The 134,340-nt window shown below is 47.8% G+C and overlaps 12 protein-coding genes across 26 annotated transcripts in view; 7 read left to right on the top strand and 5 right to left on the bottom strand.

Annotated features, from left to right (window-relative positions):
- AARSD1 (alanyl-tRNA synthetase domain containing 1) overlaps window positions 1-4,772 on the bottom strand; it is a 6,861-nt gene extending 2,089 nt beyond the window's left edge. Inside the window, exons 1-13 of one of the 3 annotated variants that reach the window (XM_064636496.1) lie at window positions 4,620-4,766; window positions 4,424-4,546; window positions 4,196-4,355; window positions 3,756-3,813; window positions 3,246-3,402; window positions 3,039-3,155; window positions 2,706-2,836; window positions 2,465-2,531; window positions 2,183-2,274; window positions 1,650-1,704; window positions 987-1,081; window positions 720-851; window positions 57-135 (exon numbers count right to left, since the gene is read on the bottom strand). In XM_064636496.1, the coding sequence (XP_064492566.1) occupies window positions 120-135; window positions 720-851; window positions 987-1,081; window positions 1,650-1,704; window positions 2,183-2,274; window positions 2,465-2,531; window positions 2,706-2,836; window positions 3,039-3,155; window positions 3,246-3,402; window positions 3,756-3,813; window positions 4,196-4,355; window positions 4,424-4,546; window positions 4,620-4,658 (1,242 nt within the window). In that variant the 5' untranslated portion in view covers window positions 4,659-4,766 and the 3' untranslated portion in view covers window positions 57-119. Of the gene's footprint in view, window positions 1-56; window positions 136-627; window positions 852-986; window positions 1,082-1,649; window positions 1,705-2,182; window positions 2,275-2,464; window positions 2,532-2,705; window positions 2,837-3,038; window positions 3,156-3,245; window positions 3,403-3,755; window positions 3,814-4,195; window positions 4,356-4,423; window positions 4,547-4,619 lie in introns of those variants that run through there. The other 2 variants (XM_064636495.1, XM_064636497.1) reach the window with 2 other exon arrangements.
- Window positions 4,773-4,850: 78 nt separating this feature from the next.
- On the bottom strand, window positions 4,851-7,119 carry PTGES3L (prostaglandin E synthase 3 like). 4 transcript variants are annotated; one of them, XM_064636521.1, is made up of 7 exons: window positions 6,935-7,119; window positions 6,501-6,614; window positions 6,297-6,363; window positions 5,886-5,984; window positions 5,444-5,614; window positions 5,302-5,374; window positions 4,851-5,080 (listed from the first exon to the last, which is right to left on the bottom strand). In XM_064636521.1, exons 1-6 carry the CDS (start codon window positions 7,108-7,110, stop codon window positions 5,309-5,311), a joined length of 693 nt encoding a protein of 230 aa, XP_064492591.1. In that variant the 5' UTR covers window positions 7,111-7,119; the 3' UTR covers window positions 4,851-5,080; window positions 5,302-5,308. The 4 variants fall into 4 exon arrangements, with proteins under 4 accessions (XP_064492591.1, XP_064492588.1, XP_064492589.1 ...); XM_064636518.1 differs by having other exon boundaries at window positions 5,302-5,355; window positions 6,935-7,070; XM_064636519.1 differs by having other exon boundaries at window positions 5,444-5,533; window positions 6,935-7,070.
- A 48-nt stretch (window positions 7,120-7,167) lies between these two features.
- RUNDC1 (RUN domain containing 1) lies at window positions 7,168-11,143 on the top strand. The gene is made up of 5 exons (XM_064636489.1): window positions 7,168-7,509; window positions 8,138-8,296; window positions 8,553-8,751; window positions 9,005-9,094; window positions 9,653-11,143. Exons 1-5 carry the CDS (start codon window positions 7,168-7,170, stop codon window positions 10,513-10,515), a joined length of 1,653 nt encoding a protein of 550 aa, XP_064492559.1. The 3' UTR covers window positions 10,516-11,143.
- Window positions 11,144-11,246: 103 nt separating this feature from the next.
- RPL27 (ribosomal protein L27) lies at window positions 11,247-13,370 on the top strand. The gene is made up of 5 exons (XM_064636529.1): window positions 11,247-11,361; window positions 11,460-11,542; window positions 11,662-11,831; window positions 12,413-12,523; window positions 13,237-13,370. The coding sequence occupies exons 2-5, from the start codon at window positions 11,462-11,464 to the stop codon at window positions 13,283-13,285; spliced, it is 411 nt and encodes a 136-aa protein (XP_064492599.1). The 5' UTR covers window positions 11,247-11,361; window positions 11,460-11,461; the 3' UTR covers window positions 13,286-13,370.
- Window positions 13,371-13,954: 584 nt separating this feature from the next.
- On the top strand, window positions 13,955-17,229 carry IFI35 (interferon induced protein 35). Its single transcript, XM_064636508.1, has 9 exons — window positions 13,955-14,092; window positions 14,178-14,336; window positions 14,602-14,760; window positions 15,096-15,206; window positions 15,497-15,641; window positions 15,914-16,047; window positions 16,238-16,427; window positions 16,710-16,816; window positions 16,937-17,229. The coding sequence occupies exons 1-9, from the start codon at window positions 14,078-14,080 to the stop codon at window positions 17,126-17,128; spliced, it is 1,212 nt and encodes a 403-aa protein (XP_064492578.1). The 5' UTR covers window positions 13,955-14,077; the 3' UTR covers window positions 17,129-17,229.
- A 220-nt stretch (window positions 17,230-17,449) lies between these two features.
- On the top strand, window positions 17,450-22,942 carry LOC135402924 (uncharacterized). The gene is made up of 5 exons (XM_064636471.1): window positions 17,450-17,758; window positions 17,909-18,012; window positions 18,330-21,227; window positions 21,593-21,801; window positions 22,263-22,942. Exons 1-5 carry the CDS (start codon window positions 17,581-17,583, stop codon window positions 22,330-22,332), a joined length of 3,459 nt encoding a protein of 1,152 aa, XP_064492541.1. The 5' UTR covers window positions 17,450-17,580; the 3' UTR covers window positions 22,333-22,942.
- A 279-nt stretch (window positions 22,943-23,221) lies between these two features.
- Window positions 23,222-31,099, bottom strand: VAT1 (vesicle amine transport 1). Its single transcript, XM_064636509.1, has 6 exons — window positions 30,752-31,099; window positions 29,734-29,941; window positions 29,247-29,417; window positions 29,068-29,157; window positions 27,888-28,129; window positions 23,222-27,158 (listed from the first exon to the last, which is right to left on the bottom strand). The coding sequence occupies exons 1-6, from the start codon at window positions 31,082-31,084 to the stop codon at window positions 27,057-27,059; spliced, it is 1,146 nt and encodes a 381-aa protein (XP_064492579.1). The 5' UTR covers window positions 31,085-31,099; the 3' UTR covers window positions 23,222-27,056.
- A 5,833-nt stretch (window positions 31,100-36,932) lies between these two features.
- On the top strand, window positions 36,933-53,204 carry RND2 (Rho family GTPase 2). Its single transcript, XM_064636510.1, has 5 exons — window positions 36,933-37,154; window positions 37,243-37,330; window positions 47,611-47,720; window positions 50,803-50,937; window positions 51,769-53,204. The coding sequence occupies exons 1-5, from the start codon at window positions 37,053-37,055 to the stop codon at window positions 52,015-52,017; spliced, it is 684 nt and encodes a 227-aa protein (XP_064492580.1). The 5' UTR covers window positions 36,933-37,052; the 3' UTR covers window positions 52,018-53,204.
- Window positions 53,205-61,985: 8,781 nt separating this feature from the next.
- Window positions 61,986-80,446, bottom strand: BRCA1 (BRCA1 DNA repair associated). 4 transcript variants are annotated; one of them, XM_064636463.1, is made up of 23 exons: window positions 80,255-80,409; window positions 80,075-80,122; window positions 79,640-79,739; window positions 79,148-79,201; window positions 78,753-78,833; window positions 78,188-78,276; window positions 77,390-77,535; window positions 76,601-76,709; window positions 76,199-76,244; window positions 75,597-75,739; window positions 71,746-75,090; window positions 71,010-71,095; window positions 69,805-69,983; window positions 69,459-69,625; window positions 68,666-68,991; window positions 67,963-68,050; window positions 67,300-67,377; window positions 66,775-66,815; window positions 66,056-66,139; window positions 65,534-65,588; window positions 64,519-64,592; window positions 64,165-64,225; window positions 61,986-63,092 (listed from the first exon to the last, which is right to left on the bottom strand). In XM_064636463.1, exons 3-23 carry the CDS (start codon window positions 79,717-79,719, stop codon window positions 62,989-62,991), a joined length of 5,436 nt encoding a protein of 1,811 aa, XP_064492533.1. In that variant the 5' UTR covers window positions 79,720-79,739; window positions 80,075-80,122; window positions 80,255-80,409; the 3' UTR covers window positions 61,986-62,988. The 4 variants fall into 4 exon arrangements, with proteins under 4 accessions (XP_064492533.1, XP_064492532.1, XP_064492535.1 ...); XM_064636462.1 differs by lacking the exon at window positions 80,075-80,122 and having other exon boundaries at window positions 80,154-80,446; XM_064636465.1 differs by lacking the exon at window positions 80,075-80,122 and having other exon boundaries at window positions 76,601-76,706; window positions 80,154-80,446.
- A 266-nt stretch (window positions 80,447-80,712) lies between these two features.
- Window positions 80,713-98,117, top strand: NBR1 (NBR1 autophagy cargo receptor). Of its 4 annotated transcripts, none has more exons than XM_064636473.1 (21): window positions 80,713-80,939; window positions 83,085-83,147; window positions 84,211-84,229; window positions 84,613-84,635; window positions 85,456-85,653; window positions 86,201-86,275; window positions 87,281-87,483; window positions 88,480-88,644; window positions 89,111-89,317; window positions 89,764-89,923; window positions 90,106-90,393; window positions 90,819-90,971; window positions 91,425-91,500; window positions 91,797-91,907; window positions 92,707-92,898; window positions 93,015-93,149; window positions 93,748-94,114; window positions 94,409-94,506; window positions 94,684-94,762; window positions 95,458-95,563; window positions 95,919-98,117. In XM_064636473.1, the coding sequence occupies exons 1-21, from the start codon at window positions 80,781-80,783 to the stop codon at window positions 96,093-96,095; spliced, it is 3,054 nt and encodes a 1,017-aa protein (XP_064492543.1). In that variant the 5' UTR covers window positions 80,713-80,780; the 3' UTR covers window positions 96,096-98,117. The 4 variants fall into 4 exon arrangements, with proteins under 4 accessions (XP_064492543.1, XP_064492545.1, XP_064492544.1 ...); XM_064636474.1 differs by having other exon boundaries at window positions 80,755-80,939; window positions 86,204-86,275; XM_064636476.1 differs by lacking the exon at window positions 80,713-80,939 and adding an exon at window positions 82,872-82,940.
- Window positions 98,118-98,620: 503 nt separating this feature from the next.
- DHX8 (DEAH-box helicase 8) lies at window positions 98,621-113,023 on the top strand. The gene is made up of 23 exons (XM_064636470.1): window positions 98,621-98,775; window positions 99,100-99,185; window positions 99,779-99,851; window positions 100,210-100,295; window positions 100,920-101,029; window positions 101,135-101,446; window positions 101,748-101,892; window positions 102,373-102,576; window positions 103,061-103,148; window positions 103,475-103,572; window positions 104,091-104,238; window positions 104,559-104,740; window positions 105,139-105,333; window positions 105,536-105,721; window positions 106,214-106,424; window positions 106,752-106,933; window positions 107,614-107,754; window positions 108,027-108,182; window positions 108,981-109,118; window positions 109,535-109,663; window positions 110,676-110,872; window positions 111,014-111,193; window positions 111,713-113,023. The coding sequence occupies exons 1-23, from the start codon at window positions 98,664-98,666 to the stop codon at window positions 111,930-111,932; spliced, it is 3,579 nt and encodes a 1,192-aa protein (XP_064492540.1). The 5' UTR covers window positions 98,621-98,663; the 3' UTR covers window positions 111,933-113,023.
- Window positions 113,024-114,613: 1,590 nt separating this feature from the next.
- On the bottom strand, window positions 114,614-127,213 carry ETV4 (ETS variant transcription factor 4). Of its 4 annotated transcripts, none has more exons than XM_064636501.1 (12): window positions 126,777-127,211; window positions 126,602-126,698; window positions 126,377-126,424; window positions 123,506-123,559; window positions 121,985-122,105; window positions 121,262-121,420; window positions 120,636-120,880; window positions 118,903-118,977; window positions 118,737-118,805; window positions 118,199-118,371; window positions 117,088-117,189; window positions 114,614-116,469 (listed from the first exon to the last, which is right to left on the bottom strand). In XM_064636501.1, the coding sequence occupies exons 1-12, from the start codon at window positions 126,819-126,821 to the stop codon at window positions 116,248-116,250; spliced, it is 1,410 nt and encodes a 469-aa protein (XP_064492571.1). In that variant the 5' UTR covers window positions 126,822-127,211; the 3' UTR covers window positions 114,614-116,247. The 4 variants fall into 4 exon arrangements, with proteins under 4 accessions (XP_064492571.1, XP_064492573.1, XP_064492569.1 ...); XM_064636503.1 differs by having other exon boundaries at window positions 126,602-126,695; XM_064636499.1 differs by having other exon boundaries at window positions 126,602-127,213.
- Between the last annotated feature and the right edge of the window lie 7,127 nt (window positions 127,214-134,340).

The raw sequence follows: 134,340 nt of genomic DNA, 5'->3' as shown, positions 1-134,340 counted from the left end.
GTGAACCTGTCATGTCACTTCTAGCAAAAAGGAGGGAAAAAACCCCTCCAAATTACCTGTTGTGCCCCACTGTGGCTCCACAGCACCATTTAGTTCCTCCAGCTGAGACTGCAGCAGCTTCAGGGCCTGCCCGGGCTAGAAAGGCAAGCTTAGGGAACACTGGGAACAGGGCTGCCTGATCCCAAGGGAGTTTGTAACTGCAGCAGCCCAAGAAACTCTCAATGTTCAAAAAAGGACCAATAACAACTGCACTTCAACAAGGGAAAGGACTGGTACATGGTGGGGAACAACCTCCTGCCTGTGGACCACCCACTCTCCCTTCTGGGTGCTCTCTGTCCCTGTGCAGGCCAAGGTGTCAGGGAGGACCAGTGGCCTCTTGCTGAGTGTTACTGCCAAAGCAACTGCTCCTCAGCAACTGGTGCAAAGCAAAAGGCCCCAATGTACTGCCAGCTGGAGGCCCCTCTTGGTTTTAGTAACCTTACAAAGTGGTAAACTAAGGACTACTTTAACCCCTGTACCATTTGGCTGGGGAAATGAAAGAGCCCTTGCAGCAAAGCACGGATTGCAGATCCCCTCCCCATTTCTGTGAGCACCAAACCAGCCTGCACAGAGCATGTGCACACCAGCTTTTGGGTTCAGGTCTTTATTCTCCAGGAGAGAAGTTAGTGGGGCCTGTGCAAAACAGGGAAGGAAGCCCTACTTTGAGAATTATTTCTTACACTTCAGGGCTTCGATGGCTGATGAATTCCTGGAGCAGAGCTTCCACTTCTCCTCGACGGCTCATCTTGGCTGCCTTGCCCTGGAAGCGGTCACGCTTTCCAGCTCCTTTCCCTCCCAGCAGCTCTGCCACCCTGCAGCAACAACACCACAGGCTGCAGCCCAACCTGCTCCTGACAGCAAACATGGATCTGTGCCCGGATTACACTGTGCAGCTGCTCAGTCTGCAACGTCAGAATTCATTTTAAACAACCCACAAAACATGTTACCTGGGACCTAAATTCTCAACTGCTTCAACAGGTCCAGCTAGAAGGAAGAGTCCTGCTTCTTTTTCATCCCCCACAGTCAGGAATAGCAGAGTTTCCTGTGGACAGAGATGGATGCTGCTGCAGATTAACTACTGCTTTCCTTGTTCAGGGAAGGGACAGACACTGGCCACAGGACCGAAACACCAGACTGACAATTCAGCAGTTTATGTGTGTTACTGAGACAGAGACTTCTTGAAAAAAGTAAAAGGAAAGTGGCTTCTGAACCTTTGGTTCTGTCATATGTTGTTGAGACAACATGGTACTGGGGTATCTTGAATTAAAAGGATACAGTTGGCAGTTGGACTAGATGAGTGTTGTAGGTTCCTTCCAACTGAAACAGGCTACTCTTTCTATTCTATCCCTATCCTATCCCATCCCATCCTTTCCAATGAGGCTTGGTGCAGCTTTGGGGGTCAGGCTCTTCCCCAGTCCTCTGAATTCTCACTGTTGAGGATTTCCCTGCAGACTGAGGCTGCTGGGGACAGGTAACCTCAGGTAAGTGTCAAAAGGAACCAGACCTGCAGCTCATGACTGCAGCAGGAACAGCAGCCTGACCAGCCCCAGTCTGTGTATAGCTCAGGTGGAAAACCAGTGGTGTCAGGTCAGTCTTCATCACCAACTCACCTCTGTCCCAATCTCATTAGCGATGATGTTCATAAATTCAGAATCACCCTCTTTCCTGTATGGATGGGTAAAAAAAACACTTCAAAAGGAAGGAAAAAAACCCTCTAGAATAAAAAATCTCAATTAGAAACCAATGGCCTGATCAGAGGTTTTGGCCTCTTGCACTTAGTATAGAGATTAGGTTTTGTCCATATATCTAAATCCTTGTTGGGCATTCCTGTGGACATGTTAGGAATTACTTAAGTGTTTATCTTTAAGAAATAGAGCTCCCTAGTTTTATTTGAAAATATCAAGGGCAGAGAGAAATTGGATGGATGCAGTCATTTCTCAGCTACAAAACCAGAAGTCAGTGACTGAATTACCAACAGATTCCTTCAATTACAGAGCTTTGCAGCAGGCTGAGGCAGTTTAATATTTTGTTCACCTCGTTTATACTTTTCCTTGACAAAACAAGCCTGAATAGGTGTGAGAAAGGCAACTGCCACAACACATGTGAGATACTGTTGGCCCCTTTTCCCTGAGCTCCCCCATACCTGTGTAACACAAACAGCTGCCTTGGAGCAGGTTTGCTCTTGAAGTCCCGAGCTATCAAAACAGCAATGTCTCTAAGCAGGTTCAGGTTATTCTGAAAGAAAAGCAAATGAACTGTACTGCTGCTGGAGAAGTCAGTGTGAATACAGTTGTGTTCCTAGAGGTTAGAGCACTTTTCATAATATCCACAAAAACTGAGGCCTACGATTCAATTCCCAGTTACCACAACTAAAGCTCAGCTGCATGAAGCAGCCACAACCCACTTTTCCAAGCCATTCTCATACCTTCTGGAGCAGTTTCACAGAGCTCTGCAGTCTTTTCACAGCCTCTACATGCTCACCTGGTCCATTTCTGAAAGAACAGGGAGAATTTAGATCATTGGATCATCATGAAGGACAAAGGAAGGATTTCCTAAAGGAGCAAAAGCAGATCATACACAGCCCCAGGAGCTGTACCCTGAAGCTTATGTGGTATCTGTCAGGAGAAAGAGTAAAGATGAAATAACAGAAGTGGAAAGGTTATTACTTGAGCAGGGAGGTTAGAGCCTTCTCGGTACTGTGACTTTGTTCAACTGATTTCAGCACTCTGTTTCCCACCAAGAAAATCAAGTTGGTTTTGTTCTTTTTCCCTTTTTCCACACCAAGGAGCTTAATAACCTTAAAAAGAAAATCACGCTGGTCAGAACAGCATTTTAGTTATATACACAGATGGTCATTTCCTACCAGACTATGCCTTGTGGTGAATATTGACTCTCTGCCAGTGAAAATAAATTGATTAAAATCAATTTTAATTGATTAATCCACACATTGCTTTGTGTGGAGTGTGGCTCCCAGAGGCAGCTCGGTTGTGACCACCCACCTGCAGGTCACTCAGGTTGGAGACATGAGTCCCACAGCACATGTTGGAGTCAATGCCTTCGATGTCCACAACACGCACTGGCCCCACATGGTCGTCGGGCAGCCCCCGGCTCCTCACCTGGCAGAGGAGAACAGTGCCAAACAAGGTGACATCCATGCTCAGTTATTCTGGTCCCACGAATACCATCAGTTCTCTCCCATCACTTACTCTTTCAATTTCAGGGTCACCTGCAGCCAGTTCCCTCACTGTCACAGGGACCCTGTCCCGGATTTTCTCATTCACACTCCTCTCCAGGGCCTTGACCTGCTCTGCTGTCATTGAGGGGGTGTCCAGCTCAATGAGGCTTCGCTGACGGCCCAGCTCCCTGCACCAGGGAAGAACATCTGCTGCTGTAGCTCAGACCATCCAGGAGGTCCCTTTGTGCAGCACCAGCATCCCACTGCCAGGAATGTGGTGACTGAAACAAAACACACTTCTCTCCCTGCTTTGTTCAGAGCACCAAGTGCAAACCAAACACTTGAGGAGGACAAGACAGAGCAAACACTTTGTACAGCTTCTCTCCAGGTCAGCCACCTCTCCCAGGCAGGACCTCTGAACTTGAATGAAATGTCCAAACTCCTTTTGGTGTATTAATGTTCAGGCTCCGTGGAGCCCAGCACGGTGGGATGTACCAAACAAGGTAATACTGGCGTCAAAAGGAACCTTTATCCTGCTCACCATGAAGTTGTCTTGAATCCAAACATCTGTTCTGCAATGGCAGTGATGAGATGCTGTCCTGGAAGAGACATGCAAGCACCAGCTCTGAGTGCCACTGGTATTTTCAGTCACACTGTGTATGTCCCACTGACATTCCCCTCAACAGGCGAGCACTGGGTGCTGCAGGGCTCCTACCGGCGCCCAGAGGAGCAGTGGAGACAGCCCTGCCCTCAGGGGTGGAACTTTTCCTTCCAAACCTGTTTTCGGTGGGTTTGTTTACAAGCCAGGGAGAGCTCGCAGGGGGCACTTGGTGTCCCAAGTGGCGCCGGGGACAGACTGTGCACGCAGAGCTGCCGAGCATCCCCTGCCCTGTCCGGTGCGGGGACACGCTGGGCACTGACCGCCCCCCCCCCCCCGGTAACCGGGGTGTTACCGGGCACCCCCCCGGTACCGGCACGGACCTGAATGCTGCTGCATGTGGTCGAAGCGGCGCTCCCAGTCCAGCGACAGCAGCACCTCGGCGCCGGGCTCCAGCGCGGCCGGCACGAAGTGCACGGCCTCGGGCCCCCGCCGGGTCACGCGCAGCACCGGCACGTCCCCGATGAGGCCGCGATCGTCCGGCTGCGGACACGAGGGGTCAGCGCCGCCGGCCCCGGCCCGGCCCCCGCCCGGCCCGGCCCGGCCCGTACCTGCCCGCCGCCCTCGGGGAAGAGGATGGTGTCCTCCAGCACCACCTGGAACCCGCGCACCGGCTCCCCGCCGCCCTCGGGCCGCAGCTCCGCCGCCTGGCACGACACCACCCTGGTGGCGAACTGCGACAGACACGGCGGCACCGTAAGGGTCAGGGTTAGGCTGAGGGGCCTGCCCCGCGCCCCGCGCCGGTACCTGCCGGGCCCAGCTGTCCCGCTGGCACCGGAACACCATCGCGACCGCCCGGGCACGGACACGGCACAAGTGGCGGCAGCTGCAGCGCCGGGAGCGGGCGGAGCCTGCGGGTGACGCGCGGGCGCGCTCCCGGCGGCGGCGCGCGCCCGCTGCCGGCGGGGAAGGACCGCTCCCGGGCGGCGAAGGACGGTCCCCCGTGGGGACGGACGGCTCCCGGGCACAGCAGACAACTGCGGCAGTACACGTTTATTGCCCCATGCCCCGCGCGGGTAACCGGGCACGGCAGACCGGACCGCTTCTGCCGCCCGGGGTCGGGTGCGCTGCACAAGCGGGCACAAGCTGAGGCAGCTCTGCTCTCTCGGAAAACCCTCTCCGCGCTGCCTGTCCATCGGTGCGTGCTTCCGGCGCGTTGGGAGGCTCCTGCAGCCGCGGCATCCCCGGGAGCCCGGACTTCAGTCGTCCTGTGGGAGAAGTGGGAGATGCCAGGGACCGGGCCAGCCCTGCACCGGCTGGCAGCCCCTGGCAGCCCCTGGCAGCCCGGGGAGCGTGTTTGTGCTGGCTCCGGGACAGGCTGCCCGAGGGGAGCAGCAGGAGCTGCTGCTGCTGTCCTGGAGCCAGGAGAGGTCAGAGCCGGGGCTGTGCTCAGCAGGGTGGTGGGAAGTAGCTGGCAGGTGGTACTTACATCCAGGTCATCCATGGCTGGTGGGGGGCCTTTGTCTGTCACCCTCTCCAGCATCTGGATGGGAAACAAACAGCTGGCTCCCCCTCATCCCAAGCACCTACCTGACGTGCCCCTGGACCCTGAAGCCGGCAGCCCAGCTCACCTCTGCGTACTGCTCCACCATGGCCCTCTCCACCTCCTCATCACCTTCCCAGTCTCGCCAGTTGTCAAAGTCCACAGAGAGCCAGGCCGGCTGTGGGCACAGAAAGCATCCCCTGAAGGGGGGAGCAGCACCGCAGGGACTCACAGCCCATGGGCTGCTCCTGCACAGGGCCTGGGAAGAGGCAGGAAGTGGGGATGTCCCTTTGCCTGCAGGCACCGGTCCTGACCCTGCCTGTGTCGAGGAAAAGAGGTGCTGCATCCTTCCTGGATTGCACTAATTTGTGGACTAGCAGTGATTGTCAGGTTGGGTTTTTTGGGAGCTCTGTCTTGGGGTCCCCGGTGGGGCCCTCTGTGTCTGTCCCAGGGGCAGGTTGGTCCCTGGGAGCTGTGAGGTGCTGCATGGGGACAGGACATGTGCTGAGGCTGCCAGGCACCACACACACCTTGATGTTCTCCTTGGTGATGCGTGGCCAGGCCACTTTCTCCTTCCACTTCCTCATAAAGCATGTGATGGACCGGTCAGAGCGCTTCTCCCGTGAGTCCTGCCAAGAGATCAGAGTGCCTCACCTCAGTGTCTGTCAGACTCCTCTCTCACAGGGTTATAAAGCTCAGCCCCGCACAGACTGAGGGGGATAAAGAACCATGGAGACACATTGTTTCTGGCTCAAGCCAGCACCCCAAGTACCAGCCCTGGGCAGGGTCAGGGCTCTCAAGCGTGTGCTCACCTCACTGAAGCTCTCAGGACACAGGCAGGATTCAACGCTAAGCAGCATTGCTCAAGACCACACAGGCTGGCTCTGACTCTGAGCCTTATAGAGGCTGGTGGAGAACAGTTTGTTGGGGGGAAGCCTCACCTTAGAGTTGACTCTGGCATATAGGTTGATCTCGTTGTAGAACTCCACACCGTCTGCATTTTTGCAACTGCCAAAACACCGTAACAGCCTGGCTTAGGAGATGGTTGAGGCCATGCATGCACTGCTCTCTCAGAGGCCTCCCTATCCTCCAAACAACGCTCAGTTCAGGCCATGTCGCCAGTCAGCAGGGCAGTGGCTGCTCACCTGAACACCAGCCGCTGGTCCTCGATGACGACCTTCACGTCTGTGCTGTCTTCGACACAAAACTCCAGGTACACGTACCGCGGGCGGTCGTACCACAGTGTCTTTGCAGGTTGCCTTGGGGAAGAGCAGACCAGAGGGTGTCACCAGCGGACATTCCCCCGGTGCCCAACAGCGCTGTGCAGGGCCCGCAGGGGGCACAGGGGACAGGGGCGAGGAAGGGGCCCCGGACGCGGGCCCTGCCTGGGTCGAGCCCCGGGGCTGGCAGGGGGAGCCGGGCGGGTTCCGGCCGGGAGGTGGGCGGTGGCCACGCGGCGCTCCCCTCGCCCGCCCCGCACGCCCCTCGACCGGCTGGCGGAGGGGCCCGGCCGACCCTGTTCCAGCTCCCCCGTGCCGGTCCCGGGTCGCAGGGTCCTGCCCCGTCCGACCGCGCTCACCTCGCCATGGCCGTGCCGACTCCGCCCCGCGCTATTTTGGGTAGGGGGCGCGGCTGCTGGCGGGGCTGGGAGCGGGGCCGGCCGGGGCGGGCACAGCGCGGACAACCCCTGGCCTGGCCCCGGGGCCCCCGCGGCCGCCCCACCGGGCCGCGAGGGGGCGCGCTGGCCCCGCCCATGGCCCCGCCCCGCGTCGGCAAGATGGCGGCGGCGTCACGGCGCCGGTAGCGGCGGCCATGGAGGCGGAGGGCGGCCCGCTGGGCCCCGGCGAGCGCTGGGCGCCCGTGGGCGCCGTGTCGGCGGAGGAGGAAGAGGAGGCAGAGGAGGAAGAGGACGAGGACGAGGACGAGGTGGCAGGCGGCGGGTCGCCGCAGTCGGTGCCGCGGCTGCGGGCCGAGCGGCGCCGGCTGCACGGAGCGCTGCTGGCGCTCGCCTCGCACTTCGCTCAGGTGCAGTTCCGGCTGCGGCAGGTGGCCCGGGCCGGCCCGGCCGAGCAGCAGCGCCTGCTCCGCGACCTCGAGGACTTCGCCTTCCGCGGCTGCCCCGCGCCGCTGCCCCACGGGCTCGGCGCCGCCCCGGTGAGTGCCCGCGGCCGGGCGGAGCGGGGCCTTGTTTGGGCACAGAGAGCACCGGCGCCGCGGGTACCGGCGTCCCGTGGCTCCTGGCCCCGCGCTGTCCGCCCCAGCATCTCTACATGCGCGTGTCCCGGTTGAAGCCCGTTAGCGCTGCCGGCGGGGGCTCAGCAGCTGCGCTGCCCGCAGTGCCGGTGTTTGCACAGAAATCGGTGCCAGACACACTCAGGGCCCTGCTGACTCGGTGCCAGCTCGCAGGGACGTGCCCTAAAGCCCTGAGTGGTGTGTCACCGCTCCACTCCCACCTACGGCACAGGTGAGTCAGAGGATCTGTGATATGAACACGTTATTTACATAGACGTTATTTGGCCACTTTCTTCCTGGATCCCAGCCTTGTGGGATGGGGTGTGGGTGCAGGAGGCCTGGAGAAGCACTTTCCTTCCCCTGTCAGATGAGGTGATGTGGCTGTCACCTCGTCTTGGTGCTTAGACACATTTCTTTCTCAGGCTGGTTTGCAGTGCTCGCTAGTGAAGTGCATGAGCTGCAGGAAACATTCCTCACGTCATGATCCTGTTCTCTGGGGCCTGACTATGACAATAAGCCTTCAATTTGATTTACTGGTAACTTTTTTCAGGGTGAGCAAGAGAAGCAGGAACAAATTGAGGTCCAGAAGGAGAAGCACAGAGAGCTGATCCTGCAGCTCAAGACACAGCTGGATGACCTGGAGACCTTTGCTTACCAAGAGGGCAGCTATGACTCTTTGCCACAGTCTGTGGTTATGGAAAGGCAACGGGTAAGGCTCACAAAACCTCCTGCATTTCCTAGCCCTTGTGAGGGATTACAGACTGTAGGTGGTTATCAATCTGTATTTCTTGCTAGCAGCTGAAATAGTGTCAGGAGGTTTTCTACACATGTGAACCTGTCCTGTGTCTTTTGCAATTATTTCTGTGCAGCAGAGGCATCCTGTTTCCAAGCGAGTGTCTGGGAAAGGAGTATCCTGGGCAGCAGTGCCACATGGTGAAATCATGCTGCTCACTTGTATTTTGCAGATGATTATAAATGAGTTGATAAAGAAGCTGGACATGGACTTGAGTGAAGATATTGCAACGCTCTCTCCAGAGGAACTGCGGCAGCGGGTGGATGCTGCCATAGCACAGATTGTAAATCCAGCCAGGGTGAAGGAGCAGCTGGTGGAACAACTGAAGACCCAGATAAGGGACCTCGAAATGTTCATCAACTTCATTCAGGGTCAGTGATGAGGTTTTGGATGAGCAGACTGAATTGCTGTGTAATTCCCTGACACAGTGATGAGGAGGGAGGTCACAGATGTTGGAAACAGCTCCTGGGTCATAGGAAAGTACAAATCTCTGTAAACTGATGGTGAGGGAAAGGATAGAGTGGCAAAAGAGGTCCAGAGAGGTCAGAGGAATGTTGACCTTAATACTGTATGCACAGCTGAAATTCATAAATGTGAAATAATGGTGTGAAATCCTTGTTGTAGATGAAGTTGGAAGCTCTGGTAAGGCAGAAGATGGACACTGTGACTGCGGGGGCTCCTACAAACCCAGCACCCAGCCTTCTGGGAACAGAGGTGGGCACCACTGGGCTTGGGCTGCCAGCACAGTTCTGGCTGTCCCTCCCTGGAGCTTTGACAGGCACAAACCAGTCATACTCTGCTTTTTCCTGGCAGTTGGTCTCTGTACTTCCCCAGTCCCACTGCTTAGGGCCTGTGTCCAGTTCCTTTACTCTCCCTCTGTGTGATCCTTATAGTAGTCACAGGGCCTGAATGTGTGGCAGAGAGGGTGGGATTGGTACTCAGCAGGGGTCAGGAAGAGAAGGGACTGCTGATAGTGCAAAACGCAGACAGACTGAGCAGCCCTGTCTGATGCACTCTAATTCATGCTCTTCAAGCTCTGAACTCTGTAAGCAGGTACTGTGAGCTGGGGGGATCCAGTGTTCTTCAGAGTTTGAGACTTCCCCACTTATCCCACGAACTTACACTAAGTAGTGTAGCATGAGGGATCTGCTGCTAGTCAGAATGTTGGCCTGATGGAATTTGCAGACATTTACACTCCCTTTGTGTGTATGAACAAGCAGCGTTGTTGACTCCTTAATGAGAGTATGTTTTTCTCTTTTCTAACCTGGTCAGTGAACCCAGAAGATGCCAAAAGGATGCGAGAAACGGGCCTGCAGCTCATGCGCCGTGTGCTGGCTGTGCTGCAGATCTTTGCTGTCAGCCAGTTCGGCTGTGCCACAGGTCAGATCCCTCGCACCTTCTGGCAGAAGGACCAAGACAACAAGGACTTCTCCCCCTTAATTAAGAAACTGGAGTTGTCGGTGGAGCGGGTGAGGCAGCTCGCCTTGAAACACCAACAGGCAGAGCAGGTTGTCTGCTCTGAGCTGCAGGACGTTCCCCTGGGAGGCAGAGACGAGCTGACTCTGGCTGTGCGCAGGGAGCTGACGGTCGCTCTGCGGGACTTGATGGCTCACGGGCTCTACGCCTCCTCCCCTGGCATGAGCCTGGTGTTGGCACCCATTGCGTGCTTGATCCCTGCGTTCAGCCCCTCCCCGCGGACCATGCACCCCTGGGAGCTCTTTGTCAAGTATTACAATGCTAAGAACGGACAAGCCTTCGTGGAATCCCCGGCTCGCAAGCTCTCCCAGTCCTTCGCCTTGCCTGTGACAGGAGCAGTGGCCACCACCCCCAAGCAGAGCCTGCTGGCTGCCATCCACACGGTGCTCACGGAGCACGGCCCCTTCAAGCGCAGCGCGGACTCAGAGCTGAAGGCGCTGGTGTGCATGGCACTGAACGAGCAGCGCCTGGTCTCCTGGCTCAACCTCATCTGCAAGTCTGGAGCTCTAGTGCAGTCCCACTACCAGCCCTGGAGCTACATGGCCAACACGGGTTTTGAGAGCGCACTCACCCTCCTCAGCCGCCTGAGCAACTTGAAGTTCAGTCTCCCGGTTGATCTGGCTGTTCGGCAGCTGAAAAACATCAAAGATGCTTTTTGATGTGTTTTTATTGTAGATCATCCATTTTCCACAAGTAGGCAGCTGTTGGGCTCAAGAAGCCTGGCTTTTGTAAGACCCAGCTTTGTCTCTTTGATATTTGCTTTTAGGGAAGTCTTAGAGTGTCGTGATGCTGGAAGTGTGTGTTGTCCAAGGTTGTCCCTGCAGAGCTGCTGGAGGCTGTGAGATGGGCAGCACTTCCTTACCCCAGCCCTGCTGCTCTCAGAGGCAAAACTGCCTTGCCCAGGTGCCAGTGAGTGTTGGGGTGGGGGGCAGAGGGGACCTGCAGCTAAGCTCCTGTGTGGTTATTTCTCACCGTCTGTGCTCCACATGATGTACCCACGAGACCCCTCATGGAGGAGCGAGGCTGCCAGGTGTTGAGGCACCTCGGGGACTGCCCAGTCACACGGGACTTGCCCTCTCCAAGGTGGATGTAGAAGACAGAGGCAGATACACAGGCGCCCTGGGGCTCCAGGGTCTCCTCCAGCAGCTCCGCAACCCGCGTCTCTCGGGCTGCCAGGCTGCTTTGTCCAACGGTCCGAGCAAATTGTTGCAGGCTTTTGTGCAAGGGCCAGCACGGCCCGGTGTCTCGCGGGGTGTATTAAATAGCGCTGTAGTGCGTGTGGGCCGAGCCCGCCACCGTGCCGTGTGCTGTGTCCGTTACCGGCTCCGTTACGCGGCCCCCGCCGTGCCCGGGGATGGGGGGCGGAGACACACCCGGCCCCGCCGTGCCCGGTGCCGGCAGCGGCTCCCGGTGTCGCGGCGGAAGTGACGCGATCGCGCCGTGAAAGGGCGGGGCGCGGCCGCAGCTCCCTCTTCCGGCCTGGGCGCCATCGCGGCGGAGCCTCGGTGAGTGGGGGCCGGGCGCGGGATCCGCCGCCATCCGCGGGTGCGGCGGGCGGGGCGCGGCGCGGGCTCGGCCTGACTGCCGGCTGCTGTGTCCACAGAGATGGGGAAGTTCATGAAACCGGGGAAGGTGGTGCTGGTGCTGGCCGGCCGCTACTCGGGGCGCAAGGCCGTCATCGTCAAGGTGAGCGCGGGGATGATCCGGCGGGGCCGCTCCGGGCGCGGCTCCGCGCGGTCGTGCCGGGGGGTCGGCACGGGCGGGGTCCCCGCGGTGCCACCGCCGCTGCGGCCCGTGTGTTTCAGAACATCGACGATGGCACCTCGGACCGCCCGTACAGCCACGCTTTGGTGGCCGGCATCGACCGCTACCCGCGTAAGGTGACGGCTGCCATGGGCAAGAAGAAGATCGCGAAGAGGTCCAAGATCAAGTCCTTCGTGAAGGTTTACAACTACAACCATCTGATGCCCACCCGGTGAGTGCGGCCCCCACAGCGCTGTTGCCGGCAGTGTCGGCTGGAGGAGTCTCGGCTGCATCTGGGGATCGCGGTTCTTGTGTGCTCTAGTGAACGCCCAGAGTCACTGGGGCTGTTAATGTCGTGGCTGAGTGAACAGGCTCGGGCTCTGCAAAAGCACGGAGTTGGGGGTTTGAGGTTAAGGGGAAATACTAATTTCTGGAATGAGGCAGCTGGCTCTTAATTTAGCCACAGGAACCTTCCCCTTGTTCAGGGAGTGTCAGCAGATGAGCATTTGAAACAGCTCTGTCTGGGGCTGGCAGAGTGGCAGAGTCATTTGTCTCTGTGCCCTGGAGCTCTCGGAGCAGCTCCCAGGCAGCACGTTGGACAGAGCTGTGCATCCCTCAGGAAGCAGTTGGCTGTTTTCTTTATAGGTTGAACTGGGGATCCTTTAGTGGTTCGGTCATTCCTTAACTGAAGAGGCTTTAAGAACTCTAGCCCCTTGACCTGGCACTAGTTAGACTGCTCTTGGCTCCCTGCTCAGTTTTCAGCCCTGTGCCAGGTACTGTGGCCCTTTCAAACCATGCTGTTCTTTTGCCTAGGTATTCTGTGGATATTCCCCTGGACAAAACAGTGGTCAATAAGGACGTGTTCAGGGACCCCGCTCTGAAACGCAAAGCGAGACGCGAAGCCAAGGTGAAATTTGAGGAAAGGTGAGCTGGGATCTCGTCTCTTCAGTGGTGTCGGTGCTTGTCCTCAGGGCAAGGACTTGGGTGGCTGTGCCACAGCCTGTGAGTCCCCAGTTGGCACTTGTGCCCCAGCTTCCTTGCGTACACGTTTGGTGAGCATGTTCCTTCTCACTTGTCCATGTGTGCAGCAGTGTGTGTGTGCAGCACTGTGCAGGTGTGAGCAGGGCCTTTCAGGTGCCAGTGGATGCTCTGGCATCCCACTGCCAGTTCATCCATTCTCTGTCAGTGGGCTGAGTGGCCTGGGGTAGTGCTTATGGTTTGCCCAGGAGTGCTTGGGTTACCGATCCCTTTTGGTTTTCTGCTCAGAAGCTCCTTCAGAGGAAGGAGCTGTGTAGCCTCAGATCAGGGTGTTTCAGGCAGCCCCTGCGCTGTTCTCTGAGGGCAGCTCCTGGTTACTGCCCTCCATGCAAGGTGTCCAGCAGGATGGCCATGTCCTGCGCTCATGTCTGTGGGAGTGGTGGGTGTCCTTCATGAGAAATCTGAAAGCTGGCCCTTGCTTCCCTTAGAGTTTCAATATTTAAAGCAGGTCTAGTTGCAGCCTAGGCTGGAGAGACCAAGTGAATTGTCTCTGAGTAAGGTGGTTGCTACTTCCTGTCTGTCTGGGACAGCTCAGGTGCAAGTTTGGTTCTGTTACCTGCTGGTACAGAGCCTTCTCTAACCTTTGTGTTCCCTTTCAGGTACAAAACCGGCAAGAACAAGTGGTTCTTCCAGAAGCTGCGATTCTAGGGGTGTAACAAGGTTGCATCAATAAATGTTTATTAAAAAACATGTTGTTTTGTTATTCAAAAAAAAAAAAAAAAGCAGTGGTCTTTGTGGTATGGTTGTGCTTGCCATGTGTCTCTAAGAGCTGGAAAGCTATGGCTGTCCAGGTGAGTGTCAGCACCTGAGCCAAGGGTGCAGATGTCACCTCTGGGACTGCCTTGGGGTACCTCCTGCACAGGGTGGGGCCAGGGCTGCTCTTCTCTCCTGCACCTTTAGGTTGATGTCATTCCTGCCACACTGGAAATCTCTTATTCCCAAAACTGTGATGATTCCTGTGAGAGAAAAGGGGTAGAAGAGGGAAAGTGAATGGATGATTCCAAGTGTCTGCTGAGTGCAGGGTGATTCACGTGGGGACCAACCTGAGGGTGTTGGATTTTTGGTTCCTAAACGGGGTGGGTGCTGGCTTTGGCCACCTGAGGGGGGAGCAGGGGCTGGCTCGGGTTGTTAAACCCGAGAGGAGGGCAGGAAGAGGTTGTGTACGTATTTATTCAGGTGTTTATTTCCTGGTCGGTTTCGGGCAGGACAGTCGGGTGCTTGGGGGAGGCGGGTTCCATGGGAGGGAGGCGGGGTTGATTGACGGGGTTTGGGGCCGTGGCGGGGGGGCCCGGGCGGTCCGTGCCTTCCGCCGGCCGGGGCGGGGCGGGGCGGGGCCGCGGAAGCGAAAGCGAAAGGGAGCCGGCGTAGGGCTCCCCGGCGGCGGAGACCGGGCAGGGAGGGCTCCCCTGGGCTGGTCCGTGCTGCCCCAGCGCCGCGGGGATGGACTCGGACGAGGTGAGGAGGAGCTGAGCCGCGGGGAGCTGCGGGGAGGGGGGCGGAGGGGCCGGCGCAGAGCGGCTGAGACCCCTCCTCTGGTTAGGACTCCTTCGTCCGGCTGCACGACGGCCCGGAGAGCCCCGAGCAGCTCTGTAGGGAGACTGAGCAGTCCAAGGTGTGTCCGGGAGAGGGGACTGATCGGCTGGATCCCGACGGCCCGGAGAGCCCCGAGCAGCTCCGGCGGGAGATCGAGCAGTTCAAGGTGCGTCCAGGAGAGGGGATTGATCGGCTGGATCCCAACCGCCCGGGATCGCCCCGGGATCTGCCCAGCCGGCCCTGGCTGTGAGATCGAGTGTCTTTTCTTGGACTATGAGCCAGAGGCGGCGGAGAGGGCTAATCCCGTGGAGAAGAGAGCCTGTCCTGGGATCCGAGCTCATTCCCAAAGGAGCAGCCTGTGCTGGGGCTGGGTGGCCAGTTGGGTGGCACAATGTCTGCAGGGTCTTACTGTCTGATGGTGCTTCTCACAGGAGCTTTACAGTCTTCTGGAGCAAGACTGTGTAAAGCTACAAACGGCCAAGGAAGCTACAGAGCAAAGGACACAAGAGCTGAGGAAAGAGGGAAAAGTACTGCATAAAATTCTTGAACATCAAATGTCTTTAAACAGAGGTGAAGAGAGAGCCCACCAGGTTGGTGTTCAGAGGATATGCCTTTGGCTTGGAAAGGTGTGGGTGGTGGAGGGGCTGCATTGTGGAGCTCACTGCTCTGAGATCCCTTTGCTCTGGGTCTGGTGGAGGTTTCACAGGAAACAGGCCTGTGCTGGGAAGTGAGGCAGTGCCATGGTGGTGAAGGCAGAGCTGTCCTCAAGGGCAAGGAGCCAGGGCAGGGCTGCAGGCAGTCAAGAGCAGGAAAATGGTGTGGGTGAAGCTGTGTCCAAGAATAGTGCTGTGCTCAGAATGAGAAGTGTGCTGCAGCCCCTCATGTCCTGGTGTTCCCTTACTGCCCCCTCTTTCCTTCCTTCCAGATGGAGCTTTTCGCAGCACAGGAGGAGAACACCAGACTGATGAAGGAGAAGCAGGTCCTGAAAAATAAACTGGAAGAATTGAAGAGGGTCCCCCAGGGTGATCTTGTGATGGTAATAGAGTGTGTGTGGGTGCTCAGGTCTGCTGGCAAGAGTGCAAGCCTGACCGGAGAGGCTGCGAGCAAATGCAGCTGGGCACTGTGTGATGACTGGCACAGCTCCTGCTGACAGGTGGCTCCTTTCCAGAGCCAGGAGCTCCAGTCATGGCTTTGGGACTCCAGGCACAGCCAGACCCTACGAGAGACTCTGCTGAGGCTCTCCAGCTGTTTATTTTGAGCCATGAGCTTGAGATATGCCTGTGCAGGGTCTGGTCTCCTCCAGGTTCTGTCTGTACTTGAACCTAGATGCAGTCTGCCTTGCCAGAGAAGAAAATGGTGTTTAAGGGACTTGCAGCAAACGAGGAGGACATGAACAAACTGATGCTCACCCCACGAATCCGCTACCCTCTGCCAGGGGGCTCAGCTCTCATCACCTTTGAGAAGGCAGAGGGTAAGTGTGAGAAGAGCATTGCCCTGGCCTGGTGTCCTGCTCAATCACTTTGGGTCCTGCCCTGTGTTCCCTCCAGGGCTCGGTGCTGCCCCTCCACCTGTGTTGTGTGGGGGTCCTCCCTGAGCATTGCTGGCACTGTGCCCTGTTCTGCAGAGCACTGGGAGCGGGCAGTCACTGCCCTGTGCTGGGGCCTCTCCCTGCTCTGTCCTGTCCCACAGACTACTGGGAGCAGGCAGTCACTGCCCTGTGCTGGGGGCTCTCTCTGCTTGCAGTGGCCCAGAGGATCATAGAGGTGAAAGAGCACGTGGTGAAGCTGAGCTGCTGGGAGGAAGTGGAGGACCTTGACCAGTGCAGAATGCAAGTGCAGGCAGCACCCGTGGAGATACTGCTGCCATCTGCCCTGGAGGTAGGGCCTGAGAGCCTGCTGCATCCCACACCACAGAGCTGCCCTGGGCACAATGCTCCCCCCTGCTCGAGCCTGCCACTACCAGGGCACTGCTACCACCAGGGCACTGCTACCAGCCCCATTCAGTGCTACTCCCCTGAGCTCTGGGGCCGGTCCTGCTCTGGCACTGAATGGCCTGTGCCACTCACAGATCAAGCTGACTCAGAGCAGCAGGAGCATCATTGTGTCTGACCTGCCCAACGGGGACATCCCTAGGGATGCACTGCTGGACAAGCTGGAGCTCTTCTTCAGCAAGAAAAAGAATGGGGGCAGTGAGGTGGAGAGGAGGAAGTTCCAGGAAGACTCTCGCCAGGTGGTGCTGACCTTCAGAGAGGATGGAGGTGCGTGGGGTGTGCTGAGCTTGGGCGGCTGGCGAGGGTGGAGCAGCCCAGCCTGTTCTAGAGGGAAATGGGTCATCTCCTGAGGGCAGATGTAGCTGTGTCTGAGGAACAGGGAAGGCACAGTGAGCCCAGGTTGTCCTGCCTCCCCTGAGACTATTCTGATGTAGATGAGCTTGACAATGAGTTGGGCAGTGTCAGCCTTGGTGCCTATGCCAGGGACATAACCTCCCTTGGAGCTCATCTGGGGCCTGGGCAGTTCAGGGCTTTCCTCTCCATCTTCAGTCGCAGAGCTGCTAGTTGAGAGAGGATACATTGAGGTTCCTATTTTGGGAGAAAAATACAAAGTCAAAATATCACCATACATGAATGGAGACATCACCAACTTGCAGGTAAATGCACGAACCCTGTGCAAGCAGCACCTGCCAGCCTGTGCCAAGGCAGCACAGGTGGGGGGCTCCTGAAGCCCCTCTCCCTACTCCACCACACAGCTCATCCCTGTCTCTGTCCAGCTCCAGCCCTCCTGCTGTCCCAGGACTGTCCTGCTTTCTGGCATTCCCGATGTGCTGTTTGATGAGTCCATGAGAGACACCCTGGAGATCCACTTCCAGAAGGCCAGCCTCGGCGGCGGGGAGGTGGATGCCCTCGCCTACGTCCCAGCAGGGTGGACGGGGAGGGCCGTGTTTGTGGAGGACACGGGCTAGCCCTGGCCATCCCAGGGCTAGTCCTGGCCATCCCCATCAAGCCGAGATTGTGGAGCTCCGTGTGCCCCCCGGCACGGCGAGAATTAAAGCATCTGGCGAGAGCACCGTGTCTGTCGTGCTGGGGTCGGGCCGGGCCGGGAGCTGCATGCAGGAGCCGTCGGGGGGCTGGGCCCTTCCCGGGATGGGGGCGGCGGCGCCGGGTCCCCGGGCCGCGCTCTGCGGGGCCGGGCCGTCCCGCGGGGCCCGGGGAGGTGCCGGCCGGGGCGGGGCGGCCCCGCTTTCGCTTTCGTTTCCCTGCGGCAGCGGGGCCGGGGCCGGGCAGGGGCCGCAGGGCCGGGGTGTGACGGGGCGGGCGAGGGCCCGGTGCGGCGGAGCGGGGGAGCCGCCGCTGGGGCTCCCGGGAGGCTCCCCGGTGTCGCAGGGCCCGGCGGGCGCGGCCGCTCCCCGCGGGCATGGCGGGGCGCACGGTGCGGGTGCGGGGCCTCCCCGCCGAGCTGCCTCCGGACAGGGTGGCCGACAAGCTGACCATCCACTTCCTGCGCTCCCGCAACGGCGGCGGGGACATCGCCGAGGTCCGGATGCTGCCCGGGCCCCCGCCCTGCGGCCTCATCACCTTCGAGGCGCCGGAAGGTAACGGGCCGCGGGACCCTCGGGGGCTCTGTCCTGCCGTCTCCTGTCCCGCCATCCCCAGCCCCGCCGTGCCCCTGTCCCACCGGCCCCGCAGCCCCGCTGCTGCCCCTCAGCTGGGCTGACGCAGGTTCGGGTGGCTTTTCCCACCAGTGGCCCAGAGGATCCTGAAGCTGAAGGACCACGTGCTGGCGATCGGAGGGATGCAGTACCCACTGGAGGTGACCCTGCACACTGAGGAGCTGAGCCCCGATGAGGTACTGGCTGTCTGGAGAGCTCCCAGTGTGTAGAAATGCAGTCACATCTCTGTGTGACTTCCCCCTCTCATTCCTTGGTTGCAGAAAGCTTTTGACAAGTGCACAAGGTTGAGGAGTTGCTTAGTGTGGGTCTTTTGGTCCTGTCTGTATCAGGCTCCATCTCTCTTGAAAGCTGGATGCTGAGGGAGAGAGATGGAAGACTGGTCATCTCTTCTGTCATAATAATACAGGGGTCAGGTGCACTTGCCTTCTCTTGTGCCTTGGAGGGAGGTTATTTTTGGTCCTTGCTCTCTCACTCCCTTGCTATCTACTTGCAGATCTTCATACGTGCGTGCATGATAGTTGACTATGGCAAGCTTCCTACTGGCAAAACCCTCCTCAGGGACTTGCACAAGGGCTACAGCAATGTGCAGTTTAACTTTGATTCTAAAAACACACACTGCATAGTCCAGGGCCCATTCACTGAGCTGCAGGCCTTCAGCAGAGACCTGCTGGGCAGCCTGAACCTCAGGAGCAAAGCCACTGGGGAGATCCTCCTGCCAGATTCCAGCCGTGGGGCCAAAGAGATGGGAATGCATGATCACCAGCAAGTGCCTGACTCCACTGAGTCAGCAGAAGAGACAGCAAAGCTGCCAAATGGGGACCAGGAGTGTGAAATGACAGCTAAAATCCCATCACCTCGGGGCCCAGTGGATGGGGAAGCTGTGGAACAGCTAGAGGAATTTTCTCTGATGATGGACTTGGACATCTACTTGTACATGCAGAGGTTCTGTGCTGCCAAGTACCAAGGTGTGCTGCGCCAGCATCGCGTGGATGTGGTTGATGTTACCAGCGATGGCATCACCATATTGTACCTCCAGCCATCTGGAGGGCTGTCTGGGGACATGGGGGCCTTGCGAGAGGCCCGCCTGGCCCTGCAGCAGCTCTACCAGCAGCTGGAGGTGAGCCTGCGCAAGGAGAAGATCGCCAAGAGAGGGCTGGGAATGGACAGCCAGGCACTCAGGGCTCTGACACGCGAGCTGCAGAAGCTGTATCCTCAGTTGCTTTGCCACGAGGACACGAAGCAGATTTATCTTATTGGAAACCTCGTTGACGTGTCCCAGGCCAAGCAGTACCTTCAGCATTCCATCACCAGGAGAGGTGCTGCACACACAGTTGATGTGCTGAGCAGCAACCAGCCCTCACACCCCACAGCCTCCGGCACCACAGAGGCTCCACTGCATCTGCCCAAAGTGCCTGTGGACTCCTCAGTGACAAAGCTCAGCTCAGGCAGGCCAGAGCTGAAAGGTGAGCTTAAGCTAGCTGCCAACTTCAGTGCCCTGAAAACTGACAGGTCTCAGGCTGGCCAGGGCCTCTTGCTGAATCAGGACTCTCTGCCAGTGGGACAGGTGCAGCTTTCCAGGAAACACTCATCAGATGCTCCTGGTCTGAGTGACCCAACAGCACTGACCCAGCAGTATCAGCCTCCTGTCCCTACAGCAGGTGAGGTTCTGGGGTCAGCAGCAGAGCCTCAGCAGAACGACCCCACAGAACGGGACCATGTCGAAGGAGCTGTCAGGCTTCCAGGACACAAGGTGCTGTCGTCCTTTGAGGGTAAAGAAAACAGCACTTCACAGCATCCTGGGGACTCTAAAGGCTCAAGTCCCATTGGGCACCATTCCCTCACTGGCACCTCCAGCACCTTTGATGTGACAAGGACCTCCTCTGCTTTAGACTCCAAACCCTCTGCATCCAGGCCTCTGCTGCGCCGGTCCAACAGCTTCTCCCTGCCAAGGTCAGAGGAAAGCAACAAGTCCCGAGACAGTGGCAGCAGCAGGGTGAGTGAGGAAATGAGCCTGGACTTTCTGCAGTGGTCTTACCTGAGAGACACCTGCCGTGTCACTATCGACAAGCTGTGCAGGGGGGGGAAGGTGCAGATCTCGGAGCGCCGTGCTGGGGACTGCGCAGTGCTGACACTGCAGGCAGAGGACAGGAGCAGGCTCTTCCAGGCTAAATGGCAGGTGGAAGCTCTTGTGCAGAAGTGCCCTGACCTGGTGTGTCAGAGTCTGAGCTACTCAGAGCTCACTGTAGATGGTCCAGATGACAGTGCCCTGAGTGAACTGTGCAGCCTCTTGCGAGGAAAATCCCTCCAGGTTGGACTCCACAAAGACAAGTACAAGCTATATCTTGCTTACCCCAAGGAAATGCTGCCAGGAGTGACTGAAGCCTTCCACGTGTTTTCTTCCAGGAGGCTACGTGCCCTGAAGTCTTCATCTGTGTCTCCAGGACCAGAGAGTACAGGGCAATCAAGTGTCATCCAGCCAAGTAGAAGCCAGGACACAGTGCTGGATGCAGCCCTTCCAAGTAGCCTGGAGTCCCTCCAGATGGGCCTGCAGCACCTGAACATCAGCAATCAAGCAGTCCCCAATGATATGCTCAGGGCTTCCTGGGTGCCAGAAACCGAGGAAAAGAGGTCCCCCAGTCCTTGGAGGTTCCAGCAGGCAAGGGGGCAGGAGGAGGCCAATGGCCGTGCTGATTCTGGGACTGGGCAAGGAGGAAGCAGCCCTCTGAACCCTGCTGTGGGGGATAAGCCAAGTCCTGCTGGTCTGAAGGAGTCCCAGGAACAGCTGAAGACAAAACTGTCCCTGGGGGAGTCTGACATCGCCCGGCTAAAACAGGTTTTGCCAGACAGATTCCAGTTTGCAAGAGACAAAGGCAAGAGCAGAGGAGGCCACAATGAAGCGATGGGACAGCTGCGCTCCCCAGTCCCTGCAGCTGAGGGGGCTCCTCACTCCCTGCCCACCTGGCTGTACAGGGCCACGGCTCCTGAGCTGCCACCAGCTGCGGCCCAACAGGCACCTGCAGCAGAGCCCAGGGGCCAGGGAAGGGCACAGCTCCCAAAGGGCAGGAGCAGTGAGCAGGAGGAGCCTGACCTCTCATCACAGCAGAGAAGAGACTCCAGCCTTGGACAGGAAAGTGGCACCATTCCCCTGGGCCGGTGTGATGCTTGCCAGGGCTCAGGGGTGACCTGCCAGGGCCCCTGTGGTCATGCCTTGTGCAGGACGTGTTTTGCAGCAGACAGTGTGAGGCCAGCATGCTGCAGCTTCTCCTCAGCTGCCCCGAGTTCCAAGATCCCGGGGACATTCAAGATCTCCTCTCTATCTCAGAGCCTGCCCGGCTACTATCGAGACCTGACGCTTCAAGTTGCTTACAGTATCCCTGACGGCGTGCAGGGGGTAGGTACCCACCATGGGGCTTCCCCATCCCACCACAGCACATGCAGGGGGTCTGTCAGGGTGGTTGGGGTGAGGGCAAGTGTGTGTGTGTAGCTGGGGGGAAAGGGCAGCCACAGCTCCCTACCTCATGTGGAAAGCAGCAGAGGTATTGACCTGGGGAAGGCAAAAAGCTTCACACCAGGTTTGGGAGCAGCTTGCTGCTTTTGAAGAGGAGCAAGTATGATCTGTTTTTAGTTGACAGTGACTATCAGCCCCTGGGGACCATGGTCACTGGTGTATCTCTCAAGCTGGCACAAACCTTAGAAGTCCCCTCAAGAGGCACAGCACTCCAGCCACTGTTTAAAACATCTTATTCCTGTTCTAAGGTTGGGGACCCTCGCCCAGGACAGTCTTACAAAGGGGGGCATTTCTGTGCCTTCCTACCTGACAACAAGGAAGGGCAGAAGACAGCAATGCTGCTGAAGAAAGCATTTGAGCATGGACTGACATTCCAGATCAAGTCCTGCAATGGAGAGGAAAGAGTGACATGGGGCCTTATTCCACACAAAACCTCCTTTGGTGGAGGCAAAGCCAGGTATGGCCCAGCTCATCCTAAGTTTTGGGTATGGTTGTGGTTGTTTTAGCAATTAGAGGAGGAGAACCATGGGCTCAACAAATCCTGGCAGGGGTGGCTCTTCCATGCTCCCACAGTGGCAGAGTTGGTGCCTCCCTTTGCTTCAGCTTGCAGGGCAGCTACGGTATGGCAGACCACCCCTGGCACCCTCCAGCTAGAGCAAAAGCCCTTGCCCATCCCACACCTGTAAATTCCTCAAGGACAGGAATTCCAGGCCCTGTTCACTTACAGCCTTTCCCGTGACAGGGCTCCGGAGCCAGCACTGGGTGCGAGCTGTGCCTGCAGGTGTAAGCAGCTCCCAGGAGCAGGACTTCCACCCTCAGCCCCTGCTGAAGGGCTGGGGCAAAACCAAACTGCTGCTCCCCCCTCTGTGATTTTGGCACATCAGCAGGATTTACAGCACTTCCCCCTCTGCTCCACAGGAACGGCTACCCGGACGCCCAGTATCTCCGGGAGGTCCGCACAGTTCTGAAGAAACTGGGCATTGCATGAGACTCCCATGGCCACAGCCCAGGGCTTCGCTTCGCCTTCCTTTCCTGCTGACAAAACTGCAGCTTAATAGAGACAGCTCGAGAAAAAGCAGGTGTTTATCCAAGGAGCTCCTGTGTCCCCATAGGTAGCCAGAAACCTGCACATCAGCGACAGCAGCACCTCCGTCCCTGCCCCACACAGGCCTCAGCGTGGATCAGCACTTCCTAGAAACTCCAGCTCCTCCTGGTTGTGTGTCCTGCCAGCCAGTTACACACCTGATTTCAGCTGATTTCAGGCTGAGCCCTGTGTGGCTTTCAGCAGCATGACCCAAACCTTAGCAGGAGCCTGTGCCTAGTCCAGCCCCAGCTTCTGGAAGTACCTTCCACCTCCTACAGGCAGGTTCCAGTTCAGCTGCCACCAGAGCCAGGGCTCTGTCATTAGTGTCAGCTCTTCATGCCTCAGCAGACAGCCTCGTGCTTCAGCCCCTCTCCAGCACCTGCTCTGGGGCCAGCAGGTGACCTGGTGCTCTCATGAGGAGAACATTAACAGCTTTCAGCACCTGCAACAGCTGCCTCCCAGGGACAGTCTCTAAGTGGAGAAACATAAATAAAAATGATTATTCTCACGTTCAGTAGTGGTTGTTCATGGCTTGTCTTACCCTCAGCCCAGGCACCCTCCTTCAGTCCCACCTGGCTACAGAGACACCTCAGACACAAAGGGCAGAGCTCAGCTGAGGGCTTCACAAACAAAAATCACCATAGCTGCCTTCCAGAACAGCGTGTTAGGAGCAACAATTGATTGTCTTCCAGAGCAGAGGCTGGGAGAGTTACACTTTATCAACTGAACCTGTCCAGAGGCCAAGCTGAGGGCAGAGGGTTCATGCCAACAGAAACCTGAGCAGTGTACCATGGACGGTTTTGTTATGCTTTTAATTACCATTTGAAACACATAAGGCATATGGTAACATTTGAGAGAGGAGCATTACACATAATCATGTAAACATCAGGGGCACACTTCCTTTCTGTCCAGCTTGGTTACACGTACAAAGCAGAATATATATTTTTAAACAAAGATTTTCCATGTGTCCGTAGGATGAGCATCACTCATGTCACATATCTGCAAATCAACATGACTCAGACAGTACAGACCAGACTGTATGTTGTAAGAGGCTCACTCAGAGTCTAATGTGTTTCACATCATGCTCATGTACTACTTGCCAGTCACACTTTGCCATCACGAGGGCTCAGCCCACCAGAGACTTCAGGCAACCAGTGGTGTAACACCTATGATAGCAGCTGTCAGTGGGCCAGAATTCTGCACCAGCTGAAGCCTAAGACCCACAGTGCTTCTTATTTGTCTCTGGTCAATCAATTCTAGTTTAACACAGGTGTCTGAAACAAAATGTACAGCCAAACTCCTTCCCACAGTACTTGGCATGGGCTGTGTTCCTCCATCCGAGTGGAGGCCGCCTCTGCTCCCTTCCCCTCCTGCGGTCAGCATGCAACGTAAGGAAGCTTCAGAGAAACCAGAGTCAAAAACGTGGCAACAGCTGCCTGGTGAAGCAAAGGAGTTGCCCTTTATGCAATACCAGCAGCACCAGCCTGGGAGGCCACTGCAGCAATGACAGGAGAGGCACTTGCACAGGCACCCCATGCTGTGGCTGGCAGGGCTGGGGACCCCTCCTCTGCTCATCAACCCCTTACTCACACTTTCCACTTGTACTCCTCATGGGAGAACCTTAGAGTCAGACAATCAGTAAAATAAACATTAAATTGCACTTCTGATAGCTGGAATGGCACATGTGATTAAGGACAGGAATCTCCCACTTCCTCACTAGCACAACTTTGCCCTAAACAAGCAACCTTGAGTGGAATGATTTTTATACTAGGGTTTGTTTTTGGTTTTCTGCTTTGGTCCTTGTGTACAAACCTGCTGGTTAACTTGATTAAGACCCTTGAAGTTGTTTTATGTAGATTCTATACCTACTGTCCTATAAAAAAAAAAAAAAGTAAAAAACCAAACCCAAAAAACAACCAACAGCACCCCCCTAGAGCAGAGCATCGAGCAGGGGCAGAGGAGAGCAAGGTTACACTTAATCTTGGTCTTTCTATAGAAAACACTGTTGCTACCAAGGGACACAAAACAGCCAGTGCTGAATTCTAACACACTAACTGCTTGGCATTCTTCCTGCCCCGATAAGGGCTTCAGGAATTTGTATGCAGAAGACACGTGAGCAGATACAGGAACAGGGATTGTTCCCAGAGAGCCAAGGCCAGGGCAGCAGATAAAGCCTCACTCGAGGACTGCCAGGAGCCAAACAGCCACCCTGGGGGAGACAAGGGCTCTACAACAGGTCTTCAGGACTGGGGAGCACAGAACTGCCAGGACAGGCCTGGAAAGGCTAGGACACCTGGGAAGAGTACAGCTTGTTCACAGAAATTCCAATGACATCACCAGTGTTCACAAAAGAGAGCTAGCAAGAGTCAAAACAGGATTTTGGCAATATACCTGGCCAGAATGGAAAAGGCCCCAGTGACTTCCTAGTCATGTAGCAGAAGGCACTGAGATGCTGTTTCCTGTGGGTCGGGGGGTCTGACAGGAAGCTGTGAGGCTCCTGGGCCACACCACCCAACCCAAGGCCATCCATGTAAGGCACTGAGCATGTGCTTGACCCAAGAGTAAAGCAGGGAGAGGATGTTACTGTGAAACACACTGGGATAGTTTTCCTTTTCACCAGTGAGTAGAACCTGAAGATGTGCAGGGTTGGGTGCCATTTGAGCACGCTGCTCTGTCATCAAGGTAAGGTCCAGTTTCTCAGAGGAACAGGTCCAGACTTTCCATTTCAGCAATTTGGACAGTCCTGTTGTCAGACCTAGTAAAGCAGCATTAAACACTGTTGGATTTAATCTAAATTAGCATGACAGGGCAGATTGAAAGAAGCAACAAGATTTTGGATTCAGAAAGATAAGAAGTTGTGCTTGCGAGTTCCATCAGCCCATATTTATGAAGTTCAAGAGATGAACTGACAAGGATCTGTGAGAGGGCTCCAGCACTCCTCTGAGGTTGTAGGGAACAGGGTTGTTTCAATATGTAAAGTTAGCCAGGCAAGCTGTGCCTACGCATTTCTAAAGAACTTTGGACTGAGCCCAAGCACCTGAACTACAAGCTGCACTGATAGACAGGAGCCCTGCTGGAGGACAGAGCAGGCTGAGGAAGAAGCCACACTCCTCCCCTGCACAGGACCCCCAGCCCTGCGTGGGCTCTCTCAGGGGCCAAGGGGGCTGTGTGTGGGACCCTGCACCTGCCCTCCTTGGGCCCTGGGCCCTGCCTGGGGGTTGGTTAAGCAGGACTTCTGGTTGCAAGGTTTTGCTCCTGAAGCCTGAGTTCTTCCATGATGAGCAGCTCTTCTTGGTGCCCTTGGGTTTACCTTTTCAAATCCAAAATGAAGCCTAAGAGCCCACAGCACCTACAATCCATGACAAAGCCTCAAAAGCAAGTACCAACAGCACCAGAGTTGCCTGGGACTACAAGCAGGGTCCAGTGGGAAGCACAGCACCACCCAGGACTCAAGGTGCTCACAGAACTGGGCTTGGGTCTCTGCACAGCTCCATTTTCAAACGCACAGAAGAAAAGCAGAAGAGAAACAAAGTTCTGCTATAGGAGGAACACCACAGTCAGCTCCTAAACCCTCAGTGCTGGAAGAGAGCCCAAGGGTCCCATGAGTCAAAGATTCACAGGAAGAAGAGTCAAGCCCTACTGCAGCACTGAACCCCAAGCTGGTGTGAGTGTTCCCATCCCAATGAAGTCCAATTCAACACTGCAGCCCTTGGAAACACAAACAGGAGGGTAAAGTTTAGCCTTAGCAATAGCAACTTGGAGCCCAACATAATAAAGCACCGAGCCAACATCAATTGTTCCAGTCGTTTGACACAGTTGAGTCCTTATGGTCTCCAAGAATCAGACACAGTTCAGATCTCTCTATCCAGTTTGGAAATAGAAAATGGACAAGATCAAGTTACCCAATTGAAACTTTTCTTCTGTATTGAGACACAGCCCAGCTCAGCCTGTCAGGGTATTTGCTGACTGCAAAGAGAAGTAACTGCAAATTAAGCATGGTATGCCACAGACCCCAAATTAACCAGGATGGTCAAGGCAAAGACAACAGGAGTTGTTACTATCTGACTGTGTTAGTGGCCTACAAAAGCAGAGGGGAAAGAGCAGGGCCAGTGTGAACAGAAGAGAAATCCCTGCTTGAATTAAACGAGGCCAGCTGTGCTTTCCTTTGGCTGTGGAGGAAACACCCTACATTTGGCCAATTCTCTGCTGAACAGGCTTCACAAAGGTGACAGTGAGAACACTTCATCAGGGCTCAGTTTCTGCAGAGATACTTGGCAGTTGCTACAGTACATTTGGCCATGACTTTACAGTGACAGGCTGTGCAGTTGTTAGTCACCGACTGCCTGGAAGCTTCAGCTGCACTGTGAGAAAAATAAGGTTAGTTTGGAAATTCAGTAGAGAAACAAGTGATTAGAAAACTGTACGAAATAAACAGCCTTCAAAAGAGAGAGCAGGAGGCATATCTGGCAAAGGGTCAGTCACAACAAGAGCATGCAAACCTCATCTGAACGATAACCATGATGTTCTTGTACTGGTGAAGATGGAAGCTACTGATCTGTCCATTTTCAGGTCCCAAAGAGATCAGGGAGTTAAACCATGAATTCATAATCTGCATACATCTCTTTTCTTTAGTTCTCTGCTTTTTTGGATTCTTCCTTCGGTGCTTCAGGAACCAGGATGACTTTTCCAACATTCTTCTTTTCTTGCATCTGCCTCATGGCCTCTGCCACCTGGAAGCAAAAGGAATCTGGTGAGATCCCCACCCACCCTGCACAGTGCATCCATGACCTTCCTGGGCCCCTCAGTCCACCCAGACCAGACTAAAGGATAACCCAGAGGCACCTTTCCCTGCAGTCCAAGCAAGTGCCAGGCCTGGAATCCAAGTTTTCCTTAAGCCTCTCCATAGGACAGGTATCAGGTACGAATACTGACTGATCATCACTAAGTTCTTTGCTCCCCTGCAGCAAGTTCTGCCCCAGCACAGGATTTCCAAGGGAAGAGCCTGACTTTGCCTGGACACATCCATGCAACAACACTGATCAGAGCTAGTGAAAAACCTGCTGCTCCCTTCCAACACCCTCATTCTGCTTCACTGCCAGAGCTCTTTTTCACTCTTGGAAGGGCAGCAACAACCTTCCCATCTGTTCTGCTTAATTGCAGGGTGCAGGCTCAGGGCAGACTCCAGCCTGATGCATAATGCAGCCCCTTCCTGGTTGCTGCTGCCCATGGAGCACAGCTGAGCACCTGCCCTACTCCACAGGGACACTGTCTGGCATTGCCCAGCTCTGTGCACTGGAGCAGAAGAGCCCAGCCACTTTACTCACCCACAGTATCTTAAAAGGAAAAAGGCACCAAACGTCTGCAAACAGATGGTTATCAAACACTTCCAGCAGTTCAGCCCCAGGAACAAAGGTGCTCACTCTGAACTGCTGCCAGCCTGTATGTTAGCTCAGACTCACCTGATCAAAGGGCCATACAGAGTCTATTTTAGGCTTGATTTTGCCTTGACTGTACAGGTTAACCAGCTTGGCTACAACACTTCTGAGAAGCTCAACTTCTTCATCCATATATCCCAGGTGGTAGCCACACACTGCCTTGTTTTGTTGTAGGAGCTGCAAGGCATTGATGCTGAACTGGTTCCACCAGGTTTTAGCCATAGCCATGAGGTTCTTCTTTTGCCCAGTGATCAGGTTTGCTACCCCTAAAAAGAAGGCAAGCTATAGATGAGCTGGAACACAACATGAGAGGCAACAGGCATCCCATGGAACAGCTCAGACAATGCACAGGGGAACAGCAACTCACTGTCCAGTGATGGACAGAGCTGAAAACTGGATTACATGAGGCTCTGCCCATCTGCCCATCAGTGGAAACAGGCACCTGTCTCAGCCTCAAGATAATCCAGAATCTGGATTATCAGCACTCGTATATATCACAAAAACGTAGAATTCCTTTCTTCATCCCTCCTAAGGCAGCAGTAGCTAGACTGGAGTACTGGCAGAGACAAGAAAGGGTTATGAGTGCCACCCAGCCAGGCTGGCAGGACAGCTCTCCCCTTCTCCTACAGCCCTGCTTCTTCAGGGGAGTCACACGCTGCAACGGCTGCAACAGCAGAAGCAGCACACTGGTGCAAGTGTCTGGAATACCACTGGGGATTGTGTGAAGGCTTTGTCTATGGGACAAAATCACAGTGTTCCAGAGCTGGGGAATGGAGAGATAAGTATTCAGTAGCCTCAAACCTCATCACCCACACATCCTCTAGAAGAAAAGCAAGGCTGTGCATTAACTCAGCCCAGACAAAGCAGCTGTGCCTCTGTTCCTCCATGAGGACATTCCAGCTTCCCCTGCAGGCACTGGCTTGTACTCAAAGAGAGATCTTGCCCTGGGAGGGAAGAGCCTTGGAGCCTGTAATCAGAGCTCTGGGGGGAAGACACAAATCTCACTCCCCTCAGTGCCTCACCCAGGGGAAGCATCCTGAAGACATTCATGAAATAACAGAACTGCAACACACAGAGCAGTCAGGAATAGCAATGGTCCCTGACAGCACAGGCACGGAGCAACACAAAGCATTCCTGTGTGGATCCCACCCTGCCACCACATGGTCCCCCCTGCACAAGCACTGGGTGTGGGCACGGGGCTCACCGTAAGTGATGACTTTGCCCATTGGCTTCAACAGGTTAAACGCTTTGGTGGTATCGGATCCTCCCAGCGGGTCCAGCACAATGTCAACACCTAGAGAGAGAGAACTGGTAGTAACTAGAGGTTTCTTTGCACTTGAAAGAAATGCAGGACAGTTGCAGAAACCCTCCACCATGTAGTACCTTTGGGAGAGATTTTCCGCACCTCCTCTGCATAATCCATCGTTCGGTAGTCGATGGGGTGAGCAACTCCACTCTCCTTGAGTGAATCGTGCTTGGAGGCAGATGCTGTGCCAAAAATGGTGACGTTTTCTACAGTCTTGCACAGCTGGATGGCAGCAGTTCCCACACCACCTGAAAACCAGCAGCGAGAAAGCCTCAGAAGCAAACAGTCAGAAAAACCTCTGAATAGGTAAATTATCCCTGTTTGCACTGATTGTGCGCTGGCAACAGCCTGCAGAACAAAGGCTCTGCCTGGTGAGGCTGATGCCTGGGACACACTGGGAGAGACCAACCTCAGCTGCTGGGAAATGGGGCCAGCATGAAGCCTGCACCTCTGCCAGGTGACATTTTGTCAATCCAGCCCCATTACTTCCTTACCCACGCCACCCATTTGGAAACTGCATGGTGAGGCCAAGAGTCTCAACACAGGCTGTCAAGAACTATTTACCTGCAGCCATGTGGATGAGAACACTCTGGTTGGGTCTCAGGTTTCCAAAGTCAAACAGGATCATGTAGGCAGTGATGTAGTTGACAAGAAGAGCAGCTGCTTCCTCGAAGCTCATCCCCTCAGGCATTGGAAAAGTCTGACTGGCCGGCACATTCACGACTTCTTGCCAGAGCCCTGACCGAGCCAGGACCATTACCTTATCGCCAACCTAAATTTGGAGGACAAGTGGGTCTAAAACAAGCTCAAGGCTAGCAGAAGCCGTCACAGCCCTGCCCTTGGTATGCCACAGGCAGTGCATGCACGCTGTTCTCTGTGCAGAGGTCTGCAGGGACTGCAGCAGCCCTGGCTCAGGCAGGAGCCCACAGCATGCACTCTGCTCATCGGGAGACTGCAGCGCAGCACCTCTCACCACAGGGTGAGGCATAACCTTCGACCCTCAGAGGGACTGCAGGCACCCCAGGCTCTGGCTTGTACCCAGGGTGCTGCCTGCCAGCTGCCCAAACGAACAGACCCCTAACAAGGCAAGAGGGATGAGGTTCATGTCTTGCCCTCCTTGCTCAATTTGGAAGCAGGAGTCTGAACACCGCTGAACATTACTGTTGCCCCTTGTAAGGATCATCCTGCCAACAGGCAGGAGCCTTGGGGTAACGCTTAATAGCATCAACCATGGAAAAACATGTCCAACCTTAGGAAAACCTCCTGGGTCTAAGGAACACGGCCGCTCCCAGCTCCTCCCCGTGGCTCCGGCCCCTCAGCCCGGGCGGGCGGGCGGCGGCGCTTCCGCCGTCCCGGAGCGAGCGGGACGGGCAGGGCCGTCCGGGGGATTCCTCGCCTTTGTCCGGGGCCTTTGTCCGCCGCCGGAGCCTCCGCGGGCGGCATCGGACGGGCCCCTGGACCGGGCTGAGCAACGCCGGAGCCCCGACGGGGAGCCCCGGCCCCGGGGCGGCCCCAGTGCAGCGGCCGGGGGGCACACGGGACTCCGCAGCGCGGCGAGACCACGGGGCCGCGCCGCCCTCACCTGTCGGTCGCGGACGCCTTCGCCGACGGCGCGGACGGTGCCGGCGCACTCCATGCCGGGGCAGAAGGGCAGCGGCGGCAGCCGGTCGTACAGGCCCTGCCGCGCCATCACGTCGGCGAAGTTGAGGCCGCAGGCGCGGACGCTCACCGAGACCTCCCCGGGCCGCGGGCCGGCGCCGCGCCGCGCCTGCACCTTCAGCTTCTCGTAGCCGCCGAAGCCCGTCAGCACCAGCGCCCGGTGCTCGGCCGCCTCCCCGCCGCCCGCCGGCGGCTCGGGGCCGGGGGCCTGCTCGGGCTCGGGGGCGGCGGCGGCCGGGGCCGGCTCGGCGGACATGGCGGAGCGGAGCGGAGCGGCGACAGCGGCTGCGGCGGCGGCGGCGACGGGCGGGGAAGAACCGGGGCGCGGTCGCGGGGCGGGCAGCGCGGAGCGGCGGCGGGAGGGGCTGTCCCGATCCGCCCCCCGAGCCCGGCCCCGCTCCCCGGGCCGCCCCCCGCCCGTCCTCCGCGCCGCCTTTTTTGTCTTTTTTTATTCTTTCCACTTCTTCTTCTTTTTTTTTTTTTTTTCCGCCGCTAAATGATTCCTTCCGAGCAAACACAGCGCTTGCGTCCTTCCTGGGGACAACGCTGAAAGGGCGGTTTTGCTGGAGCATCATCTCCCCGAGTTACTTCTACAATTTATGACTGCCCTGCGGGGCCGCGCTCCGGGCTGGGCTGGCTCCGGGAATGCCGGCGGCTGGGGCTGCTCAGGAAGCAGAGCACAAAGGCAGGAAAGCAGACAGGAGGGCAGAGCCTGGGGCAGGCTGCACATCGTCTGGCTCTGCTGTGTGGCAGATTTATGCGTGTTTGGGTGGCTGCAGTGGGAACAAGGAGGAGACTCATGTCCAGTTGCACGACAGGACCACAGTCCTCCCTTGAGCTGCTGTCCTGCTCTTTCCAGCCTCCTGCTGCCCTCCCTCATCCCCTGAGAGAGGCTGAGGAGGATGTGCCACAGCTGGAGCAGTGCCAGCTCCCCTGCCTGGCCCTTTGTTACACCTCCCTTTATTTCTATACAGGGCTCTAGCAGTGTTTCTCCTCTGCTCTCAAGGACATTGGAACAATGAACAGGCAGGAGATACAAAAAAACCCGCCTGGCAGCGGTTTGCTGGTCAGAAGGCAGCTGCCTGTGCCTGCTCCCAGGGCTCTCTCAGGATAGAATCCCAGAGGCCCAGGCCCACCAAAGCCTTCCCTCACATGGTAAGACTGCCTGAGACCCCACTGGGGGCCAGGGTCTGGCTGCCAGACATGGCAGGGCTCTGCACATCCCCAGAAAGTGTTGAACTCAAATCTATCTGTCTGGGTTTGTTGGCAACTCAAGGGAAAGATTCCTTCTGCCTCTGTTCTGTGTTTTCCTCACCTGTATCTGCAGTGTTGAGAAGCACAGAGAGGTAGACACAGACAAGATGTCCCAGTTGCATCACACATACCAGGAAAGCTGTGCCTCCTGGGTGACACTATGCCTGTATCACAGTAAATTACATTTACTGTGATTGAAAGGTAGAGCAGCAGGTGGAAGAGATCTGACAGAACCCCTCAGACATACCTGCCACTCACAGCCACAGTTCCCTGCACTGCGGTTTTGATCACAGAGGCAGTGGAGATGGTTGTCAAGTGGTAACTGAAGCTCAGGGAACGGTGGCTCATTCCTCACGCTGGCAGCAGACTGAAGAAATCCTCCCAGCACAGAGCATTATTCTCACAACGCACGGGGCTGCAGCTGCTCCAGCCTTTTCCTCTGCACAACCCCAGCAGCAGAGGCTGTGGATGTGCAACACAAGCAAATGGCACAGCTGGCATGAGGCCGGTTTCCAGGTGTGCACGGAACAGCATCCCACCGTGTCTGCCTCTGGAGGCAGGCACCTTCTCCACCGTGGTCCTCGGGGAAATCTTGTGAAATGAGAACCCTTCTCCTTAACTTCAACCTTCCACCACAGCATCAATAATTTACTGACAATTATAGTCCCAAAATTACAGGCTTAGCACATCCACATGCTGTGCATCCATGAGAAGCCCATTATCTGTCAGCTTGTCTTACCTTACTGAAAACACACAGACTTGCCTCAGTGTGCTCACTGTGGCTTTCAGGGGTACAGCACACAGGACCTGGCAGCGTGGCCTTGCCTTGCATCAGGAGCTGGTTTTCTCTGCATCACTGACATCTCTGCTGCTGTCTGAGGGCGCTGGTTCCCGGCAGCTTCCAGAACCTCTGTGTCTTGGCAGTGCCAGCGGCTCAGTGTTCCCGTGGCTCACCCCAGGCACGTGAGTGGTTCTGCAGGGGAAAAGCAAAGGTGGGACTGACACACAGGGTGCAGCAGTAGGTCGCCTAGACCCTCACCTGACCCCAGGCAGCTGGAGCATGCCCCCCAGAAGCCCCATCCCTCAGATGCAGCAGGGACCTTCCCACCAGCCTATGGCTCCCCAGGCACAGGCACACACAGCCCTGCCTCTCTCTGTTGGGCCTGCTGAAAGGAAGGCTTTAAAAAGAAAACTGTTTTATCCCCAGTCTGTGTCTGTGATATGCAATTCATTTTTTAAGTTAAATGGAAAAGAAACTGAAGTTTTGAGGGTTTATTTCTGTTCGTCCCCTGCCCAGCCTATCTCCACCACTCTCCACGTGAAAAAGAATTGCAAAACTGAAAATACGATTTCAAACATGAGGGTGGTGGAGATCACTTCTGCTGCTGGAGAAGCCATTTCCACCGAGCACCTCTGCCAGGGAGCACCCAGGTGGGCTCACTCCATCACCCCGACAGCCAGTGCTGTGTGCTGCAGCTGCAGCTGGAGCCACAGCCACGCTGGCAGCCCTGGCAGAAAGGGAGCAATGGGAAGGATGTGTGGGTGCTGCACTGCCTCCATGCAGAGCAAGGCAAGGGCAAGGCCAGCGCAGCTCTGGGAGCTGGAGTTCAAGTATCTGGATCCAGTGTGGGAGAGGATGTGTGGCAAGGAGGTTTCTACGCCCAAGAGGACAGAATCAGCCATTTTCCTCCTCCCACCCTGACCCTCTTTGTGTGCCTTCATGCTGCAAGTCCCTGCCCCTCCAACGAGGCTCCTGTTCCCTGCAGGAGAGACATCCCATGTGGCCAACCTGTGGAGTCCCCACATCTCCCATGTCTCTCCAGCTGCTACAGGGCTAGATGAGCCCTAAGGAGAGATGTCTGGAGAGAGAGAGGGGGAAAAAAGGAAGCTGCTCACCTCCAGAGGGTCCAGATCACTGTCTTAATACAGAGAAATCTGCAGCAGTAATGAAGACATTGTGCCTCCTCAGCCTCTAACACACACATGCTTTGACTGCAGTCTTTCCAGCAGAAGCCTTGGCAGTTGAATGCCTCCTTGCTTTAATCCCTGAGATTGCTTGAGGATGCTGCTTTCATCTGATAGCATTTATGGACTGTTATAATGAGCTTTGGTTTGCTGAGATAAATTAAATTGCTCACCCAGAAGTGCAAACTTCATTAATGCCAACAGTGAGTCAGATCAGCACTATTCTAGCCCAGAATGTAAACAGGCTGGACACATGAAAGGGCATTTGACTGGGATTTTTTCCTCTTTCTTTTTTTAACCTTCCTAATTGCTGCTGATTTGTATCTTTTTGCTGCATGTGTTCAAACCCTACTGCTTTTCCACCTCTTCATCTTTTAGGGGAAGCCATCAAATAACACACCACTCGAGGCTGAATGATTTAACTTGGAGTGTTCACAGTTAGTAATACTCTGCATCTTGGCCTGGAAGGTTTCTAGCTCTTTCACGTGTATGACAAGTCCAAAAAGATGGAACAATGCACACATCATAAAAATCCAGGGAACGGTCACTGCATGATGTGATGAACAGGAGCTTTGTCTGTGTTCCCGGGGTGACACTTGTGCACCTCTCACCAGGTGTATGTGTGCACCTTGCAGGGACCACACCCATGAAACACTGCTTACTCAGTACATTCACCTGAAATTAGGTCCAGAGCCTATGATTGGCTGTAAAGGACCAAGCTTTGGGGCTTTGTGCACGAGAACAAGATGTCACAGGCTCCAGGTTTCAGGCTGCAGGTCCTTTGGTGAGGGTTGGTTTCTCTCAATACATTTTCCCAGTACAGGTCCTGAGAATGTCTTCCAGTTTCTTTGTACAGGAAATGACACAAATATAACAAAATAAATTTAATTCACAATCGCAATTAACATCCCTGAGAACGTGGATCAGCAAGGGAGAATCTAACCACTGGAGAAGTATTTTCAGGAGTAAATGTGTGAGAGCCATCTGTCGCCTCTCCATGCGCAGTGACAGTCACAGCATGTCTCTGCAGCCTGCTCAGAAAATTCACACCGTGGTGATGGGTTGTTGAATGTATTCTGCAAGTGTCCTGCCAAAAGGTGCTCTGCACCAGAGGGGACATGAGGCTCAGCAGTGATGCTGCCCCTGTGGCTCTGAGCAAGGGCAGCAACTACTGCCCCTCCCTGGGGAAGGCAAACGTAGCTGTCGGGTTTGCAAAGGTCTGAGTATTCCCTGCAGAGAGTGTCTTCCTTCCTCTGAAGCAGGGGTACAACAATCTGTTGGGAGCAAACACCTGATTCCTATTGAGAAAAACGGTGAAGTGCTGTCAGAAAGGGCATTGGCCAGGGGAAGAGCTCACTCCAGGTGACACCAGTGGCCACACGGCACTCCTTTCTTTACCTGCAGTCACAAGACAATGAATTCTTCTTTCCATTCTTCCACATAAAATGGAGCAACATGTACATGTATAAGAAGGAAATGCCCCCCCCCCCCCCCCCCCGGCCTTACAAAAACCTGTCACAGCTCAGGCTCCTTTCCTCAGGGAGGCTGGAAGGAAACAAGCATGAGACAGTCACTCATCATCTTTAAAGCTTAAGGTAAGGCTGGGAGGCACAGAGATGCTGCAGCAAAACCCACTGCAAAGCTGCAGAACAAGGAACTGACTGAGCCATTTCCCAGACCACAAAATGCAGGAATGAGACCAGGTGAGGACAGGAGTTACTAGAATTCCAGGACTGCCTCATCTCCTCCGATCACCTCATCTGCACTGTTCTCAGGTCTTCTCTGGTGTGTGACGATGAGGAGGGACCTGAATTCCTGTTTGCCCAGCTGAATGTGCCACAGACACACCTTCAGCCCTGCATGCTCTTCGCCCCTGTCCCAGGGGTGCATCCTAAGACACAGGTGGCCCATGACCAGATGGCTCACCAAAGTGCTGACTGAGGCTGATGTGTCTGAGGGGGCTTGGCTGGCACAGCTGTCAGGAGGCCAAGTAGCACTTGAAATCCCTGGGTACCTGCATGGCACCCCTCCTTGCCTTGCACCCTCTCTCTGTTCTTTACTTGTCCCAACATCACTCACAGCACCAATATTTATGTATGAAAAATGACTGTGATTTCAGCAAAAACAATCTGCCCCCTCAGCCCATTAATAAATCCAGTTTCACTGCCAAAACATTTTAATTTCCATTTTTCCAGGCTTGCTTTGTCTTCATTGTCTCTATTTTTCTGCATTTTGTGACAGGCAGCTTGTCAGTTCCATTCACCATTCTGGTGAACCTTTCTGCAGTGTGGCCAGCAAAACATCAGCAGTAGAGGAGCCTTTCCTTTTCCAATAATTCTACTAATTAAAATCACCGCTGTAATTTATAGATGTGCTGTCTGTGCTCAAGGAGGAATGGAAAGCAGAAATCACTGTCGTTTCTGCAGAGGGCTGTGAGCCGGACCTGGGGTCCTGCAGTCGCTGCAGAGACCAGTCTCCCGCCCCTGCTGATGTCACTCGGTCGCGGACACCGGGGATACGGGATTCCTTGAACGCACGTGGGGCGGGTCAGAATGCTGGGTGACCTCGCTTCTGCCGAATTTCTCAGGGAACAGGTCCCGTTCCCTCGGCAGCGCCGGGGCTGGAAGCCCCGGGGAAGACGCATCTCCCGGGCTGGGGGCGCCGGCCGGGGACGGGGGGGCTGCGGCCGCCCCGGGGTTGCGGGCCGGGGGCTGGGCAGGGACCGCGGTGAAGCGGGCGGGGGCGGCGGGGCCGTGCCCACTCCCGGCTCCGGACCCGCCACCCCCGCGCCGTCTCCCGGGATCAGCGACGAGCGCCGGCAGCGCCGAGAGGACGCCCCGAGGGGGCGGCGGGGCAGGCGGGGGGCGGCTCCCGGGGCCGTGGCGGCGCGGCCCTGCCCAGCGCCGGCTTCGCTCCGCGCCTGGTTGGTGCTGTCGGGGCCGGGGGCGCGGCCAGGCCGGGGCCGACCCGGTAAAGCGGCGGCGCGGGCGGCGCGGCCCCGCACCATGGAGGGGCACCTGGCGCGCTGCAAGATCGTGGTGGTGGGGGACACGCAGTGCGGCAAGACGGCGCTGCTGCACGTCTTCGCCAAGGACTGCTACCCCGAGGTGCGGCGGGCGGCGGGCGGGCGGGCCGGGCTCTCCACCGCGCATCATCTCACCTCACCTCACCTCTGCTCTCCCCTCCGTCCCCCAGAGCTACGTGCCCACCGTCTTCGAGAACTACACGGCCAGCTTCGAGATCGACAAGCAGCGCACCGAACTCAACATGTGGGACACCTCAGGTGGGCCGGGGGCTGCGCGGGGGGGCGGCAGGGCCGGCCTCGTCCCTCCGACAGACGGTTTCTCCGTTCCCGGAACCCCCGGGCCGGGGCTGGGGCAGGGGCAGCGCCCTCTCGTCCTGCGAGCAGCCTGCGAGCAGCCTGCGAGCCTCCCGGCCGGTCCCGAGCAGCCCCGGTGCCGCCGCGCAGGGCGGGCGGTCCCTTGTCCCGCAGCCGGTGCGGTGCCCGCGCGGCTCTGCGGGGCTGCATCTACCTGTAGGGAAACAACGAGTAACGAGAGAGCCGGCCCCGGGAGCGAGGGAGGCCGGAGGGGAACGGGGAGGAGGGAAGGTGCTGCTGGAGGAGGGAACCCTCGACTTGGGGAGCGGTGCCGTGGCCAGTCGTTGCTCCCTGCCACAGAGCCCCTGGAGTTCTCTGGCGTCTTTTTGGCTTAGTTTGGTTTTGCCTCTTTGTGTCCTCGGCTTTGGATCTTTGTGAAGCTGCGGGTGCTGCTGTCGTGGCCCACCAAGACCTGTCCCAAACTTTGTGCTGTCTGTCTTTCTGTGGAGGCACGAGTTGCAAGTGAAGTGCTTGATGCAGAGCTAATGAAAGTATTGGCATCCTGCAAAGTTCACATGCACTTTATAATTTACCTTTGGACTCCTTTGTACAGGCAGAGCAGCTGAATGCTGTGTTCTACTGGTGAATGTACATCATGGGCTCGCTGATGCTCTTTCTCCATGTTTATGTAATTTCTGGAGTCCTCATGACAAATGAAGTCCTCTTGGTGTCCAAGAGCAGTAGTAAATTAAAACGTGACCAAGGACTTTCTTTGCTGTTGTTTATTCAGATTCCTTGCTGTAATTTTGCATCCACCAAATGACAGCTATAGGATCAGCATAGCTCTACCTAGAGTAGTGGCTTTACTAAGTCTAGCTCAAACATGTAAAATATGTTTGTTGAGTCTTTTCTGGAGCTTTGTGATCCAGAAGACCTTGCTTTTGCTGATTTTTATTCCCTGAGACAAGAAGGGGTCTTTAGCTATGCTGGCACACTGTGTGCTGTGATGTGAGCCTTAAGGACTCTGGCTCCTGGGGCAGCTCCTGGGGCTGGAGCTTTGGATGATATGTTGTTTTCATCAACGTTGGTTCTTGGCTTTTGACCGGGAGCTGTGCTTGGAGCACAGAATGGTGGCTACAACGTGGAAGCCGTTTCATGGTGGATGGTGCTGGGCTGACGTGTCTGTGTGAAATCCTTCAGACACGGCCACACTGAAGCCATCCAGGGGGCCTTCACTGCAGAGGGTTCCTTGGAGCTGCTCCAACGGGTGAGTCTGGATCAGGGCACACCAGGAGTGAGGGGTGGCTGACCTCACGTGTCACCCCGGCGCACCTTTGTGTACACCCACAGCCTGGTCACCCCCATGGCTGGGGGTTTCCAAATCGTGGGCTTCTGCAGCTCTGGAAGGGAATAGAGTGGGTTATCTTTGTTAGGCTCTGAATGGCTTTGCTCTGAGAATCTCTATTTGATATAAAAAACTTCACCTTTGGAGGGTATGGAAGCATGTCTGAGGCATTGTCTGCCTTTTAGGAATTCTCCAGAATTATTTGCATTGGTCTTACAAATGTTAAAAGAATAAGATGTGATAAAAAGTCTTTAAAGCTGTGTATGTGTGTCTGATCCATGCATCTGATGCTGTCATGCATTCATTTTTCCTCTTTGCAACAAAAGATGTGTTTGTCTAATATTTATCTCTACAGCCAAAAGGAAAGGGACTTTGATTCTTTCTCTCTTCTGCTATGAAAAATGTCAGACCTTTTTAGCAGCTTTGGTGTAGATAGAGTTCGTCAGGTAGTTTTCCAGATAAATTTCCTTCTGTTTCAGCTTTTATTTGGAATACAAAGGGGCTAGTTGTTAATAAACAGTCCTGCAAAGCACTACACAGCAATTTTTCTCAGTAATCAAACTGATACTTTTAGCTGTAGAATGCAAGCTGCTCTTTGGAGCCCCTTGTAAAGGGGAGCTTTGGTAAAAGATGTTTTGCACAATAGTGAGTTGAACCAGCTGAGCTGAAGGGGCTGGCAGCAGCTCATTGCCCTCCCTATGGAGAGTGACAGGCATCAGAGGGTACTTTCCCTTGTCTCTATGCTGCTACTTCTCTCTTTTAAGTCACTTTGCATGCAGGGGCTTATTGTTCATGATAAATTCCATCCCAGCAAGATTGGGAAGGGAGGTGTCGAGAAACTGCTCCCCTCCTCATGTCAGGACTGCCCTTTCTATTTTAAACACTTGCCATCTCTTAGATAAGTAATTGGAACTGAAACTCCCCCAGAAATCAGCAGAGACCTGGACAGAGGAGCTGGCTATTGATTTTTACTCTTTTATGAATTCCCCCCACCCTGTACTTTATTGAAGAAGTGGTTGGAGACTCTGGAAGCTGCACAGAGTGAGCAGAGTGTCACTCAGCAGTGGGAGGTGGTGCAAGAGCATTCTGCCTGGAAAAGTCTCTTTGTGCTGACTGAGAGTGGCTGCAGTCTACCTGGCCACTCAGCCATCCCACTGGTAATCTCTGTACAGCCCAGGATGTTGTCTGCTCCCTGGGGCCTGTCATCCTGGCTGATGGCAGTGCCTTGGAAAATGCAACCTTTTGGGCTGAACCAGCCCCTCCTGTTAAATGGCAAACAGAGGCTGTGACGTTGGCTGCTGGCAGGCAGGAACTCTCCTTACAGGAATATTGCCGTGGGGTAGACAGAGGTGATGGAGAACTGAATGGCTCTCAAATTGTATTGAGACATCTGATTTCCTTTAAATGTCTTTTAAATGTTCCTTGATTAGTTTTTCTGAGGCTGGAGGGTGACTCTGGAGAGTTTCCAGCACTGAGACTCCTTCATGAGGATGAAACCTGTGCTGCTCAAATAGGGCAAATGCTGGGACTCTGCACTGTCTCAAGTGGCTTAGATCTGGGAACAGACTAGGGAGAAAATCCCCTCATCCAACATCTGTAGGGTGCTGGTTGCGTTTTATGTTTCTTTCCATTTGTGTCCCAGCTCGGGATAGACTGTGGGAGTAAAACTGCTTCAGGTGCCATTTCACAGAATGGCAGGGATGTCCCATCCCTCCTGTCCCCTGGGAAGCCTGTACTGTTTGCTAAAGCCTCCGTTAAAAAGCAGTTTGACATCCCTGTGTGCGAGGGAAGGGGTGCAGAGCCTGCCAGTTGTACGGGGTAGACACGTCTCCGGGGAGTGGCCGTGCCCTGGCACCCTCTACTCGTGAGCCTTATGGATGACATGGTGCTTTGCTGCTCTTCATGCTCCTGTTCTGGCAAATTCTTTTTGCTACCTGTTGGCTGAACGTGCTTGCCACAGAAACAACTCTTCTGCGCGGCGACGGTATCTTGTGGTAGGGGAAACTCCTGTTCAACAGGATGCCTGATGGCTTGGGAGTGCTGTTCCCAAAGGGCTGGGTGCCTCCCAGACCTGCAGTGCTGGTGCCCTGGACCCATCAGGAAGAGCTTTGTTCCTTGTGGCAGGTGGAGAAGGGCAGATGGTTTGTGATCATTAGCGATGCTCTGCAAGGAGTGGGCGAGTTTCGTTTTGGTGTGTTGGGTGTGAGAGGGAGTGCTGTTACCCCTGGGCATGCACTGGGCAGGGAGGTTTTCCTCAGCAATGTTCCCTGTGGGATCAGGGAGGGTCCATGGGTCTGCCCAGCTCTGGGAAATCTGATGCCCAGAGTGGAGCCACTGCAGTGCTCAGCAGGTCTCTGGCAGTGAGAGCCTTTGGCAACAGCTGACCTGCTTCCCAGGGACCAGCACTTGGAGCATTCCTACCGTGACTCTGGCATTGCCAGTGAACCTTCTGCCTACACTGGACTGACTCAATGCCCTGCTTGTTCTGCAGAGCTCCTTCCCAAGCACTGACTGCGAGCAAGGGGAGTCATGGGCTCAGGCACTGCTGCTGCCCAATGCCTCTCCAAAGCCTCAGTACTACGGCACTGGTGCTGGCAGGTCTGAGGCTTTGGCCTGAACCCAGGTGGACTTTTTGTTCTGTTTCCAATAATACTGGAGAGGAAGCTACTCTGTGCCTTGCAGCCTGGACTCAGTTCTTTGTTTTTAGTTCACCCCCTTATGCTGGGAGGCTCTGCCTGCCTGCTGTGTCTGTGGCCTCAAAGTGCAGGCAGGCAGAGCAGTGAGGCACCTGAGGTCATTGAGCTGCTTGGTTCATCTTTTGCTGCTGCAGATGCTGCTGCGGAGTAGAGCTGCCTGCTTCTGGTAGGAGCATCTTTTCCAGTGCTCAGTGGGAGGCCCAGCCTGGCATTGTGCCTTGCACAAGGTCACTGTTGCCATGGAAAGCTGCTGGAGAGGACTCCTCTGTCCTTTGTGGGCCATCAGGATGCAGCGTGGCCGAGAGCTGCAGTGTCTGCCACAACCTGCGGCGTTTCAAAGATCGGCACCCACAGGTCCAGCAGTGCCCTGTGCCCTGCTCTGTGCTGCAGCTCACAGCAGAGGAGCTGTGTGGCTGCCAGCCTTCCACAGCAGCCGCTGTCTCTTCAGCAGATGCGCTTTCAAGACAAGAATAACGCTGTGAATTGCAAATCCCCCTCCGCCTCCCTCTTTGCCTTTACTCGGCAAACAGTCTGCCTTGGAATGGCCTGTGTGGGAACCCACAGGCTGTGATAACAGATCTTTCTTTAGGGGAACTACTGAGGAATGTTGATGAGATTAGGGAGCTGAAAGGGACTGAGTTTAGCAATGGCATCTCCATGGATGCTGTGGCTGTCTGTGCCTGGATTCCCAGGGTGCAGCTCCAGGATTGCCATGGCTGCTTCTTCTAAAGAGTAAGGGCAAGTTCTGTCTCAGAAAGAGTTCAATGCCACTTGCAGTCTGAGGCAGAGAGAAAATGTGGAGCTGCCCTTTCCATACCAAAGTAGCTCCTCCCATCCTTCCTGTTGAGACTGGGAGCCTGAAACCAGCATACTTGTGTTGTGCCTCAGCACTAAGACATAGTTAAGCCTAAAAATACATGCAGCTGGGTCACATTCTCAGGCAGGTCAATAACCAGTCAGACAGAAGTTTTAAAGGGTTGCAGCAGAAATGCTTATCTGGAGTGGGTGGAGGATGGACCTGAGAAGCCACAGCAGGGCAGGATAGTGCCCAGGAGGATCATCTTGCTGAGCTGTGCATTGTGTAGGGGTGCTGCAATGCTGTGGGACTCAGGGATGGAGGTTACTTCTGCAGCAAAGGCAGAATGCCCTGTGGCAGCATCTATCCTTTGTCCCCTGTGGATCCGAGAGGCTCAGCCTCTGCAGGACCATGGAGTGTCCTGGGGGTTATGAGGTGCTGGGGAACAGTGCCATTAGTGACAACCAGATGACCCTGCTGGCTGCTGTGACCTTGTAGACAAGGAGGGGCATTCTGCAGGGTGAGTTTGTTCCCAGCTCTGGTGCAGACCCCTTTCCCACAGCCTGGAGGTGATCTGTTCTCTCCTGTGGCAAGGACAGCTCCCCCTGTCCTCTTTGCTCCAGATTCTGAAACCTCCAACCCATTAAACTTCACAAGTGTACAGGCCCAGCCTTCCCAGTGGGGAGAAACCTTATCTGGCAGCCAAGCAGTTGGGGAGGGATCTAATGCCTGTGCACAGCAAACCTGAATTGTGCAGCATTGCATCAAGATAATTGCACTCGTTCCACCCTCAGGCTGAGGGATGGTGCTCCCCAAAGGCAGAATGTGTGCTGGCTGTGCTGCAGGAAGCTCTTGCCACTCCTAGTCCTTGTTGTACCCCATAGAAAGGATGACAGGCAGGTTGTGGCAATGCCAGCTGCCCTTGTGACATGGTGAGAGTGCCAGGAAGGGACTTCTGACTCCCATTTGTCTCCCTCATCAGCTGCTGCAGGCATGATTTTGAAAAGTCTGGTGAGCTCCTTGGCTACATCTGCAGTCCCAGCCCTCCCACTCCAGACACTCTGTGATGCTCCCTCTGGAGCCAGCAGGGACTTCTACAGGGAGCTTTCAGAGCTTCCTCACAGTTGCTGGAGGGAGGTTTGCATCTGAGCAAGCTCCTCTGGACCTCTGGTAGCTGCATGTGTGAGACAGGACACAAGATTGGGATGAGGCAGAAGCACCCTGCGCCTGCCTGAGCAGGAGATTCTTCCACTGGTAAATCCAGCAGAACAGCCTCCTCCTGAGGGGCAGGTTTCCAGTAATAAGATCTGGAGAGAGGCCCAGAAATGCCACCTCAGCCCATGTAAATATCATTCCCTTCATCCTGATTATGTCCGTCCTGAAGATATGTCACCTGGGCTCTTCAGTAATTCACTAGTTTTTGTATGTGCATTGTAAGAATTAGGAGCAGAGGTTAATTGGCCAAGCTGTTGATCAGTCCTGCACTTTTTAGACAATTGCTTGTTCCATGTCATGGAGCAGTTTCCTGCTTTCCTGTACTTCACAGAGCTTTGCATGAGCAAGAGAAACGTCAAAGTCCAGCCAGGAAAGAAGCTTGTAGAAGTTGTGGGGTTTATGGCTTGGCCCTGCTTTGGCAGCTTTGTCCTCCTGCCCAGAGCTTGGCTGGACTGTCGGTGGGATCTGTCTGGCAGAGCAGACATCCTCTGTCCCTGCAGAAAGCAGCAAGTGCTGCAGCACTGCTGGTTCTATGGGGAGAGTTTACAGTGAGCCCTCCAAGACAAATGTGCTGCTGAGAAATTTAGGTCTGGGCAGTGCTCGTCTCTGTTTCAAGCCAGAGCTGGCCAGGGCTGCAGGAGCCCCTTGCAGAGCAGGTTGTGGCTCTGCATGCACACTGGCTCTCCTGGTTTGTAATGTCCTGTTGTTGGATGGAGGGTGCCCATGTGAGGGGGCTCATTATCTCTAGAACAGCTGATAAGGAACAAGTGAAGATCAGCACAATATTGGTATAGATAAAACAGCATTCAGTCCCCTGCCCAAGAGTGGCATCTCTGAGCTGCAGTGCCAGGCATTCCAGGGGCTGCCAGCCAAGGAGAAAGAGGAGCTGCTCATGGCTGTTTACACCTCTGAATTTCAGACAACTGCGTGGATTTTATTTTTAAGCTGTTTTTTTGGCTTGCTCCAATTTTCCCTCTTTAATCATGAGCAGATGCACATAGGTCCTGTTTCTTGCAGACCTGGGTGCCAAGTGGGAGAATGACTCATGCAGTAAAGGAAGGCTGAATCTGCAGACACACCAGAGTTGGGCGTGTGTGTGTGTGTGTTCGGAAGTGCCAGACTGTGGGTCTCTGGAGTGTCTTGCTGGAGTATATGAAAGGTGCTCAGAAGAGCTAGAGTTGAAGGCACTGAGGCTTTTATGTTTTGTTGTTGGGTTTTGTGTTTGTTTTTTTATTTTTTTTAATTGTTGCATGCAATGAAAAAGCAATAGATGCAAAAACTAGGAGACTAATAATCACCCAAACAGAATTCCCTGATTCAGTAGAGTCATCTCCAGAGCAAGCTGGGGATTGCCTTGTCTGGGAGCAGTGCAACTCTCCTGCCCCACAGGGCAGCACTGACCATGGTTCCCCCCCATCAGTCTCCTGGGGTGGGCAGAAGCTGCTGCTGCCACAGCTGGGAGTGCTGCTCTGAGCTGAGTGGAGGTGCCAGGGGTGACTCCTGCTCTTTGGAGTTGGAGCAAAAAGTTAATGAATGTGAAGCAAATTTTGATCTCATTAAGAAGATAAGGTTGTTTGCCTCATGCTTCCCTTCCCTTGGCTTCTCCCACCAGCATGGGGATCTTTCCTTTTGTGATCACAAGTGGTAAGAGTGTGATTCTGGGCACGAGGATGGGACAGAGGTGGTCTTGTGGGATAATGGGGGGCTGCACCACTGATGCTGGCTGTCTGCCAAGGGGCTGGCTTGCTGCTGAGGAGCAGCAGGTTGCTATGATACAGTTTGCTGTGGCAATGTCTGTGCTGAACGAGCCAAAACCACCTCTACAAAAGGAGCATTCCTTGGCTGGGAGGGGGTAGATTTATCTGAAGTGTTTATGTAAAACAGAGAAGCCGAAGGGAGAGGATGTGTGTGGGAACGCTTTCCTCCAGTGCCAGGGCCCCTGTCTGGAGGCAGACACCCCTGTGTGCATGGGGGAGAGGGCACGGCTCAGATAAAGGACCTGACTCATTCAAGCATGTGGATCAGCGCTGGCTTTCCCATCTCATCCCCTCAGCCCACACCAAGCACATGACTGAAAACCGCATTGAAAGGGGAGCTCAGCACTCCTGCGCTTGGTGCTGCCTGTCAGAGCTGCTCGTGCCCGGCGGGACCGGGTCATCTCGGGGCACGAGAGGGAGCAGCGCATGGCACCGGCTCTGCCAGCTGTGAACTGCAGCAGCCTGAGCCTGCGGCCAGGTCAGAAAGCCCTCCGTGCCACCCCGTGCGGCATCCCCGTCCCCAGAGCTGTCCGAGGTGCCGCAGGGACTGGCTGCTTTCCATCGGGGAGCGTGACTTTCTCTCTAGGAAGAGGGCTGGGCTCTGCAGAGATCAGGGTCCGTTTCTGCTGTGCTGATCGCAACTGCTTCCTTCCCGATAACTTGGCAGGGACAGAGACACATCTCTCCATGACCGGAGCAGGGGGTGCAGGTGCTTTTGCTCCTGGGGGCTGGCTATAAAAGCTAGAGATACCTGTAGCCAATTTTGCTGGGAATCCTATTGCAGATTTAATCCAGGGCATCTGCCTCTGGCTGTGTGGGAATGGTGGGGGCTGTGCTGCTCAGAGCCCCCGAGCTCTGCTGTTGGTGGCTGCTGTTGGTGCTGTGCTCTGAGCCAGTGGCAAGGGGAGAGTGAGTGGCCAGTCTCTGGCACTGGGCAGGGTCTGGGAAGATTCCACATAGCCCTCAGCCTGCCCCGTGTGGGCTCTGGGCAGAGGCAGGAGTGGTCATAGCTGTGCTCCCCAGGCTGAGTCTTGCGGAGGGATTTGGGGTGTTTGCAGAGCACCGGGTGTGCAGTGCTGTGCAAGGGGGCTGTTGTACCTCAGCTGGGAGCCCCCTGTGCAGGACCAAGGGGCAGAGCTCCTGTGGAGAATCAGCCCATTCTCCTCCCACGCAGATTCCCATTGTCCCGGAAACATAAGCCACCATCATCCATAATTCATCAGGTGCTGGACTCCATCAGGGAGCCGCCCGAGACCCGGGCTGGGAGCTCCACCCTCCTCTCGGTGTGGGAAAATGCTGGGTCTGGGCATCCTGAGGGGCTGCGGCAGGAAGCGCATCCGGCTCCCTCGGCCTCGGGTGGGCGATCCTGCTTTCGGAGGAAGCAGATTCAACAAGGACTCTGGTGTCTCTGCTGACCCTTTTCATAAACAAACAACTGCTGCTCATCCCTCCGGGAAGTTTAAGCCATTGCAAAGACAAATATCAAACCGAAACGGTGTTTCCAAGTAGCAGAGTGCAATCGGCTGCATTGAGCTGATTGCTCCATGGCTGTTTGCTGAGGCACCGACAGAATGCTCTGCGAATAACACCCCTATGGCACAACGACTTTAATGCCTGAAATTTGCACCGAAGGTGTGTGCAGGCGCATGTGTGTGCAGTAGAAGGTGTGCAGGATTCAGGCTGGGCTCTCTGCCTGCTCACAGAATTCCAGCAGAACGCAGAATCATCCCCTTCCATTTATGGACTCTTCACCAAATCCTGTCACTTCTTTTATATATCAAAAAGAAGCTGTCTGGCTTTTTCCAGCACAAATCCAGAGAAAAAGGCAATTCATTTTTACCTGTCTTAAATTCTCATAATCTATGTGAGCAGGCTCTCCTGTATAAAGATAGCAAGAGAGGATAAAAAATAGCAGCAGCATTTCCTGTCCTCTCTCAGCTGCACCTTTCCACTGTTAGTGGTGCAGCACCAGCATGACAAGTGATGGAATCCAGGAGTGAGTGGTGAGTAAGGTGTGTCCCGAGCTCCTTCCTGTGTGAGCAACATCCCCCGGCAGTGCAGCTCCACACAGACTTGCCAGATGCTCCCTAGGGTGGGAGACAGATGCAAAACTTGCTTTTTCTCTCTGTAAAGAGCTAAACACAAGCACACAAGGACAAACCCTCTGACTTCCGTGCCTAAACAAAGGAACCAAATTCTCTGTGAATCAAACTCCTCTAAACCTTATGATGTCTGGTCACTGGTCAAAAATTTGGGTTAACATCCTTGATCTTCAGCAGAGCAGTCTGCACTGTGTGGCAGTGTCTCCAGTTCTTACTGGAATTAAAGATCTCTGACTGGCAGAGAGGGCTGAGGGTCTCAGGCTGGCCCTTTGGGCAAGAAGCAGTCGGTGGGACGGGACCTGCTCACCCCACTCCTCCCGCTCCTCTCCGCAGGCTCAGCCTACTATGACAACGTCCGTCCCTTGGCCTACCCCGACTCAGATGCTGTGCTCATCTGCTTCGACATCAGCCGCCCGGAGACCCTGGACAGTGTGCTGAAGAAGGTGAGTGCCCTGTGCCCTCTGGCCAGTGAGTGCCCTGTGCCCCTGTGCCCTCTGCAGCAGCTCGTGGAGCCACCCCGGGGTCCCTGCTCCCCATCAAGGCTCAAAGCTCTGGCCCTGTGCCCAAGCCTTGGCTGGAGTCTGTGTGCTCAGAGGAGGATGGTCAGCTGCTGCTGCTGCCACCATCTCTACATGATCTGTGCAGAATGCAAGATATTTCCATTTGAAAGGAGCCCAGTGAATGGTGAAGCTCATGGTGGCTTGCAGCATGTGTGTGAGGTCTGTCTGTATTCACACATACAAATGTGGGGACACAGAGAAATGTAGGGCATTTGTTCTGTTTTTTCATGAAGACCTTGGAAGGTGTTTTGGATCTTGTCACCACCAGTGACTGTGGATTGCCTGCAGCAGCTGAGAAGTGGCCCCTGGTGCCTGTTTCCAAGCAAGCAGAGTGCTCAGTTTTTTGGTTCTCCCTTCAATTCAGCATCTGCACAGTAAGAAAGACAGCAATCAGTTCTCTATAGCTTGACAACAAAAATAATGAGCTGTGGCACTGAATTTCAAGCCCGTGAATGAACATGAGATGGCACAATGCCACTGGCCTGGAGCGCAGGGCCCTGAGCAGCACCTGCCCTGGCAGAGCTGACCATCTGCGCTCTGCAGGAGCAGCTGAGGGGTTTGGACCTGCAGGTTAGTGACTTTCAGCAAAGCTGACATTCCAGCTGGCAGGTCCCAGAGAGCCCCACAGGGCTGGGGATCCTCTGAGGAGCACCACTGGCTGGTCTCCAGTGGGTCAGTTCATGAGGCTTTCCTCTGAGATGGAATGAAGTCGAGCAGCTCAGAATGCTGCTCAGGGGAGAGAGGAGAAATGGCCTTCTGGTCACTTGCATCCCTTGGTCCTGGCTGTACCCTGCTTCCTTCCATGAAGTTTAGGGAGCTGTGGTTCCACTGTGCAGCAAAGCATCTGGCAGCTGCATCCTGTGTCCCAGGGGTGAGCCTTGGCTGGTGTCTCGTTTGTGACACTCTTTGAGACACCGAGGCGTGAAAAGCACCACAGTGGTTCCCGTGGCTGTTCTCCTCAGAGAGCCCCAGGCTGCCAGGGCTGGACTGGCCACAGCCTGAACATGTCACATTGTACTGGGTGCCCTCTTGGCCTCCCCACATTTTGCCAAATGTTGTGCAGAAGCAAGTGGCTCTTACTCAGTGGCTGGGAGGCCTGAGAAGTGGGTCTTTGTCTCAGGAGTGTCTTGGTGAGGGGACAAAGACCCTTCTGATAACTCGGTCAATGGCTCAGTGTTGGCTTCCAGAGCAGGTCCTGGGTACTGAGCAGGCTGGGTGGAAGGGAGGGTGTTTCATGTGGACTGAAGGAATTCACTGCTCAGCTTGAGAGTCAGCAGAATAATAATGCAAGCGAATCACTTACACCTTAATGAGATGCAAACCCCTCAATAATTAGCTGGGGTTGGGAGTTATTTATGTCTCTCTGCACACTCTTCTTGTGAGTCCACCCTGCTTGGTGCATAGCCTTCTCTGTGCAGCCTCACAGGCACTTTGAGTGCTGTTAGGGAATGTCTTTTTGATATGGTAACTTAAAATAAACCCTAAATCCCAGGGGATTTCTTAAGTGCCGTGTTTCCTTTGGTGCAGGCTCACAGCCTTATGGAGGTGAGGAAAATTCCTAAGATACCATGAAGTTGAAATGGGTTTTAGCTTGTGATATCAGGCTGTTCAAGCCTCAGGCAAAAATACTAATTCAGCAGAGGAAATCTTTATTATTGCTGCCCTTTTGATACCTGGGCTGCTGTACAGCATGTACAGTTGAAGGGACAGCCATCTGAGGGAATGCAAACAAGCAACTCTTCCTTTCATACAGAGAAGGTTTTCATGGGGTGGTGCCTTTATTCTGGCAAGTCTTGATAGCACAGCAGATCTTGGGCTCCCAGAGCTGTCAGTCATGTGGAAAAAGCATCCCAGCTCTCTCCAGAGACCAAGGAGCCCTGTGTTACTGTAGACAGCTAGGACCTCTGCCAGGTGAGAACAGACCCTGTAGCTCAAACCCTTCATGTAAATCAGGATGCTTGAATTTCAGCTCCAAAAGAACTGCATCTGCTCCTCGTTGGCCCTTGGTGCTCTGTGGCTGAGGCACCAGAGATCTGTGCAGCCCTTGCTGCCCAGGGGCTGGGGGTGCCTGAGTCCTGGGGAACAAATGTCCCTGTCAAGCAAATACCTGAGGATACCTGAGCCCATCTCTTGGTAGAAAATAAAAATTTTCCATATTTTGTAGTTGCTTTGGTCTGATACTGGTCGAATGAAACCTGGGTTGTTCTTGGCACTTCCCCACCAGGTTGTGGACACTTGGTTTTCTGTCTTCTTCTGATTGCCCAGGGTATATGCTTAACCATCAGTTAGCTCAGCAGGAAACTGCTAATTCCAAGTAGCATCTTTAACCGGGGTAATCTCTATTATCTGCTTCCTACTTCAGAACTACTAGATAAGTAACCAGGGTGTTGACATGCTGATGGGGCTGTACAGGTTCTCCCCAGGGGGAGGTCACAGGTGATGGATTTATTTACTGCTGCAGACACAGCTGACATCAGGCATTCATTCTGGGAGCTCTGAAATGAACCATTTGTGTGAAGGACATGGATTTTTGCCTTGGCCTTCTCCTTCCTTTGCTTCAATTCTTTATTTCTTCAATTCTGGCTATACCTACACTCTGAATACCATAATGTCTTTAACATGTGGTTCCCAGTAGTAAACAAATAGTGTGTGTGCTGTGCAAAGAGCTCCCTGCTGGCTTTGTTGACCCTTGGGGTCCCAGATCTGTGCACCAGATTGTGTGGTCGTTATTCTGCCACAGCCAGGACTGGCCTCCCATAGCCTTGCCCAGGGGATGCAGCTTGGATCAAAGAGGTTTGCAGAGCATAATCTGGAACAAGTGAGCATAAAGAGGCACTCTGACCATTCCCATCCTTGTCTGTGGCAGTCATTAAAGTGCCCTGGTGAGCTATCGGTGTCTGAACAGTTGTGACCCCCCCTCAATTTGGAAAATCATACGCAGCAGAGCCTCTTGTTTCCTCTGCAGTGGCAAGGGGAGACGCAGGAGTTCTGCCCCAACGCGAAGATTGTGCTGGTTGGCTGCAAGCTGGACATGAGGACAGACCTCAACACGCTCCGGGAGCTTTCCAAGCAGCGCCTCATCCCTGTGACACATGAGCAGGTGGGTTTGGGCAGGACTCCACGTGGACCAGGGAGGAGACACAGGGGCTCCATGACCCACAGTACCCAGGTCTTGGTCTGCAGCAGGTTTGATTGTGGCTCAGGACCTCAGAGCTGCTCATGCTGACAGCACTCTTGTCCCCAATGCTGGCAGACCCTGACTTATTCCCGGTGCTCTGCTGAACAGCCTCCTGCTTAGTAGCCAAAAAGTCATTCCTCAGAGAGGGTGGAGATGCCTGATTTGACAAGCTGGACTGGCTAGAGGGGAGTGTGGGCTTCTGCATCTCCTACTTCAGTGTAGCTCTTCCCCCAGTGACCCTCCTGCTCAGGTTCTGTGTTGGGGAAAAACTGCTGGGAGGGAGGAAGCTGGAGCTGGAAGGGTTGAGGGGCTGCTGCTGATGGCCACCAGTGGACCCAGTGGTGTCTCCAGGCTGGCAACAGACCCGGTCTCTGTGGTGCAGGGGTGGCTGTGCCCTGGGCTGCTGTGCCTGGCTCTGTGTTGCACAGAGCAGGTGACTGTCCAGGTGAGAGGGATTGCCCAGGTGTCTCAGCTGCAGGGGTGGCATCATGTGAATGAGAAAGTGCCAGAGACCCAGTGCTTGGCAGCACTGTCTGCTCAGGAGGCCACCCTCACCTCTGGAGCTCTCACAGAGGCTTGCACTGTATTTACAGGTGCTGAGGAACCACTGTGAGAGCTGTGCTGGTGGTGCCACAGTGCTCTGGCAGGGCTGCCAGCACAGGCAGGGTTGCCGGCCGTGAGGGAGGATGCTCCTTGCAGAGCACCCGTGTCTTAACCTTGCTTCCTCTTCCTCCTGCTCTCTCTGGACTGCAGGGCAGTGCGCTGGCACGGCAGATTGGGGCAGTGGCCTACGCAGAGTGCTCCTCCAAGGTCTCGGAGAACAGCGTGCGGGACGTGTTCCACGTGACCACACTGGCCTCGGTCAACAGGGTGCACAAGAACTTGAAGCGCAGCAACTCCAAACGGGGACTGAAGCGGGTGTCACAGATGCCTGGCAGGACAGACTTACTGAGTGACACAGAGATCAGGAAAGACCGAGCCAAGAGCTGCTCCATCATGTGAAAAACAGGCTGTAAATCGTGTGTGTGTGTTGTCCATTTTGTACAGGAACTGGCTGAGACGAGGTGCTGGCTGCGGGAGCCAGCCTGCCTTTCCAAAGCCTTTTTCTCAGTCTCCAGGGCTGAGAAAAGGTCCCAGCTGCAAATGGGGGTGCACAAGTTGCCCTGCACTGTGGAGACTTCTGGGTTGGCTGCTGCTGTGCAGATTGCTTGGGATGAAGGAAGCACTTGGCAGAGGAGTATTGAGGTGCTGGAAGGTCTGTGACTGGGAGAAACAAAGGGAAAGGGAGCGATGCTGTCTGTGTGCCACCTTCCTGTACCCACAGCCTGTAGCCACAACCCTGTGCCTTTGTGCAGCTGTACAGCACACACGGTGTGGGGTGAGGGCTGTGTGGGACCTGGGTTGGAGGGAGGAGGGGGGATTGTGAGCAGCGGAGTGTGACCCGGGGGAGGTGTTCTTCTGATCTTTCTTTAGAAGAGAAAAGATGTTTGAGGTGGTGCTGCCCTCTGCGAGGCTGGACAGCAGGTGCCATGGAAGGTGCAGGACTGGGCCAGAGCTGGGAGGGAAAGCACCCTCCCAGGCACCTTAACCTGATGAGACACCGTGGTAGTTGACCTCCTGTGAAGAAAGCAGACAGATGTCTCTTTATGAGGTATTTTAGATACCTTAACTCCATTTGAAATGCAGCAGAGTGGATCTGGCTCCAAGGGAGAGGTCTGTCCCAGTAGATGCATCCTGAAAATCCTGGTTCCCTTCAGCAAGCAAATGCCTCTTGGGAGCTTGTGTGTGAGCTGCTGCCACCTGGTTGCTCCCCAGGCTGCTCCCTGCGAGCAGACTGCAATAACTACCCATATCCTGCTCTCCACCCACTTCCAGCTGCAGATTGTGTTGCATGGTGCTGTATTTGTCTGGTATAGATGAGCAAACTGATTTTATGTGTATCTGCACGCTGTCTCTGCTGTGGCAGTGGGATGGAAGGTGCTTCCTGCCCTCATGCCTTGCTCTCCAGCCTCCTCCCAGCACCTCCCGTTGCTTCTGCCACTCCCTCCCTAAATGCCTTTGACAACAGTGTTAGCCTGGGCTTAATGTCACGTGGACACTTAAAGGAAAAGAAGAATCTGCTCTGTTGCCAGATCCAACTGTGTCTGTGGGCTACAGGAAACAAATAAACATCGTTGGAAAATGCATAATGCTCGACTCTGTTCATTTTTAATAGTCAAACCACGCACCCTGTCAAAATCTCTTACTGCCTGACTTCTCTTTCTGTTCTAATGTCTCTCTCTAGGTCTTGAAATACGCTTGCAATTCCCCTCAGTAAAAAACACAGAGGACTTAGCTGCATGTGTTCATTTTGGAGCTGAAACACCTGCCTTAAATAACCTTTCCCTCCATCCCTAATCCTTAAACACTGTGGAGCATTTGCAGGTTGTCTATGCCTGATCCAGCAGTCTGAGCTGACACGAGCTGCCCCTGTCCTCACTGCATCAACATCTTTTGACTCAATATTTTGTGTCTGCTCTTGCACCCAGGTCTTAGACTTCAGCTGTGTGGTGAAGGCTTTTTGGGGAATTGGAGCTGCTCAGTTACCAGAACAAGAAAAACTCCATCAGTGACTGGACACTGCTGTGCTGTGTGCAGGTTGCAAGAGCATGAAAATGCCCATCTGCAGTCTAGGGGAAGAGGAACTGAGCAAGGCAGTGTGCCAAGAAGAACCCTCAGCATCACAATGCTTTTTTTTTTCACTCTGCAGGGTTCCCAGAGCCTTTGTAAACTTTGTTGAGCAAAACCAGGTCCCTGCTTGGATGGTAGCAATTGGTGGCACACAGGTGTCACTGCCCACTCCTCACAACCTGTGTGCAGTTGTTCTCACCATCCTTGTGTCACACAGTTACTGTGTCTCCCTTCTTTCTGCATAGGAGCAGCAGTATTTGGCAAGCACATCCCCTTATGCCATGTTCTAGCATCTTTCAGACTTTTGAATTGAATCTACAAAAGCAGTTCCTGAGTCACTGATTAGTTTAAACTCCCAGGTATTAATTTTTTAGCTCGCCCTATAAGCAAATCCTTAGTTCCCAGGATCCATCCTGAGGGGAATTTTCAATGCCCACTCCCACAAGATGCCCCCCAGCAAGGGAACCAGGACATGAAACTCCAAATTGCCTCTCTGAAGAGGCAGCTGCATTCTCCAGGGTCTTTCTTCTGCTTTCCATGCCCAAGTGACATCTCCCATGCACATTCAGCACTCAGCACTTTAGGTGAAGCTGCAGTGCCAGAAAAGCAGCTGGTGTTTGGGGTTACACAAAACCGACGGGGATCTTGAAAGCTTCTTGTTCTGATTTTGTGAATCTGTTTATTTTCTGTACTGCAGGGAAATGCTATTGCTACCCAGCCCCTGCCCCCCCCCCCAGCACAGCTCTAACTAGCTGGAAACCCATGGTATGAAAATAATGATGCTGGAATGGAAGTAATTTGTGCCCAGCTGCTTCTAGAACAGCCAAAAAAAGGTGAAAAATCAAAAATGTGTAGCCGCCAAAAAAATGTGCATTTTGCCAGAGTGAGCAGGACCAGACCCAGACTCAGACCTGGCCAGAGCAGAGCTGGACACAGAAACGTGAACCTCATGGGAAGATAATGAAAGCCAAAATGCAGATGCTGCCACAGCTGGGCTGAACCCAAAACATGCATCTGCCACACTTGTATACAACCCAGACATTGACTGTTTGAAGCCTTTGAAGGTTTGGACTTGTGGCTTCAGACTGGGATTGAATTCTGGGCTAATGAGTATCCCCATCCCCTTCTCTGCCCCTCCTCAGAGGGCTATAAGGCTGTTCTCTGTAGCCACAATTCAGCAAGCAGCTTAATATTCTGGCACTTGCTTCTCCACTAGATTGCTTGTCTAAAAAAGAGTGTTTGGATTCCCACAGTAGCTCATTTAACCAGAGTTTTCAAAGGAGTCCCTTTCCTTCACTATCCTTTTCTACAGAGGAATAAACAAGACAAAACAGGAAGCAAAATCAAAAGAAGAATAGAAAAGGCAAAGAAAAAGAAAAATGTCTGAAGGAGTAAAGGAGAGCCACAGCCACAGAACAGACGAAATAAACCCATTGTTGGGTCCCTTCTCCTCCAAACCAAGCCAGAATCTGCAGGGAGCAGTTTGGGAGTCTTTTTTTATGGGAGTAGATAGAAAAGTAGTCAATGAAAGTGTTGGGATTTTCCCCTTTTATCATGAAAACTGTTCCAAAGAATCTGCTGAAGTTAATGACAGATAATTTGGGATTAAAAAAAAGCTGTGGTCCATGGGTGTGTGGGATGTTGCCATGGCCCTCACTCCTGAGCATCAGAGTTTCTGTTAAGAGGCACCAGGCAACCCAGTGATGGCATCTGGGGGCTCCCACTGGATCCCACAGTGCAGGATTGTGACAGTTTCTGCAGCCAGGAAAAACACTCATGGGCCCAACCTCAGCACACGCTGCCACACAGAGGCAGGGAAGGCACACCTCATTACCTCATCACCTCATCCCACCCTCCTCCATGTGCCAAGGGAGGGTCCAACCCGTGTGAAGAGAGCAGGAACTGACCTGACTGCAAGTGGGAGACTTCACAGTCAGCTGGGGATGGGGTTTGCTTGGGAGATTGGAAGCTCTGGATCCCTGAATCACCAACAGGGGGAATGAGGTTCCCTGAAAGAATGACTCAAATAGCCAAAGTCAGCTGCTGGTCTCAGATCCAGCTTAGAGAGCCCTTGGTCAGCTGGGAGTGCAGGACCTGGTGAGAGCTGGCTCTGGCTTGTGTGGTGTGAACTCCCTGCTCCCTCTCAGCTCCACTCTGGGCCTGCCTTGGTGTGGTGCCAACACTGGGCTCACAGGGGCAGGATGGAGGAGCTGCTGCAGAGCACCCACGGGCTCTCCTCAGCAGATGAGTCAACACAGGAAAGAGAGAAACAACAACAAGCAGATGAAGTAGTGGAACTGACACATGAAAGACAAGTAAGGAGGACTTGATGCCCCTAATTAGTGCCTGCAGAAAAACTGATGAGCAACACTGCCAGTGCAGGTGTCCTACCAAAAAAAGCATTGCCTACCCATGGGGTGGGCTGAGCAGCTCACTGACAGGGACAGCAACCACTTCAGCCTGGGTCTCAGCAGAAATTGTTCTGCTCCCAAGAGTGGTGACTTGATGATATTCTTCCAGCCCGGATCTCTCTGCAGCAGCTGCTCTGCAAGGCTCTGTGTGCCTCTGGCACCAGGTCACCAGCTCTGCAATAGTCCTTCCACTAAAAATGCTAATGGGAGATAACTAATCAATATATGTGAGATGGCAAGAAGTATAATAAAACTCTATAGTGATTCCAAGTTGGGCTTTATGTATTTATTAATGGACACCTTCCAAATCAAGATAATGTTACAGTGACAATTACCTGTCAGCAACCCCATCTGTACTAATTGTTCTGGTATTTAGTGTAATAGCATTGAATATAATGAAGTTAAATTATTGAAAAGAAATATATAAAGCCTTTATTAATAATTAATGACATCTTTCTGGTGTATTATTTTAGTAAAATTCCATGACCTGTAAGATTAGCAATCAGAGGACCCAAGGGAAAAGGAAGGAGAATGGATGATCAAATAGAAAGAGATCAAAAGCAGCTGAAGAGTTTATTTCTTCTGTTTCAATTCAGTTCTGTCAAGCTCAAGAACTGCAGTTGGGCATTAAGTCTTTCCAGACTGGACCACTGAATCAGGGCCCTGTTGTGTTGGAAGGGGGGTTACAGCTGCTCAGAGGCAGCACACCTGACATCTGTTTGAATATAAAATGTCTTTGCTTTCTGACAGTGAAGTGAAACTCCCATTATTAAGCACAGGACCAGTTTCACCTGTTAAATGCTCAGAGGAAATCAGGGCTAGACCTCGGGGAGGTGCTGAGGGAGGAAGACAACCTGGGAGCAGGTGGTGGGGCTGCAATCTGTGTGGGCAGGTGGATGGGAAGAGGCCAATGCAAGAATCCAGCACTGCTCCCAGCTCTAAATCATGGCAAACATATAACACCAGAGAGACCTGCCCAGCTCAGTGTGAATCTGAGGCCAGAAGCACAGAGGAGACACTGGGGCTCCTGGCAACGGCCCTGCTTTGTTTTTCAGTGACAAGTGAAAAAGTGATAAAGTTCTTTCCTCTGTTTTACCAATGTTGCAATCAAGTGCTCAAACACCCTCGTAAGAAATGGCAAAGAACCACTAATCTAAGGTGAAACTGAGCTGCAGATGAACCACATGACATTTCCATGTGTTTACTCTGACCCCAGATGATTTCTACAACTGTAAATTAATCATCTTATTTCGTTTAATCAATCAACCCATTGTAATCAATTGAAATGTATATATGCAAAATGGCAAATGCTCCTCTCAGAAAGGGCCTTGAGGGAACGTGCATGGCAGCAGCCAGGCTCTGTAAAGCTTGTTCCATTTATATAAACGAATAAATACAAATGCTCAGGACTTCATGATCTGAATATTAATGCAGGTAATTAAACATGTTTATTCTGGCAGATGACTGCACGCCAGCCCCTGGGGAGGCTCCATGAACAGAACCTCTTCCCTGAGTCTCTTGCCTGTGCTGCATGAATATATTCATGGCCCTCGATTTATCCCCACAGAAAGGTGGGAAGGGGAGGCACAAAGGCCATCAGTTAGGAAAGACAGTTATGTGCAAGACACAGATGAAATTTTCTTCTTCTTTTTGACTGGGTTTTTTGATATGGAGGTGGTGGAACAAGCCCAGCATGGTGCTTTGAAATTGCAACTGAGCCTGATGGTTGGCTCCTGCCACCAGACAGTTACATGGTATGGCTGTTAGTAGGCAGAACAGCTTCCAGCCCTGTGCAGGACACCTTGGGGAGCCTTTCCAAGGGAAATCTTGCCCAGCTGAAGTCAGCAAGACTGGGCTTGGAGCAGCTGCCCACAGGAGTCCTCCTGGGCTGTGCTGTGATGCTGCCAAGGCAGCCTCAGTCCTGCTCCCTGGGTGAAAGGAGCCCCACAGACTTGGGCTGCTTTTGTTATAATCCTCTGTAACTGTGGAGAGTTAAAGAAAAGCTCTGTAGCTCAGGGAGAAGTCCATGTTTACCTGTGTATGCTTTCTCCACATCCAGCCAGATTCCCAGCTCCTTGGTTCCCATTTACAACAGCAGAAAACGTTTTACTTGCCATGGGACTGGGGCAGGGGAAACTGCAACCCCTGCAGTCTGGGTGCCAGAGTCACATTAGGATTAAGAAGGGGTCAGTGGTTTTTAGAGAGCTGTGTGGTGATCAGCAAAATAACGAGCTGCTCTCAGAGCCCAGTTTTCTGGGCAGGGCTCTGCCAGCAGGGCTTTGATTAGTATTGCCAGCACACACTCACACAGATGCACAGCTGGTTGCTTGGCTAAGGGTAGAGACAATTCAGTCTCCTTTCCCCCCCTCTCTTCAACTCTTAAGAAAAAACATTAACTGCAGGGCTCACCACACAAACCTCTCTTAAATTTACTGACCATATAAAAACTAAAATTAATTATTAATTTAAAAATTAAAATTAATATTTCTGTGCTTGACTGTTCTCAAGGAAAGGGTACAGAACTCTGCAAGATACACTGAGCAGTCTGAAGTTTGCACCCACCCTTTATAGGGAACAGCACTGCATTTTCTCCCTGGGAAAAGGGAAAATAGGTTTCCTTCATCTGCTAACCTAGAGCAAAAGTCTGGAGAGAAAAAAGGGCATCCTAATATGCAATAGGATTGGGTGCACGAGCTATAAAAACTTAGTTCCCCAGAGCAGCATCAGGAAGGCAGCTTTAGAACAATCAGCCTCAGGAGCTCCCTGTGTGTCACAGTCTGCCAGTCCAAAAACAGGCTCTAGTTCTATGCCATGACAAATAATCACAGTGACCAAAATTCTTTGATGTTTTCCCCCACCCACACTCTGTTCCAGTGACAGTCCATCAGTACTTGACTCATTGTGAGGCTCTGGGCACCAACTCTTCTTCCTCTAGAGTATAAACTTTTGATCTGTTTGTCTAATCCTGAACTGGTTTGAGGTGTTTCAGTACTGCTGGTTTTTCTGCAAGAGATTTCTTAAGCAGAAATAGAGCCTCAGTGAATCAAAAAGTCTTCCAAGCCAGGAATGAGAAACACATGAGAGTGTAAGCAGAGAGGGAAAGGAAGCCTCCACATACCTCCTAGGAAAAGTTTTGGAGAGGTTCTTATGAATAGGGGAAAATGTACAAAGGAATTAAAAGCTCGTGGGAAATGGCTGACCCAGCATCCCTCCAGGAGCATAAATAGCTGTGCTGATTCACTGCATTCCCTTTGGATCAGTCTGCCCTTTGTCAAATCTTGCCTGGTAAATGCTTGAAAAGGATCTTGGCAGCAGCTCTGCCAGCTTCAGGAGAGGCTCAAAATCCAATAAGACCAAAGCTTGCAATGACCAGACTTGCAGCTCATAAAGAAAGAACAAAAAATTCTGTCAACTGTTTCTCCTGCAACCTTTTGACTTCCAACAGCAACTTCAGTACTGGAATTGTTCCTCTGCACTGGGTTAGGGCATGTCACCTTGACATCCAAAGCCCGTGTCAAGCCAGATGACTGCCTTGAGTGGCACTCAGGCCTTCGACCTCCCCAAGGGCTGAGTGCTGCAGGGATTGAGCAGGGATGGCAGTGGGCAAGGAGGAAGGGAAAGGCTTTATGTTCTGCTGAAAATCTGAACTTTGCAGTAAATCACCTCCTGAAAGCTTCTTTTTTTTTTTTTTTTTTTTTCAAATAAGATGTTACAGCAGCACTGGGTACATGAATAAGACACAGCCTGCAGAACATGCCCTCACTCATACCTGTGAAGTACATGTTGCCTACCAAATACAATCATTCCAGCATTCTCAACACTAAAGGCTCAGAGCCTGACAGGCTTGGAATGTCTTTGCTTCACAGCAGAACAAGGAACTGCTTTGCAAAAGTGCTCTTTGCACCAAAGAAACAAGCAAACAAGAATTGATGCTCTTCAAGTTTAAGTTGAGGCTTATAAGCAGCTGGGAGGCAGCTTTGCTGCTTGGCCTCAGCTCACACCCTCTGTCCTGTGAACCAGGCAGGTTCATGGGCATTTCCTACCAAGAGGGATTATTATAGATTATGCACAAGGTTTTTATTCATGACATCAGCAAAATAAAACAGACACCAGACCCGAGATGAAAACAATCTTACAAATCACCAACAACGATTATAGGAACACACTGAATATTTCTTTGATTTACCATTAACTCCAGTAATGAGTCACACAAGAGTTCTAATTGCATCCATGAATAAGCTGCTCTCTTGAAAGTGTCCTCAGATCTGCAAGGAAACAACTCTGTGTATGGATCCAGAGGGGGGATTTTAAAGATAAAGTACTTCAGTAGAAAGCTGTACAAGTACTCATTGCTGCTCATCAGCAGTATGAGTAGGTCAGATACTGAAATATGGACAATTTCACAGGATTTAAAAGGAACACTATGTCCCATTTAAGGTACCCACAGAAAAGGCAGCAGATTAAAGTTGTTGGAAAAGATCCCTTTGTTGAACAGGTCCCTACCATCCCATGCCACAGTCCAGCCCTTGCCAGCCTCCTTTCACAGGGAAGGAGCAGTTGCTCTGGCAAACAGACACTGTCTAGTGTCCACCAGATTCCTCCTGCAACTGGACCACAGCTACTACTCCTCAAGTTCACCCTGATGCAGCCACATGGAGAAAACCACCTGCTGACTCACAAAGCAGCTTTAAATACAAATGTGGTACTTACCTGCTGGCAAAGCCTCAGGCAAACTTACAGCAGGCACCAACCTCTCCTTTGTTTCTTCCTTCCCTCCAGTGAACAGGATCACAAGCACTTGCTGCTGAGAGGGCAGGTTGTGTGCAGCCTCTTTAGCTGGTGTCTGGGTCATTAATGATGTGTGATCCTGCCCTCCTCACCTCTCAGGTAACAGGCACAGCAGCCACACCTGAAAACTGTATTCACCTCAGGCTTCCTGCCTTGGGAAATGTCACAAAGCTGCTCTGGCACAGAAGCAAACAGGGAGGAAATGGAGCTTGGTCCTCACCTATAATATGGCATTTCGGTGCCATGGAACTCCACGTGCTGGGGCTTCATTACTGAAGCTGGAAGTGCAACCAGAGAAGTCCATATGGATTCCATATGGAGGCCACATCAGCTCCCCTTAAACTGCCTAATTGTCTGGAAGCATATCCTTGCTTTAGCTGTGTGTTTGGTCAAGTCATTTCACCTTCATTCACATCTTACACGAGATGGAAATCACTACAAAAGTTCACTTACATTGTAGGAATGATTTTCACAGATCTAGTCACCTCCAAGGAGGAAGGGCAGTGCCATGGGTGTCATTCCTACAGACAATTATCCAGCTGGAGCCAGTACCTTACCTGCTAGAAAGGACTTTTGCATCAAGATCAGGGGGACAATTTCACAATGGCAGAAGCAAAACAGCCTTGGCTTGGCCTTTTCCTCACATCTAACTGCCCAGTTGTTGCCCCCAGCTACCCTTTGAAATGTAGATTATAAAAACCAACCACCAGCCTGGACTCCAGAGATAAGAGGAGCATCATTCTGAAGGTGAGGCTGTGCTGGACAGCCTCAGGTATGGAATATTGTCACACAGAAGAAAACAGCAATGTATGTGAGGGGAGCAAATGCTCCCAGCTCTCACCCCAGCAGCAGCAATGCCTGATCAGACCACCTGCACTTGGCAGCTGCAAGACACTTGATAACACAGTTACTTATCAGGGTGAGTAGGAATTACAATTCCCATTCCAGCCCTCAAATTCTCATTTACATTTCTGACCTCCAGTAAGTTTCCACTTCCTTGCCCATTTCAGGAGATTGGACTTTAGGTATTTTTTCACACCTGCCTCAATGCAGACACTGAGGGACTGCTTCACATAAGGAAAGCAAAACAACTAAGTGAAATACTTGCCAAAATAATTTTATTTCCTTTGAGTATTCCAATATTTACAAACATACTTTTGTAACTTTCCAAGACATCACCATCTGAGCACAAAACACTTTTCTGAACTTAGACACTTTTTTTTAAACAACCACTGCATGAGAACAGGTTTTCTTTCTGTTCTCAAAGTACAAAATTAGGCATGAAGTTGAATTGCTTGGCAACAGAAAGAAGCAACATATTTTCTTCCATAAAAAGTAATTTCTTTACAGCCTCATTTTGCACACAGGGACTATTAGAAGCAGATTCTTATTGGGCTTATTATGGGTCACTGGGCTACTAAAGTGCATCTGTTCATTAACTCTTCACAGTTCCACAGACACCTGCCAGAAATCAGATGGACAACACTGGTGTGGGCTCGTGGTTTTAAGGAGAGGTTTCTGTTGAGAGTCAGTCACTGGCTTTCTGGGGGCTGCATGTGTGAATGTTTCTGGTTAGGGTGAGTTGGCACTTTGATATACAACAAGAGAGCTGTTTGTGATGTTTTCAACATTAGTAATCACAAATGGTATTCAGGGTTTGTATTTAAACAAAATGAAAACATGGGGGTTACTCCAGAGTGCAAGTACATTTTAATTCAAGCCCTGAGCCCAATATCCCTCTTTTGACTGTCTCCAAACTGGCCACAAGTATATAAACAGAAACTGGCTGCAGTGGCAAATAACACATCACCATTTCTCTGAGGAGGTCATATTCTACATTTTCTAACTTTTAAAATTTGTTTAACATTTATAATTTCAAAATAGTGCTTCATATTAATATAAATCTTTAAAGAACAGTGGCTAATTCTATCTGTAGATGGCAACGTTATATAAGCAATTTTATTATTAATAAAAATCTATTAGTTTACTCTGAACAAGAACAGCAGACACACATTGTCTCTGTGTGTCTCAAAAATTCTCAGTCCTTAAAATAATTTCAAACTATCAGCACTGATCAGAATGGCCAAAGAGCTGCTGTTAACCCTTAGAACACAAGGTAAGCATCAAACTTCTGGCACTCATAGCAAGCCACGCTGTCCAAGACCCACTCCCTCGTCACCATGGCAATGTTGTTCTGCTGCTGCATTGCTGGAAGACAAACACACAAATGACACCACTTAGCAAGGAGTCAAAGCAAGTTTAAGGTGAGACTGACTACCAGTGTCTTTCAGATTAAGCTATTTGCTTTCTGTGTAACATTTTAAAAGCCTTGGTAAAAAAACAAAAGCCTGAAAACAGCACTGCTATTCCCTTTAACAATGCAGGTAATACTGCTGCTCCAAAGAGAAGGGCTGGGTGGCAACTGGCCAAGCAGGAAGTAGTGAATGCCACGGAATAAACATGAAAAGCAAAGAATGCAGTCCTTGTTATCTTTTACATTTCAGACCTCAGTGACAGAGCTCTGGTTCCTGTCTGCCCAGACATACAAGTATGTGACAAGCAATGAGTCTCATTAAGGCACAGGCAACATAAAATTACTGAAGTACTTTCAGACTGTTCTTCCCCATTCCAGGATATTTTTGTTTTCTCATTTTTCCAGTCCCATGTAAACGGCTTTGTTGTTGTTGTTTTGTTTTGTTTGTTTTTTTTACATCATCCTGCTTCACTTTTTTGTTCAACTTCACTGTAAACTAACTAGCTCCCTTTCATTCTGGAACTCCCACTATCCCATTTAAAAGTAAGTCAGTCTGGAACACCTGGACTTTCAAAGTCTCATGGTTTCTCCAGAGCATTTTGGTTAAAAGAAAAAAAGGCAAAATTATATCAGTTAAGGCTTTGTAGAAAGACATTGTTTCCAGACCAAGACAATCTTGTTCCATCTGAGGCTTTCTCCTAGGTCTCACTGGTCCTCCAAGGATACCCTTCCCCACCTTTCAAAAACAATCTGATCAGGAAAGTTTCTGTAAAGCTGATGATACACAGAGGACAACTGAACCAACAGCATTCACCTGCCACAGTAGGTTTTAAGATTCTATTGCTGATTCTCAAGACAATATACCTTGTGCTTCCAGATTTTTCTTTTAAGACTTACCTCCATCTCCAGATGCAGCAGGATTTTGATTCCTCTACAAACCTCTCTGATACTTAGCTATTAAAATGACAGAGGTGACAAAAGCACTGAGTGTGTACCAGAAAACAGCCCATGACAGTGTCACTTTACCTCCATAATCTGTGTTTTCCTTCCAAGCATCTGGTTGCACAACCACAACAGCAGTAGAGTTCTATAAAAAAAATTAAAAATGCTACTGTTATCTGTCTGTCCTTAAATGATTCTCATATCTATCTGCAGAGAGCACTAATTGAGCTAACTCTGCTTCAGAGCATCACCTCAGAGAGGAATTTAAGAAGTAGTAGAGAGAAGGACATTAGCACCTAAGATTCTTTCTGTGGTTTCTCTCCAGGAATGCTTTGACTACATTCAGGCACTAAGGGCTTTTTGGGACAGAAAGTGAGGCTCAGTGCTGATCTGTGGACATGATGTGACTGTGGAAGGACAACACTCAGGAACACTTACTGGGGTGTGTGTGAACAGATGAAGCTGCTTCACCACAGAGGCACCACAAAGCTCCACCATAGACTCCAGATGTTCTGAAGAAATCAGATGAACAGTCTGTTACTTCAGTGTTTTAGATCAGGTTGAAACTCATACTATTTCCCTGAGCCCTCGTGCATTTGTTCCAAGATACAAACTACCACAACCTGGAAGAGATGTTTAGCCTTGGTAGAATGTGAAGTCCTTTCACTCTCAAACCTGCTGAGGAGCATTAGCTCCATCTTCCCTCACCCTCTAGTCAGGTCTACACAAAACAAAAAACTGAAAAAGCAAAGGAGCACATGCCCAAAACTTAAAGTCACAATTTATTTCCCCTTATCATAAGAGACAAGAAATGCAAGACATGAAATGAAAATTAGAAACCAGAAGTTAGAACTGTGATTACTCCTCATTAAACTAAAGTAGTCAAAGTACTTAATTTCCACCAATTTGTTGAACTGACAGTGAAGAAGATAAATAAGTCTCTCAAGAGCCACAACTGACTATCACTGCAGCAGGTGAAAGCACTGTATCCTCTGTAGCAATTACTGTAAATGTCAAGAGATGTGAGGATATTTCACCCAGTCAAAAATAAACTTATTGGATAAATCAGAAAACATCTGATAAATAAGCCACAAAAATGGGGAGTTAGGTACAAATATTTTAAGTGGAAAAATCTTAGCTTAAGTTTTCAAAACATTTAATATAGTTTGTTAAATTTCAAAATAACAAGGTAGAGCTATGGTGCACAGCTTTTTCTTTGCATATAAGTTTCTGGTTTTGTTGTGTTTCAACTTTTAATACCTGCTCCTACAGATAGAAGGTTACACAGAGGACTGGCAACTGCTAGAATAAGGATACTTAGGAACCATTTATTAAGACAGAAGAAAAAAATGCTCAAATACAAGTATTTAAGAGCATCTAAAAATTACCAGACAGCACGACACTAATGATTTTCCTTGCTAAGAATTCATTTAATTCCACTAAAAGGACCCACCTGTAGTCATATCAGTGAAAGGTCCACAGCAACAGATCTCAAAGTCTTTAAAGATCTGAAAAGAAAGGCACATATTACAGAGTACATATGGGGTTTTTAAAGGTCAATACTTAATATGCTGGTTTCACTGCACTTCCAGGGCTTGTTATCAAGTTATCACTATTTTCATAAAGTGCATCCCAAGGTCTTTGTAGCCTACAAACCAGGAGAATATCATCCAGGAGAATATCATCCAGGAGAATATCATCCAGGAGAATATCATCCAGGAGAATATCATCCAGGACCCTCAAGCCCATGCTATGTTATAAAAAGACAGCATTCACTCCAGGCACAGTGAGTCACTTGAACTTGTCTGTTCTTCTGCAGAGCTCCCCCTTCATGTATGAGACTGCTTAATTTGTACAACTTTGTATATACAGAACAGCAGAGAAATGAGAAGAAGCTGCAGATATTCAGCTGGCACAGCCACAGATCTGGAACAGTCTCAGCAGGACAGAGTTTGCACCCCTGATATGCTCATACCTTTTCAGTCTGAGCCTGTCTAGCCCTCTTAGGACCTTGGTGGTTTCGCCCATTGATTACATCTCCTCTAACTTCAAAGTCCTCCTGGAACACAACACACACAAGCAATCAGAAGTTAAGAGGCTGAGAACACTTTCCTGTCACTTCTGCATCAAACCAGAAAGATGTCAGTTCTGAAATCTGACAAGCTACAAATATGTGTGTGCAGAAAACTAATTAAAAGGCATTTAATGAGAAATGCTGGAGAGCAGCAATGAAACCTCTGCACCATCAGGCAATTTTAAAAGAAACAAATTATAGTCAAACTGTATAGTAGTCTAGCAAACTGGATTAAAAGCAGCAGCATGTTCCATGATTATAATGAACTGATCAGTAAAGTCTCATTTGATAGAAATTATCAGTACATAGTATTTCCTTAGGCAAAGGAAATCTTTTGCTCTATGCCATAATGTATCAATATCAGTAGGAATGCTTATAAAAAAAGAATATATGTCTACAACCTGTTAACAAAACAACAGGGACTTGGTGTCTTCACTAACAATGAACATGAAGTATTAGTGTGGCTTTTGCTCCTGGCATTTGGTAAAACTAGAGCCCTAGATTTCAGACCAGAGTTCCATATATTAAATGTTCAGACAGTATCTGGGATTACTGCTAAATCCATCAGTGTAACAGCTTTACTCACCCATTTGACATTTCACCCAAGACAAAAGACCTACCTCATCCAGGATCCTTTCTTCTTTAAGAGACTGAATTACCCCTAAATAAAAGAAAAAAAAAATCAGAGCACAAGTCATTTCATCCAGCAAAATTGTTCTTCCACTGCCAGTAGTCTGACTTCATTGCTATATTAAATTGAAAGTATTTGTACTAAAGGAATACTTTAGTACAAAGTATGTATGATGCTGAAAGAACTTTAAAAATTTATTTACCTTTTATAAATATTAATTTTACACTAATTGATGCCATGCATCTCAAAGATTTAAATTAAGAGGGGAAAAAAAAAGACTTTTACCAGGGTGGGGAGCAATGTGGTTATTTGAACTCAGAAAATTAAAGAATTTTAATGTTGCTGTTTGTTTGGGGGTTTTAATTTTAATTTATTTTTAAGTATTTAGAAGAAACACTGCAAAACATCAGACTCCAAGACATGAAGAGGTCCTTTCTCCTTACTGGAAGAAGTGAAGATGACATTTGTGGTAGAAGGGCAAAGACTGTTTACCCCTGAAACAAGTTATACCTACACTGATAACTAACCACCCATTTTCTTCCTGCAATGCCCAGGAAGTACTTCAGTGTCCGTTCACACACCAGCTCCTTGTCTGCAGAGAAAACAAGAGTAACATCTCTTTCAGTTCTTCCATTAGCAAAAAAAAGAAACCCAGCTCAGGTTATTTGTGCCTAAAACCAAAAGTTTCTTTGCTAAGTGCAGCAGCAAAATATCAAAACTGTAGAAAGATTCCAAAATTCTAGTGTCCTGATTTTAGTGAACTGAAGGAAACTAGCAGAAACTAATCACATGTACCACTTGTGAACCATTTTTAGCTATTTAATAGAGAGAAGAGGCAAGAAAAAATATGATTTCTTTGGGAACCACCTTCATTTCCTTTTGGTTGGTTATGAACTACTCCACACTAATGTGCTGTAAACACCTGCAAATTATGACTAAACAGCTAGAGAAACAAATATCAAATATTCCTGTGTGAATCACAAGGAAAAATGCACCCTCACTCTGATTCTGTAAAACACAGTAAGAAAGATTCCCAAGCTTAAAATTTATGATGAACAATCAACACCTCCTCCTCAAACTTATTCAAATTTATTGCTGATCTGTCTACTTGTTGGTTTAAGGTAAAATTCTATATGGTCTGTCAATATAGGATTTGGCCACATAGATCCCAACAAACCTGTTTTCATTATGACATGGGTTGTTCCTTCAGTAATGTGATTGGATAAAGTGCTCTGAGTTTTTCTTGCAAACTTCTGGACCACCAACTGAAAAACAGTTAAAAAAATTAATAGGTAGCAAAACAGGTTTAAACCCAACAGCCCCAGTTTGCAGGACCATAACATAATAGCACAGTCCCTTTAAAGTAACAGTTTTATTTGTGTTGGCACACAGAATGTACATTTCCTTAAAAGTCAATAATTTTGGCACCATTCAGCAGATTAAAGTAAAGCACAGCTGTTGGTATGTGGTTTATAAAAAAAAAGCCAAATCCTCTTAGAAACTGAGTGCAGAAACAGGTTTATTAGCAACTCAGAACTACTACTTACAGAAATCCTCACTGAGTGAACCAACCACTCAAACAGCCTCTTGCCCAGGCCCAAGGCTGTCTGGAAGTCCTCTGGCTTTGGAACAATGTGTTTTTCCCTTAGACATTAGGGGTCATTTAAAAAGCTCAAATGTCACTAACCTTAATAGTGCCATTACAGGCAGCATCCTTCACATTGTTAGGAGTGAAGAAGTCTGACCTGAGTTGCTGTGTTACTCATCTGCAGCTCCCACAAAGATTAGTTTCTATCATACTTAGAGATCTCTCTTCTGAGGACTATAGTGGTAATCAGGAATCATTAATTAGTGATCTCAAACTTCTGACATTTACTTACATGTTCGCTGTGATTCAGACCTGAGGCCACAATTGACATTTCTTTCCTCTTAGTCACAACTGGACTTGGAGCATTTTCTTTCCCAGCTGCATTGTGCAGGACAGGCACAGGAAAACAGCCACTTTTCTTCAATCTGTGTCCTGGACCACAGCTTTTATTGGTGTTCTGAGCTACAACAGACCCATTTGTGGCTTCAGGAGTTTGAGGGTTAGGAAGCCTTATAGAGGAGGAAGAGTTATTTGGATTCTTGGTCATATTTCCAGAGAGATTTGATGAGACAGATGCACTGTTTTGCCTGGTCCCAGATTTCTGCTCCTCTGCATTTTCTGAAGGAAAAGAGAAATTACTCCTTGAGAAAACTTCATCTTTCTTGTAGTCATGGTAGAAGGCTGTTGCTCCCTCTACCTTTTAGGTTTAAGTTCAGCAGTTACTTCCTTTCCTTATGTGTTTATTACTTCATCTTTGCCTCTATCATTACTTTTTCCTGATTTACAGTGAAGACACTAAAATACCTGTGAAACTTCCAGTAGTGTATTAGTCAAAAACTATGAATTTAGAAGTGAGACAGAAAAACTCCTATTAGTGTCAAAATGTTGTCCCATCCCATGGGCAGCCATACAGCTGGGCTACCAAACAAGTAGTAACATCTTTTTAAATTGACCAGGAACATATAAATTAAGATCCTTGATTTACAAGAAGATTATGTATATCTTGCTGGTATGTAAAAATATGAGAAGAGCAGGGAAAAAACCCACCAGAATTCAAAATGTGTTGGCTGCCTCTTAAATGTTACCTGTTTCAAGCTGACACTGCCTGTACTCTTGCACTGCCTCCTGCACAGGTTTTGTCTTTTCACAGGGAGGTTTGTTCTTCAGAACACTGTCACACTCAAGGCCTTTCTCCAGATCTGTTCTCTTTAACAAACAGGATTCAGAAGATGGGAGCAACAATTCTGGAGACCTTGAGAGAGGAAAATTGATTTTAATACCTTTTTCACTCTTCGTGTCAGAGTCATGTATCAACAGCAAAGGTACTGTAATTGCTCAGAAGTATTTATTTCAAGATTTTAAAACTTTTTTAATAGAAGTTTAGAAATAAAAACTAACCAAAAAAACCCCAAACAAACCCAAAACACTGACCTTTCTTTTTCTTGTCTTGTTTGTTCCATTTCCAATGTTCTTTCACTGCTGGGATGTGGCAGTTCACTATGGATAGGCAAAACTTCACAGGCCTGGCTCCCTTGTTGCTTCAGTGCTGCCTCAAGCACAGCCATTTCTTGCTGAAGTTTTTTCAGACTATTTTGCATAGCATTCTTCTGCTGCAAAGGAGACACAGGAGTGCCAACAAACTCAGGATTTAACAAGTGCTTGGAAATTAGGAGCAGCAAAATTGTTTGGAATCACTTTTTTGCCACATGTTCAAAAGGTGACTGTGGTGCTTCTACTGTTACAAATAGTGCACACACCCCACTGTCAGAAGCAAAAACACCCAACCAACCCCACACTCATTTTGCCAGTCACATTATTTCAGTTTAGATCACTCAGAGTTTAATCAGGGAGAAAAAAATATAGAACTTATGCACAAATTTAAGTAATTTTGTTCAAACTGCATTAGTAACTTAATTTAAAATTTAATAATGAACATCAAGTACTGAGCCTCTGCATTTTCCACGATTATTAAGAGCCTCAAAGACCATTTAAAGGACTAAAATATTTTATATTACTTTTCCTTATCTTCCCTCTCAAAAGTTACATTAAATGTTTAAAAATATGCCATAGGCAGCTCCTCATAAGAACAGTTCAGGGCTTCAAAGGATCCTTTTAAAAACCCAAAACCTTCACTCTACATGATAAAGCAGTTTCCACAGAACTGAATATTCCATTTACAGCTCCAGCACTGGCACCCTGTGGAACTTCTTTGTTACTGAACCCATAAAAAACCCCAACCAAACAGAAAACCACTGCCCCACCACAAGCCAAAACTCCCCACCAATCTGTACTACCACAAATCCATTCAACCCAGGCACATCCTAGAATCTGTATCCATGAAGCCACATCAGGAAGCAACGTCCTGCCAGTTGATCACATTTTACACTGATGCAGTAAAAAGAAGAATAACTCAGAAAGCATAAAATTAAGTTCACTCTTCTCTGACATACATAAAACTCACAGAGCTGATAATGCTGGAAAGAGATTTAGCATGAGACTTATCTTGAAGTCACACAGTACAAAAAAAAAAATCCCAAAGCAAAAAAAAAAAAAAAATCAAACCAAACCAAAATTAAAGAAAACAATCAAAAAACAATGCAAGCTACTTCTAGCACTTAGTGTATAAACTCACTGACCTGTGTAGTAAGGATTTCACCCTGAGAGAATGGTCCACATGAATCTTCTACAATACTTGTTTCACTGTCATATCCAGATGCTTCACCTTGAAGAAGGTGGAAAAAAAAATCTGAGTTAAAGAAAAAAAAACAAACCACCAAGATACAACTAACCAAACATTATATATAATCTCTTACTACACAGATCTTTTAGACAACTACTAACTATAATGCTAAAGTGACAAGTTTTGAAAATATTGAAATTAGAAGTACAGATCTATTTTAAGTAAACAGTTCAAAGAATATCATGTCATACACATGGCAAAGTAAACAGAACTCAGTGTGTCAACAGTCCTAAATGTTTATGAAAGCCATAAAAATGTCATAATATTTACCACAAAATTCTACAGCCAATTTCAACAAACATCTCATGTGGGTGAAAAGCTTAGGTGGGCTGTATGAAATTTTGCTGACAATGCAAGTATCACATTGCAATATCCCTCAAAAATGAATATCCCATCAGACAGCCTCTAGTGTCCAGCCTATTCATTTGTGCTCTGAACAAAGAAGACTGGAAGAACATAATTTTCAGGAAATAAACCACTGAGGGCTTTTTGTTTGATTGTTTAGGGCTGATACATTCCTTTGGAGAACAAGCACCTCATAAATACAGAACAAAGTTCCCATGCAAACACCAAAAACCTGTGTGTAATGACATCACAAACACAGCTGCAAAGATGAAAATCTTGGTTTGTACCTAGGTTTGCTCCCATGTCTGGGTCTTCTTGGCATTCATCTTTGAAGCTAGTTTTGGTCCTCTTCAGCCTTCCATTACAACTCTGAGAAGTTTCTTTACTCTCATTCACGCCGGTCACTTGTTTGGATTCATCAACTTGCAGCAAAGGTTTCTTCAGCTCTTGTGCTCCATTAACTGATTCTTCAGACATGGACTGGGAAGAAAATAAGTTGACAGAGCATTCTGAGTCCTGGCTTGGTGAAACACACACATTGCCTTGGGCAACTTCAGGCATTTGCTGCATAATATTGTCACCATCACCTCCGCTGTGAGGCGACGTGTTGGGACTGGCTGAAGATTCTATCACAGGTGTGAGTTGTTTATCAGCCTGCAAAGGTGTGCTTACTGATTTGCCAAATACTAATGTCTGAAAACATGGCAGATCTTCATCCTCACAGGATTCTTCATCCGAAGATGGCAGTTTCCGTGCTCGTCTTCGAGATTTTTGAATACCTCGAGATCTTGGCTTAGAACCAACATTTCTGTTGTGTGGTTCTTTTTCCAGGGCATTGTTGCTTCCTTTGGCAAACACTGCAGATTTCTCTCTCCTATCAGTTTCACAAAAGCTGGTGTTCTCTTCAATATCAGCATCAGAGCACAGTAAGCCATCAGGGGTTTCAGACAAACCTGTAAAACCACTGTTCCCTCTAAGAGCCTCTGCAACTAAACCCTCAGGCATTGCTGTGCCAGCACTTTGGGTTGCTAGTCCTTCATTCCCCTTTATTTGTTTTCCTTTGCTTTTGCTACTTTTTTTCCTAATGACTTCAGCAGGACTTTCCTGACAACTTCCAGGACAAATCATTGATCCAGATTGAAAATGTAGACTTGGTTCTTTGTCATCAACAACTTTGGTCTTTCCTTCCGGACTGCTTTCTGAAGTGAAGCCTATCTCATTGGTTTGTTTGGAATCATGCTCTTCTATGTTACTCTGACCACTTTGGCTTCTATTACTTCTGACTGGGTTCTGTCTCAACTCACTTTCTATCCCTATGTCAGTTGACACAGGCTTTTCATTGCCCTGCTTGCCTTTTAGTGATTGGTTTTTGGCCTCAGTCCCAGCAGTCCCTGTTCTCACTGGTGTCAGAGTCCCTTTCTTTGCAGCTTGAGAAACAGCATCTCTGTGTTCTCCTGTGCTGACAGCAAAGCAAGTCACATCATCAACACAGGCAGACTCACAGGCCTTAAGCTTCTCTTTCTCACAACCCCTTCTCAAGCTTTCAGCAGCTGCTCTCTCCTCTTGCAAGTTTTCTGGTTGTAAATGTTTGCTATACTTATTTTCTACCTGAGCAGCATCCCGTGATGGATTTAAAGTTTCAGAATCAGGATCTTCTACTGCACAGGTCTGCCTGGGAGCCCGAGAAAGGCTGAAGGACAAGCGTTTTGAATGCCTGAATATATTTCGCAGGTACTGTGTGTCTAATTCACTGTCTTCTGCTTCCTTGGTCGATTCCGAAACAGTTTCAGCCACGGGCAACTTCTCAGTTCTGAAGTCCCCTGGAACACTCAGTGAATCATGCCCACATTCCTGTGGAAAGGCAGTAAGTGATTCAGTCACCTCTTCACTCTGATGGGAAGCAGTTTGCACAGCAGGCACTGAAGGAGGCTGTAGGAGGAGAGGGCTACCTTGTATTTCACTGTCTTGAGAATCTGCATAAGGTGTAAAGGAACCACAGTTTGGAGGCTGACATGAAGATGCAGGATTGAAGAGACTTCTTCCAGTTTCTGCAGTGTCACATAAACTCTTTAGACTAACCTGCATTTCATTTGCTTCCAGATCACCTCCCTTCAGCTTAGCAACTGCCTCAGAACTCAACATATCCTGAGGCTCACACAGGTCTCTGCATTCAGCAGCCTGAGCTGCCACATTCTTTTGGTCTCCAAAGACAGATCCTCCACAATCACTGCCATTCTTTCGTGGTCCCTTTGCTATTACTCCTTTTCCTGTTTCTTTTGTCATTTCTTTCATTTCTTCAGAGAGTAACTGAAGCCTCCTGCTGCGCCTGACTTGGTTTTGCTCAGAATCAGCTCTCCTGGGCTCTCCACTGCTTGGATAGCTATCAATCTGTGGCTCAGTTGGATCAGGGGAAACAGAGTTTCTATCCACTGCTAACTGTAGAGCACACATGGTTCTAGTGGAACGCCTACATCTTTTTGCTGCAGAACTTTTTTTAGTGCTTTTCTGATCACTGACACACATTTTTAGCTCCTCATCACAGTGCTTGCTAGTCACCTTTTCAGTGGCTTTTTTCCATGTGGCCCCTCCTCCTTCCTCATGTTCTGTTAGTGTATTATCCACTCTATTCTGAGAGAGGTGACTCTCATTAACAGCAACACTCCCATCACATCTTTTCTTTTCAGCATCTCCAAGGCATCTGCTAACACTTTCAGGGCCTCCATCTGCCTCTTCTGTATCTTTTTTCTCGATGAAATCCTCAGGTTCCAGGACACAGGCAGTCTTCCTTTTTCGTTTGGGTCTGTCTCTGTTGGAATTGTTCAAGCACTTATCAGCAGCCACATCTTTCTTTTTTGTAGTAGATAAAATATCTCTCGAGGTAGAAGGGAGATTTGATTTCCTCTCTCTTCTGTAGGTTTTTCCAAATATTTTGTCTTTGATGCTGTCTGCTGTTTGTTTTGACCATCTCTTGTTTCTTTCAACCACTGCAATTTCCATGGAATCTACCATAGGGTCAGTATTCTCTGAAATACAGGATTCTTTATCTGATGAACATGCATCTCCTTCACCTGAAACATCAGTTCCTCCAGCAGAATCATCCAGGGAAGAATTGGAAGACAGAATCTCATTACTTTTTGAAAACCACTCATTGACTTTCTGAATGCTTCGCTTCAGTCTCTTCCTGGAGACTTGATCCAAGGTGACAGAGGGAAGTGTCTTCTCTGGCTGAAGTAGCTTCTCTTGAGGAAGTTCTTTGTCATGGAAAGAGTCAGAGTCATTCTCAGGTTCACACACCTCCACAGCTTCCTCACCTTGTAAAACAGTATCCATTTCCTCGCTTTTATCCAGCCTGCTCCCCGAACTACCTTTTAAGTCAAACTCTTTGTTTTTACTACTGTACTGAGTTGGCTCTTCATCTGTTTCTTCTGTGTTCTTGAAGAATGATGTGCCCCTGTTCACTGTGGGACTGGAATGACCTATTCTGTCACACTGCTCTGGAGGTAGATCTGCAGCAAGAACACTTAAAGGGGAACTCTGGCATTCAGTCAGATTCACTTGGTCAGGTTTGGCACAATCAGCAACGCTCCGAGTGCTTTTCTTGCTCAAGCCTTCCTTTGAGAAATCACTTTCACCTGTTAGATTTATAAGAATTGTAAATTAAGCCCTATTTTACACACACAAACACAACAACAAGCTTGATGGCTACTTTGTTTTAAAAGAACTGCTCTTATTTCTCCCCCAAACCAGAATATTACACTGCACAAATCTCCCTCTAGAGAAAAGCAGAAAGATATTACATATGTTCTAACTTCCTACATGAATTACCAGACAGTGCTCTCTGTTTTTACTATAAGGGATAATATGGCTTACAGAGAATAATTAAATTTTGCATTTTGATCAAGTTACTTTTTTCCTTTCTGTTCCTGTGCACAAAATATGCACATTTTAAGTATCTACTCAACTAGAAGAGTCTTGTATTACAGTGTCATATAGGCATCAGCAGGACTACAACATACAAGACTGCAACTATATTTATATCTATCTATCCAGATATATGTAATAATGTGAAATAAAAATATTAACTTGTGGTGCTTTTTTCAAGCTTAAATCATCTTTGTCACCAAAATAACAGACACACCTATGACATTTGGTAGTGTTATTTCTTTGGCACACAGCTTGTCAGGTTGTGCATTGCAGGAATTTTCATTCCCCTTCTCAACACTCCCAAGTTCTTCTAGCTTTTCTTGAGAAGAAATCTGAACTGCAGCTTTGTCTTCAAACCTGTTGGGAAGGGAAATCTTTTACTACAGAGAAAGCCACAACAGATACAAGATTATACTTATTTTTACCTTTTTGCTCTCTGAAATAGATCTTGGGGAAGTCAGGCTGCATAATTGATATTCACCACAACTAGATCCCTTCAGATCAGGCCACATCTTTAAGAGATCCCCTCTCACATTCCTGAATTTAACACTTACTTTCTAAAGCACAGTACCTACTTTTCTGTTGAAGGACTAATATCTACATAAGCAACAAAACATTTAGAAAACCATTTAAAGCACATAATATGACAAAGTGTTAAAATTCAGCTGCCCATTCTACCCCAATGCCCTTGAAGTTGAAAATCATTTGTCAGTTTAAGAATTCTACCAGTCCTATGCCAAGGAACTAAAACATAGCAATGAGAACACTGAACTATTGTCTTCAGAAGATATGAATTCCTTAATCACCTTCACTTACCCAGTTTTGCTTGCCTGTTTAAAAAACTCTTCAGATGATTCAGAACCTGAAAACAAATCAGCTGTTACTCTGGTTGGAATGATTCAGAGAAAGGTGACTTGCTAGAGTCAGTGTTTATCATCACATGCAGGCCTAGTTCTTTCTAGAGGTAGATGCTTTCAACTTTTATCAGATGAAATCAAGTTCAATCATAAAGTATGTCACCTAATTATAATGATTTCTGTGTAGAAATATCAACATGCCTCCAGCATAAAATTCTCTTTAAATACAGTGACTGGTAACAGAGAGCTACCAGGAGTTATTTAGCTAAAAGTTAGTGTCTAATTTCTAAATTTATACATGACACAGCTGCTACTGCATTTTACATAAGATCAACTAGTGTGGATCTACAACAGATCTTACCCAACTCCACATAAACCCCTTTCTGAGAGTCACATTTCTGGGGGTTGTTTCTGAGGCGACACCTTTTGACCCTGGTATCTGTAAGCTGAGTATTCCCAGTAGTTTCCTGCTGACAGGAGAACAGAAATGAAGTTATTTATAACAGTAGGCTACTTAAAAAAACCTCACTTGTAATTATTTAAACCATAGCAGGAAGGGCTGATAGAAATACTCTGTCATATGAATTGGTGGCCTCTATGCAAAAATACACAAGTAGTTTATTATATTGATATCAGTAATGGAATGTGTCAATAGAAACAATTATCATGCATTTGACAGATCAAAACATTAACAGTTTGATCTCACATTCTGTATTATCCAAGATTCTATTCAGCATCAAGCAGGTGAGAACCCAAACAGTCACACACACAGAACAATCACCCCAAGCTGAGTAATGCCTTAAGTATCCCAAGACATAATCTCACCACTAAAAAAATAAAACCCCTACAAATAGTTAGACAGCCTCATGAAACAAGCAGGACAGACAACTTTTCAAGCCTAGTTTCAGTAACAGACTGTAATATGGAAATATCATCTATAAGTTCAGGCTCTTTATGCCAATGTCTTTTTCAAGTAGGTTAGGAAGACAAAAATATGTAAATGTCCCTGTCCAGAGTATTAATCAAGTCAAACAGCAATCTCAGAGCAACCCAAAATCTCCTGCTTCATTCGTTTATGTATTTGCATCAATATACATTCCAAATAAACTTCTAAACAACCCAGGAAAACAAAATGGGAAAAAACAATTACCAAGGTGGTGTTTTCTTGTCCATTTTCTTTAGCACTTTTTCTCCTGTTTCTGAAGCCCTTACTTTGAATGACAGAACTTTCTTTACACAGGAGCTCAGCAGCAGTGGCTTCTGTGGGTGTTTTATGAATGTGGTGACTCTTTAAAACTGAAAAATGTTAAGGGGGGGAAAAAAAAGTAATTTTCACACTGAGTATGACACAGCTTTATATATTAATGAAATAGCCTTGCACAGACCCTCTGCACCTAGTGCATATATGGCTGCAGTACAATTATCAAAGGAAGAAATCTCATTGAATTATTAGTCTGATTGGGGGTTTTTTTGAGTTTTCTTAAAATTTTAAGTAAAATCTTGATCTTGTCAACTAATTTTTTCAACCAATTTTGCTTATATAGATAACCTAAGCAAGAACAGGATCTAACACTACTGATTTTAGAATGGCTGAGCAAGTTGAGAAGAATTTGAAAACAAAGTATCTTTCACAGCACAATACACAAAACCTCACCCCAAACAAAAGTCAATAACCACCATCTGCCCCCAGCCAGAACGTCTTGTCTATCAAAATATAGACAGGCACATGTCATCAAACACACAGTAAAACTGTTTAGGAGGTTTTTTAAAAATATCTTGGAAACTTAATGGAACTTATGCTTCTATACCCAAGGAAAAAACCTTTTGACAATTCTTCCCATGTTTAGTATTGCATATTAAATGGGATACCTTGTAAACAATTGTGATATAAATGTCAAAACCTTATTAAAAAAAAAAAAAGTTGGGGGCATACATTCACACCACTTACACTTCACTCCAGTGTCAAGCTCAAAAGCATGGATAGTTTCCAACAAGCCTTCAATTAGTTGCTTAAATCTGGAATTTTCTTTCAGACTTCTGAAATAATATCAGAACTTGAGTTGTTTTAAGACAAATGACTGTAAATACTTCTCTTAGAATTTAAGCTGAACAAAACAAGGGGTAAAACTCTAAAGTGTAAGATGAGACAATGAGAAATTGTTGCTAAGAAATAACACAGTTCCCCCAAACAACCACTACCATGTGAATGAAAACTATCTCAAAAGTGAACATTTCATATTTTTCCCCATGTAGGTTCAGTAGAGCTGTAATGATTGAACACTAATACAGCACAAACATTTATGAAGAGAGGGGTGTTCCCCTGCAATCACTTGGAAAAAGCTCACACTGAGGTTAGGTATTAGTTACTCCTTTAGACATGGACAGTTTATTTAATAACCTCCTTTTTTTCTTTATTTTAGTCTTATGCTGAGACATTTTAAGACAACTGTTAGCCTTTCCTCACAGCTCAAACCTCTCATTCTCAAGTCCCCTTACAAAGACAGGTTTCCCACCTCTTGGTAACTTCAGTCTTACACAGAGGACACTGTATCACACCTTTTTTCTTTTTGCTGAGAAGTTTGAACATGCAGAACCTAGGAAAAAATAAAAGTTTTGATAGTAACAAAAGGAGGAGATTATTTTTCTTAAAACTGAACATGCACATTCATGACTTAGTAGAAATCCTTTGCTATCAAGTTTCATTTTTGTTCTGATTTTACAGTGGGTTCATTGATCCCCTTTGACACACCTGGGAAGCTGCAGTTCTCTCTTCTGCTGAACTGATTTTTCCTCTAAAGTAGCTACACAAGAAGTTCCCAAAACACAGTATAAATAGAGAATTAGCACTAAAGAAGCATACATGGAAATTAAAAACAGATTGACTAAGTACTGCACTCTTCAAACCTACCTGCAGAATATGTGATCACATTTTGTTGAAACTGGCTCTTGTACCACATCCAAGCTACAAAAAGAAAAATGAAAACAAGTGCACAGAAGTTACAGACACTGTAGGGATCCATCCTCTAAGTAGAACCTCTGCTATTTCAGCATTTGTTTGCTAACTACAGACCTCACTCACTTTTCAGAGACAAAGGGCAAAGATCCACACTGCTTTACAAACAATACCCTAATCCAATCAGATAATGTTTTTCCCTCTCTGGATAGAGGACTGACATATTTAGTTCGTAAGAGAAAAACAAAATTTACTAGAACGTAAAAGCAAAATATACGTTCTGTCTTAGACTTTGTCACTTCAGCCTTACAAAACATCAATATACGTAGTGTTCAGCAAGAATCCCTTTGATTTCTCATAAGTCACTGAACTGACAAACTATTTGCAAAGAAAGGAGGGAAAAAATAAAAAACTTGTTAACCATACTGGTATTACTGCTGGGCATACCATATTGGGCACTCCAAGTTCTTCTGCATAGCTGAAAGCACATTTTGCACATGGCCAACAGTAACCACTGAGAAGTCCATCCTTCCCGTCCAAAAATAGTCTAGAGAAAATAAATAAATAACAATCAGCTTTGTTTCTGCTCTACTGCATCCCGTGACCGTCTCCTCCCGCATGGCTCTCCCCAACTTGTGGAATGGTATCAAATACCTCGCTACTACTTCTTGACTAAGAGTTTACGAGTTCTTACTCCAAATGCTGACAGTTAAAGTCTCTCAAGTGTCCTGTAGCCAAAGGAGAGACCGGAAGGGGTTTACTGCGGCTTTCCGAAGAAACTCTGGGCGCAGAGCACAAAACAGCGGAAAAAGGGGGCGTTCTAGGTGGAAAAGGATGCAGAGGACGCGGCAGACGTGCTTATGCAAAGGACCCTGGGCCTACCTACAGGAGCCAGCAGAGGCGAGACCCCGAATCAGACACCGCAAGTACCTGAAAACAAAAAGAAACCATAAGAGCTTACCGCGGCGGCAGCTCGCGGGCCGGGGGGGGCTTTGCAGTAAGGGCCTTTGCCTGTCCGCAGGCCGATGCGAAGCGTCCCAGCACCCAGCTCACTGCACTCACTCTGACCGCCCGCCCGAGGAGCACGAATGGTCGCTTTCGCGGCCGCCGGGGCACGGGTGGGGCCGGTGCAGTTGTGCCAGCCCGGCGGTGACAGTGACAGTGACAGTCCCGGTCCGGTCCCGTCCCTCAGCGCCGCCCCGAGCGCCGCATTTCGCGCCCTTTCCACCGCTCCAGGCGCAGCCAATCAGGCCCGGCGGGGCGGGCACTCGGCTCCGCAGCGCCCTCTTATAGGCTCCTTCAGCCGCGGGGGGCGGGGCCGGGCAGGGCCGGACGCGTCTGATTGGGTCTGGCGCTTCCGCCTTACCCCCGCCGTCGGATTTCAGCGGCGCGCGCAGCAGGCGCGGCGGCGCAGGCGCGGATGAGTGTTGTTGCTGCGTGCGCGTGCCCGGCTCTGTTTATTGTTGTGGTTCCACGGCGCCCGGCCCCGCCCCTCCGGCCAACCAGGTTGGCGAGCAGGATGAGTGATAGGCGGAACAGCCAATAGCGCCGCGCGGAGGGAGCGGGGCCGACCACCCTTCGGGCCGCCATGTTGGGCTGGTCGGGCCGGCGGCCGGCGCTGCCCCTGGGCCCGCGGGAGCGCGCAATGGAGCCCCCGGTGACCCTCCGCGTCTCCTGCCGCGGCGACACCCGCAGCTTCGTCGTGTCGGACCCGGCGCACACGACGTGGGCTGATGTGGAGGCCATGGTGAGCGCGGCCCGGCCGCGGGAGGTGGGGAAGGGGGGTTGCAGCCGCAGTGAGCCGCCTCGGTGAGATGCTGACCGTGCCAGCGGCTCTCCGGGGGCCCGGCATGTTCTCCCGCGCCTTCCAAAGCCCTGTCCCCCGTTTCCCAGGCTCTCAGCACTGGTGGTTGGTACTGCTGCAATCTCGGGTTTTCTTTTAGCCTTTAACTCCTGCTGTGTGCTTAGAGTGACCTGAAAAACCTGTTTCGGAAAAATATTCTTATGGGTCCTTTTTTTTCCTGTAAGAGCTGGTGGCATTAGTTGTGTTCTTTGCCTATTTCCACAGGTACGGACGGTCGGTTTTGCCCTTGTACCCCTCTGTAAAGTACACTCTGTACCTCTTATCTGCCATTCTTTTACTCATTGAAGTAGTTATGGTGAAGTGACACGTGTCTGTTGCTTTTCTGAGGATGCGTCTGTGCTTTCTGGGGTACCGAATCACTGATACGTTTTTGGCCCCTTGCTTCCAGGAGCTCTGTGTGTGCCAGTTTGGGCAGAACAGCGTCTGACTGGGCCATGTGTGGGTAGGCAGTTGTTTATGAAGGTCTGTATATGCTCTTGGTATAGTCAAAAGTTTTTGTTTGGATGCTTGCTTTTAGGGCTATTTAGTGAAAATTCCTGGCTGAGGCTAAAATTGTGTTGTAAGCACTCCCTTGGCTGTTATGAAGCTAGTGTGATTTTTTTTTAAAAATTATTATTCAATCTGTAACAACTGTTCTGTTTCTTTAGCTTACTTTTAAAGTTGAACCTTAAGAAGTCTTGTCACTATTTTATTTTGTCTTCTAGCTATCATTTTCCAGAGTGCAGGAGGCTCTTGCTTTGTGAATTACTCAAGTTCAAAGCTTGAAATGTAGCATCTTCACTTGTGTTTCAGTCCTCTGGAAGAGGCACTAGTTCAGTCTTAAAATACTTAGTGGCAAGTAGACCCTGCAGGAATGTCTGAGCTAGTCAGAATCCTGCTTGCATCAAAGCTGGAAGCAGATTAGTGTGTAAGCACCGTGTTGCCCTTAATCTTAGGTAGTCTGAGAGCGAGGGTGTGTTTGTTCAAGGTGTGGTGTTCTATTACAGTAATGCTTCCCTAACCAGGGTAATACCATGGGTTCTCTCTGGTGTGTGAATTACTGTTTGAAGAGAGTATCAGTTAAACTCTGTCTTTCCTACGTTTTAATATTTTATTGGATGTGTTTCTAAGGGATAACCCGATCTCTCATTCTAGTTTGAGTTTTAGGGGAACAATCTGTGGTACTACACAGTGTAGGTACAGACCACAGTTTGTTCTTGATAAGCTGAGTCTGTTCTGTCACTGCAGTCCCAAAATTTGGGATATGTTGCTGGAAGAGCCTGCCTGTAGCATGTCCATTGCAGAATGTGTATGGCTGTGTCCCTGTGCTCCAGTGGTGCTGTGTGAGTCCCAACAGCCTCTGTCAACTGAGATGTTCTGTTAGGTCTGGGCTGGCAGAACATGTCAAGTCTTTCAGAGAGTTTCTGCTGGGAAAGATACAGCTTGTGTAGGTACCTGCTACAAACTGTCCAGGAGCCTTGGAGACTTGCTCAGCATATGGAAACATCTGCCTTCATTTGTGGTTCATTTGGTGCTGTTCACTCTGCCCTGTTAATGTAAAATGCAAAATAGCTGCTCAACTTTGTCCTCCAAATTCTGATAGGCTAAAAAAAGGCTGATCACCTGTGTGAGCTGCATTCCAGGTGCTTTTCAATGTAAAAGGTAGTGTTTGGGGACTGTTGGCCTTAGCCTTCACATTTGGCAGTGTTTACTATGACTGAGTTTATTAACCCTGAGCTTGTCCTCTCAGAATGGGAAGGTTATTATTATTTGTTTTGGAGTAAACATTAACTAGGGAAGGTGCAACATGAAAGAAATGAATTTATTCTTTTCATTAGGGAAAGTTAATAACAGTTGGAGGAAAGGCACTGGGGAGAGTGATTCAACTTCAGAGGAATGGATTTTGTAAAACAGTCTTTGCTTCAGTTGGGAAACTGAAGGGAGGGGTGGGAGGGTTATAATATTACTCCCAATTAATAATCATGTTTAACTGAGGACACCTGTAGTCCTGTCTCATTGTGGTTTTATGTTCGTTTTTTTTCATTACAGGTTAAAGTTTCATTTGACCTGGACAACATTCAGATCAAATACATTGATGAGGACAATGATGAGGTAAAATACCTACCACCCTACCCTCCCAACAGGTCAACCAGAAAATGACTGCTGGGAACCTTTCTGCCTCACAGTAATTTGTAGTGGGTCCTTCAGGAGCATCTGTTATGCAGATCAGGGGATGGGGGTGGTTTGTCCCTTTAATAAGAAAATAGCTGTTAGTCTGGTGGTTTTACTCTTAAGGCAGCATACATATTTTAAAATCCTTTTCTAGAAGCTGCTGCCTTTCTTTTTCCCACCCCATTGAAACAGCCAGTGGTTCTGTGTGCTCTGAGGGAGGGATGTTTCTGTTGAGGAACTTGATTTTTCTTTTTATGAGAATAAGAGAGTTGTAACTATTGGTGTTTGCAGCCATGGTAAAGCCCTGGCTCTTCAATCTACACTCCTTCCTCTGGAAAATGTAGGTCCCCTGTCATTAGCATATGTTTGCTTCAGTGATCTGGTGTACTCAAATCCTCTGCTTGCTTTATGCAATTGCTGTAATCTCCAAGCAGATTACTGACTCAGAAAACAAATTGGTTACTTTTAGTTGTCCTTGTTGAGTAACTTCCTGCTTGGCACAGCCTCACCCTCTCGTGTTCTTTCTGTTTGTCTAGAGGTTCAGAGGAAAATGTAACTCTTAGACACAGTGGACCTTTTGCAAACCCCATGTTCCACTGCTTAGGTTACAGCTCTACTAAATTGCAGAGATGGAGTCCCTGTAGTTATTTTTTTTTCCCCTAAGGGAAATGTCAAGATGGTCCCAGCAACCTTTCAGGGAAAGATTCTTCCCTTATTTTCTAGCTTGTATTTTATATAAATATATAGATGCATCTGTGAAAGTTCTCTTTGAAATACTGGTCAAACTGACTAAATCCTGTTCAGAATCAGGCAATACTGTAGGCATTAAATAGCTTCTTGTATTGGTAACTTCTGTGTGCAGAATGGATAAATGAGTAACTGTATTTGGAGTGGTGTTTTGGAAACTCCAAATAAAAGTACTTTTATTCTGGAAGTGTGGTAATTTTAAGAGAATTGCAAAAATATGTCTGTGGCTCTCACTCACTGTTATTTTTCTTTGCAGGTCTCTGTGAATAGCAAAGGTGAGCTGCTGCTTTATTGAAGTGAAATCAAGAAACAGACCCCAACTGTTGTTTGTGGTTTTTGGAGAAGCACCTGAGAATGCTTGCTTTTTGGTTTTTGTATTTTATATATAATTGGGCATCAAATTCTTCCCAAAGGAAGGAGTTTTTGGTCTGTAGGAACAAATTGGATATGGCTAAATTAATGGAATGTTGCAGATCTTAGCTGTGAGAGGGTGTGCTTGTTGCTGTATATACAATTTTTTTCTTTCAGTAGCACTACTTTAAAAGAATTTACAGAAGGTAATGGAGACTTCTTGTGGTGTAAGACTCCCTAAATACTGTGTGCTGAATTTGTATCTGTTTGAGACGGGGAAAATTCACATTTTTCTCTTTTTCTTTAGAGGAATATGAAGAAGCTCTAAAGGTAAATGCTCTCTTTGACTTTTTCAATATATTCATTGTTCTCCAATGAAAATTGATGTAGCTGAGAAAATACCAGAATTACCTGGCCCATGGAAATCCAAATAGCTCAGTTTTCTAGTTTTGGACAATAGCTTGAATATCTTACTGAATATTTTTTTTTTCCCATCCTGGCTAATCTTGATTTGTGTAAATTAGTTGCACAGGCAGTTGTGATTCAGGACCCTGAACAGCAATTGGTTGGTTAAGTGACAGACTTTCTCAAACAGTAATCCCATATTTGGAGATGTTGGGCTCTTGTGGATCCCTCCAAGAATCTTGTCACACAGACTCTACTGCCAGAGTAAAACATTGAAAATTCTATTAGTGTCAGTGCTTAGTTACTTTAGGAGCAGTTAATTTTATGTAGACAAAATAAAATTGCATTCCTTTACATCTCAGTTTTACATTAGTAATGTTTCCGGAACTTTTTCCTCGTGGTCTGAATTTAAAATCTGATCATTTGAAAATAATCATAAATTTCTGGACAGAATCTGTTATTTACTGGCACATGTGAACACTTTATTTTAGGTTGAAAAATTCCCATAGGATATCTGCATTATTATCCTTTGGCATGTAATAAACCTTTTAATAAGCATATTGGTAACCTTTAAGAAGTAGAATATCAGTTGACTCTACCTTGGCATCTCTCTTTTCTTTTTGTCTGTTAGTCTTTCCCCATATTTTCCCTGTTCTCTCTGATGTAGTGCAGTGCTGTATTTTTACAGATTTTGTATGCTGATTGAAAGTGGAAAATGTGGTGTATGTGTGTATTGTTTATTTAGATTGCAGTTAAACAAGGAAATCAACTTCAGATGAATGCCTATGAAAGAAACCCTGCTTGTGCTTTGCAAGTACCTGAAAAAACTGTGACAGAAAAGCTGATGCTTCTGAAAGATGAGAAGAAACCTCTTTTATGCTATTCCATGCTGGCTCAGGGATTACAGGAAGAATTAAAAGATGACAAGGAGCTGACCGTTCAGGTAGGAGCTAGAGCTGCATTATGTATTAATTAAAACAAAGAATTAGTAAGTGTAATTCACTTTATGGACTTATTATCCTCTTTACTCATACATCAAAACTGAGTTCAGAGGTTGGTCTCTGTTTTCAGCTACCTGCACCCACTGAAGCTCACCAAATAGTTTGAATTTTCAAGAGGATAGTTTGATGCTGCCTTTAGAAATACAGGTGTTTTAGAAATACAGATGCTTTCATGTTGACCATTCTTAAATATTTTGATAAACAAAGTAATTGGTCTCCTGAAGCCCTCATTGCCTTCTAATAACTTTTGTATACTTGACTACTTTGGATTTGGTGTGTAATTACACTCAAGTGCCAATGAAGCAGAAATCTTTCAGGAAAATGTCAGTGGTTACCTTGTGTTGCTTCTCCACTGTTTTCTGAAGAACTTTAAAATTTTTTTTATAGAGATGCTTGAGAGCTATTTCAGTGGTTAACTTGCTGTGTTGAGGATGTTTTTTTCAACTTTGCATGCTTTTTTGTTTGTTTGGTTTGTTTTTTTTCCCCCAGCAGAAGTTAAATCAGACACAAACAGGAAGCACAAGTGAAAATCCTCCAGAATGGTTTACAAGCTACTTGGAAACAGTAAGTGCATTGTCTTGCAAGTCTTGGTATTCCTAAAGAAATGGAAAAGTTGTGGGTGGAAGAGTTCCTTGTAATACCTAACTCTAGACATCTCAACACAGTTGCTGTCAGCACAGCTTGATCCATGCCCCTGGTGAAAAGTGGATTGGTTGGTTTATGCATTTGATTAGTTTTGAGTGTAGTTTTAAGTTGCTCCCATGATAGAATCCAGACAGCCCTAGGAACTCCAGACCCCTCATCATGGGAGAGCATGGAATAGGAATAGTGTTGCTGTTGTAGACTCTTGACTGTCCAGTTTCAGCTGGGCAATAGATATGGTTTCCTGTGATTGAAAGCAGAGCATTTAATGACCTTGCTTTTCTTGACTGTTCACTTCACATAAATACTTCCAGGAAGCCACTGACAATAACCAACAATTAAAATGTGGTTGTTAACTTGTTTTGAATAGCTAATAAACATCACTGAGAAGCAGTTTGATACCATCACCAAGAATCCATTAGCTAACGAGTTCTTGAAACTAAAAGGTTCAGTGTACAGTAGGATGTGCATTTATCTTTAAGCTTTTTTTTCTAGAGTTTCCTTTCTTTCTTTGCCACCTTTTCATACAAACTAAAGATAGGGGAAGTTCATGGTTATGTCTAAAACATCCCTGATAGACAAATCAGAATTTAATGGTAGAGACTCCAGAAGGGTTTGGGAGTTGTGATAATTGTTTTGGAGATGAGGTTCCTTCCCTTCATGCAAGGTTATGGAAGAAGAACCTTAATATGCAAGCACAAGTATGTGATTTTTAACTTGCCTTTTTAAAAGCTATGGGCTGGTATTTTCTAAAATAAAAATCCTCTGGAATGGGATATTTGTTTAATTTCCTGTAGAATGTGCTGGGTGTGTGGGAAGTGGGTTCTGAACTACTGACTTACGGGTTGTGAGACCTGAGAAAACGTAACGCGACTTTTCAAACCGTGCGGGTGGGTCTCACCCATGACCACTTCAATTTCTTTCTAGTTCAGGGAACAAGTGGTTAAGGAGACTGTCGAGAAGCTGGAGCAGAAGCTGTATGAGAAGCTTGTTCATAGCAGTCAGCCTGCAGACTTTGCTGAGAGCTCAGCTGCAGCAGCACCTCCCCCTGCGGAGGGCAGCCCCTGTGACTGGTTGATCTCCTGCTGCAACTGCCAGGCCCGGATCGTGGGGGTGCGCTACCAGTGCAGGTACAGGGCCATGGCAGTGTGGGAAACCTGTCCTGGAGGGCCTGTGGGTGAGCCTCAGGAACTGCCTTGGGGTTACAGACTTCTAGATCTATAACCAGCAGCCTGCTGTGCCTTTCAGAGTGTTAGTATGTGTCTCACCAACGTCTCCTGTGGTGACTGGACTTTGTCTGCATAAAAGCAAGATTAATACTATTTCGAGCAAAGGTGATAAAGTGAGAGAACTTCTTAACACCTGCTCTGTTCACCATCACTCTTTACCTTATTTGCACGTAAGATGCAGTAATTGTAAAGGAAAATGTTTTGCTCGGTTAACTAAACAAAAAAGCAAACCTTGTAACCACCAGCCTACAGTAATGCTTTGTTTGGCTCTGAGAGTCAATGAAACTAAGGCAGATCATGCTTTTTTTAATGGTCTGGCTTGTCAGTTTAATAATATGAAATAGGTATTGATGAATGTCTTAAGTGTTTAAAAGGGAGGGTTTTATTCAAATGAGGCAACTGCTGTAAAGGTAAGTGTTTTGGGACTGGGCAGAAGCAGTGGATGAAATCGTAACAGGGTTTTTCTTTGGATGCTTTTTTTTTCTTGCTGACAGGAGATGAGAGCCTGTTTTTTATCAGTCCTGTTCCTGTAGGACCATCTGCTTTGCAACCCTGAGTACTGGTTGACTTAGCCTCTGTATTTTCATAAGTATGGTGCTGGCACTGGATTTCAGTAAAATGTTCTATCCTTTGTAGCAACAATTTTAGTCATTTTGCTAAAGGAAGCATCAATTTTTTTTCAATGCGTGTTCAAGAAGGAAGTGGGGACTGTGTTGCAGTTTTGCCCAGAAGAGAGAGAATCATCTGGGTATTCCAGATGGCTCCCAAATCGATGTATAAGTTGGACAACCAGGTGCTGTCGTTTGGGCACTGCCTACTGCGGTAGCGTGACACAGAGTTGTTTCTCTGCAGAAATTCTTTGCCTCTTGGTAACATTCTGTCTCTTCTGCTTTGCAGCCTTTGTCCAGCCTACAATATCTGTGAAGAGTGTGAAGCAGGAACATATGCCCATGATCCAAACCATGTGTTGTTAAAGCTGCGCAGGCCCGTCCTCTGCACTGCTGAGAATTACAGCCCTGCAGAGCTCCCACCACGCCTTCCTGCCACTCTGGAGCAAGTCAGGTAAAAAAACCCACCTACCAGTACCTGACAAGATTGTCCTGATAGCAAATGGAAACACCTGTATTGAGGTTGATGTTCAGCTTTTATTTTAGAGAGAACGAGAAATGGTACTCAAACTTTATTGTGTGTAGCTCAAAATAGCTGCGTACTTTTAAAGGGCCTAAGTCACAAATCTTTTATTATTTTTAATAATAAAATAGAAAATACAGACTTTTGTGTCATAGATGGATAGCAAACTTTGAAAGCTTGCTTTTTCTTTGAGCACTCTCTATTTGCTTTTGCTCTTTCACTGAGACCATTCAAACTAGTTCCACAAGCAACTCTGAGGATGTTCTTTGGAAATGGTATCTGGTCTAGAAGCCTGAGACATTTCCTGAAGTGTTCCCTTGAGACTAAGACTCTGCTGACTAAAGCTAAATTCTGGCCAATTCAATGTATTGAATTGTGTGTCTTATTCTCTCTGCAGGCTCCAGAAACAGATGGACAAAAGATTTCTGAAGGCAGAGAAGCAAAGATTACGAGCAGAAAAGAAACAGCGAAAAGCAGAGGTCCGAGAGCTCAAAAAGCAGCTAAAATTGCACAGGAAAATTCATCTGTGGAACTCTGTCCATGTATTGGAAACGAGCAGCTCACCTACTCTGAAATCTGAGAGTCTCCAACCTAACACCTTCCTGTAAGAGATGTTGTTAGCTGAGGATCTGGTAGTTGTGCTGTCTGACCTTTTGTGATGAGACCAAGTTAAAGTGGAGGAAGGTTATGAAGTTGCTCATTCAAAGTATGATTTGTCATTGGATCCTGTGAGAATTTTTTATTTGCAAGGTGGAGTGTTTTTAATTGGGAGGAGCTCTCCCAGGAGAAGGGAGAAAGTTCCTGATGGTTATTAGCAGAAACTTACTGATTTATCTAGGTTTAGGAGGAAGGGGAGTGCCTAGGATTATATACACATGCATGTGCATACAGCAAACCCTTTGGGTTTATGAATGTACAGTCTAAAACTTGTACAGTTTTAGTTTCTTTAATTCATCTCTTCTATTTAGGGCATTTAAAAGTCAGATTAACGTTATTGGCAGCTGAACTTCTTCACTTTTGGTGTATTTTTTGTTGTTTCCTCAATCTCAGGAGTCCTAATCAACCCTTCCAAGCAATTGTCCCAACGCTAAGTGCAGTATTTGTGGATGAGAATTTGCCTGATGGCACTCACTTGCAACCAGGAACAAAGTTTATCAAACACTGGCGAATGAAAAATACTGGCAATGTGGAATGGAGCTCAGACACAAAGGTATCTTGCCTTTGCTATTACTTTTACACACTAAAATAGTTCTGGAAGATAATATTTACATGTGAATTCTCTGTGGGGACCCATTTAGGATTTCCTTTGGCCTGTTGATTCACAAGCTGGGAATTCTGGGACAATGAGCTGTCTAGGAGTTAATTTTTGGCTTTTTCTGTTGTATATTTCAGCTGAAACTTATGTGGGGAAATCTGACCTTGGCATCTTCTGAGAAAAAAGATGTGTTAGTGCCATCCCTTCCATCGGGACAAGTGGGAACTGTTTCAGTTGAGTTTGTAGCTCCTAATATTGAAGGAACTTACACTTCTCACTGGAGACTGTCACACAAAGGGGAACAGTTTGGGCCAAGGATCTGGTGCAGTATTGTTGTGGATCCCTCTCCAGCTGCTGACTATCTAGAAAGTGATTGGAAGGATTCTGACTCCTGTCAGAAGAGTAACAGTTCCAGCACCAAACAGGCAAGTCACTCACCTGGTATTGGGGAAATTCTGAATTATGTAGGAGAAGGAGCATTGTGTATTGTTTGACAGTGTGTTACTAACTATTTGAGGGGATTCTTTTAGTTGTTTCCTTTTAAATTCTATTTTTAATAGGAAAGAAATGCAAGATATATTGCATTTATAAGTTCTAAAATGGTTATTCTTTTTGACAGGCATGAGATTAGTTATCAGTCTGCTTTAGCTATTTGTCTAGTTCTTTGAACTGAAACACTGCAGAATTTCTCTTTCTTAGATCTTGTACTTTTGGCCTCTAAGATGAGTTATTTTAAATCTCTTAAGTAACTTGAGTGCTTACAAAAATTCGGGCTTTACATTTTATCTACTATTTTATTTACTGTCTGCCTAAGGGGCTTCTGGGACACTGGTTTTTTTTGTTTTTTCAGGATGCTTCCTTAAAAAAAGAAGCAAGTGCTCAACTGATGGGTGAAATCACAGAGCAGGCTGAAGTATCTCTGCCAACTATTCCTTTAAAGATCAAAAATCTGCCAAGTGAGAGAGAATTTTACATCCCGTCTGTTGATCTCCTCACTGCACAGGTAAAGTGCTGAAATTCAGACAGAGATAAAGCAAACCATCTCGGGTTTGATGTCTTTATTCTTAGACATCCATAAGAATAAAGCTTCTGAGCTCTGAACTGGCCACTCTACTTTCAGAAAGAGTGTATTGCATTACATATGGCAGAGCTATTTTCTTCTGTTTGGTATCAGGGACTGTCGCTATGTGGAAGGTATGTGCAGGACAGATTAAGATTCTCAAAAAATAGTCAGCTTTGGGTCTTTCTCTGGCCCCTAACAAGGGAGTTCTAAGCTTTGTCTCTTGCTGCCCTGATTTGTGCACCACATCCTATGACATGGGTGTATGTTGTGGGAAAACTGCCCTCTGAGGAACAAAATGTTATTTGAACCAAGTGGGATCTGGGCTGCCAAGTACAGATATGATTCCATTTTAGGGTTTGCTGATGAAAACTTGTGTGGTGTTTCTTCCTGTAGGATTTGCTGTCCTTTGAGCTGTTGGACATTAATATTGTGCAGGAATTGGAGCGAGTGCCACACAATACTCCTGTTGGTAAGGCTCTTGTTCTGTCTTGAGTACAGTCAGCTATCTTTTGCATTTTTCAGTATTGGCTTCTTTTCACCTTCATATCCCCAAGACCATAACATTGCAGATGTTGAAGAATGCTGCCACTTTCTTTGCACAACCAGTGGCAGTGTCATGCAAAGTTAGTTGTTTATTTCACAAAATTATCTTGCAAAATAACTGAGTTTCTTCAGTCCCTTAAAAAGAATAACTTCTTAAAATATTAACACCTGGAGGCTCCTACTCCCTTAGTGCCAATTATCTTTGCTCCCTGTGTTTTTCAGACATGACTCCATGCATGTCCCCTTTGCCACATGACAGCCCCTTGCTGGAGAAACCTGGCTTAGGTCAGATAGAGGAGGAGAATGAGGGGAGTGGATTTAAACTAGTTCCTGGTAAGCAGTAGTCCTGGGGAGCTTGGGGGTGAAGGGAGGATATTGTCACTTCTGTGTAGTTCAACAGACCTGATGTCTGAAAAGAATTCTAACTACTGTCTTTTCTTTCCTTGGAAAAACAAATGATTGTTTGGCTCATAAACCTGTAGCCTGATGCTACTCTCCTGAATGTAGAGGTTGGAGCATAATATGTGTAGATTCAGAAATACAACCCATAGAATCACGGAATGGTTTGGGTTGGAAGGGACCTTAAAGATCATCCAGTTCTAACCACCCCCCTGCCACGGGCAGGGACACCTTCCACTAGCCCAGGTTGCTCTTGGCCCTGTCCAGCCTGGTCTTGGACACTTCCAGGGATGGGGCAGCCACAGCTTCTCTGGGCAACCTGTGCCAGGGCCTCATGACCCTCACAGGGAAGAACTTCTGCCTAATATCTAATCTAAATGTACCCTCCTTGAGTTTAAAGCCATTTCCTGTTGTTCTATTACTGCATGCCCTTGTAAAAAGTCCTTTCAAATGCTTTTCTTAATTTGTCTAGAATTAATTTGCCTCTAGAATTGTTGGGAGAGTTAACAATTTGCCCTTTATAGACTGGGCTGTACTCAAAACACTCCAGGTGTGGCCCCCTATGCTTCTCAATCACTTTGACGTTCAACTTGAATTGAATTCAAAAATCTTTCAATTTTTAGGAAGAATTAACACGCAGAGTCAATATCAGCCATGGTTAGCCTAAAAAATTGTTCTTTTAGTTACATTGCCTTGTGGTGGTAGTAAAATCTATTACATTTCCCTTCCCAAGGAGTGGCAGAAGACTGCCTTCCTGTGGACTCTTCCCTGGTGAAGGTGAAAGCTGAGCATGCATTGAACCAGGAGGAAGGGGAAGAAGATATGAGTGGGACTCAGTTTGTCTGTGAAACTGTAATTCGATCTCTGACCCTGGATGCTGCACCTGACCACAAGCCTCCACAAAAAAAAAATAAAATCCTTCAGAGTAAGTACTGTCAGCTGCCTTCTCTGGTTTGGCTTGTTTGGAGTCAGACATGGGACACAGATTGCTCAGCTCAGGTGGTGATAACATTAAATTGTTTTTCCTGATTGTTTTATTAGACTCTTTACAAACATTGCAAGACTCCTTCAGTTGCAATATGATAAATGCAGAATCTTCTGTGATAAATACTAATTCCACTTCCAAAAAGGAAGCAAAGATTCATCAGTCAGAGCTAATTACGGAAAATTACTGTGGTAAGTAAAATAGATTTGAATTGAAGATGAAGCTGTAATAATAAGGGCTACAAAAAAAAAAAAAAGGTGTAAAACCATCTGGCTGTTCTAGGAAATTGATCCTAATTACACAAAGAGAATAATTACATCAGAAAATTGGTGTCAGTACTCTGAACAAGCACCTAATTGAACAGCTGCTGTTCTAAAAAATGAAATTGAGGCATAAAGGTTCCATATATAATAAGTACTCATATGTTAGGCATGACTGGTGCCTCCATATTCTGTACATGTAGCTTGCAGTCAGTACATATAACTGTTTCTGACCTGTTTCTAATGTATGTAATTTAGGTGCTGAAAACTATAGTTTTAAGTTCCCTGTATAGCTCTTATTCCTGTTTTATTTTAAGCATTAATATCAGCAGTGTATTTGTATTTATATAGGCTTAACACTAAGATCATTTACTCTTTCACACTATACCCTCCCCCAACAGACAAAGCAAATTATACCATTAATAGCATCAGCAAAGATTTACAGTTGTTTCTAAATACTTGTCTCTTACAGCTGTCTCTGTTGTCCCTACAAAATGAGTAATGGTAATACCTCACTTTTTTTCCTTAGGGAAGGAAGGGGACCTTCCACCATCTGCTGAGAGCACGAGCCCTTGTAGTGGTACTGACAATTGTGAGGAAGAGGAAGATAAAGATGATGTTCAGAGTCAAGGCTCCTCTGCTTCATCAGAGGATTATATCATTATTCTCCCTGAGTGCTTTGACACCAGTCGGCCTTTAGGCGAGTCCATGTATAGTTCAGCTCTTTCTCAGCCCAGTTTGGAAAAGACAGGAGAACTTGAAGCAGGAGCAGAGAGCCCCGAAGTGGGAAGCCAGCCACAGATCCACAGGGTCAGTGACATCTTGTCAACTTCCCAAACACTGGCTGCGGTACCACTGACCCCAGAGACTGTGGACCCCTCACCCCAGACACAAAGGTATGCTTTGGGCACAAGAATGACATGAGGATGCTGGTGTTGGTGTAGAGTCTGCAGGGTCTTGTGCTTAAGTTCAGTGTCCAAACAGAATTGTTGTAACAAAAGTCTTGTCTTATACTGAGGTGAATGTCCTTAAATTCTGCAACTTTTTAACTCACTGACTTAAGTAGTGCAAGACAGGGAGAGAAGGGACCATGTGAAGTTTTTTCTTTTGTCTCTTGATCTTGACTTACCTATGTATGTACATGTAGAATAAAAGTAGTAAAAGTAATTTTTTCTGCTTTATGTTTTCAGGAATCTTGCACCTCTTCAGGATCATGTCTTCCAGGAACTAAACATATCAGCTTCAGAGAATATCTCTTCTGCTCCTCATAATCAAATACGAAGAGAAGGTATTGACAGTACTTAATAAAGAGTGCATCCTATTGCTATCACCTGTTCCTTATGCCTAGTACTGAATTTGATGTCTTGTTATGCTGAGTCCCACTCCTTTCCATTTATGTATATGAGCTGCATCTCTCCAGCTTCTCATTAACTGGACCTGTTGACATTTTTGATTCCTTTTCCAGAACCCAGTGGTGAAGACAGTCATGGTCCAGGATCTTCTGAATTTCCCCCTAGTAAACAGAAGTTCTCAGAATACCCAAGGTAATGATGCTGAAGCTGTGACTTCACGAACACTGTTTTAAACTGAGTACTGCTAAATTAGCACCCAGGAAAAAGCACTGGCTTACAGACTTCATGTAGACATTAGTTTGGAGAAAGGCCTCCCTTCTTAAAGGAAATATGCTGAATTTTATAATGCTGTGTTTTTATAAGATCTTGGTTTCTACTTGGACGCAGATCTACAGGATCTGGCAAGAAAATGGGCAAGCAAAAGTTTATGAAAAGCTCAAGCTGAATCCTTCTACATTTCTGTGGGGTTTGTTTTCTGGAAAATCTCAGGATTCTTAAAATGGTGATTTGCAAGTTAGCTATAAAATTAAGTGTCTTAAGATACCGAGACTGGAGGAATAAGGCAAAACGTTGAGCAGAATATTAAGTGACTTAGAATTTATGGAAAACAAATGAAAGTTACTCTGGCCTGAATGGGTGTGTCAGTGCACAGCTTTCACACATGGGTGTTCTCTTCTAGGTGAGAATACTTAACTCTTTACAAAAGGTCACTTTGTGGAAAGCATAAAGCCACAAAGGAATGAGCTTCCTGCATGGCTCAGTTCCCAAACAGTGCTGATTCCTGGGGATCAGGGGCTGTTCTCTCCAGCAGCTGGCACATCAACAGGCAGAGATTTGCATTTTGCTGAAACAAACTGACCCTAAAGTAAGACCTGGCCTCTCCACAGGTACCCTCAAGGGAGCAGCATTGCAGGAGAACTTGTCAAAGGAGCTTTGTCCGTTGCTGCTTCTGCCTACAAGGCATTATTTGCTGGACCTCCCATTATTGAGCAGGTAAATGTCTTTCCTGTATGCTATGAGATTATTCATGGAGTCACAACCTTAAATTTATAGCTGTGCATTATAAATGTACAATATTCAATATAGGACTTCACGTAAGAATAGAATATTAAGCTTGATGGCATCCCTTTGAGGTATGTTGTGCCCAGCAGACTGGGAAATCCATGCCATGAGGATGGAAGCATTTCTCTTGTAGCATCATGTAAGAGTAGTAACTCACCTTTGTAAGTGAGCAGTGAAAGGGAATATAAATGGCTTAATTGGGGCCCAAAGGCTCTCTGTGCCTCAATTCTATTCCAGTATAATAAATTATCTTTTTTCAGCTGATCTTACTATCTTTTGTTTTCAGCAACCTGCAGCTACAGAAGAGCAGACTGCTACTCTGCTGTCCAGCCTGTGTGAGATGGGATTCTGTGACAGGCAGTTAAACCTGAGGCTGCTGAAGAAACACAACAATAATATGATTCAAGTGGTAACTGAATTACTTCAGATCAGTAACAGTGACTGGTACAGCAGTAGATGCTGAACCTGCCTGGTGGAGGGAGGAATCGTCTTCATTGAGTAAACTCTCATTAAACACTACAACAGGAGAGGGCTGCTCCTCAGCTGCTTTCTGTTTGGAGGTGTGATTAAAACTTTGGCTTTTCTTTGAGGTTTTGACTCTTTTTTTTTCTCAAGGAAATGTCAAACAGCCCTTGTCATGGCATCTCTTGAACTGGACACCAGAATTTCAATTGTAATTTGAACCTCATAGTTAAATGGATAGTCTTTAACTCTAATTTCAGACTGAATCCTTTTATCAGGGAATCCTGTAGAACTAAACTTGCACCCAGATGAGAGCTTCCCCTTTTACTGTTTGTAAAATCTTTTTTTAGGCAGCTGGACATTTTTGTTGACTTTTGACTAGCTTTGGAATAGGAATAAGTGTAAAATACTGTTGCAAAATGTAGTCCTGATGAATATACAAGAGATGCCCAAAACTAGTTGTTTCTTCTGATGATTTAGTAATTGGTTTTCCAATGCATGATAGTATTGTAACAGACTTAAACCTTACAAATTATTCTAAGAAAAAGAAGTTATTCATAGACAAAAGCCATCTTGAATCTAGTCTAAAAGTGTAACTGCAGTTACACTGATGAATACCAGGGAAGTTGTTGTTTGTTGTAGCAGAAAGAAGCAGGAGAGTGAATTTACCACCAGCAATTGAACCAGCTCTAGTAATGATAGTGCAAACCAGATCTCTAACAGAAAAGTATAACCTACATAAAGTATTTTGTTAAAAATGGAGTGCAAGGGTAGTAAAGGCCTTTCTAAGAATCTTTACAGAGTCTTTATAAAAATATTAAAAATATGACCTTTATCTTTTTTTTCAGTATAGTGCAAATGTCTTACTCTGTTAATACCACATAGAAAGTTCAAGAATGTGTAGAAACCCAGACCTGAATTGGAGTACAAATTCTGGTAATGTTTAGTAATGGGAAGAGTGCTTGAGGCAGGGATTGGGTAACTTTATACTTTAGAGTTTGAAAAATGCATTAACTTAAGCACTTTCAAGTGTACAGTCTCCTCTGATGGTTCTAGCTGCTTCTGTGTTTCCATAGCCACATGTGTAGGATCCAATTTTCTTGTAAGGATTTTGTTTTAGATGCCCATATTTAATCTGGAAATCTAAGAATTCCCTTATTAATGTGCTGAGAGAGATTTGATTCTGAAGAATCACAAGAAATGAGCACCAGACACTGCTGTGCAGTGGGGTATCCATAGATAATTCCTCAGAGTTCAGTCCCTCTGTAGGTGACAGTGTAGGAGACCCTTGATTCCAAAATACTTTATATTGCCCCTGCTTCAAACTAAAGTGTTCTGTTTTGTCACAATGTAGCTGAAGTGGTGTCAGTATTGTGACTGACCACGTTCTCAGTAGGAATTTTTTAAAAGACTTAGTACCCATAGAGAGACCATTAAAATAGTTCAAGAAAACAAATGTATCATACCACTTTTGTTTTAAACCTATTTTTATAGATTGTGGAAGATACACTCTTAAATGTTTATTTTGAAATACAGTAGAACTATTTTGCAGTGTTTCCCATCTCTGTACATCGGTACAACTGTGTGCTGTGGACCAGTTAAAGATCCTTCTGTAACTTTCCCCACTTTAACTTGGATGTGCTGTTTTGAGTATATTTTGACTAATGCCAACTCTAGAACGAGGAGGAGGAAAGGACAGGGATGCAATGCAGAAGCTGGTGACACTTTGAAGTGTAGTGTGGTTATTTGCTTGGATCTGTCAGGCTCAGCAGGACCCACGTTCTCTCTGTGTGTACCTTCGTAATTGGAATGTTAATGTCTATAAATTAACAAAACTAAAACATCTGAGGAGGAACACTTTTATTGCAGATTGAAATGTCAAGCGTGACATGCTGTTCCCTTTAGGTTACTTTTTACTAGGGTTTAGATGCTGTATGCTCAGGCTTAAGATATATTTCTGTCAGCTTTGTATATTTTGTTAATGGATGCATGGTATAATTTATAATACATTCTATAGAGCACATGTGGCCTCTGCATCTTATTTCGGGCGAGCACTTCACGGGTGGCCGTGACTGGGGGGCTGGGGTGGGGTTCCTCCGCCTGCTCTCCCTGCCGAGAGCACATGCCCTGGGCCACCGCGGGGTTGGTTCGGCTCGGGGGGAGCCCGAGAGGCAACCGGGGGCAGGAGCCGGGCCCGCGCTGAGACTTCTCCTACGGTAACGGCCCCCGGGGGAGCTCCCACCGCTGTCCTGCTCTGGCCCCAGAACGTGGCTCCCAAACAATCGAGGTCCCTTCAAGTTCGCTGGGGAGGGGGGGGAGGGAAAGCACCTTTCCGGCTGCGTTAAGGAAAAAGCCTTGACGCGGCCGGGCTGGCAGTCCGTTAAGCCCTCCTGCCCAGCAAATCCCTCCCGTGCCCGTGAGGGATGTCCCACCGGGGCCGGGCAGGTCCCGCCGCCATGTCCCGGCATTGGCCCCGCCCCGCCGCCTCCGCCCCCGGGACGTCACTTTACGTCATGACGCCACTTCCGCCGCGCCCCGGAAGCGGCCGGGCCGGGCTGGGCGGGGCGCTATGGCGGAGGTGGTGGCGGCCGAGGAGCTCGCCAAGCTCGAGTACCTGTCGCTGGTCTCCAAGGTCTGCACCGAGCTCGACAATCACTTGGGCATCAACGACAAGGACCTGGGTAAGTGCGGTGGGCGCGGCTTTTGGGGCGCTCCCAGGCGTGGCGGCCGGTGTGTGGCGCGTTCCCGGCCCGACGGCAGCTCGGCGAGGGCTGTTGTAGCCCTGTTTCCGTCGGCCCGGACGCGTTTTGCGAAGGGGCTTTTCGATTTCAGACGATAAATTTTGCTTCAAAAAAAACTTGTGAGCCTGAGGAAGTGCTTCGGTCTGGGCTCCCGGGGAGGGGGGCTGAGGGGCAGCTTCCTCCGGACTGCTGGTCCCAGAGCAGCTTCTGGCCCTTACACTGCCTTTTACTTATTTTAATTTACTTAATGCTTTTTCCTTGCAGCCGAGTTTGTGATAAGCCTTGCTGAGAAAAATACTACGTTTGACACATTTAAGGCAATTCTGCTAAAGAATGGTGCTGAGTTCACTGTAAGTGAGACCTGAACCCTGTGTTTTCCTTGTCCTAGTATATTTTATAGTGATTTTTATTTTAAAGAGAGAGTTATGAGGAGTGATTACGGGTTTTCTTCAATTGGAAAACTATGTACTAATTAGCTTCTGAGTATTCCTGTCTCATCAACCCAAGTCTCCCTGTCCCTCCTTTTTTAAAAACTTTTGTAGTCTTTGAAAAGCATCCTCCTGAGGACTTGAAATGCTTATTGTCACATTGAGCATATAAAACATGGAAGAAGCAACTTTTGATGAAGGCAGGTGTCATAAGCCTTCCTATGATGCTTAGATGCTGTGTTTATCACTTCTTCAGATGTAACTGTAGTTGAATTAAATAAGTGATTAAGTAGAAAAGTCACTCAAATGGAACTTGTCATAATTATTTCCAGGTTCAATTTATTACACCCTTTCAGGATGTACACGAAGTCCAGTGATACTTTCTAAAAAGCAACTTGCATCTTCAGAATTGAGCTTTTTTTTTTTTGTCCTGATAATAAATCCCCACTTGTGCCTTCTAATAACGGAAAACAGCGTTGCAGTAATTTCTTACACTATTTTGTTATTATTTTCAGGATTCCCTCATTAGTAACTTGCTCCGTCTTATACAGACCATGCGACCCCCACCAAAACCATCCACGAGCAAAGGTATTGCAGAGCCAGTGGTTCAGTGCTTGGTGTGATTGATGTAGTCACTGTTCCAGTCTTGTAAGGCAAATCTTATTGTTTCAGTGTGCATCCTGCTGCTGTTATTCTGAGTATAATGCTTAGAGTTTTAGTCTTTCTCATATTCACTAATAATCAGAATTTTATTTGTGGTACTCCTTGAATTGAATGTCTGTAAAAACTGTGTGAACCTTTGCATTTAGATGAAAATTGAACTTTAAATTCAATTACAGAAAAGTCAAGAGTCAATTGTTCTCGCATTTCTGAGTTTTGAGTTTCATTGCTTGTTTTTGTTGTTTGTTTTTGTTGTTGTTGTTGTTGTTTTAAATCTCAAAATCAGAGCCGATCGTCAAACCCAAATCCGAGAAAGAAAAGCTGAGGGAATTGTATCCAGCTCTTTGCAGGCCAGACAATCCCAACATCAGGGTAAGGTCATCATTTCAGATTTCTTTTGTGATTATGTGGAAACTTAGAGGAGTTTTTATTTAATTTTTTTTCAGTTAATTTCAGTCTTTTTTTCATGTTAGTATGAGTGTCTCCTGCTAATGCATGGACAAAAGTGAACTGTAAGAAATGAAATGTGGAAGAGGCAGAAGGCTGGTGTTACTGCACATGGTTCAAGGAGTAGCTGTTACAGCAATTGCCACGCTGATACTGTTTTGCAGAGTATCTGGAATATGAGACTCTTGTGACATGCACTTTGTAACCTGGCATTTCTTACATGAATTCAAAGTAGTGATGGGTTACAAACTAGTTAAGAATTTTGGATATTCAGATGCTGTTGAGGGACTTGCATTTTGCATTTCTGTAATAACTCGAGGCGTTAAGATGGAGCTCTCTTTTGTATAAAAGCAGAATTATCTCAATATCGTGGTGAATGGAGGAGAGCTTTATTACTTTTTTTTTTATATCACATGTTGTGTCTGATCTCTTTTTATCTCTCATTCTTTCTAAATAGATGCACATGTGATTATCCTTTCTGTATTCTATCCTTAATGATAAAAAGGCTTTTTATCAGCCTTTTTACAGAGTAGTTTTCTGTTCTTGCAGACTATGCTGGATGAAGATGATGTGAAAGTGGCAGCTGATGCCTTGAAAGAGCTGGAAGCTCTGATGCCTACTGCAGACAGGCAGGGCAAGCAAAGGGGCAGCGACCACCGGTACGTGTCTGGGGTGGCTGGGGAAGGGTCTTGGCCCCTGGCACTGCCTGCTCGTTCTTTCCTGAGGGGGAATGTCACTGCAAAGGGGTCATGTCTGTTTGTTAGGGTGAAGAAAAGGAAGAGGAGCCGAAGCCGTAGCAGGGACAGGAAGCGAAGGCACAGATCTCGCTCTAGGTCTCGTTCCAGAACTTGGGAGAGGAACAGGGGAAAATCCAGATATCGGTCGAGGAGCAGGAGTCGCAGCCTCAGCAGGGACCGTAAGGACCGAGAAAAGTACATCGAGAGGAGCCATGAGAAATGGAGGGACAAGCACATCGACCGTCCACCCCCTGAGGAGCCTTCCATCGGAGACATTTACAACGGCAAAGTCACCAGTATAATGCAGTTTGGATGCTTTGTGCAGCTGGAAGGACTAAGGTACCTTCTGATGTTCATGATGGAGCTGGTACTATTCCATCTGAGTTCTCTTTTCTGCTAGTAACTTAAAGAGGGCATGAGGCTACCAGAAGGTACGCTGGACTTTGACACCAAAATGAAAGACCGTTTCAGAAAAATAAATTTGACAGTGAAAAATTAGAAAATTCTCGTTAAAAGAGACAGTTTATGAACATACACAGTTGACAGCAAAATATTGACAGCAAGTCTAGATTCTGAATGATCTGAAGGACTGTCAGAGTAATAACATGCAATGTCTCAAGTCTTCCTGTTTCACCTCCAGGAAGCGTTGGGAGGGCTTAGTCCACATCTCAGAGCTGCGAAGAGAAGGACGGGTTGCCAATGTTGCTGATGTTGTGAGCAAGGGACAAAGAGTGAAGGTCAAAGTATTATCCTTTACTGGATCCAAAACCAGCTTGAGCATGAAGGTATGGACATGCTAAAATTTTTAAAATTATGCATATTTTTTCTATTTTTTACTCTTTTTGCTGGAAACTAATACATAACTGTTCAAGTGGGAATTAAAAAACGAGATACTGTTCTGTATTTAAGTGGCCTATTACTTTACTCATTTGCTCTAAGTTTCTGGTTTTGATGTAATGTTCCTAACAATTGTTTGGCTTGATGTGATAGCTAAGAGACAGGGCAAACCTCAAGCTGTTGCTGTTTGTCTTCCTTTTTCAGCAGGAGATAAGCTTCTCATTTTAAATGAAATCACCACTGTTGCCAGGGCAGAGTAGAGTGTTCCAGGCCTGGGGATACCTGGCAATGCCAGCTGAAAAAAATAAAAAGCCTGCAAACCAACATTTTCTGTGAATGGCCTGTTATTGGCATTATGAAGCACCTAATAATAGCTAAGGAGAAGTGCAATATAGGTAGAACTGATTTGATTAATCAATCTGATGTAGGATGTTGATCAAGACACTGGGGAAGACTTGAACCCAAACAGGAGAAGAAACCTGGTTGGAGAAACCAATGAGGAAACCTCCATGAGGAACCCAGACAGACCCAGTCACCTGTCCCTGGTGAACGCCCCGGAGGTGGAGGACGACAGCCTGGAGCGGAAACGCCTCACCCGGATTTCAGACCCAGAGAAGTGGGAAATAAAACAGGTGTGTGTTGCATTCAGGGAAATAGGATGTCAGTCAGTAAAATTGCCAGGGTGTTTCATGAACTAGAATACAGCTTCTGGATGGGTTGATTGTTTGTGTAACTTACACCTCACCTCTGAGTTGCTGTCTTCTGATTTGGGACTTTTAGCTTAGTTCTAGCTGTGAAATGAGCCCTGCTTGGAGCAGGAGGTTGGACCTCCATATGTCACTGTGACCTGTGGGATTGGGATCTTTATCCATTGACACTTAGGCTGTGTTGCATTGTCAGTATAGTCCCACATAAGCCATCTGCTTCACACAGGGGCTATTTGGAATAAAAAAAGGAGTGTTTGGTCAGAGGCTGGATGACTCGGGGAGAAGTGTACCAGAATGTAGGACCTTTCCTTTGTTCCTGTTTTATGGGGTTAGTGTTAGAACTGAGTTGTGGGTGTGAGTTATGTTTATTCGTGGAGACAAATTCATATTATATTCATTCTGTTCCCAGATGATTGCAGCTAATGTGCTTTCCAAGGAAGAGTTTCCTGATTTTGATGAGGAGACTGGGATTCTTCCTAAAGTTGATGATGAAGAAGGTATTTCCCAGTAGTCTTATTGTTGTAAATTCATTGTGTTTCTGGATATGTTTTGATTCAAAAAGAGATTGATGATATGAATGACTATGAAGCATCTCACAATTTGCCATCATCTTACACATTTGGAACTAGGGTTGCTCTGGCTGTATTATTAGATGCATTTTGATGTGCCCTGTCTGTGAACTTTTATTTCAGAGTTTTCACTTTTAAAACTCTTTAAGTACCTCATAGTCAAGAATACACAGGAAGCATTGTTTAAAGAGGCACTTTTATGTGCCTGAAAGTTGTTTAACTTTTCTGTAACAATTGTCACTTGTGGATTTTAGATGAGGACCTTGAGATTGAGTTAGTTGAAGAAGAGCCACCATTCCTTCGAGGTCACACTAAACAGAGCATGGATATGAGTCCCATTAAAATAGTAAAGGTAAGAGGTTTCCAGGCTAAAACCAATGTGCTTGATTTAATGAAATAAATATTTGGGAACTTAACAGTCGGTTTCCCACCTGTACTTTACTGAGAGCCCTGAAAAACATTTCCACTGAACTGAAGCTCCTTCCTAGTAAAGCTGAGTTCTTAATTGACTGGTGACATTGAAGTGGGATAATGGAACTGAAATGCCATTTCACCTAAGTGTGTCAGAACATACTTTCTCTTTTCTGCTTTTTTCTTATCTTTTGAAAGTTGAAGATGGTAAAGAACTTTTCACTGGTTGTGCCCATAATTCTTTTGACTGGACAGTGTAAGGATACTCCATATTAGTCATGACCATGGAAGGTCATGAGGCTAGGCTAATGGAAATATCCTGGAAATCTAGCAGACAAAATTTAACATCTCTTAAAGCATCTTCAGAAGACGCTTCTAGAAGGACAGTGATGACAGAGAGATAACTGAAGTTGAAGGAATTGTAGTACTTGAAATCTTAACTTTTTTCTTGCTTTCCAGAATCCAGATGGTTCCTTATCCCAGGCTGCAATGATGCAGAGTGCTTTAGCTAAAGAGAGGCGAGAACTTAAACAAGCCCAGAGAGAAGCAGAGATGGATTCTATCCCCATGGGCCTCAACACCCACTGGGTGGATCCTCTCCCTGATGGTATGTCTGAGCACAGGGGAGCTGTGCCTTTTCTGTGGTAGCTGAGCAAGTCAGGAGAAATGTCTTGATGCTGTGTTTGTCTGCCACACTTTAAAAAGAGAGTCAAAGAAGAAATGCTTTTCCACTGAAATGGAAATAGGAATGTCAAGGGAAGTGTACAGGTATATCCTGTAATAGTGGGGTGTATACATGTAGTGACTTAAACATTTAAACACACAAATATAGAAGGCCTGGGATGATGGAGTGGTTGGAACAGGATCATCAGGGTCTGTGCTGTGTGAAGCTGGATGTAAAGGTGAAATTGTTTATTTCTTTTCTAGTGGATGGAAGACAAATAGCTGCAAACATGCGAGGTATTGGGATGATGCCAAATGATATCCCAGAGTGGAAGAAACATGCATTTGGTGGCAACAAAGCTTCTTATGGTAAGAAGACCCAGCTTTCCATCATTGAACAGAGAGAGAGTCTCCCAATCTTCAGACTGAAGGAGCAGCTGATACAAGTAAGACTCTTGAAAAGGTATTCTAGCTTGAGCAAGCAATAACTTAAATATTCTTGGTTTAGCTTGTTGACAGGTGAATAGCCAGCTGATCATTTTAAGTGCAGGACCTTAGTTCACAGTATTTATTTTAAAGTATTATATCTGTATATTTTAATAAAACTCCAGATATTTATTGATGTAAGTCAAAATTGATACTAGGATCATGTGGGCAAGGGATGAGTCAGCTGAATGATGGTTAAGCAGATTGCTTACTTGATCAGTAAGAATACTTGTATGATTTTTGGTCTGGGTCAACTGAAGCAAGAGCTCAACCTAGTCCTAGATAGACCATGCTGATTTTGTTTGGTCTGCTGGTTTTTAAAAATTTTGACAAGTGTATCTATTCTGACCTTTTCTAGGCTGTGCATGACAACCAGATTCTGATTGTTATTGGAGAGACAGGATCTGGGAAAACAACACAGATTACCCAATACCTGGCTGAGGCAGGGTACACCTCAAGAGGGAAGATTGGATGTACTCAGCCTCGCAGAGTGGCTGCAATGTCTGTCGCAAAGAGGGTGTCAGAGGAATTTGGTTGCTGCTTGGGACAAGAGGTAAATTTCCATGTTGAAGAACAGGCCAAAATAAGCATGAGGAAAAGAGGAAAAATCAGTACTGGAGCTGGTTTAGTTGTGTGTCCATGTGTCTGTTCCCTTGTTGGCTGTAAAATGAGTTTGGGGTATAATCAAACTGGGAGTTGATAATGCTGATGGCTTGATTTTGTAGCTTCAGTTTCTGTGCAACTCTTCTTTCTAGGTTGGCTACACCATTCGATTTGAAGACTGCACCAGCCCTGAAACTGTCATCAAATATATGACAGATGGTATGTTACTGAGGGAGTGCTTGATAGATCCAGATCTGACCCAGTATGCCATTATCATGTTGGATGAAGCCCATGAAAGGACCATACATACAGATGTGCTCTTTGGACTCCTGAAGAAGGTAATGTAGCATTGGATTTTTACTGCTTCAGTGTTCTCTGTATGTTATGTATGGGGTAGGAGGGCACAGGCAAAGGTGAGGTCACACAGATTGGGTTCATTCATGTTCTCCAAGAGTCTCCCCTGAAATAGAGCAAATGCTCATAAGGGTTTGTCATCTGAATCTTTGTAAGATGAGCCTCTGTGTGAAGACAAAGCAGGCAGAATGCAGCAGAAACAATGAGAATTGGCCATCCTGGATGTTCATAATGGTGGATGAGCAGAGGAGCATTCTTGCTTTGCTTGTCTTTTGCTGCCAAAGGCTTTCTGCTAAAAGAGGTTTGAAATGGGATCCCAGCAGTCAATTATCTGAAATTCTGGAATGAGCCACCCCCCTACTCAGACATTAAAACACCTGATATTACAGGTTGTATTTCTCTGACTTTAGTCAAGTCCCATATGTTAATTGTTCCAAAGGCAATAAATGACTTGAGAACTTTTTGTGCTGCTCCAGACAGTGCAGAAGCGGCAGGATATGAAGCTGATAGTGACATCAGCAACACTGGATGCTGTGAAATTCTCTCAGTATTTCTATGAAGCACCAATCTTCACAATTCCTGGCAGAACATATCCAGTAGAAATTCTGTACACAAAAGAGCCAGAGACAGATTATTTGGATGCCAGTCTGATTACAGTAATGCAGATCCACTTAACAGAGCCACCAGGTGAGTGGAGAGTGGTCTTGGGTTATTGGTGAATGAAGGATCTGTGAGCAAGGTCTTTCTATAAGTCATGGATCATGTTAGTAACATGAGCAAAGTGCTGTCAGCACTATCCTCTCTTGTTTGCAAATACAGTAACTAAAATGTTGAAAAAGTTGGGTGAAAGACTGAAGTATGTTGCCCCTGATTCTGAGTTGTTGCCCAGAGGCTAGCAAAAGTTGGAGACCTTCTGCTTTAAGTGGAAAGGGTGAGGAATGGAAATATGTTAATGCAGGAATTATACTAAACAGAATTGATTCTGTGGATGTTTTTAATTTACTTCCTGTGTAGGTGACATTTTGGTGTTTCTAACCGGTCAGGAAGAGATTGACACTGCCTGTGAAATCCTCTATGAAAGGATGAAATCTCTAGGACCTGATGTTCCAGAGTTAATTATCCTACCAGTGTATTCAGCTTTACCCAGTGAAATGCAAACCAGGATCTTTGACCCTGCCCCACCAGGAAGCAGAAAGGTAATTTCATATACATGTGCCTTCATCTTCTGCTGGTGCATTTCAGTAGTGGGGTGTATTACACTGCTTAAATTATATAGCTTTGGAGAAAAGATAACTTACAGCTTAGAGCATATTTTTGGTTGTGTACATGTTGAGTTATCTAAGCCTTTGAAAACGTGTATAAGAGCATCTGGTGTAGCAAAGCTCTGTGGGATGTTCATCATGTGTTATTTAGTGCTGTCTTTAAAGGATGTTAACTTTAGTTAATTTAAAAACCTGAAGTCTAAATGCAGTTTCTGTTGGATGGATGTAAATTTCCTCCAAGCAGCTACTGGATATCTAGAGATACATTGTCTGGAAGATTCTTCTCTAAATATGGGTTATGTTTGAGTGATAGGTAAAAACTCTCCCTGAAGTCGGTGCAGTCTGCTTACAAACTTAACATTTTTCACTTGCTTTTAATTGTGTATTTTATCATGCTCTTTTCTCTTTCTGCCCAAACCTAAACCAAAGGTAGATACTTACAAGCTGTCCATCTTTGTAGGTAGCATGTAAATGCATTTCTCCTTTCAACATTAAATGACAGTAGTTGCACATAAAACAAACTGCTCATATCGTGCCAAGGGATGAAGTTGAGCAGTGTGGTTGGCTTGGCAACCTGACATAAAACTTGTGCTGACTTAAACTGTGGTTTACAGGTTGTCATTGCCACTAACATTGCAGAGACATCTCTGACTATTGATGGAATATATTATGTAGTCGATCCTGGCTTTGTGAAGCAGAAGGTTTATAACTCCAAGACTGGGATTGACCAGCTGGTGGTGACACCGATTTCACAGGTAGGCATTCTGTGTTTGGCTCCCCCTCTGAGTGTTGTGTATCCTGCCAATGTGACATCCAAGAGCAGGGAAGCAAAGTGAGGCAATGATAAAATCACATTTTTTGATAACTCTTTGAGGCTGTGCCTAAGGAATACATACTTTCCTGTGTTGTACTGTAAATCTTTCTATTACTGCAAGTAAAATTGTGGATAATTAATCATTTCATTGTACTTCTTTTCACCTGTGCCAGTTTGCATCTGTTCACTGAGATAAAGCCTTGTTACCTTTAGGCTCAAGCAAAGCAGCGTGCAGGGAGGGCTGGGAGAACAGGCCCAGGAAAATGCTACAGGTTATATACAGAGCGTGCATATCGAGATGAAATGCTAACCACTAATGTGCCTGAAATCCAGAGAACAAATTTGGCCAGTACAGTGCTTTCCCTGAAGGTATGTATTTCACCAACTCGTAGCAAGCCAATATAAGTGTTTCAATAAGTGAGTCTCTTCCTTTGAGTCTCATGAAGTACTGCTGTAATTTTGTATTCTTCTAGTGAACAGAGGTATTTTGGAAGGAAGACTTCAACAAAAGCAGTTCTCAGGCTCTGGGCTTGCTCCTGCATTTTTTTATTGAGGGTTATTATGTTGGATATCCACCTAAATCACAAGTCTCAGCTGCACAGGACAGCTAGTTGCAGGAGGCAGAAGAAACAGGAATCCTCAGAGCAGTAACATTGGCTGTGTAGGGTACATTTGTTGTTAACAGATGAGACACTGTTACACTGGGCTTAGATCTGCAAACTTGGGCATCTCTAAGTGTGTGCCATCCCTCTAAGAGTCTGCAAACTGGATTAACTCAGGAGCAGCTGGGAAACTTGCTGCCATTCTGCTTTCTGGGAACATACTTAGTGTCCGGTGGAGCTGCCAGGCCACACTGGTTTCCAGGGTGGGCAGTCTTCAATTTCCCCTCAACTGAATCTTGCTTGAGAGATGTATGGAACAGCACCAAAGGAACAGAGCAGAAAGCTGAGTGGTAGATGAATGCTGTGGGCTGGTGCAGGTTGTTTCAAGTGCAGGAATACAGCTGTGTGTTCATGACTGTGCTTGCTGTCAGGGTGAGGACATGAGGCCAGGCTTGGTTAAAGTTCTGTGGCGCCTCAGTGTTTGATGACATTGCATCTCTGGCAGGAGTTTGGTGCCTTCCTTCTCAGTGTGTTAACTTGGGCTTTCTCCACTCCCTCTGTTCAGGCTATGGGCATCAACGATTTGCTGTCCTTTGACTTTATGGATGCTCCCCCCATGGAAACTCTCATAACTGCCATGGAGCAGCTCTACACCCTGGGAGCTCTGGATGATGAGGGGCTGCTCACTCGCCTTGGGCGCAGGGTAGGCCAAATAAAATACCTTTGAGCACTGTCTGAGTTGCCAATATTTAGGGGATGACAGAGTAGTTATATCAGGCCTTGCCTAGCATTGTTGTTTTCCTTTTCCTATTATTCTCTTGTGTTTTGTTGGTAGCTTTTCATTTACCACAATTACATACCTACTGCTTTTTAAGGAGCAACTATTATTACTCCTTATTCATGAGGCTACTTTTATTAATGTCTAAAAATTTCCTGTAAGTGTTGGGATATTCTTGTGATGGTAAATACAAGCAAATAGTTTGCTTCATGCTTCAAAGTTATTCTGGGTCAAGCACACTGCTTTGGGAAGTAAGTATGCAAGAAAAGGCATTGCTTTCTTTTGCACTGAGAAGACTCAAGATTTTTCCATGGAGTGCCCTGAAAACATGTTTCTTGCAGATGGCAGAATTCCCCTTGGAGCCTATGCTGTGTAAGATGCTGATCATGTCTGTCCATCTGGGATGCAGCGAGGAAATGCTGACAATAGTCTCCATGCTGTCTGTGCAGAACGTGTTTTACAGGCCAAAGGTGAGGCACTGAGCAGCAGTGTTACAGTCCAAATGGGTTTGGTGTGACTGCCTCAGGGGTTAGAGTGAGCAGAGTGGCCAAAAGAAACCTGTAACTTGGTCAGGTTTGCTCCTGCATTACCTCTCTGATATGACCCTTAAACCCTTTTGGTTTAAGGACCTGTAGGCTGTGATGGTGGTAGTTTCTTTGCAGATGGGAAGGTAGAAGTGAGAAGTCTTATTCTCTTTTTTGCATTTTCCAATAAACACATACAGCCTAAACTAAGTCTGACCCAGCTCTGGAGTTCAGATTGCCTTTGCATTTTCAAATACACAGAAAGTATTTCTTCATGGAAACCCTATCCTATGCTGCTTTCTTTTAAGTCAGCAAGCAACAGGCTCTACTGTGGTGGGATTCAGCAGCAGCAGGGTCCTCTTGAATCCATTATTTCTTCCTCATGGTGGCCACCTGCAGTGTAGTCTGTTAACTTCAGTTTTGATCCATGTAGCTACAGTGTTTGATTAATGTTTTATTTACAGATGGGAGAAATGGGAGAGGTGTGTGGGTCAGCAGGCTCAAACCTGCTGCTGCAGCACCTTTCTTGATGAGTAACTGAAGTTATTTCTAGAGCAGTAAAAAAATCAGCTAGTTCAACGTGTCTGTATACTTCCTGCAGTATAAATGAACCATTTACTTTGAAATTTCTTTCAAAAATAGGTACTGAAATTGAATAAAACGTTTCAGTAAAAAAAAATTGTTCATTTTCTATGGTCAGGTGCTCGTCACCCACGGGAGAGTCTGCATGAGGTCTGTCTTTGACAAGGACAGTTCTAGGCTTTCCTTTTGACTCAGACCAGTCCCAGTGACCTTTAGATTTTCATCACTTGGTCCTTAGTCACTCACCACTCAACATTTTGTATCTTCTGTTGGTAGATTTAGATGTCATGAGTGACAAAGGCCCAACATTATTTGTGTTGCACAAGGATTGTCTCTGCAATGTAGATATCTGATTCATGTGTGTCTTATGTGTTAGGATAAACAAGCACTTGCTGATCAAAAGAAAGCCAAGTTCCATCAGACAGAAGGTGACCACCTCACCCTGCTGGCTGTGTACAATTCCTGGAAGAATAACAAGTTTTCAAATCCCTGGTGCTATGAAAATTTTATCCAGGCCCGGTCCTTACGCAGGGCCCAGGACATTCGCAAGCAGATGTTGGGCATCATGGACAGGTGAGCACGTCAAGGAGGACAAACAGTGACTTTGCTTCTTATTGTTCTTACGTTGTAATAAAATTTTGGTAACCCGATGTTGGTGGCCGCACCCAAATCTGGAGAACCCTAACTTTTTTCTCTCTAACTCTTGTCTGGCAGGCACAAGCTGGATGTGGTGTCCTGTGGGAAGGCAACAGTTCGGGTGCAGAAGGCCATCTGTAGTGGCTTCTTCAGGAATGCAGCAAAGAAGGATCCCCAGGAAGGTTATCGGACACTCATTGACCAACAAGTAGTTTATATCCACCCATCCAGTGCTCTCTTCAACAGGCAGCCAGAATGGTAAGAGAGGCAATAGCATGGAGTTTTCTGTTTCTTTTCAGACTTTATAACAGAGGAAGTTGCAGTGTGCACTGTTTGTGAAGTAAAGATCTGAGCAGAGGTTGCTGATTTCTCAGCAATGAGCAGAGTGAGAAAAGTTTCAAGTCTGCTTTTGGCTCTTTCTGCTGCTAAACTTAGTGCCCGTGCAGAGATGAGACTGACTTTTGGAGCCAAGGCCAGGCCTGAAATCTGCAGTTCCATGTTTCTGTATTGTGAAACTGAGTTTAGAACAGAGTGTTGAAGAGGGAAAAAGGGTTGTTTTAAACGGAGCGAAGGAATTCTATGCTGAAGAGTAGTTGTGAAGTAGGAGGGGGTAAAATAGGGATAGCTCTTCTGGATGGTCCTTTTGGAGCCTGCATTGGAGCTTATAAGGAGCCTTATGCTGAAGGAGATAAAGGAGCAAGCTTAGAACTCCAGCTGTTGTCTTGTTGCTTCTTGTTTGGAAAAACTGGTTTCCAAAGTTGCTGTCCCTTTTCCCAGGGTGGTGTATCACGAGCTGGTGCTGACCACCAAGGAGTACATGCGGGAAGTGACAACTATTGATCCTCGCTGGCTGGTGGAATTTGCCCCAGCTTTCTTCAAGGTTTCTGACCCCACCAAGCTGAGCAAGCAGAAGAAGCAGCAGCGCCTGGAGCCGCTGTACAATCGCTACGAGGAGCCCAACGCTTGGAGGATCTCACGGGCGTTCCGGCGGCGATGAGCTCAGCTCCCTGCCAGACTCCTGCTGCTTTTACAGTTGTGGGACTGGGACTTTTTCGTCGTTGCCAGTGTCCTGGAGGACAAGACATTCCTGTGCAGCTCACCTGTGCTATGAACAGGTACTGAGCCCTGGCAGAGCAGGAGCCCAGGGAGTGCCCCAGCTGGGGCACAGATGTGCTGCAGCCCCACAGGACCTTGCAGGCCTCTCAGAAGTGGGTCTTGGAGCACTTGGTTGGTCATTCGCCACTGAACAGACAAAACCTGAGACTTGGAAGTCTGGGCACTCAGCTGAACAACAACAAAAAGATGGTGATTAAAAACTGGCTGTTCACCAACCTGTTTTCTGAGTCACCAGACACACAGAGGCTGGAATAGTTTGTTTCTTTACTCTGCTATAAAGGATTTATTTCCACTAACACTCTTGGACAGTGGCTGCTTTTTGGGAGCTACTTGTTTTCCATTTTTCCCATTTTATGGATTTTTCTGTTCATTGTAACTATTTGTCTCTTAACCAGGCTATCAGTGGTGAGATACTTAGGATCTGTGGCTTTGGGATAAGGCACGAAAAACCTCTAGAAACCCAGCTAGAATGTCAGTTATATTTGGACAATGGCACAGGTCAGGTTGCAAGTCTTATCCTTCATCCCCATCTCCTGGGTGCTGAAGGCTGGTGTGTCAGGGAGTAATTAGCACATTGCCTCTGCAGCATGGCTCTGTCTGAGAAGTGGTTACAGATGTTTAGACTTCCTATACAGTGTGTCTGGTGTTTTATTTTCACTTAGAACGTTGACATCACAACTGTTGGTTTTTTTAATAGAATGTGCTCTTACAGATAAAATGCCTGTAAAAGGAGCATAAGTTTCTTGTTTAAAAAGAAGTTGACTGCCCAGTGTGTGCTATGTCATGCCAAAGCTACCTGTAAATTATTTTTTCTTTGCTAACAAATGAAACATATTTGACTCCATAGCTCCAGAAACTCTAATTTTTTTTTCCAAAGCTGGAACATTTGCTAAAATTATCGCTGAATTGAGGAGAATGAGGTTGGCTGGTTGTTTTTACTAAGCAAATTTGAAGAATGTTTCACATTGAAAAGTACCTATGTTGGAAATCTCTATCTGTACAAAGGTGGGCAGGGATGTTGTTAAATGTCCTGAGCTTTCCTCTGATAATACATCTTCATAAAGAAGGATGTTGAGGTGCTGGAATGTGTCCAGAGAGGGGCAATGGAGCTGGGGAATGGTCTGGAGCACAAGTCTGATGAGGGGCTCAGCCTGGAGAAAAGGAGGCTCAGGGGGGACCTTCTCACTCTCCACAACTCCCTGACAGGAGCCAGAGCGGGGTTGACCTCTTCTCTCAGACACCCAGTGATAGCACAAGAGGAAGGAAATGGCCTCCAGTTGTGCCAGAGGAGGTTTTGGCTGGATATTAGGAAAAAATTCTTCACGGGAAGGGTTGTGAGGAATTGGTACAGGCTGCCCAGGGCAGTGGTGAAGTCACTGTCCCTGGAGGGATTTAAAAGACATGTAGGTGTGGTGCTTAGGAATAAGCACAAGTTCTTCCTCAGTCTCTGGCTTATGGAAACCTCCATGGGAGTATTTTATAGGATTGTGTGGGAGCTGCTTATTTTCCTTCTGAAAGCTCCTGGTCATTTTCAGGACCATCAGGAGAAAATTATGACTTCTCTCTTACCTCCACCATCTTTCCCATATCAGCTGCCTCTCAGTCTAGCTAAACTGGAAATGCAGAGTGTATTTATTGACTCCCAACTCTCTGATCTGGTTATTATAAATCTCTGCCCTTTGGAGGTCACTGCCCCTCGATGCTGAGAACCTGATCTTGCTGATTCCCAGAACTGCTCTGCAGCAATTGATCTGTTGCCCTGACAGCACAAACCCGAGTGAAACGCGGAGCTAAAATTTCATCCAAATGTGAACCAGCTCCCTGCATTCCCGTTCCAGAAGATGTGTTGGGCAGAGGGTAGCCCCAAGAATACTGGATAAATGTAAAATCCATGGGAATCCTGCAGATGGGGATACCAAAGAAAAGCAAGCTGCCAGTTTCCTTTGTTAGAAACAGTGCTGCTGCAGGGTGCAGCCTCCAGGAGGCACAAATACTTCCCTTGAAGGGACCTCACTCTCTTGGTGTGAAAGTGCTTCTCCCTGTAGAGAGAGGCCCACATCAGTGGCTGTGCCCTGGCAGGGTGGTTGGCTCTGCAGCAGGGACAGGGTGCCACACTCCTCGCTGTGTGCCCTGCACTTCCCTAGTCCTGCTCCCAGCTCTGCATGTAGCACATGCTCTCTTCCCCTGGAAGTGCTGCTGCATGAGACAGAGCTGAAGTTCAGGGAAAAGCTAATTAAAACTGTGGAGCTTGGCTCAGGGGCCAGTGTGCTGTCAGTGTGGAGCGTGGGTGGTGTTCTCTGCAGCTGCAGAGAACTGTTCCCCTGACACCAGGTGCAGCTGGAGGTTACATATTTCACCGTGATCTTTCAGGCCTGGTTGTGAGCATGTCAAGGGAGCAAAGTGTTCATTTCTTCAACTCCATCAAGATTCAGAAGTAAACATGCATCCCTGAGCCCTCTGGATCAGCTACCCAAAGCTGCAAGCTGGTGCCAAGGAGCTGTGCAAAGCAAGCTCAGGAGGCAAAGGAGGACCAGTCAGGGGCTCAATGAAGTTGCACTGGCCAAAGATGTAGACCAATTTATTAATTATAGTATTTTTACACTCATAAATAGTAAAGGCAGCTTTATATCCAAGGGTTCCTCTTCACCCTCACTTCTGGGATGCTGGGTGGGCACAGGGCACGGCAGGAGGGCCAGGAGCTGCCAGAACACCAAGTCTCTGGAGTGCACAGAACACAGAACAGGCTGCTCTGAGCATCTGGCCTCTCCTCAGGCAGGGAATGCTGCCTTTCATGGCTCTCTTGCTTGGGGACAAGGCTGGGAGGGTTGGCATTAGCCATGCAGGGGAAGGTCATTGGGAGAAATCAGGCTTTCAGTCAATATGCAGAATTTTCTCTACAGGCTACCATGCTGGCAGGATTGGCAATGCTGTGTATTCAGCAGCTGAAAAATCATTATGAAGCAGTAGGAAACAGGCTTTTTCTGTATAGGTGCACTGTACTGCTTCTTGTCTAACTGGGAACGTGGTTGGAGCTGCTAATTAAAGACATCTCTTAATAAGGATGTGGTACTCATTATAAATGTTCACTATTGTGGAAAACCTGTCAGTCCCTCCATGGGGCTGCAGAGGGAGCTGCCTTTTCAACATATCAGGATTTCCCTCAAACATGCAAAGGTTTGTGGAGTTTAAGACTGAATTCCAGTATTAAGATCTATGTATGGTTTAGGTTACTTTGTACAGCGTTTTTATCACACCTCCACCAGGTTCTTTTCTTGCCTTAGATGATTTTTCTAGCCAAGCCCAGGATGGGCACACTCAAGAGCCTGGCAGGTCTTGAAAGATCCTGAGGATGTTTGTTGAAAAAGTTGTTCAGTTTGGAAAAGCCATAACTCTGTGCTGAGCTGGTGTCTCAGGCCTTGCTGCTTCCCCCAGTCCCTCTAACTGAACATGGCATTGGCTTTGACCTGTGTCCCAGACCAAGGCAATCAGGCACCTCTCTAGTTCCCCTAAAGGGTGGTGTGTCATCTACAGGACTGCTCTAATCCTGGCCAGTGCTTCCAGCTACCCTGCTCGGAGTGCCTGAAAGTCCTAGAATGAGCAAGGAGGTGATCAGGCAGGAGCATGCACATTCAAAACAAGTATTCCCCCAGGGAGGCATAAGATCTGTGACCACTATCCTGCAGCCATCCTGAGAAGGCAAGACTGGCCTTTCAGAGGTGAGTCCCTGTGGTCAGAGCTGAGGGCAGGTTACACAAAGGTTCAGTACATGTACTGGAGGAATAGAGTCAGCAGCAGCCTTGTAGCATTCTCATATGTGAAAAAAAGCCCAGTGGGACAGCATCCCCTCCCTCCCCAACGAGAGGGACTGCACCAGGCGTGTTTGATCTGGCTGGAGGCACCAGTTACCCGACGTGCTGCTGAAGCTGTAGCTCCACTGCTTGGAAGATGTCTGCATGGCTAAGAACATGTGCTGTCCTGACACACAGGAGGGGTCTTATCACAAGCACACAAGAGCCCTGTCTGCTGAGAGGTGGTTTATCCACATGTGTACCTGAACACTTGTCCTGACCAACGCAGGTGTTCGTAGCTTAGTGCTGGCCTGAAGAAATGCTGATACCAATTGAACACTAACCAGCTATCTCCTATACACAACCGTGTATAGAACGTATATACACAGCACTGTGCTGTCACCAGGGCTAGTATGTGTAGCCTTTGCTGTAGAGCTGTGGAGGGAAGCTCCCAAAGTCTGGCAGGTAAGTGGCATTTTCATCCAGGTGGGAAAGAGGCACCGTGTCCTCCTCGCTGATCTGCCGCTCGAACTCTGCCTTCAGCGTTGGCCGCTGGTTGTCGGGGAAGGCCAGCGAGAACAAGGCCTCAGGCTCACACACAAACTTGTACACGTAGCGCTCCCCAGCCACCTGCAGGGAAGAGAGGAGGTGAGGTGAATGCTGCAGGCCCACAGGCAGCACTGGGCAATGCTCCTCAGTGCCTGGCAAGGCTTGCAAAAACATGGGAATCGCGTCAGAGCTGTAAACGTCTCCTTGTGCTGCCTTCCTGCTGCTCTGATCTCCCCTGGAACAGCTCCTGGGAAATGGGATGCTGCCAGCAGACTCTGTCCAGGTAACAACAGCATCAGCAGTCCCTGAGCAGTCTGTACTGTGATAGTTGCACTCCCACTTATCTCTTTGGTGCCCTGGATCTGTCACAGACCATCCCTACATAGGACAAAGCCTCGGGCAGCCTTTCTCTCACAAAAGCAAGTCTAGACTGATTGTATCTCCTTTCAGCTGCATAATTTCCAACTTTCCTGGCTGCAGACATACACAGAAAAAGAAATCATGATTCCTTTTTGTTTTATTTCTCATACATTGCCTACATTCGGCTCCTTCCCAGCTTTGCTGTTTAACAGCTGCAAAGAGAGATTGTGGGGAGAGAAAGCTTGGGATGCCTGGCTAGCTCAAGGACATTCTGTACCTGTCTCAAACAAGAGAAGCATCACTTAAAAGTCATAGTCTCCTCCTGCTTTGCAAACTGACCTTCTGCATGATGCCTTTTTCATAATAGTAGCGAAGGGATCGGCTCAGCTTGTCATAGTTCATGGCTGGACGGTTCTTTTGGATCCCCCACAGCCTGGCCACCTGCAGAATAAAGCAGGATAAAGTGTGGAAAGGTCTGTGAACCCAGCCCAAGGGCAAAAAACATTATCTAGCTGGTTCTCTTTTGAGGAGTGACACCACAACACATACAAACATTTAAATAATAGACTCATCAATAATTTAGCAGCTTTACAACAAGAAGAGTAGAACTCAAGAGAAATTCTCCTTGACCCTACAGGGCTTGTTTGCTGTCATCACTTCTCCTCACTCTCCAATACTCTGAAAGTCTGAGGGTGCTAAAGAGCTGCTTCATCCCATGCTACACTTACTCTTCAAGGGTCCCATGTTTGTCAGGAGCTGAAGGAACACAATGGAAGAGCCACGTGCCTTCCTATTCCTACATGATTTTCAGCTTTGTCTGTGAGACTCAGAAATCCGTTGTAAGCCTATATGAACCCACCAAAACAATTCATCTGCACTGAAAGTGCTCATAAAAATGTAGCAAGATATGTAGCAAGAACAGTGCTAAATGCAGCTCTAGTTGAAAATAGATGTGAACAGATATTATAAACACATCTCCTAGATACTGTCAGGCATCACTGTGTTTTTTGGAACATAGCAGCATTAGAAATTACACCTTGGTAATGTCATTTTGATATAGACTAGGACATATTTTCTTCCAGTTTCTTATGAGGACTTCTGCAATCATTAGGGTTCAAAACTCCAAACCTCCATGTGTAGAGCAAGATAAGACAGCACAGGTCACTGCAAGCTTGAGGTTCAAGTATCTAGGGAAGTGAAGGCAATGGGCAATTTGACTCACTGCATAGCTGAGAGTCTAAACTTACATATAAGCAGCCTTCCCTAAACTTGATATTTGTCACCCAGGTGTTTTTGACCTCTTCTAAAAACCTTGACTTGCTGCAGGGTCTAGAGAGTACCACTGGTAGGCAGAAGCTTCACAGGAAAGAGGAAAAGACACCTGGGAATTTGCAGCCCCAGAAACGGTGGCTGCTTCCCCTCAGCCTGTAGAGAAACTCCATGGTTTCACCTCTTCTGGCTCAATGAGCTTGAACTCCATCCCTCTGCCAGTCCAGGCAATGAAGTGGGAATTGGTCGGGTCATCCAGCAGAGCCACAAGGAATTGCCAGAGCTGGAGAGATCCCCGTCTTTGGTAGGGAGGTCCTTCCCGGTACCCTCCAGCCTCCTGCTTGATGTCTCCTGCTGAGAACAAACAAGATGTTTCTAAGGATAGCAGTGCAAAAACCATTGGGAAAAAAAAAAAAAAAAAAGAAGAGACACGTTTAATGTTTACCTGGAATATTTCAGTTCACATGAAACAGAGTGGCCAATTCACAGGCAAAAATCAAAAGCAGCTCTGATGAACCTCACAATTAAGCTACTTGTGCTAGAAGGCCTGTTGGCTGCTAAGAAAGCCCAAGAACTGGGATACTGAAAAGCTGAATATGAACCACACCTAACACACCCACAAGAACACAGCCTAATGAACTATGTGGACACTGGTCAAGTGGCTAGAAAAGGTGCTGGGTAACCCTATCTTACACCCAAACTGTGAGCCTTTCTCCAACCTTCAAATTTTTCTGGAACAACACAGACATCGTCAGTAAAGGACCTCATCTGCTTGTCGTAGCTGCAGCCTGAAAGAGAAAGCAACACCAGCAGTCACAGCCAGCCAGGACAGCACCAGAGGGCAATTCCATGCAGGGAAAGGAAGTCAGTCACTGCTTTTCTTACCTAATGTGTCTTCTGTGTTTGAATGGCTTGGATAACTCTCAGCATTTACGTACATGGAAGCACAGTCAGGAACATCTACAGAACAATTAACAAACTCATTTGTTTAAAAAACACAGGTGGCAGAAAGATCTTGCTCTCCAGAGGTGGATAGGTGAGTGCAGCTCTCTGACCAACATCCTCTTAGGGTCCTCCCAAAGGGTTAGTGTCAGAAAGATAACTACAACTTCACCTGCATCATCTTTCCAATCGTGCATTACAGTAGTAAGTTTTTGTGGCACTATCACACAACATCCTTCAGAGTAGCTGGGATAGTTAACCTGTCACCTCGACACCACTCTTCATTCAAAATCTTGGACAATGGGCTAAGTTTGAATAACACCTCCCTCATCTTAGTTTAAGACAACTACATCCATTCCCAGGTAAGAAGGCATTACATTTTTCATACATTCATGTGATAATCTAAACAGAGCAGTAGCATCTGAATGTTTCTGCAGACAGTGTCTCACAAATGTCATTTCAGATGTCTCAAGTCTCCCCGGCTTTTTCACATCATGATGGGCATTCTCACAAACAATTGAGAAAACAAAAAGAAAAAAATAGCCTGAGTTTAAAAACAAGCAGAAGGTCTTTCCATGATCTCTGTAGTGTGTATTGCTGCCTGAGCACTGCAATTTGTGTCTTCTGTATCTTGTGTTTTCTGAATCAAATCTATTTTCTGTCCCCAGCTGAAACGGAAGCTGTAACTGGGAGCTTTGGGAAGATTTATCTTATGTTTCCCTCACACTCCTGTGTTCAGCCATTGCTTTCAGCAGATATTTTGCTGATGCTGAGGGAAGAGTACTCCGAGCTGACAGAGTGGGTCTTATTACAATCATAAACTACTCTCACAAAAAGCATTCTTCTGGGTTTGCATTTTCTTCCCCTGCCTGCACAGAACTACCCAGTGAAAGTGTAATATCAGCCTCACCACAGTGGTGGTTTTTATACCCTCACGGGAGCTTTTTATTTATGTATTTATTTCTGCTAAAGGAAACAATTCAAGATGTCCATTAAAATACCAGGAAACCAGAAGTAACATTCCTTCTGGAAGAGGCTATTGCAATCTCAGGGTAGTGAGTCTTTAGACAGGTCTGCTGAAAAAATAAGATTTATCCCTTGTGGAAAAATAAGAGGGTCATCTGGTGGACCTGGTATCTAGAGAGCTATTTTTGGAATGATAAACTTTTTTTCTCTTGTGATCCCCTGAAATCTCTGTTCTCTGTGCCCTGTTTCTATGGGAAGTAGCAGGTGGAAGCTGACACTCCAAGGGACACCAAGCAGTACAATGGCACTGATGGTGTGAATGGGCTCACTGTGAATTTTGAGAGTCTCCCCACTGGCTACTTATTCCCTTGGGGGAAAAAAAAGAAAGCATACTTTAATCTAGTTTGAATGAATTTAACATCACCTTCTACCTCCTGTCTTACTAAAGCTTCCAACTATCTACCAGAAGGTCTTTCTCAGAACATGCATGGAAGGTGAATGTCCCAGCTTTATCTTGGATGCAGCGAACAGACAGAACTGTTTAAGTTTCCCACCACATAACCAGTTACCCAGGCCAGTTTCCCAGACCAACACGCTCCTGAAGAACTATTTCAAAGCCCAAAGATCACCAGTGATGGATGTTCACCCAGGAGTTGCTCACTCCCACTGATGCCTGGTTTCTGCAGTCAGAAAGAGCTCGCTCTGCCCACCTGAGTCGTACATGTAGTCCACCTGCTCCTGCTTCACCACCACAGCTGCTGGGTACTGGTGGCTGCTGCCTGCCTGGCTTTCTTGCTCGTATCGTGGGTCGTGGTGCTCCTGTTTGAAGCCCTGATGAGGGTACTGGAGGCAGGGCTTGGGCATCTGGCACTGGTAGGCAATGGGGTCTTCCTGGGCCACGCCTTGGGAGGAGGGGAAGGAATGGCACATCTCCACAGGTGGCTGATATGCAGAGCTGGAAGAAGGGAGAGGACATGAGATGGCTGCTTTCTTGGCCCCCCTGGTTTCAGCCCTGGTGGGGGGCTGGTTGAGGGACAGGAACTTCCTCAGTCTCTTACTAGGGCTGTAGGAGCTCACTCACAGCTGGGGGAAGAAGGGACCCCGGTGAAGGGTGTTTCCAAGGGTAGCTGCTGTACAGCCCATCATTCACAGAATCTAGCAGGGGTAGGGTTATGGACTTGGAACCCTAGGCAGCAGCAGTGGATCCCATGGGAGGGGATCCTGTGCTCACTGTAAACAGAGCACTTCCATCTGGATGCTGCAGCCCTTCCTCCCTGAACCACCCAGGAGGGCAATCCTTCTTGCCAGTGGCTGCCTCCTCCTGGCAGTAACTCACCTGTTTTCATTGAGGTATCCACAGCTGGATGTGGAGTGGGGTGGCCCCACAGGGCTTGGGAAGCTCCTGTCCTGTCTAGGGAACTGTTGGAGTGGTGACTGTGTCAGGATTCCTGGACTGGGGGACTTGATTCCGACTCGTCTGGGTTGATCATAGGCACTGCAACAGTCAAACAGATATTGGAGCATTACAGCTCTCCTAGAAGGACTTGTGGCAGCACCTGGGAACAGTATATCAAAGGCAAACATGCTGTCCCTCTGTGCAGCCACCTAGGCTGACAAAATCCCAGCATAAACACCCTGCTCTCTGATTGTTAGTTGACCCCACACACAACAGCAACAACCCTTCAGGTAGAAAACCAGGGAAGGTGTCTGTGCTGAAGAAGCCACACTAGAGCTCAGGCAAGGGCTTGGCACTATGGGCAGTGGTGTGGGACAGATTTTGGAAGGCAAGGGGGAGAGGCATGTGGTAGATGTCAAGATTGTGCTCAGCATGAAGACAGACGAGGAACAGCACTAGGGAGAAGAAAAAAGAGGCAAGCCCAGACCCACCCTGCTCAGCTCTGAGCTGCCCAGAGCAGCGACTGGCTGTCTGAGCTGACCCACCCTTGGGTCTGGACTGAGCACACAGGCAGGGCTGTTGTCACACACTCCACTATTAGATAATGCAGTAGCACTTTGTTTCAGACCAGCTCCTGCCTCTCCCCTGTGTAAGCCACGTTACCTGGTGTAAAGGCACTGCTCACTGTGCTGCTGGAAGGGCTGCTCGTGGCTGCAGGACAAGGGGGCTTCCGAGGGGCTCTGTGGCTCCTTTTTGATCTGAGCAGGAGGACTGTGAAAAGCTACTGTGGGAGGGAAAGGAAAGATCAAGTTGACACTTTTCTCCTTTATAGGCAGCTATGATTATCTGCCAGTGAATTGTCAGTGGAGATGCCACCACCTTGTCCTTGTTCAGGTGGCTCTGAAAGAAACAAAACACCAACATGCACAGCTGCTCACTGGACTTCCCTGAGCACTGCCCTGGATTTAGTGAAGTGTGTATGACACATCAGCCTTAAAAGAGCAAATCTAAGGTAGTGTTAACATACTCTGTGATGATCCAGAGCACTTTGAAAAGGATTTAGAGTGGGTATGTCCTAAGCTATTCAGGGCTGGGACAGACATTTTCTGTTATAAGGTGTAGCTTGCACATTATTTTTCAGAACATAAAAGTGAACTTTTGATTTGCATCATGCAAAGTGGTCTTTCTTTGCCATACCTGGGAACCATGTCTTGTGAGTAGTATTATTATGTAGCACTGCATTAAATTGTAATACACTAATATGATGACACATTGAAGATGTCCTGATAGTACAGTTTGTCCTACAGGAAAATAAATGTAAGGTTTTTGTAGACACAACGATTACAAAAGTTTAAGGCTTTCTGTGGGAAAATACTACTATATATATTGCATAAATCCACAAGATCACAGAGCCTCCTGTTGTTTCTGGCTCCTACTGCTCCTCAGGCACAACTGGCTCCTGTGGTTGATCCTGTGGCTGCCGTCAGTCAGAGCAGAGGGACCTGTTCACAAACAGCTCTGGGCACTGTCCAGGTTGAGAGAGGGCTGAGTGTGCTGACCCAGCGGTCTCTCCACACCTGGGATGGATTCAGTATTCTGAGCATGACACTCCTGCATCTGTGCAAACACTCCAGGCCTAGGGAAGGGCCAGAAGAGAAGAGAGTCTTTCTGTGTGTGGGGCACCCATTTCCCTGTCTGTAGCAACCCTTTTCAATGTGTGAAGCAAACAGATATATACAATCCATCTGAAAATGCTGATTGGTCAGCTGAGTCTCGGGGGTAAAAAAAATAAGTTCTCTCTCCAGTGCACTGACCTCTGTGGAAATTTCAAGAAGCTGGATGTGTTAGGAGCAGCCAATGCTTTCCAGACCCTTATAGCTGGAACAGGCTATTACATTACAACTGACTCATGAATTCACTCAGAGTGAAACACGGGCCCATCCTCAGTTCCGGGTCAAAAAGAGGAAGAAATGAGATATATGACTCAGAGACCAAGCCCAGCTGTGCTGCAGGGCCAAGTCCAGGGAAAGGAGGTAAACAAGAGCAACCAGTAAAAGTGTTCATTTCAGTTTTCACTGGGGAAACTGCTCTGGACAGAGAGGAGAGGTATCAGCACGGGAAAGGCACCAAAATTTGAGTTTGCCCTTCTCCCCTGAGACATGTGATCTTCCCCGTGCTACTTACAGTTTTCTGAGTGAAAGTCAGGCACAAACTGCTCATCACTGTCTGGAACCTGAGCTGTCAGGAGAGACAGAGAGACAGAGAGAGAGAGAGAGAGAGAGAGACAGAGAGACAGAGAGAGAGAGAGAGAGATGAAGAATTAGTTTTGGCACTTTGTACAGTATAATTAACAGTACAGCAGAAATAAGTCTATGCAGGAAAGAACTGAGCTTTCTGCTGGGATGGCTTTAGTGACTAAGGAGAGTTTCCCTTTGGGATTAATGAATAGTGGTATGTCCTGGGAGGAACTGCGGGGAGAGAACCTTAACCACAGCACATACTGTGTTAGAATATTTTATTACTCCTAACAATTACTTTTACATCCCTTCTAGTGCAGGGAAGGGAGAGCTTGCAGCAGATTGTTATTTGATAAAGTCTGTTTCTATTGCTGAAAGAAATGCTGCTGCCAGTGTATAACAGACAAACCTGCAATTTCTCTTATTGCAGAGTGGACAACAGATTGCACTCCCTCTAGAGCAAAACTTTGCTCTGAAGCAAATGTGATATAGTCAAAGTTAAGGGACATAAGGAATGGAAGCCCACTAATCTCAGTCACTTGAAGCTAACCTAGACAAGACATGCCAAAAATAAACCTCAGGGGATAACACTACACCAACAGGCAGAGAATCAGAATGGAACTAACCAAGCTCTTCACACTGACCTGTATGACAACAAACTGGAACTATAAACAATAAAATGTGGGGAACAGAGGAAAAAAACCCTAGAAAATTCATTCTATGAATTGTCTTTAAAAAGCAACATTGAAATAGGAGAAATGACCAGGATCACATTGTATGAGCCGAGTTTGGGTTTTGCAGCCTGTGTCCCTGAGGCTCTGTGGCACTGCTGAGGATCTCATTAAGAGAATTACATGCTGAAAGCAATAGGCCACAGAGGAGATGTGAAATGAAGGGCAAGGCTGAAATGAGAGCACACAGCCTCACTGCTGGGCAGGGATGTTTGCAGGCAGCTACAGACTTGTACTAGGAAGGCTAAAGTGAAAGTTGCCGGAAGAAAATTTCAATTTTTATGTTCATAATCTACTTCCTACAGTTGCAATACAGACAGAGGTTTTCTTGTTCTCCCCAAACCAGCACCTATATTTCAAAGTCTTGTTTCAGTCACTCAGGCATCAACACAGGTCCCCCATTTCCCACCCTGCTTTCAAGAGCCAGAGCACAAGGGCTTGTGTTCTGCCCAAGGACACCCAGAGATGTGGATCTCCACCTCTCAGCCAGCACAGGGACCTGCCTCTGCCACTTTTCTTCAAGGATGATTTTTTTTTTTTTGTTTCTCTGAATGCTGAAGCACTTTTATAAATTATTTGGCTCGAAACTACTTCCACACAGTTAGCACAGTTAGCAACTGCCAGCTTCACCCCAGTGCAGTCCACCAGATTCTGTTAGAAATGGTGCAGAGGAAAACTTTAGATTTTTGGTAAGAAGGCCTGGGATTTTTCAGCATATGTTTCTTTCAAGAGTCACCCATATGTAGAATTATTCTTTGAAATGAGAAGTCAGGTGTTAATTGACACTATTAAAAATACTCTAAAAAGATAAAAAAGAGAGATCCCTATGACTGAAATCACACAATATATATAGTGACGCATATACACACATACACAGATGTATATGTGGTTTAAATTCATCAACCTTTTAGCCTGATTGCTCATTTCCAGTTTGCTTCCTTCCTAGGTTTGTTTCTCTTTTATTTCAAAATTAACAATAGACAACGCCAAGAACTATGGAAAAAAAAAAGCTGAATTTTTTAACTAAATGTGGAAGAGAATAAATAACATATTTCATATTTTTGCTTTTTCTTCTGCATTGTTTAGGAAGATACTCTTAAGTGATCTATTGCCTTCATCTCATGAACAAATGCTAACATGGAGACATGCAAAAGACATTATTAAAAATATTTTCACCATTCAGGAAAATGTTTTGGCATACAGGTGAATACAGAAAAACAAAAATAGTTTGCTTTAGAGAGTCACTTTTCTTGTTAAAAAGTCTGGAAATGGGAGTCACCGTGGGAGAAACCAGTTCCCCTATATGTGGTCTGAAATCATAAGCTAGATTATTAAAGCACATATTGAATTTCTCAAGGATTTCACTTGGACTCTGACCACATGCTATGGGCTATGCAAAATAAATAAAATAATAATAAAAAAAAGACCTCTGCCTCTATCCCAAACCCATTCAATAAGGTTTTCCAATCTGGTATAAAAGCAGATCACCTCTTTCTCTTTTTCTAGGGAACGGATCATCTCTAGTACTGGAATTGAGTAAGTTCACTACTCTGTTTAAAACTAGTTTCATTTAGAATTAATGGGACTCCCTGGAATTCGAAGTCTTCCTTGAGGTTCAAAGGCAAAACAATTTAGACACCAAACTGAAAAGTGCTAATTCCAGGAAGTTCCCCACAAAGTATTATTAAAAAAAACTAAACCAAAAAACAAACAAACAAACAAAAAAGAGAGAGAAACATTTTGTTCCCCAAATTAAAAGAATACTTTATTGTTTAAGAAAATGCCGACGTTCTGGCAAACAACAAAGATAAGTGACAAATTAGCATAAAATCGAACCAGTTACAAATAGCCTAAAACGAAAATTGTACCCAGGAAAGCGGGCCAGCAGCCAAGTTCCATTCATAAGCAAATGCCCAGCACAATGGTGTCATTCAGCGTCTTCATTTACTCAAGCCAGAGGTTGGCAAGCCCGAAAAAACCACTTTTGTTTGGAGCCAGGCAAACACAGCAAAGGAGCAGGACAAACCTCGCAAGACAAACAACTTAAAGCCGAGCGAAACCAAACAGAGCAAAGGGAAGGAGCCTACCTTCGGTCAGCCAGGTCTCCTGGAGCTGGCTCAAGTCCTGGAAGAGCTCTGCAGGAGAAGGGAAAGGGTTCTCAGCGGAGCACCGGGGAGGGACAAGGGGCTGCTCCGGCCCCGGCGGTGCCGGCGGAACGAGGAGGTGGGGACGGAGGCGCAGGGGGAGGACCCGGTCGCTGCCCAGACGCCTCCACCATCTCCATCCCTCCCTCCACCCTCAGACCCTCTCACCTTCCGAGTCCTGCGCCGGCGGCACCCCCGGCTCACCGGGAATCTTCCCAGCGCCCTGCGCAGCTCCGCCGCCGGACACCGCCTGGCCCGGGGGCTGCTGCGGGAGGAGCAGATCAGCGCGGAGTCCGGAGCGGAGCCCAGCGCGGAACCCCAGCCCGGCGAAGCCGCCACTCACCTGCGGGAACGTGAACGGCACCTGCTGGTCCAGGTACCCCTTCATCCTGCCCGGGCACTGCCCGCGCTCCTCGGGGGAAAGCACAGGGGGCGGCGGGCCGGCCCGTTCGGGGGGGTCCGCACCGGCCGCGCTCCGCAGCCGCGGCGGGACCGCGATCGGCCGCTCCCGGGCTCTCCCGCCGCCCGTGAGAGGCGCAGTTGCCGAAACTTGGGATGCGAGTCGGGACCGAGCCCGCCAGCCCCGGGACAGAAGCCCCGCCCGGTGGATCGGGTCGGGTCGGGTCGGGTCGGGTCGGGTCCGGTGGGTTCCCCCGCGGTCCCTCAGCCCCCGCGGAGCCCCGAGCGGCCCCGCCCCGCGCTCAGCCCTCCGTGGGCCCGGGGGCGGCCGCCCATTGGCCCCGCTCGCACGGGCCCCGCTCGCCGCTCCTTTGTCTCACCGAATTTGTGAATGGAGCTCCGTGTCGGGGCACGCCCGCCAATCCCAGCTCGCTCCGGCCCTCGCCCGCTGAGGAGTGGGAGGAGCTTCACCCTAGGCGACCAATCACATCGCAGAGCTCTGCCATTCACTCCCCCTCGCGGAGCTCCCATTCATAAAAAAAGGAAAAATCTCCCGAAGTTCATTCATAGCGGCCGCACGGGCGCTCCCCGGGCCTGCTGCGAGCGCAGGAGTTGCTCAGCCCGCACTCTCGGGCTCCCTTGGCGGCCCTGCCCCTTCTCACGCACGCTGCAGTCATTTTCAAACACTCTTCAGGTATGTCCAGTTCTGTTCCGGGGAAGCTTCGACAAGGACTGGAAAAAAAATCTCACTCATGGAACTGGAGAAAGAATAACTAAAGCCCTGGCTGCCAAAATCAGTTTTACTCATACCAGTGTTAAAGGACAAGAACATTAAAAAAAAAAAAAAAAAATTCCAGTCCTGGCATTTGCACACTGAAAAAAGTGGTTTTGCTTTTCCACCTGCCAGGCTCTGTCTCCTGGGTCATGTGCGTGCATCCTGGTTGTTTTTTTTTTTCCCCCCAAATTTCTCCTTTAAAGTTCCAAGATGATATTTAACATTTATCAATCCTATTTCTTCCTGCCAAATATATCAGTGACAGGTGAGACCTGGTGACGATACAATAATTGTTCATGGAATGTCATCTCCTGGAAGAGAAATAGGTAGTCAAGACTAAAGGAAGACAAGGGGAAAGTCATCCCTAAGGCTAAATGGAACCCGTACATTTTTGATGTTTTTGCTATAGCTCACACCCCCAGTTTGCTGTACTGCTTTGGGAAGGGGTGTCTGTGATGTTTAAGTACCTGGCCAATACACAGTTTTGATTTTTCTGCTGGTAGGCTACAGCTCCCCACTGTGCCAGGAAACCTGGCTGACACACAGCTCTGACATGTCAGTGGGAGCAGAATGACACGTGCAGAACTGTCAGGAAGTTTACATCCAGCAGCTGCTCCCACATCCCCAAACACTGTACATGTGGTTAAATGCAAATCCAAACTTACTGAAGATAGTGTCCCAGGATGCAAGGGAGTGTCTGGGTAGGTTTCCTGCACCTTGTGGCTGCCTGAAACACAACACAGACTCTGGAGAGAGCGATTTGGTGTAAGGTCTTGTGAATAAAATACCCCTTTTAAGTATTCATGACAGCCACTTTTTATAATGTTCTGAATGAGAGAAGGCAGTTCAGGCACTCTGTCTGCAGGAAGGAAGCAATTAAATTATTAGCACTTTGAGAAATTAAATTATGTGAATTATGGCAGAATAAGTTTAGCAAAATGCTATAATGTAAGAAAACAATTAAAAAGAGTTATATAAGGTTGGGTGGCTTCTTTATTGTGATAGAGTGTGCTGTTAATTGATGGTCATATTGCTATAATGTACCAGGGCAGTTGTAAGAGCAAATAGAGGAATCTCTGCACAGGATGTATGGAGATGAAGTGCAGAGAATGGGCCATGTCTTCTAGGGAAAAGGGAATGAGACTGTTACCCTCAATTAATTTTCCTTGTGTCCTGTGAAGGGACATGAAGGGAATGACAGGGAATTTCTCTGTACTTCAGCTTCCAAGGCTTGATGCTGCAAGATCATGTTTAGTGCTCCTCGTGACAGTGATGTAGGAAGCAAAAGTGCTTCAGAATTGGATTCTGGAAATGGGAGAAGCAGAGAGGTTGCTCCACTGGCACTGGCAGTGGAGCCATGCAGTTTTGTACCAGCCCTGCCACTGCCATCCCCTTCCTTTCTGAGAGTACTCACGAATCTGCAAACCCTCCTGGGCTGTCAGTCGGGTGTTTTCTGAAAGAAGCTGGAAGAAAATGAGATCCTTTCTTTTAAGCACATTGCACTTTGTTTAGCACAAAGAGGAGCAAATATTTTCTGGCCAGGAAAGCAACTGTATCAGAGGAAAGGAAATTAAACTGGAAGTAGTAAGTCACAAATCACTTCCATTGTTGCTCTTAAGAATCAGTTTCTTAAAATCTGTGAAGATGACTCTGCACTTGCTGGTGCTCATAGATTTTATACTCTGTACAAGTAGTTTCACCTCTTCTGCTTATTTAGCATGGCTTGTACTTTCACTGGGGTCCTGCCCTGCACTGTCATGAAGCTCAGAAACAAGTCCCAAAAACTAAACTACCATGGTGTCCTAGAGATCATCCTCCAGAGCAGATCAGGAGCATTCTGTGCACATAGGCAGCTCCCCAGTCTGTCCCTGGGACTGAGAAAGGCAATGAGGCAAGCACTGACGTGCAGGAATCCTGCTTGCAAGTCCACTGCCTGCAAGCCTTGCTCTCTTTCCCTTTATTTACTCTATTCCTCATTTTTCACTTAAATAAAAAAAATTAAAATAAATTAAAATTCTGCTTTAAAAGACTCTGCTCAGTTTTGCCTCGAAAGTGGTGATCTCCTGGCTTTGTCTGTTCCTGTTGATGCTGGCTGGTGTGCAGTGCTTCAGGTATTTGTGGGATATTTGTGTGACTGCAGGACACAGAGACAGGAAGGGAATAAGGTGTCACATGTCACAAACGGGATTTTATCAGTAACACTTCGCCATGCAGCTGATCTGGGGCACTGAAATGTAAAAGGACAAAAGCAGCTGAGGCAGTAACAGGATGAAGAATGTGTTAGTAATTAACAAACACTCAATCAAGGCAGGAGAGGGGAACCTGCCTTCACTTGTAGGTGTCCAGAGACAGGGTACCAAAGCAAGACTCACAGCTGTTAACAGGTACGAGCAACTTGTGACATTATGGTTGAAGTAACCACCCATAAAATCTAATCAATGAAATCCCTTTTAAGTTGGTTGGATCAGTGACCCAGAAAATAGCTCCCCTGCAGAAAAGGAAATGATAGTCTATAAAGTGAGAACTCGATGGGAAAAATCTATTAAAGTGAGGGAGCTTTAAGGAGACCTTTGGTGTTAACTGAAACCTTTTGGAAAGAAGCCACAAAACTCGGAGCAGATTTTTAACCCTCCAGCTGCCGCCGTGCCAGAAAGGGCATCCCCGGCGAGACCCAGCAGGGGGCGAACCGGGAAAGGAGGATGATCCGGGCGGGAATGCGGCGGGAGCACCGGGAATGCGGCGGGAGAGTCGGGGATGCGGCGGGAGAGTTCAGGCTCAGCCGAGAAGTTCTCAGCAGAGTTGCAGAGTATCCAGCAGTGCGGGTGGTGATGGTGGGAGTCAGTACTCCAGAGACAGACTCATCCTGCAACACTTTGAACTCATTTTCCCCCCGCCTGGAATTATCACTCAGCTTTTTTGTACATTTAGAACCCTTGGAGTGGCATCCTGAGCCCGGGACAGCACAGAAGATGAACTTGATGGACCCGGGAGTGCATTATGAAGGAATGGGTTTTCTGGCACTCAAATTCAAAATATACACCCAACCAAATTTGGGGGAAAAATTTAATCAATTTTTCATAGAATTCTTTTTTTTTTCGGTCTGAAAATCAGCTTTCTGCTGTCTTTAGACAGTTGTGATTAATTGTTAAGACCAGAAGACAAAAGGGAGACTCTCTACCTTGCCTCTTCTGACATATCAGAGTAATTTCCTGAGAAGCTAAACAGGGATCCAACAGTCATGGGGACATAATTAAATTACAACAAAATGAGAAAAAGCATTTTGAAAGAAATTATTAATGCAGACCTCCTGAAAATCAGATAACATAGAATATGCTATGCATTAAATTCCAGGTAGGATTAATTTGGTTCAATTACTTTGTAAAATATTTTTTGAAAATGCTAGGTCATCTGCCATCCACATTCATTACATAAAAATTAAGAGAAATTCAGTGATGTAAAATAAGTCTAGTATCTAGGAAGATTAGTTATCCAGAGCTAGATCTTGATCAATCAATATAGACTTCATTCTTGCACATGAATCACAGTTGAGAAGCAAAGAACAGCCGTGTAGAAATAGAAGCATGAGTCAAATGTGTTTCCACATTTTCAATTTGAAAAGTATTGGAAGTAATACAGCAAATCTGCCCCCTGGGACACTTAGCCCCTTTTGCTTTTATCTTCACTTGCTACCTCTGACTTTTATTACATGTAAGCAGGAAAGGGATGGGGGGAGAAAGCTTGTGAACACTGGGAGACTGTGCGGAAAACGTGGAACTTCTGCTCTTTTTAAAAGGGGTAATAAAAATTCATGGAATTACAGTTTGAGGAAACGTGTTTTCTAAAGAACCTGCCTTGGGACTGGAAGGTCATAGAGCTGCAGGACCTGAGATATTTCTTCCTGTAGTAATCATGTTAAAAATTCAGATTCTGGAAGTCTGAAAAGAGGATCCTACTTTATCAGAATTTTACTTTGTTTTCTTTAAAAGCTGTTTAGTCCTGGTGTTTGGCCAACACTTGGAGAACTTGGTGCTTAGTGAGGAGAAGAAGTGACTCATCCATTTGGAGCACTGGACATTTTCTGAATGGAGCCCTTGCTGGGGTGGGGCTCATGATGCTGTGCCAGACAAATTGGTGTATGTCATACTGAAAACTTAAAGACAGACAGACATAATACGTGTTAGATACGAAATTAATTTTAAATTCACTTTTTAAAAGCCATTTCAAGTCACATAGTTGTGCCTCACAGAATAGTCCACTCTCTGTTCTCAAGAAGTAAGTAGTGTCTTCTTTTCCTGACTGTAGATATATTTATACGGCCCAACTAACCCCACTTGTCCTTTCATGTTTCAGTACCTTACATGCCACTGGCCCAGATGTGCTGCCCTCCCTGGAGATGGGAGCTCTGCACACTCTGTAGTGCAGGGATGATGAGGTTCCTGAGCAGTAGATGCAGAGAAACAGCCTCAAAGGGCACATCCTGCACTCCTGCACCTCTCCCTGCCCAGCAGATCCCATTCCCCCTGCTGTATGTATCTCCTGTGTAGAGGGCAGCAACAGTGCAAAAATCCTCAGCTCTGAACTCAATTGAAATTAAAATTGGAAACTGAAGTTTCACAGCAGCCCAAAATTAAAAACAATAATACAGATTTTTGAAATAAGCCTTTATTTTTCCTCATAATAATTGTCAGTGTTAGAGCATTTCAGGACTTGTTCACAAGTAAAAAAACAACCAATAATTTCCCAGCCAACTCTGACAATGTTTTAAAGCACCTACCAATTCCACTTGTCAGAGTTTTCAGTGTAAATTCGTGGTAATGTATTGGCCAGATACTTCTTAGGGAACTTTGCTGCCTGTTCAGGTTATCGCAGCACTTTTCTCCTGTTCAGAGCACTTCCTTTTACTATAAGAGGCTGCAATGGCCCCTTCTGAAAGCTGCTGAGGTGCTGGGGCACAGGGCCTGGCAAAGCTGTGTGTGGAACATCAGTGACACAGCAGAGCACTGCCTTGCTTGGAACTTTCACTCCACTGATCCTTTTCAATCCCTGTCCTGTCCCACCTCGGGTGCAGCACAGGGTGTACCAGTGAAGATGCTGCTTGGTCTGTCAGTAGGGATGGAAAGGAATTGTTGGGACTATTATTCAGTCCTTTTTTGCATTCCTCCTGCCATCTGTACTCACCCCAGCTCATCTCCCCCTCCTTCCAGTGATGGAACTTTGGGCTCTGTTAGTGAAGGTGTCTCATGCAGCAAACCCCGTGTGTAGCAGAACCTCACAAGCAAAGACAACCCCCCGTGGCTCCTCTTGTTTACTCCAGCGAAGAATGGAGTGATTAAAGAGGCCAGAACATACCTTTTCTCCCCAGGATACACAGGAGGAGCACAGCTGAGTAAATATCCTGTGTTATTGCAGTCTGCTTGCTCGGGAGTTAAACTGCAGGTAGCAAAGAGCTCTGCCAAATGCAGTGATTGCCACACTCCAGCCACTGACAGTCTCACAGAGGAGAGCCAGTCAGAAAGATTTATAAGGACAAAGGTACATTCCTAGTGTTTCCTGGGCTGGAACTGGAGCTCTCTGGGCTTCCACTGAGGATAGGGGGTGACTCAGTCCAATATTCTTCTGCTCTTTCATCATGTGCCTTCAGATGAAGGCTCTGAGGTAGAGCAGAGATGATTCTGTGTAGGCTGGTTTTTGCATTGTCAGTCATCCCCGCATTTATACAGCATTTTGCACCTCCCCTGTATTGGTTATTCTTTTCCCTAAGAAGCTTTATATGTTTTGGGCTCATATCCCTGCAGAATAGTGTGCAAAAATGCTCTTAGGGAACAGGAAGGTGAAGGGTTGATACACTGTCACTTATCTGGCAAGTGAAGGTGTGTGTGAGCAAGATTGTGTTCAACAAGAAGCACAGGAACCCATGGAGAGCTTTTATAACCACCACTCCTGGGACTGCAACAATTTTTCTTTCTCCCCTTTCCTTCCTCTGCCTATTTTGATAGAGATTAGCAGAATAGAAATGATTTTTCTGCTAAAAAAAAATAAATTTATATTTGGACAAAATTTTCACATGAAAGGAGTTCCATGCTAATGAAATCCTTCTATTTTATAGCTTGTTTTGCTTCATTTGCACATCTGTCTTTTGCTTTCCCTATTAAACTGTCTTTGTCTCAACCCATGAGATTTTTCACTTTTACCCTTTGGATTCTCTTGCTGTCACACAGGGAGGGGGGAAGTGAGCAAGTGGCTGTGTGGGGCTGAGTTGCTGGCTGGGGTTGAGCCACGACAAATGGAGACTAAAAAATTAAACCAAAGCCATGAAAAAGGAACAAACCCAAGTCTTCAGGATGTGTGCAGTCCTTAGGTCTCAGTAATAACACACCATCAGGACACGACTGCTTCCTTTCTGGTCTTTTAGGGAAGCAGCACACACAAGGCTGATTTCCAATGGTTGCAGACTCCATATATCATATATTTCCAGACATTTACAGAATGCATTAAGGTTAAAACTGACAGTAATGTCTGGAGGAATCTTGAGCAGCAGATGGAGTAGTTTGAACAGCATCCCTGTCTTTTCACAGAACGTGATCATTGTTGGTCTCTCATTTACCATTTTTCCTGTGACACAACAAGGGACAACCCTTTGTAGTTGCTGTAGCAGCAGTGCTGGTGTATTTCCTGAAATAAGACATTTTCAGGATTAATTGTAAGACTCTGACTCCTCTACAAGCTTGTTGAA

This window comes from Pseudopipra pipra, chromosome 26 (genome assembly GCF_036250125.1).
Source record: "Pseudopipra pipra isolate bDixPip1 chromosome 26, bDixPip1.hap1, whole genome shotgun sequence".
Lineage (NCBI taxonomy): Eukaryota > Metazoa > Chordata > Aves > Passeriformes > Pipridae > Pseudopipra > Pseudopipra pipra.
This window is presented reverse-complemented; position numbering and strand designations above follow the sequence as displayed.

What these genes read in the sequence shown, in the direction of transcription:
- PTGES3L (XM_064636521.1), bottom strand. Translation starts at nt 7,110, where the DNA reads ATGGGCGGGGCCAGCGCGCCCCCTCGCGGCCCGGTGGGGCGGCCGCGG. An exon ending in TCACCAAGGAGAACATCAAG is followed by an intron (nt 5,615 to 5,885) that starts GTGTGTGTGGTG and finishes GCCTCTTCCCAG; the next exon opens with GCCCTGTGCAGGAGCAGCCC. An exon ending in TGGTGGAGCAGTACGCAGAG is followed by an intron (nt 5,375 to 5,443) that starts GTGAGCTGGGCT and finishes AGGGGGAGCCAG; the next exon opens with CTGTTTGTTTCCCATCCAGA.
- RUNDC1 (XM_064636489.1), top strand. Translation starts at nt 7,168, where the DNA reads ATGGAGGCGGAGGGCGGCCCGCTGGGCCCCGGCGAGCGCTGGGCGCCC. An exon ending in GTTCATCAACTTCATTCAGG is followed by an intron (nt 8,752 to 9,004) that starts GTCAGTGATGAG and finishes TCCTTGTTGTAG; the next exon opens with ATGAAGTTGGAAGCTCTGGT. An exon ending in CCAGCCTTCTGGGAACAGAG is followed by an intron (nt 9,095 to 9,652) that starts GTGGGCACCACT and finishes TAACCTGGTCAG; the next exon opens with TGAACCCAGAAGATGCCAAA.
- RPL27 (XM_064636529.1), top strand. Translation starts at nt 11,462, where the DNA reads ATGGGGAAGTTCATGAAACCGGGGAAGGTGGTGCTGGTGCTGGCCGGC. An exon ending in AACCATCTGATGCCCACCCG is followed by an intron (nt 11,832 to 12,412) that starts GTGAGTGCGGCC and finishes TCTTTTGCCTAG; the next exon opens with GTATTCTGTGGATATTCCCC. An exon ending in AAGGTGAAATTTGAGGAAAG is followed by an intron (nt 12,524 to 13,236) that starts GTGAGCTGGGAT and finishes GTTCCCTTTCAG; the next exon opens with GTACAAAACCGGCAAGAACA.
- IFI35 (XM_064636508.1), top strand. An exon ending in GGGAGATCGAGCAGTTCAAG is followed by an intron (nt 14,337 to 14,601) that starts GTGCGTCCAGGA and finishes TGCTTCTCACAG; the next exon opens with GAGCTTTACAGTCTTCTGGA. An exon ending in CCCAGGGTGATCTTGTGATG is followed by an intron (nt 15,207 to 15,496) that starts GTAATAGAGTGT and finishes ACTTGAACCTAG; the next exon opens with ATGCAGTCTGCCTTGCCAGA.
- LOC135402924 (XM_064636471.1), top strand. Translation starts at nt 17,581, where the DNA reads ATGGCGGGGCGCACGGTGCGGGTGCGGGGCCTCCCCGCCGAGCTGCCT. An exon ending in CACCTTCGAGGCGCCGGAAG is followed by an intron (nt 17,759 to 17,908) that starts GTAACGGGCCGC and finishes TTTTCCCACCAG; the next exon opens with TGGCCCAGAGGATCCTGAAG. An exon ending in TCCCTGACGGCGTGCAGGGG is followed by an intron (nt 21,228 to 21,592) that starts GTAGGTACCCAC and finishes TCCTGTTCTAAG; the next exon opens with GTTGGGGACCCTCGCCCAGG.
- VAT1 (XM_064636509.1), bottom strand. Translation starts at nt 31,084, where the DNA reads ATGTCCGCCGAGCCGGCCCCGGCCGCCGCCGCCCCCGAGCCCGAGCAG. An exon ending in GCGGAAAATCTCTCCCAAAG is followed by an intron (nt 29,158 to 29,246) that starts GTACTACATGGT and finishes CTCTCTCTCTAG; the next exon opens with GTGTTGACATTGTGCTGGAC. An exon ending in GGGCAAAGTCATCACTTACG is followed by an intron (nt 28,130 to 29,067) that starts GTGAGCCCCGTG and finishes CCTTCTTTTTAG; the next exon opens with GGGTAGCAAACCTGATCACT.
- RND2 (XM_064636510.1), top strand. Translation starts at nt 37,053, where the DNA reads ATGGAGGGGCACCTGGCGCGCTGCAAGATCGTGGTGGTGGGGGACACG. An exon ending in CCAAGGACTGCTACCCCGAG is followed by an intron (nt 37,155 to 37,242) that starts GTGCGGCGGGCG and finishes TCCGTCCCCCAG; the next exon opens with AGCTACGTGCCCACCGTCTT. An exon ending in CAACATGTGGGACACCTCAG is followed by an intron (nt 37,331 to 47,610) that starts GTGGGCCGGGGG and finishes TCCTCTCCGCAG; the next exon opens with GCTCAGCCTACTATGACAAC.
- BRCA1 (XM_064636462.1), bottom strand. Translation starts at nt 79,719, where the DNA reads ATGGACTTCTCAGTGGTTACTGTTGGCCATGTGCAAAATGTGCTTTCA. An exon ending in AACACTACCAAATGTCATAG is followed by an intron (nt 75,091 to 75,596) that starts GTGTGTCTGTTA and finishes TAAATCTAACAG; the next exon opens with GTGAAAGTGATTTCTCAAAG. An exon ending in AGACATGGGAGCAAACCTAG is followed by an intron (nt 71,096 to 71,745) that starts GTACAAACCAAG and finishes ACCTTCTTCAAG; the next exon opens with GTGAAGCATCTGGATATGAC.
- NBR1 (XM_064636473.1), top strand. Translation starts at nt 80,781, where the DNA reads ATGTTGGGCTGGTCGGGCCGGCGGCCGGCGCTGCCCCTGGGCCCGCGG. An exon ending in AATATGAAGAAGCTCTAAAG is followed by an intron (nt 84,636 to 85,455) that starts GTAAATGCTCTC and finishes TTGTTTATTTAG; the next exon opens with ATTGCAGTTAAACAAGGAAA. An exon ending in GGGGTGCGCTACCAGTGCAG is followed by an intron (nt 87,484 to 88,479) that starts GTACAGGGCCAT and finishes TCTGCTTTGCAG; the next exon opens with CCTTTGTCCAGCCTACAATA.
- DHX8 (XM_064636470.1), top strand. Translation starts at nt 98,664, where the DNA reads ATGGCGGAGGTGGTGGCGGCCGAGGAGCTCGCCAAGCTCGAGTACCTG. An exon ending in AGAATGGTGCTGAGTTCACT is followed by an intron (nt 99,186 to 99,778) that starts GTAAGTGAGACC and finishes TATTATTTTCAG; the next exon opens with GATTCCCTCATTAGTAACTT. An exon ending in AAAACCATCCACGAGCAAAG is followed by an intron (nt 99,852 to 100,209) that starts GTATTGCAGAGC and finishes TCTCAAAATCAG; the next exon opens with AGCCGATCGTCAAACCCAAA.
- ETV4 (XM_064636499.1), bottom strand. Translation starts at nt 126,821, where the DNA reads ATGAAGGGGTACCTGGACCAGCAGGTGCCGTTCACGTTCCCGCAGGTG. An exon ending in GAGCAGTGCCTTTACACCAG is followed by an intron (nt 121,421 to 121,984) that starts GTAACGTGGCTT and finishes TGACTGTTGCAG; the next exon opens with TGCCTATGATCAACCCAGAC. An exon ending in TGTTCCAGAAAAATTTGAAG is followed by an intron (nt 118,372 to 118,736) that starts GTTGGAGAAAGG and finishes GTTTGTTCTCAG; the next exon opens with CAGGAGACATCAAGCAGGAG.